Below are 144,179 nucleotides of genomic sequence, written 5' to 3'. Positions count from 1 at the left end.
CAAGTTTATGGAGATGGCGGTGTAGATATTTCCATGTTTATAGAGATAGCAGTGTAGATATTTACATGTTTATTCAGATGGCTCTGTAGATATTTCCATGTGTATACAGATGACATTGTAGATATTTCCATGTTTATACAGATGACTGTACACGTATTTCCATGTTTTTACAGATGGCAGTGCAGATATTTCCATGTTTATAGAGATACCGGAGTAGATATTTCCATATTTGTTCAGATGGCGGTGTTGATATTTCCATCTATACACAGATGGCCGTGTAGATATTTCCATGTTTATACAGATGGCGGCATAGATATTTCCATGGACATGCAGATGGCGGTGTCGTTATTTCCATGTTTATACAGATAGCGGTGTAGTTATTTCCATGTTTACACAGATGGTGGTGTAGGTATTTCCGTGTTTCTACACATGGCGGAGTAGATACTTCCATCTTTATGGAGATGGCAGTGTAGATATTTTCATGTTTATAGGGATGGTGGTGTAGATATTTCCATATTTATAGAGATAGCGGTGTAGATATTTCCATCTTTCTACAGATGGCAGTGTAGATATTTCCATGTTTATACAGATGGCGGTGTAGATATGTCCATATTTATACAGATGTCTGTGTTGATATTTCCATGTGTATACAGATGGTATTGTAGCTATTTCCATGTTTATACAGATGGTGGTGTAGATATTTCCATGTTTATTCAGATGACTGTGTCGATATTTCCATGTTTTTACAGATGGCAATGTAGATATTTCAATGTTTATAGAGATGGCGCTGTAGATATTTCCATGTTTATACAGATAACGGTGGAGATATTTGCATGTTTATACAGACAGCAGTGGAGATATTTCCATGTTTATACACATAGCGGTGTACATATTTCCATGTTTATAGAGACAGCGGTGTAGGTATTTCCATGTTTATACAGATAGCGGTGCAGATATTTCCATGTTTATACAGATGCGTATGCAGATATTTCCATATTCATACAGAGGGCTGTGTAGATATTTCCATGTTTATACAGATGGCAGTGTAGATATTTCCATGTTCCTACACATGACTGTGTAGGCATTTCCATGTTTATACAGATGGCTTTGTAGGTATTTCCATGTTTATAGAGATAGCGGTGCAGATATTTCCATGTTTATACAGATAGCGGTGTATATATTTCCATGTTTATACAGATCGTGGTGTAGATATTTCCATGTTTATACAGACCGCAGTGTAGACATTTCCATGTTTATAGAGATAGAAGTGTAGATATTTCCATGTTTGTACAGATGGCGGTGTTGATGTTTCCATCTATACACAGATTGCCGTGTAGGTATTTCCATGTGTATACAGATGGCATTGTAGATATTTAGATGTTTATACAGATGGTGGTGTAGATATTTCCATCTTTACACAGATGACTGTATAGTTATTTCCATGTTTATACAGATAGCGGTGTAGATATTTCCATATTTATACAGATAACGGTGTAGAAATTTCCATGTTTATGCAGATATCGGTATAAATATTTCCATGTTTATACAGATCACGGTGTAGATATTTCCATGTTTATACAGATAGCGGTGTATATATTTCCATGTTTATACAGATAGCGGTGTAGATATTTCCATGTTTATACAGATAGCGGTGTAGTTATTTCCATGTTTATACAGATAGCAGTGGAGATATTTCCCTGTTTATACAGATAACGATGTAGATATTTAAATGTTTATACAGATAGCGGTATAGATATTTCCATGTTTATAGAGATAGCAGTGTAGATATTTCCATGTTTATACAGATGGCTGTGTAGATATTTCCATGTTTATAGAGATAGCGGTGTAGATATTTCCATCTTTATACAGATAGCTGTGTAGATATTTCCATGTTTATACAGATGGCGGTGTAGATAGTTCCATGTTTATGGAGATGGTGCTGTAGATATTTTCATGTTTATATAGATGGCGGTGTAGATATTTCCATGTTTGCAGAGATTTTGTTGTTGATATTTCCATGTTTATAGAGAGAGCGCTGTAGGTATTTCCTTGTTTATAGAGATAGTTGTGTAGATACATCCATGTTTATACAGATGGCTCTGTAGATATTTCCATGTGTATACAGATGACTCTGTAGATATTTGTATGTTTACAGAAATGGCGGTGAGGCTATAACCATGTTTATTCAGATGGCATTGCAGTTATTTCCATGTTTATACAGATGGCGGTGTAGATATTTAGATGTTTAAATAGATGGTGGTGTAGATATTACCATGTTTATACAGATAGCGGTGTAGATATTTCCATGTTTATACAGATCGCGGTGAAGATATTTCCATGTTTATACAGATCGCGGTGTAGATATTTCCATGTTTATACAGATCGATGTGTAGATATTTCCATGTTTATACAGATAGTGGTGTAAATATTTCCATGTTTATACAGATAGCGGTGTAGATATTTCCATGTTTATACAGATGGCAGTGTAGATATTTCCATGTTCATAGAGATAGCGGTGTAGATATATGCATGTTTATAGAGATAGCAGTGAGGATATTTCCATGTTTATACAGATAGCAGTGTAGATATTTCCATTTTTATAGAGATAGCGGTTTTGATATTTCATATTTATACAGATAGCGGTGTAGATATTTCCATGGTTATACAGATTGCGGTGTAGATATTTCCATGTTTATACAGATAGCGGTGAAGATATTTCCACGTTTATACAGATGGCGGTGTAGATATTTCCATCTTTCTACAAATGGCAGTGTAAATATTCCCATGTTTATAGAGATGGCGGTGTAGATATTTCCATGTTTATATAGATGGCAATGTTGATATTTTCTTGTTTATATAGATGGCGTTGTAGATATCTCCATGTTTAAAGAGATGGCGGTGTATATATTTCCATGTTGATGGAGATAGCGGTGTAGATACTTCCATGTTTATAGAGATAGCAGTGTAGTTATTTCCATGTTAATAGAGATAGCGGTGTAGATATTTCCATATTTCTACAGATGACTGTGTAGATATTTCCATGTTTGTACAGAAGGCAGTGTAGATATTTCCATGTTTATAGAGATAGCTGTGTAGATATTTTCATGTTTATACAGATTGCAGTGGAGATATGTCCATGTTTATACAGATCGCAATGGAGATATTTCCACGTTAATACACATAGCTGTGTAGATATTTCCATGTTTATACAGAGAGCGGTGTAGATATTTCCATGTTTATACAGATGGCTGTGCCGATATTTCCATGTTTATACCGAGTTCTCTGTAGATATTTCCGTGTTTATATAGATGACAATGTAGATATTTCCAGGTTTACGCAGATGACTGTGCAGATATTTCCATGTTAGCACAGATGGCGGTGTAGATATTTCCATGTTTGTAGAGATAGCGGTGTAGATATTTCCATGTTTATTGAGATAGCGGTGTAAATATTTCCATATTAATACAGATAGTGGTGTAGATATTTCCTTGTTTTTACAGATAGCGGTGTAGATATTTCCATCTTTTTTCAGAGAGTGCTGTACATATTTCCATGTTTATACAGATCACTGTGTAGATATTTCCATGTTTATACAGATAACGTTGTAGATATTTCCATCTTTATACAAATGGTGGTGTAGATATTTCCATGTTCCTACACATGACTGTGTACTTATTTCCATGTTTATACAGATGGCGATGTAGATATTTCCATATTTATAGAGATATCAGTGTAGATATTTCCAGGTTTATACAGATAGCGGTGTAAATATTTCCATGTTTATACAGATCGTGGTGTAGATATTTCCATGCTTATACAGATACCGGTGTAGATATTTCCATGTTTATGCAGAATGCAGTGTACGTACTTCTATGTTTATACAGATAGCGGTGTAGATATTTCCATGTTTGTACAGATGGCGGTGTTGATATTTCCATCTGTACACAGATTACCGTGTAGTTATTTCCATCTTTATACAGATGGCGTTGTAGAGATTTCCATGGATAAGCAGATGGCGGTGTGGATATTTCCATGTTTATAGAGATAGCGGTGTAGGTATTTCCATGTTTCTAGACATAGCGGTGTAGATATTTCCATGTTTATATAGATGGTGTTTTAGATATTTCCATGTTTATACCAATAGCGGTGTTGGTATTTCCACGTTTATACAGATAGCGATGTAGATATTTCCATGTTTATACAGCTCGCGGTGCAGATAATTATATCTTTATACCGATGGCATTGTAGATATTTCCTTATTCACACAGATGGCGGTGTAGATGTTTCCATGTTTATACAGATGGCGGAGTAGTTAGTTCCATGTTTATGGAGATGGCAGTGTGGATATTTTCAAGTTTATGGAGATGGCGGTGTAGATATTTCCATGTTTATAGAGATAGCAGTGTAGATATTTACATGTTTATTCAGATGGCTCTGTAGATATTTCCATGTGTATACAGATGACATTGTAGATATTTCCATGTTTATACAGATGACTGTACACGTATTTCCATGTTTTTACAGATGGCAGTGCAGATATTTCCATGTTTATAGAGATACCGGAGTAGATATTTCCATATTTGTTCAGATGGCGGTGTTGATATTTCCATCTATACACAGATGGCCGTGTAGATATTTCCATGTTTATACAGATGGCGGCATAGATATTTCCATGGACATGCAGATGGCGGTGTCGTTATTTCCATGTTTATACAGATAGCGGTGTAGTTATTTCCATGTTTACACAGATGGTGGTGTAGGTATTTCCGTGTTTCTACACATGGCGGAGTAGATACTTCCATCTTTATGGAGATGGCAGTGTAGATATTTTCATGTTTATAGGGATGGTGGTGTAGATATTTCCATATTTATAGAGATAGCGGTGTAGATATTTCCATCTTTCTACAGATGGCAGTGTAGATATTTCCATGTTTATACAGATGGCGGTGTAGATATGTCCATATTTATACAGATGTCTGTGTTGATATTTCCATGTGTATACAGATGGTATTGTAGCTATTTCCATGTTTATACAGATGGTGGTGTAGATATTTCCATGTTTATTCAGATGACTGTGTCGATATTTCCATGTTTTTACAGATGGCAATGTAGATATTTCAATGTTTATAGAGATGGCGCTGTAGATATTTCCATGTTTATACAGATAACGGTGGAGATATTTGCATGTTTATACAGACAGCAGTGGAGATATTTCCATGTTTATACACATAGCGGTGTACATATTTCCATGTTTATAGAGACAGCGGTGTAGGTATTTCCATGTTTATACAGATAGCGGTGCAGATATTTCCATGTTTATACAGATGCGTATGCAGATATTTCCATATTCATACAGAGGGCTGTGTAGATATTTCCATGTTTATACAGATGGCAGTGTAGATATTTCCATGTTCCTACACATGACTGTGTAGGCATTTCCATGTTTATACAGATGGCTTTGTAGGTATTTCCATGTTTATAGAGATAGCGGTGCAGATATTTCCATGTTTATACAGATAGCGGTGTATATATTTCCATGTTTATACAGATCGTGGTGTAGATATTTCCATGTTTATACAGACCGCAGTGTAGACATTTCCATGTTTATAGAGATAGAAGTGTAGATATTTCCATGTTTGTACAGATGGCGGTGTTGATGTTTCCATCTATACACAGATTGCCGTGTAGGTATTTCCATGTGTATACAGATGGCATTGTAGATATTTAGATGTTTATACAGATGGTGGTGTAGATATTTCCATCTTTACACAGATGACTGTATAGTTATTTCCATGTTTATACAGATAGCGGTGTAGATATTTCCATATTTATACAGATAACGGTGTAGAAATTTCCATGTTTATGCAGATATCGGTATAAATATTTCCATGTTTATACAGATCACGGTGTAGATATTTCCATGTTTATACAGATAGCGGTGTATATATTTCCATGTTTATACAGATAGCGGTGTAGATATTTCCATGTTTATACAGACCGCGGTGTAGATATTTCCACGTTTATACAGATAGCGGTGCAGATACTTCCATGTTTGTACAGATGGCGGTGTTGATATTTCCATCTATACAGAGATGACCGTGTAGATATTTCCATGTTTATATAGATGGCAGCACAGATATTTCTATGGATATGTAGATGCCGGTGTAGATATTTCCATGTATATACAGATAGCGGTGTAGATATTTCCATGTATGTACACATGGATGTGTAGATATTTCCAAGTTTATACAGATGGCGGTGTAGATATTTCCATGTTTATAGAGATGGCGGTGTAGATATTTCCATGTTCATAGAGATAGCGTTGTTTTTTTTTCCATGTTTATAGAGATAGCGGTGTGGATATTTCCATGTTTATACAGATAGGGGTGTAGATATTTCCATGTTTATAGAGATGGCGGTGTAGATATTTCCATGTTCATACAGATCACGGTGTAGATATTTCCATGTTTATACAGATCGCGGTGAAGATATTTCCATGTTTATACAGATCATGGTGTAGATACTTCTATGTTTATACAGATCACGGTGTTGATATTACCATGTTTATAGGGATAGCGGTGCAAATATTTCCACATTTATACAGATAGCGGTGTAGTTATTAGCATGTTTATACAGATAGTGGTGTAGATATTTCCATGTATAAACAGATGTCTGTGTATATATTTCCATGTTTAAACAGGTGGCGGTGTAGATATTTCCTTGTTTATACAAATAGCGGTGTAGTTTTCTCCATGTTTATTCAGATCACGGTGTAGATATTTCCTTGTTTATACAAATAGCGGTGTAGTTATTTCAATGTTTATACAGATAGCGGTGTAGATATTTCCTTGTTTATACAAATAGCAGTGTAGATATTTCCATGTTTATACTGATCACGGTGTGGATATTTCCTTGTTTATACAAATAGCGGTGTAGTTATTTCCATGTTTATACAAATAGCGGTGTAGATATTTCCATGTATATACAGATGGCTGTATAGATATTTCCTTGTTTATACAAATAGTGGTGGAGTAATTTCCATGTTTATACAGATACCGTTGTAGATATTTCCATGTATATACAGATGGCTGTGTAGATATTTCCATGTTTATACAGATAGCGGTGTAGATATTTCCATGTTTTCACAGATATTCGTGTTGATATTTCCATGTTTAGAGAGATTGGGGTGTAGATATTTCCATCTTTCTACAGATGGCATTGTAGATATTTCCATGTTTATACAGATTGCGGTGTAGTTATTTCCATCTTTCTACAGATGGCATTGTAGATATTTCCATGTTTATACAGATGTCGGTGTAGATATTTCCATGTTTACAGATCACGGTGTAGATATTTCCATGTTTATACAGATCAGGGTGTAGATATTTCCAGGTTTATACAGATCACGGTGTTGATATTACCATGTTTATAGGGATAGCGGTGCAAATATTTCCACATTTATACAGATAGCGGTGTAGTTATTAGCATGTTTATACAGATAGCGGTGTAGATATTTCCATGTATAAACAGATGTCTGTGTATATACTTCCATGTTTAAACAGATGGCGGTGTAGATATTTCCTTGTTTATACAAATAGCGGTGTAGTTATTTCCATGTTTATACAGAGAGCGGTGTAGATATTTCCATGTATATACAGATGGCTGTGTAGGTATTTCTATGTTTATACAGATGGCTGTGTAGATATTTCCATGTTTATACAGATGACTGTATAGGTATTTCCATGTTTTTACAGATGGCAGTGGAGATATTTCCATGTCTATAGAGATAGCGGCGTAGATATTTCCATGTTTGTACAGATGGCGGTGTTGATATTTCCATCTATACACAGATGGCCATGTAGATATTTCCATGTTTATACAGAGGGCGGCGTAGATATTTCCATGGACATACAGATGGCGGTGTAGATATTTCCATGTTTATTCAGATAGCGGTGTGGCTATTACCCTGTTTATACAGATGGCAGTGTAGATATATCCATGTTTATACAGATAGTGGAGTAGATATTTCCATGTTTATAAAGATAGTGGTGAAGATATTTCCAAGTTTATAGATAGCGGTGGAGATATTTCCATGTTCATAGAGATAGCGATGGAGATATTTCCATGTTTGTACAGATAACAATGTAGATATTTCCATGTCTATGCAGATAGCGGTGTAGATATTTCCGTGTTTATGCAGATAGCGGTGTAGATATTTCCATGTTTATAGAGATAGCCATGTAGATATTTCCATGTTTATACAGATAGCGGTGTATACATTTCCATGTTTATAGGGAAAGCGGTGTGGATATTTCCATATTTATACAGATAGCGGTGTAGTTATTTCCATGTTTATACGGATAGCGGTGTAGATATTTCCATGTTTATACAGATAGCGGTGTAGTTATTTCCATGTTTATACAGATGACTGTGTACATATTTCCAAGTTTATACAGATGGCGGTGTAGTTATTTCCATGTTTATATAGACAGCGGTGTAGATATATCCATGTTTATACAGATAGCTCTGTAGATATTTCCATGTTTATAGAGGTAGCGGTGTAGATATTTCCATATTTGTACAGATAGCCGTGTAGTTATTTCCATGTTTATTCAGATGGCGGTGTAGATATTTCCATATTTATACAGATAGCGGTGTGCCTATTTCCAGGTTTATACAGATGGCAGTGTAGATATTTCCATGTTTATACATATAGCGGTGTAGATATTTCCATGTTTATACAGATAGCAGTGTAGATATTTCCATGTTTATACAGATTGCGGTGTAGATATTTCCATGTCTGTAAAAATAGCGGTGTAAATATTTCCATGTTTATACAGATAGCGGTGTAGATATTTCCATGTTTATACAGATAGCAGTAGAGATATTTCCATGTTTATACAGATGGCGGTGTAGATATTTCCATGTTTCTACAGATGACTGTGTAGATATTTCCATATTTTTACAGATGGCGTTGTAGATATTTCCAGGTTTTTACAGATAGCGGTTTAGCTATTTCCATGTTTATTCAGATAGCGATGTAGATATTTCCATGTTTATAGAGATGGTTGTGTAGATATTTTCATGTTTATACAGATGGCAGTGTAGATATTTCCGTGTTTATACAGATAATGGTGTGGATATTTCTATGTTTAAACAGATGACTGTGTAGGTATTTCCATGTTTATACAGATGGCAGTGTAGATATTTCCATATTTATAGAAATAGCCATGTTGATATTTCCATGTTTATACAGATAGCGGTGTAGACGTTTCCATGTTTATAGAGATAGCGGTGTAGATATTTCCATATTTATACAGATAGCGGTGTAGATATTTCCATGTTTATACAGATAGCGGTGTAGATATATCCATGTTTATACAGATCGTGGTGTAGATATTTCCATGTTTATACAGACAGCGGTGTAGATATTTCCATGTTTATATAGATAGCGGTGTAGTTATTTCCATATTTACAGAGATAGATGTGTAAATATTTCCATATTTCCACAGATTGCGGTGTAGATATTTCCACCTTTATGCAGATAGCGGTGTAGATATTTCCATGTTTAGAGAAATAACGGTGTAGATATTTCCATATTTATACAGATGACTTTGTAGATATTTCCTTGTGTATACAGATGGCAGTGTAGATATTTCCAAGTTTATGCAGATAGTGGTGTGGCTATTTCCATGTTTATAGAGGTAGCGTTGAAGAAATTTCCACGTTTATAGAGATGGCTGTGTAGATATTTCCATGTTTATACAGATGGCAGTGTAGATATTTCCACGTTTATACAGATAGTGGTGTAGATGTTTCCATGTTTATACAGATGACTGTGTAGCTATTTCCATGTATATACAGATGGCAGTGTAGAGACTTCCATGTTTATAGAGATAGCGGTGTAGTTATTTCCATGTTTATACAGATGGCAGTGTAGATATTTTCATGTTTATACAGAACGCGGTGTAGACATTTCCATGTTTATACAGATAGCGATATAGATATTTCCATATTTATACAGACAGCGGAGTAGATATTTCCATGTTTATACAGATAGTGGTGTTGATATTTCCATGTTTATACAGATTGTAGTGTAGATATTTCCATGTTTATACAGATTTTGGTGTGGATATTTCCATGTTTATACAGATAGCGGTGTAGACATTTCCATGTTTATACAGATAGTGGTGTAGATATTTCCATGTTTACAGAGATATAGGTGTAGATATTTCCATATTTGCACAGATTGCGTTGTAGATAATTCCATCCTCACACAGATTGCGGTGTACATATTTCCATGTTTACACAGACACCTGTGTAGATATTTCCATGTTTACACAGATAGTGTTGTAGGTATTTCCATGTTTATAGAGATTGCGGTGTAGATATTTCCATGTTTATACAGATAGCGGTGTAGATATTTCCATGTTTATACAGATAGCGGTGTAGATATTTCCATGTTCATACAGAGAGTGGTGGAGATATTTCCATGTTTATATAGATAGCGGTGGAGATATTTCCATGTTTCTAGAGATGGTGGTGTAGATATTTCGAAGTTTATGCAGGTAGCGTTGTAGATATTTCCATGTTTATAGAGATAGCGGTGTAGACATGTCCATGTTTATACAGGTAGAGGTGTAGATATTTCCATGTTTACACAGATAGCGGTGAAGGTATTTCCATATTTATAAAGATAGCAGTGTAGATATTTGTATGTTTATTCAGATGGTGGTGTAGATATTTCCATGTTTCTACATATAGCGGTGAGGCTATTACCATGTTTATTCAGATGGCAGTGTAGATATATCCATGTTTATACAGATCGTGGAGTGGATATTTCCATGTTTATAAAGATAGCAGTGCAGATATTTCCAAGTTTATTGAGGTAGCGGTGGAGATATTTCCATGTTCATAGAGATAGCGGTGGAAATATATCCATGTTTGTACAGATAACGATGTAGATATTTCCATGTTTATGCAGATAGCTGTTTAGATATTTCCGTGTTTATGCAGATAGCGGTGTTGATATTTCCATGTTTATAGAAATAGCCATGTAGATATTTCCATGTTTACAGATAGCGGTGTAGATATTTCCATGTTTATAGGGATAGCGTTGTGGATATTTCCATATTTATACAGATAGCGGTGTAGATATTTCCATGTTTACACAGATAACGTTGTAGATATTTCCATGTTTATACAGATAGCGGTGTAGATATTTCCATGTTTATACAGATAGCGGTGTAGTTATTTCCATGTTTATACAGATAGCAGTGGAGATATTTCCCTGTTTATACAGATAACGATGTAGATATTTAAATGTTTATACAGATAGCGGTATAGATATTTCCATGTTTATAGAGATAGCAGTGTAGATATTTCCATGTTTATACAGATGGCTGTGTAGATATTTCCATGTTTATAGAGATAGCGGTGTAGATATTTCCATCTTTATACAGATAGCTGTGTAGATATTTCCATGTTTATACAGATGGCGGTGTAGATAGTTCCATGTTTATGGAGATGGTGCTGTAGATATTTTCATGTTTATATAGATGGCGGTGTAGATATTTCCATGTTTGCAGAGATTTTGTTGTTGATATTTCCATGTTTATAGAGAGAGCGCTGTAGGTATTTCCTTGTTTATAGAGATAGTTGTGTAGATACATCCATGTTTATACAGATGGCTCTGTAGATATTTCCATGTGTATACAGATGACTCTGTAGATATTTGTATGTTTACAGAAATGGCGGTGAGGCTATAACCATGTTTATTCAGATGGCATTGCAGTTATTTCCATGTTTATACAGATGGCGGTGTAGATATTTAGATGTTTAAATAGATGGTGGTGTAGATATTACCATGTTTATACAGATAGCGGTGTAGATATTTCCATGTTTATACAGATCGCGGTGAAGATATTTCCATGTTTATACAGATCGCGGTGTAGATATTTCCATGTTTATACAGATCGATGTGTAGATATTTCCATGTTTATACAGATAGTGGTGTAAATATTTCCATGTTTATACAGATAGCGGTGTAGATATTTCCATGTTTATACAGATGGCAGTGTAGATATTTCCATGTTCATAGAGATAGCGGTGTAGATATATGCATGTTTATAGAGATAGCAGTGAGGATATTTCCATGTTTATACAGATAGCAGTGTAGATATTTCCATTTTTATAGAGATAGCGGTTTTGATATTTCATATTTATACAGATAGCGGTGTAGATATTTCCATGGTTATACAGATTGCGGTGTAGATATTTCCATGTTTATACAGATAGCGGTGAAGATATTTCCACGTTTATACAGATGGCGGTGTAGATATTTCCATCTTTCTACAAATGGCAGTGTAAATATTCCCATGTTTATAGAGATGGCGGTGTAGATATTTCCATGTTTATATAGATGGCAATGTTGATATTTTCTTGTTTATATAGATGGCGTTGTAGATATCTCCATGTTTAAAGAGATGGCGGTGTATATATTTCCATGTTGATGGAGATAGCGGTGTAGATACTTCCATGTTTATAGAGATAGCAGTGTAGTTATTTCCATGTTAATAGAGATAGCGGTGTAGATATTTCCATATTTCTACAGATGACTGTGTAGATATTTCCATGTTTGTACAGAAGGCAGTGTAGATATTTCCATGTTTATAGAGATAGCTGTGTAGATATTTTCATGTTTATACAGATTGCAGTGGAGATATGTCCATGTTTATACAGATCGCAATGGAGATATTTCCACGTTAATACACATAGCTGTGTAGATATTTCCATGTTTATACAGAGAGCGGTGTAGATATTTCCATGTTTATACAGATGGCTGTGCCGATATTTCCATGTTTATACCGAGTTCTCTGTAGATATTTCCGTGTTTATATAGATGACAATGTAGATATTTCCAGGTTTACGCAGATGACTGTGCAGATATTTCCATGTTAGCACAGATGGCGGTGTAGATATTTCCATGTTTGTAGAGATAGCGGTGTAGATATTTCCATGTTTATTGAGATAGCGGTGTAAATATTTCCATATTAATACAGATAGTGGTGTAGATATTTCCTTGTTTTTACAGATAGCGGTGTAGATATTTCCATCTTTTTTCAGAGAGTGCTGTACATATTTCCATGTTTATACAGATCACTGTGTAGATATTTCCATGTTTATACAGATAACGTTGTAGATATTTCCATCTTTATACAAATGGTGGTGTAGATATTTCCATGTTCCTACACATGACTGTGTACTTATTTCCATGTTTATACAGATGGCGATGTAGATATTTCCATATTTATAGAGATATCAGTGTAGATATTTCCAGGTTTATACAGATAGCGGTGTAAATATTTCCATGTTTATACAGATCGTGGTGTAGATATTTCCATGCTTATACAGATACCGGTGTAGATATTTCCATGTTTATGCAGAATGCAGTGTACGTACTTCTATGTTTATACAGATAGCGGTGTAGATATTTCCATGTTTGTACAGATGGCGGTGTTGATATTTCCATCTGTACACAGATTACCGTGTAGTTATTTCCATCTTTATACAGATGGCGTTGTAGAGATTTCCATGGATAAGCAGATGGCGGTGTGGATATTTCCATGTTTATAGAGATAGCGGTGTAGGTATTTCCATGTTTCTAGACATAGCGGTGTAGATATTTCCATGTTTATATAGATGGTGTTTTAGATATTTCCATGTTTATACCAATAGCGGTGTTGGTATTTCCACGTTTATACAGATAGCGATGTAGATATTTCCATGTTTATACAGCTCGCGGTGCAGATAATTATATCTTTATACCGATGGCATTGTAGATATTTCCTTATTCACACAGATGGCGGTGTAGATGTTTCCATGTTTATACAGATGGCGGAGTAGTTAGTTCCATGTTTATGGAGATGGCAGTGTGGATATTTTCAAGTTTATGGAGATGGCGGTGTAGATATTTCCATGTTTATAGAGATAGCAGTGTAGATATTTACATGTTTATTCAGATGGCTCTGTAGATATTTCCATGTGTATACAGATGACATTGTAGATATTTCCATGTTTATACAGATGACTGTATACGTATTTCCATGTTTTTACAGATGGCAGTGCAGATATTTCCATGTTTATAGAGATACCGGAGTAGATATTTCCATATTTGTTCAGATGGCGGTGTTGATATTTCCATCTATACACAGATGGCCGTGTAGATATTTCCATGTTTATACAGATGGCGGCATAGATATTTCCATGGACATGCAGATGGCGGTGTCGTTATTTCCATGTTTATACAGATAGCGGTGTAGTTATTTCCATGTTTACACAGATGGTGGTGTAGGTATTTCCGTGTTTCTACACATGGCGGAGTAGATACTTCCATCTTTATGGAGATGGCAGTGTAGATATTTTCATGTTTATAGGGATGGTGGTGTAGATATTTCCATATTTATAGAGATAGCGGTGTAGATATTTCCATCTTTCTACAGATGGCAGTGTAGATATTTCCATGTTTATACAGATGGCGGTGTAGATATGTCCATATTTATACAGATGTCTGTGTTGATATTTCCATGTGTATACAGATGGTATTGTAGCTATTTCCATGTTTATACAGATGGTGGTGTAGATATTTCCATGTTTATTCAGATGACTGTGTCGATATTTCCATGTTTTTACAGATGGCAATGTAGATATTTCAATGTTTATAGAGATGGCGCTGTAGATATTTCCATGTTTATACAGATAACGGTGGAGATATTTGCATGTTTATACAGACAGCAGTGGAGATATTTCCATGTTTATACACATAGCGGTGTACATATTTCCATGTTTATAGAGACAGCGGTGTAGGTATTTCCATGTTTATACAGATAGCGGTGCAGATATTTCCATGTTTATACAGATGCCTATGCAGATATTTCCATATTCATACAGAGGGCTGTGTAGATATTTCCATGTTTATACAGATGGCAGTGTAGATATTTCCATGTTCCTACACATGACTGTGTAGGCATTTCCATGTTTATACAGATGGCTTTGTAGGTATTTCCATGTTTATAGAGATAGCGGTGCAGATATTTCCATGTTTATACAGATAGCGGTGTATATATTTCCATGTTTATACAGATCGTGGTGTAGATATTTCCATGTTTTTACAGACCGCAGTGTAGACATTTCCATGTTTATAGAGATAGAAGTGTAGATATTTCCATGTTTGTACAGATGGCGGTGTTGATGTTTCCATCTATACACAGATTGCCGTATAGGTATTTCCATGTGTATACAGATGGCATTGTAGATATTTAGATGTTTATACAGATGGTGGTGTAGATATTTCCATCTTTACACAGATGACTGTATAGTTATTTCCATGTTTATACAGATAGCGGTGTAGATATTTCCATATTTATACAGATAACGGTGTAGAAATTTCCATGTTTATGCAGATATCGGTATAAATATTTCCATGTTTATACAGATCACGGTGTAGATATTTCCATGTTTATACAGATAGCGGTGTATATATTTCCATGTTTATACAGATAGCGGTGTAGATATTTCCATGTTTATACAGACCGCGGTGTAGATATTTCCACGTTTATACAGATAGCGGTGCAGATACTTCCATGTTTGTACAGATGGCGGTGTTGATATTTCCATCTATACACAGATGACCGTGTAGATATTTCCATGTTTATATAGATGGCAGCACAGATATTTCTATGGATATGTAGATGCCGGTGTAGATATTTCCATGTATATACAGATAGCGGTGTAGATATTTCCATGTATGTACACATGGATGTGTAGATATTTCCAAGTTTATACAGATGGCGGTGTAGATATTTCCATGTTTATAGAGATGGCGGTGTAGATATTTCCATGTTCATAGAGATAGCGTTGTTTTTTTTTCCATGTTTATAGAGATAGCGGTGTGGATATTTCCATGTTTATACAGATAGGGGTGTAGATATTTCCATGTTTATAGAGATGGCGGTGTAGATATTTCCATGTTTATACAGATGGCTGTGTAGGTATTTCCATGTTTATACAGATGACTTTTAGGTATTTCCACGTTTATACAGATTGCGATGTAGATATTTCCATGTTTATAGAGATAGCTGTGTAGATATTTCCATGTTTATACAGATAGATGTGTAGATATTTCCATGTTTATAGAGAACGCGGTGTAGATATTTCCATGTTTATACAAATCGCGGTATAGATATTTCCATGTTCCTACACATGACTGTGTTGTTATTTCCATGTTTTTATAGATGGCTTTGTAGATATTTCCATGTTTATACAGATAGCGTTGTAGATATTTCCATGTTTATACATATAGCGTTGTAAATATTTCCATGTTTATACAGATCATGTTGTAGATATTTCCATGTTTATACAGATACCGGTGTAGATATTTCCATGTTTATACAGATAGCGGTGTAGATATTTCCATGTTTGTACAGATGGCGGTGTTGATGTTTCCATCTATACACAGATTGCCGTGTAGGTATTTCCATGTGTATACAGATGGCATTGTAGATATTTCCATGTTTATACAGATGGTGGTGTAGATATTTCCATGTTTATACATATGACTGTATAGGTATTTCCATGTTTTTACAGATGGCATTGTAGATATTGCCATGTTTATAGAGATAGCAGTGTAGATATTTCCATGTTTATACAGATGGCGGTGTAGATATTTCCATGTTTATAGAGATAGCGGTGTAGATATTTCGAAGTTTATACAGATAGCGGTTTAGATATTTCCATGTTTATACAGACCGCGGTGTAGATATTTCCATGTTTTTACAGATGGCGGTGTTGATATTTCCATCTATACACAGATGACCGTGTAGATATTTCCATGTTTATACAGATGGCGGCGCAGATATTTCCATGGATATGTAGATGGCGGTGTAGATATTTCCATGTTTATACAGATAGCGGTGTAGTTATTTCCACGTTTATATTGATAGCGGTGTAGATATTTCCATGTATATACACATGTCTGTGTAGATATTTTCATGTTTATACAGATGGCGGTGTAGATATTTCCATGTTTATACCGATATCATTGTAAGTATTTCCATCTTTATACAGATGGGGTGTAGATATTTCGATGTTTATAGAGATAGCAGTGGAGATATTTCCATGTTTATAGAGATAGCGGTGTAGATATTTCCACGTTTATACTGAACGCGGTGTAGATATTTCCATGTTTATAGAAATGGCGGTGTAGATATTTCCATGTTCATAGAGATAGCGTTGTTGATTTTTCCATGTTTATAGAGATAGCGGTGTGGATATTTCCATGTTTATACAGATAGGGGTGTAGATATTTCCATGTTTATAGAGATGGCGGTGTAGATATTTCCATGTTTATACAGATCACGGTGTAGATATTTCCATGTTTATACAGATCACGGTGTAGATATTTCCATGTTTATACAGATCGCGGTGTAGATATTTCCATGTTTATACAGATCGCGGTGTTGATATTACCATGTTTATAGGGATAGCGGTGCAAATATTTCCACATTTATACAGATAGTGGTGTAGATATTAGCATGTTTATACAGATAGTGGGGTAGATATTTCCATGTATAAAGAGATGTCTGTGTATATAATTCCATGTTTAAACAGATGGCGGTGTAGATATTTCCATATTCACACAGATTGCGGTGTACATATTTCCATATTTACACCGACAGGTATGAAGATATTCCCATGTTTACACAGATACTGTTGTGGATGTTTCCATGTTTATAGAGATTGCAGTGTAGATAATTCCATGTTTATGCAGACAGCGGTGTAGATATTTCCATGTTTATGCAGATAGCGCTGGAGATATTTCCATGTTTATATAGATAGCGCTGTAGATATTTGCTTGTTTATACAGGTAGCGGTGTAGATATTTCCATGTTTATACAGATAGCAGTGTAGATATTTCCATGTTTATAGAGATAGCGGAGGAGCTATTTCCATGTTTTTACAGATAGCAATGTAGATATATGAATGTTTATACAGATAGCGGTCTAGATATTTCCATGTTTATACAGATAACGGTGTAGATATTTCCATTTTATTCACATAGCGGTGTAGTTATTTCTATGTTTATACAGATGACTGTGTACATATTTCCATGTTTATTCAGATGGCGGTGTAGATATTTACATGTTTATACAGATAGCGGTGTAGATGTTTCCATGTTTATACAGATAGCGGTGTAGATATTTCCATGTTTATACAGATAGCGTTGGACATATTTTCAAGTTTATACAGATAGCGGTGGACATATTTTCATGTTTATAGAGATGGCAGTGTAGATATTTCCATGTTTATACAGATAGCGGTGTCGATATTTCCGTGGTTATACAGATAGCGGTGCAGGTATTTCCATATTTGTAGAAACAGCGGTGTAGATATTTCCATGTTTTTACAGATGGGGGTGTAGATATTACCATGTTTATATAGACGACTGTGTAGATATTTCCATGTTTTTTACAGATGGCGGTGTTAATATATCCATGTTCCGCAGATAGCCGTGTGGATATTTCCATGTTTATACAGATAGCGATGTAGATATTTCCATGTTTATAGAGATGGCTGTGTAGTTATTTCTATGTTTATACATTTTGCAGTGTAGATATTTGCATGTTTATACAGATAGTGGGGTAGATATTTCCATGTTTATACGGATGACTGTGTAGGTATTTCCATGTATATACATATGGCGGTGTAGATATTTCCATGTTTAGAGAGATAGCCATGAAGATATTTCCATGTTTATACAGACAGCGGTGTAGACATTTCCATGTTTATAGAGATAGCGGTGTAGATATTTCCATGTTTATACAGATAGCGGTGTAGATGTTTCCATGTTTATACAGATAGCGGTGAAGATATACCCATGTTTATACAGATCGTGGTGTATATATTTCCAGGTTTATACAGATAGCGGTGTAGATATTTCCATTTTTATAGAGATAGCAGTGTAGATATTTCCACATTTACAGAGATAGAGGTGTAGATATTTCCATATTTGCACAGAGTGCAATGTACATATTTCCACGTTTATACAGATAGTGGTGTAGATATTTCCATGTTTATACAGATAGCGGTGTAGGTATTTCCATGTTTATACAGAGAGGTGTAGATATTTCCATGTTTATACAGATAGCGGTGTAGATATATCCATGTTTATACAGATTGCGGTGTAGATATTTCCATGTTTATAAAGATAGCGGTGTAGATATTTCTATGTTTACACAGATTGCGGTGGAAATATTTCAATGTTTATACAGATAGCGATGTAAATATTTCCATGTTTATACAGATAGCGGAGTAGATATATCCATGTTTAAACAGATAGCGGTGTAGACATTTTCATGTTTATACATATAGCAGTGTAGATATTTCCATGTTTATACAGATAGCGTTGGAGATATTTCCATGATTAGACAGATAGCGGTGGAGATATTTCACTGTTTATACAGATGACTGTGTAGATATTTCCATGTGTATACAGATGGCAGTGTAGATATTTCCATGTTTATACAGATGGCTGTGTAGTTATTTCCATGTTTATACATTTTGCATTGTAGATATTTCCATGTTTATACAGACAGTGGGGTATATATTTCCATGTTTATACAGATGACTGTGTAGGTATTTCCATGTTTATACATATGGCGGTGTAGATATTTCCATGTTTAGAGAGATAGCCATGAAGATATTTCCATGTTTATACAGACAGCGGTGTTGACATTTCCATGTTTATAGAGATAGCGGTGTAGATATTTCCATGTTTATACAGATAGCGGTGTAGATGATTCCATGTTTATACAGATAGCGGTGAAGATATATCCATGTATATACAGATCGTGATGTATATTTTTGCAGGTTTATACAGATAACGGTGTAGATATTTCCATGTTTATACAGATAGCGGTGTAGATATTTCCATATTTACAGAGATAGAGGTGAGATATTTCCATAATTGCACAGATTGCAGTGTACATATTTCCACGTTTATACAGATAGTGGTGTAGATAATTCCAAGTTTATACAGACAGCGGTGTAGATATTTCCATGTTTATACAGATAGCGGTGTAGATATTTCCATGTTTATACAGATAGCGGTTTAGACATATCCATGTTTATACAGATTGCGGTGTAGATATTTCCATGTTTATAAAGATAGCGGTGTAGATATTTCTATGTTTACACAGATTGCAGTGGAAATATCTCCATGTTTATACAGATAGCGATGTAAATATTTCCATCTTTATACAGATAGCGGAGTAGATATATCCATGTTTATACAGATAGCGGTGTAGACATTTCCATGTTTATACAGATAGCGGTGTAGATATTTCCATGTTTATACAGATAGCGGTGGAGATATTTCCATGAGTAGACAGATAGCAGTGGAGATATTTCAATGTTTATACAGATGACTGTGTAGATATTTCCATGTGTATACAGATGGCAGTGTAGATATTTCCATGTTTATGCAGATTGCGGTGTGGCTATTTTCATGTTTATACAAATAGTGGTGTAGGTATTTCCATGTTTATAGAGATGGCTGTGTAGATATTTCCATGTTTACACAGATGTCTGTGTAGGTTTTTCCCTGTATATCCAGAAGGCAGTGTTGATATTTCAATGTTTATAGAGATAGCGGTTTAGTTATTTCCATGTTTATACAGATGGCAGTGTAGATATTTCCATGTTTATACAGAAGGCGGTGAAGATAATTCCATGTTTTTAGGGATAGCCATGTAGATATTTCCATGTTTATACAGATAGCGGTGTTGACATTTCCATATTTATAGAGATAGCGGTGTAGATATTTCCATATTTATGCAGATAGCGGAGTAGATATTTCCATGTTTATACAGATAGCAGTGTAGATATTAACATGTTTATACAGATAGCAGTGTAGATATATCCATGTTTATATAGATTGTGGTGTAGATATTTCCATGTTTATACAGATAGCGGTGTAGATATTTCCATGTTTATACAGATAGTGGTGTAGATATTTCCATGTTTACAGAGACAGAGGTGTAGATATTTCCGTATTCACACAGATTGCAGTGTACATATTTCCATATTTACACCGACAGCTGTGAAGATATTCCCATGTTTACACAGATACTGTTGTAGATGTTTCCATGTTTATAGAGATTGCAGTGTAGATATTTCCATGTTTATAAAGATAGTGGTGTAGATATTTCCATGTTTATGCAGATAGCGGTGGAGATATTTCCATGTTTATATAGATAGCACTGTAGATATTTGCTTGTTTATACAGAAAGCGGTGTAGATATTTCCATGTTTATACAGATAGCAGTGTAGATATTTCCATGTTTATACAGATGCCTATGCAGATATTTCCATATTTATACAGAGGGCTGTGTAGATATTTCTATGTTTATACAGATGGCAGTGTAGATATTTAAATGTTCCTACACATCACTGTGTAGGTATTTCCATGTTTATACAGATGTCTTTGTAGATATTTCCATCTTTATAGAGATAGCAGTGCAGATATTTCCATGTTTATACAGATAGCGTTGTATATATTTTCATGTTTATGCAGATCGTGTTGTAGATATTTCCACGTTTATACAGATACCGGTGTAGATATTTCGATGTTTATACAGACCGCAGTGTAGATATTTCCATGTTTATAGATATAGCAGTGTAGATATTTCCATGTTTGTACAGATGGCGGTGTTGATGTTTCCATCTCTACTCGGATTGCCGTGTAGGTATTTCCATGTGTATACAGAAGCATTGTAGATATTTCTATGTTTATACAGATTGTGGTGTAGATATTTCCATGTTTACACAGATGACTCTATAGGTATTTCCATGTTTATACAGATGGCGGTGTAGATATTTCCATATTTATACATATAACAGTGTAGAAATTTCCATGTTTATACAGATAGTGTTGTAAATATTTCCATGTTTATACAGATCACGGTGTAGATATTTCCATGTTTATAGAGATAGCGGTGTAGATATTTCCATGTTTATACAGATAGCAGAGTACATATTTCCATGTTTGTACAGACCGCGGTGCAGATATTTTCATGTTTATACAGATAGCGGTGCAGATATTTCCATGTTTGTACTGATGGCGGTGTTGATATTTCCATCTATACACAGATGACCGTGCAGATATTTCCATGTTTATACTGATGGCGGCGCAGATATTTCTATGGATATGCAGATGGTGGTGTAGATATTTCCATGTATATACAGATAGCGCTGTACTTATTTCCATGTTTATATAGAGAGCGGTGTATATATTTCCATGTATGTACGCATGGCTGTGTAGATATTTCCATGTTTATACAGATGGCGGTGTAGATATTTCCATGTTTATAGAGATAGCTGGGTAGATATTTCCATGTTTATACAGATAGCGGTGTATATATTTCCATGTTTATACAGATCGCGGTGTAGATATTTCCATGTTTATACAGATGACTGTATAGTTATTTCCATGTTTTTACAGATGGCATTGTAGATATTTCCATGTTTATACAGATAGCAGTGTAGATATTTCCATGTTTATACAGATGGCGGTGTAGATATTTCCATGTTTATAGAGATAGCGGTCTAGGTATTTCCATATTTATACAGATAACGGTGTAGATATTTCCATGTTTATACCGATAGCAGTGTAAATATTTCCATGTTTATACAGATCACGGTATAGATATTTCCATGTTTATAGAGATAGCGGTGTAGATATTTCCATGTTTATACAGATAGCGGTTTAGATATTTCCATGTATATACAGACCGCGGTGTAGATATTTCCATGTTTATGCAGATAGCGGTATAGATATTTCAATGTTTGTACAGATGGCGGTGTTGATATTTCCATCTATACACAGATGACCGAGTAGATATTTCCAAGTTTATACAGACGGCGGCACAGATATTTCCATGGATATGTAGATGGCGGTGTAGATATTTCCATGTTTATACAGATAGCGGTCTAGTTATTTCCATGTTTATATAGATAGCGGTGTAGATATTTCCATGTATATACGCATGGCTGTGTAGATATTTCCATGTTTATACAGATGGCGGTGTTGATATTTCCATGTTTATACTGATAACTTTGTAAGTATTTCCATGTTTATACAGATGGCGGTGTAGATATTTCGATGTTTATAGAGATAGCAGTAGAGATATTTCCATGTTTATAGAGATAGCGGTGTAGATATTTCCACGTTTATACTGATCGTGGTGTAGATATTTTCATGTTTATAGAGATGGCGGTGTAGATATTTCCATGTTGATAGAGTTAGCGGTGTTGATTTTTACATGTTTATTGAGATAGCGGTGGGGATATTTCCATGTTTATACCGATAGGGGCGTAGATAGTTCCATGTTTATAGAGATGGCGGTGTAGATATTTCCATGTTTATACAGATCTCGGTGTAGATATTTCCATGTTTATACAGATCGCGGTGTAGATATTTCCATGATTATACTGATCATGGTGTAGATATTTCCATGTTTATACAGATCGCGGCGTTGATATTACCATGTTTATACGGATAGCGGTGCAAATATTTCCACATTTATGCAGATAGCGGTGTAGTTATTAGCATGTTTATACAGATAGCTGTGTAGATATTTCCATGTATTAACAGATGGTGGTGTAGATATTTCCTTGTTTATACAAATAGCGGTGTAGTTATTTCCATGTTTATACAGATCACGGTGTAGATATTTCCTTGTTTATACAAATAGTGGTGTAGTTATTTCCATGTTTATAGAGATAGCGGTGTAGATATTTCCTTGTTTATAAAAACAGCGCTGTAGTTATTTCCATGTCTATACAGATAGCTGTGTAATATTTCCATGTATATACAGACGGCTGTGTAGATATTTCCATGTTTATACAGCTGCCTGTGTAGATATTTCCATGTTTATACAGATGAATTTGAAGGTATTTCCATGTTTATACAGATGGCGGTGTAGATATTTCCATGTTTATACAGATCGCAGTGTAGATATTTCCATGTTTATACAGATCGTGGTGTAGATATTTCCATGTTTATACAGATAGCGGTGTAGTTATTTCCATGTTTTTACAGATATTGGTGTAGATATTTCCATGTTTACACAGATTGCGGTGTAGATATTTCCATCTTTCTACAGATGGCATTGTAGATATTTCCAGGTTGATACAGATGGCGGTGTAGATATTTCCATGTTTATATAGATGGTGTTGTAGATATTGCCATGTTTATACAGATCACGGTGTAGATATTTCCATGTTTATACACATCGTGGTGAAGATATTTCCATATTTATACAGATCGCGGTGTAGATATTTTCATGTTTATACAGATCGCAGTGTAGATATTTCCATGTTTATACAGATCGCAGTGTAGATATTTCCATGTTTATACAGCTAGCGGTGTAGATATTTCCATGTTTATACAGATAGCGGTGTAGATATTTCCATGTTTACACAGTTGGCTGTGTAGATATTTCCATGTTTATAGAGATAGCGGTGTAGATATTTCCATGTTCATAGAGATAGCGGTGTAGATATATCCATGTTCATAGAGATAGCAGTGAGGATATTTCCAAGTTTATTCAGATAGCAGTGTAGATATTTCCATTTTTATAGAGATAGCGGTTTTGATATTTCATATTTATACAGATAGCATTGTAGATATTTCCATGTTTATACAGATTGCGGTGTAGATATTTCCATGTTTATACAGATAACGGTGTAGATATTTCCACGTTTATACAGATGGCGGTGTAGATATTTCCATTTTTCTACAAATGGCAGTGTAGATATTTCCATGTTTATACAGATGGCGGTGTAGATATTTCCATGTTTATATAGATGGAAATGTAGATATTTTCTTGTTTATGTAGATGGCGTTGTAGATACCTCCATGTTTAAAGAGATGGCGTTGTATATATTTCCATGTAGATGGAGATAGCGGTGTAGATATTTCCATGTTTATAGAGATAGCGGTGTAGTTATTTCCATGTTTATACAGATAGCGGTGTAGATATTTCCATATTTCTACAGATGACTGTGTAGATATTTCCATGTTTGTACAGGTAGCAGTGTAGATATTTCCATGTTTATACCGATAGCGGTGTATATATTTCCATGTTTATATAGATGGCGTTGTAGATATTTCCATGTTTATACCGATAGCGGTGTTGGTATTTCCATGTTTATACAGATAGCTGTGCAGATATTTCCATGTTTATACAGATGCCTATGCAGATATTTCCATATTTATACAGAGGGCTGTGTAGATATTTCTATGTTTATACAGATGGCAGTGTAGATATATCCATGTTCCTACTCATGAATGTGTAGGTATTTCCATGTTTATACAGACGGCTTTGTAGATATTTCCATGTTTATAGAGATCGCGGTGCCGATATCTCCATGTTTATACAGATAGCGGTGTATATATTTCCATGTTTATACAGATCGTGGTGTAGATATTTCCATGTTTATACAGATACAGGTGTAGATATTTCCATGTTTATACAGACCGCATTATAGATATTTCCATGTTTATAGGGATAGCAGTGTAGATATTTCCATGTTTGTACAGATGGCGGTGTTGATGTTTCCATCTATACACAGATTGCCGTGTAGGTATTTCCATGTGTATACAGATGGCATTGTAGATATTTCTATGTTTATACAGATGGTGGTGTAGATATTTCCATGTTTACACAGATGACTGTATAGGTATTTCCATGTTTATACAGATGGCGGTGTATATATTTCCAAGTTTATAGAGATAGCGGTGTAGATATTTCCATATTTATACAGATAACTGTGTAGAAGTTTCCATGTTTATACAGATAGCGGTGTAAATATTTCCATGTTTATAGAGATCACGGTGTAGATATTTCCATGTTTATAGAGATAGCGTTGTAGATATTTCCATGTTTATACAGACAGCGGTGTAGATATTTCCATGTTTATACAGACCGCAGTGTAGATTTTTCCATGTTTATACAGATAGCGGTGCAGATAGTTCGATGTTTGTACAGATGGCGGTGTTGATATTTCCATCTATACACAGATGACCGTGAAGATATTTCCATGTTTATACAGATGACGGCGCAGATATTTCCATGAATGTGTAGATGGCGGTGTAGATATTTCCATGTTTATACAGATAGCGTTGTAGTTATTTCCATGTTTATATAGATAGCGGTGTAGATATTTCCATGTATGTACACATTGCTGTGTAGATATTTCCATGTTTATACAGATGGCGGTGTAGATATTTCCATGTTTATTCAGATAACTTTGTAAGTATTTCCATGTTTATACAAATGGCGATGTAGATGTTTCGATGTTTATAGAGATAGCAGTGGAGATATTTCCATGTTTATACAGATAGCGGTGTAGATATTTCCATGTTTATACTGATCGTGGTGTAGATATTTCCATGTTTATAGAGATGGCGGTGCAGATATTGCCATGTTCATACAGATAGCGGTGTTGATTTTTCCATGTTTATAGAGATAGCGGTGTAGATATTTCCATCTTTCTACAGATGGCAGTGTAGATAATTTCATGTTTATACAGATTTCCGTGTAGATATTTCCATATTTATACAGAGGGCTGAATAGATATTTCTATGTTTATACAGATGGCAGTGTAGATATTTCCATGTTACTACACATGACTGTGTAGGTATTTCCATGTTTATTCAGATGGCTTTGTAGATATTTCCATGTCTATAGAGATAGCGGTGCAGATATTTAAAAGTTTATACAGATAGCGGTGTATACATTTCCATGTTTATACAGATCGTGGTGTAGATATTTCCATGTTTATACAGATACCGGTATAGATATTTCCATGTTTATACAGACCACAGTGTAGATATTTCCATGTTTATAGAGATAGCAGTGTAGATATTTCCAAGTTTGTACAGATGGCGGTGTAGATCTTTCCATATTTATACAGATGTCAGTGTTGATATTTCCATGTGTATACAGATGGTATTGTAGCTATTTCCATGTTTATACAGATGGTGGTGTAGATATTTCCATGTTTATTCAGATGACTGTGTAGATACTTCCATGTCTTTACAGATGGCAGTGTAGATATTTCAATGTTTATAGACATGGCGCTGTAGATATTTCCATGTTTATACAGATAGCGGTGCAGATATTTCCATGTTTATACAGATGCCTATGCAGATATTTCCATATTTATACAGAGGGCTGTGTAGATATTTCTATGTTTATACAGATGGCAGTGTAGATATTTCCCTGTTCCTACATATGACTGTGTTGGCATTTCCATGTTTATACAGATGGCTTTGTAGATATTTCCATGTTTATAGAGATAGCGGTGCAGATATTTCCATGTTTATACAGATAGCGGTGTAAATATTTCCATGTTTCTACAGATCGTGGTGTAGATATTTCCATGTTTATACAGATAACGGTGTAGATATTTCCATGTTTATACAGACCGCAGGTTAGATATTTCCATGTTTATAGAGATAGCAGTGTAGATATTTCCATGTTTGTACAGATTGCGGTGTTGATGTTTCCATCTATACACAGATTGCCGTGTAGGTATTTCCATGTATATACAGATGGCATTGTAGATATTTCCATGTTTATACAGATGGTGGTGTAGATATTTCCATGTTTACACAGACGACTTTATAGGTATTTCCATGTTTATACAGATGGCGGTGTAGATATTTCCATGTTTAAATAGATAGCGGTGTAGATATTTCCATATTTATACAGATAACGGTGTAGAAATTTCCATGTTTATACAGATATCGGTGTAAATATTTCCATGTTTATACAGATATCGGTGTAAATATTTCCATGTTTATAGAGATAGCGGTGTATATATTTCCATGTTTATACAGATAGCGGTGTAGATATTTCCATGTTTATACAGACCGCAGTGTAGATATTTCCATGTTTGTACAGATAGCGGTGAGGATATTTCCATGTTTGTACAGATGGCGGTGTTGATATTTCCATCTATACACAGATGACAGTGTAGATATTTCCATGTTTATACAGATGGCAGCGCAGATATTTCTATGGTTATGTAGATGGCGGTGTAGATATTTCCATGTATATACAGATATCGGTGTAGTTATTTCCAAGTTTATATAGAGAACAGTGTAGATATTTCCATGTATGTACACATGGCTGTGTAGATATTTTCATGTTTATACAGATGGCGGTGTAGATATTTCCATGTTTATACAGATAAATTTGTAAGTATTTCCATGTTTATACAGATGGCGGTGTAGATATTTCGATGTTTATAGAGATAGCGGTGGACATACTTCCATGTTTATACAAATAGCCGTGTAGTTATTTCCATGTTTATATAGATAGCGGTGTAGATATTTCCATGTATATACACATGGCTGTGTAGATTTTTCCATGTTTATACAGATGGCGGTGTAGATATTTCCATGTTTATAGAGATAACTTTGTAAGTATTTCCATGTTTATAGAGATGGTGGTGTAGATATTTCGATGTTTATAGAGATAGCATTGGAGATATTTCCATGTTTATACAGATAGCGGTGTAAATATTTCCATGTTTATACTGATCATGGTGTAAATATTTTCATGCTTATAGAGATGGCGGTGTAGATATTTCCATGTTCACAGAGATAGCGGTGTTGATTTTTCCATGTTTATAGAGATAGCTGTGTGGATATTTCCATGTTTATGCAGATCATGGTGTAGATATTTCCATGTTTATACAGATCGCGGTGTTGATATTACCATGTTTATAGGGATAGCGTTGCAAATATATCCACATTTATACAGATAGCATTTTAGGTATTAGCATGTTTAAACAGATGGCGGTGTCGATATTTCCTTGTTTATACACATAGCGGTGTAGTTATTTCCATGTTTATTCAGATAGCGGTGTAGATATTTCCATGTATATACAGATGGCTGTGTAGATATTTCCATGTATATACAGATGGCTGCGTAGATATTGACATGTTTATATAGATGACTTTGTAGGTATTTCCATGTTTATACAGATGGCGGTGTAGGTATTTCCATGTTTATAGAGATAGCTGTGTGGATATTTCCATGTTTATACAGATAGCGGTGTAGATATTTCCATGTTTATACAGATCGCGGTGTAGATATTTCCATGTTTATACAGACAGCAGTGGAGATATTTCCATGTTTATACACAAAGCGGTGTACATATTTCCATGTTTATACAGACAGCGGTGTAGGTATTTCCATGTTTATACAGATAGCGGTGCAGATATTTCCATGTTTATACAGATGCCTAGGCAGATATTTCCATATTTATACAAAGGGCTCTGTAGATATTTCCATGTTTATACAGACCGCGGTGTAGATATTTCCATGTTTATACAGATAGCGGTGCAGATATTTCCATGTTTGTACAGATGGCGGTGTTGGTATTTCCATCTGTACACAGATGACCGTGTAGATGTTTCCATGTTTATACAGATGGCAGCGCAGATATTTCTATGGATATGTAGATGGCGGTGTATATATTTCCATGTATATACAGATAGTGGTGTTGTTATTTCCATGTTTATATAGAGAGCGGTGTAGATATTTCCATGTATGTACACATGGCTGTGTAGATATTTCCATGTTTATACAGATGGCGGTGTAGATATTTCCATGTTTATACAGATACATTTGTAAGTATTTCCATGTTTATACAGATGGCGGTGTAGATATTTCGATGTTTGTAGAGATAGGAGTGGAGATATTTCCATGTTTATACAAATAGCGGTGTAGATATTTCCATGTTTATATAGATAGCGGTGTAGATATTTCCATGTATATACACATGCCAGTGTAAATATTTCTATGTTTATACAGATGGCGGTGTAGATATTTTGATGTTAATAGAGATAGCAGTGGAGATCTTTCCATGTTTGTACAGATAGCGGTGTAGATATTTCCATATTTTTACTGACCACGGTGTAGATATTTCCATGTTCATAGAGATAGCACTGTTGATTTTTCCATGTTTATACAGATAGCTGTGTGCATATTTCCATGTTTATACAGATAGTGGTGTAGATATTTCCATGTTTATAGAGATGGCGGTGTAGATATTTCCATGTTTATACAGATCACAGTGTACATATTTCCATGTTTATACAGATCGCGGTGTTGATATTACCATGTTTATAGGGATAGCGGTGCAAATATTTCCACATTTATACAGATAGCGGTGTAGTTATTAGCATGTTTATACAGATAGCAGTGTAGATATTTCCACGTATAAACAGATGTCTGTGTATATATTTCCATGTTTAAACAGATGGCGGTGTAGATATTTCCTTGTTTTTACAAATAGCAGTGTAGTTATTTCCATGTTTATACAGATAGCTGTGTAGATATTTCCATGTATATACAGATGGCTGTGTAGATATTTCCATGTTTATACAGATGGCAGTGTAGATATTTCCATGTTCCTACACATGACTGTGTAGGTATTTCCATGTTTATACAGATGGCTTTGTAGATATTTCCATGTTTATAGAGATAGCTTTGCAGATATTTCCATGTATATACAGATAGCGGTGTAAATATTTCCATGTTTATACAGATCGTGGTGTAGATATTTCCCTGTTTATACAGATACCGGTGTAGATATTTCCATGTTTGTACAGACCACAGTGTAGATATTTCCATGTTTATAGAGATAGCAGTGTAGATATTTCCATGTTTGTACAGATGGCGGTGTTGATGTTTCCATCTGTACACAGATTGCATTGTAGGTATTTCCATGTGTATATAGATGGCATTGTAGTTATTTCCATGTTTATACAGATGGTTGTGTAGATATTTCCATGTTCATACAGATGACTGTATAGGTATTTCCATGTTTTTACAGATGGCATTGTAGACCTTCCCATGTTTATAGAGATATCCGTGTAGATATTTCCATGTTAATACAGATGGTTGTGTAGGTATCTCCATGTTTATACAGATGACTGTATAGGTATATCCATGTTTTTACAGATGGCATTGTAGATATTTCCATGTTTATAGAGATAGCAGTGTAGATATTTCCATGTTTATACAGATGGCGGTGTAGATATTTCCATGTTTATAGAGATAGCGGTGTAGATATTTCCATATTTATACAGATCACGGTGTAGATTTTTCCATGTTTATACAGACAGCAGTGTAGTTATTTCTATGTTTATACAGATAGCGTTGTAGATATTTCCATGTTTGTACAGATGGCGGTGTTGATATTTCCAACTTTACACAGATTGCCGTGTAGATATTTCCATCTATACACAGATGAACGTGTAGATATTTCCATGTTTATACAGATGGCGGCGCAGATATTTCCATGGATATGTAGATGGCGGTGTAGATATTTCCATGTTTATACAGATAGCGGTGTAATTATTTCCGTGTTTATATAGATAGGGGTGTAGATATTTCCATGTATATACAGATGGCTGTGTAGATATTTCCAAGTTTATACAGATGGCGGTGTAGATATTTCCATGTTTATACAGATAACTTTGTAAGTTTTTCCATGTTTATACAGATGGCGGTATAGATATTTCGATGTTTATAGAGATAGCAGTGGAGATATTTCCATGTTTATACAGATAGAGGTGTAGATATTTCCATGTTTATACTGATCACGGTGTAGATATTTCCATGTTTATAGAGATACCGGTGTTGATTTTTCCATGTTTATAGAGATAGCGGTGTGGATATTTCCATGTTTATACAGAAAGGGTTGTAGATATTTCCATGTTTATAGAGATGGCGTTGTAGATATTTCCATTTTCATACAGATCACGGTGTAGATATTTCCATGTTTATACAGATCACGGTGTAGATATTTCCATGTTTATACAGATCATGGTGTAGATATTTCCATGTTTATACAGATCGCGGTGTAGATATTTCCATGTTTATGCAGATCGCGATGTAGATATTTCCATCTTTATACAGATAGCGGTGTAGATATTTCCATGTTTTTACAGATATTGGTGTAGATATTTCCATGTTTACACAGATTGCGTTGTAGATATTTCCATCTTTCTACAGATGGCATTGTAGATATTTCCATGTTTATACAGATAGCGGTGTAGATATTTCCATGTTTATATAGATGGTGGTGTAGATATTACCATGTTTATAAAGATAGCGGTGTAGATATTTCCATGTTTATACAGATCGTGGTGAAGATATTTCCATGTTTATAGAGATCGCGGTGAAGACAATTCCATGTTTATACAGATCGCAATGTAGATATTTCCATGTTTATACAGATAGCGGTGTAGATATTTCCATGTTTATACAGATAGCAGTGTAGATATTTCCATGTTTATACAGATGGCGGTGTAGATATAACCATGTTTATAGAGATGGCGGTGTAGATATTTCCATGTTCATAGAGATAGCGGTGTAGATATATCCATGTTCATAGAGATAGCAGTGAGGATATTTCCATGTTTATACAGATAGCAGTGTAGGTATTTCCATATTTATAGAGATAGCGGTTTCGATATTTCATATTTGTACACATAGCTTTGTAGATATTTCCTTGTTTATACAGATTGCGGTGTAGATATTTCCTTGTTTATAGAGATAGCGGTGTAGATATTTCCACGTTTATACAGATGGCGGTGTAGATATTTCCATCTTTCTACAAATGACAGTGTAGATATTTCCATGTTTATAGAGATGGCACTGTAGATATTTGCATGTTTATACAGATAACGGTGGAGATATTTCCATGTTTATACAGACAGCAGTGGAGATATTTCCATGTTTATACACATAGCGGTGTACATATTTACATGTTTGCAGAGACAGCGGTGTAGGTATTTCCATGTTTATACAGATAGCGGTGCAGATATTTCCATGTTTATACAGATGCCTATGCAGATATTTCCATATTTATACAGAGGGTTGTGTAGATATTTCTATGTTTATACAGATGGCAGTGTAGATGTTTCCATGTTCCTACACATGACTGTGTAGGCATTTCCAAGTTTATACAGATGGCTTTGTAGTTATTTCCCTGTTTATAGAGATAGCGGTGCAGATATTTCCATGTTTATACACATAGCAGTGTATATATTTCCATGTTTATACAGATCGTGGTGTAGATATTTCCATGTTTATACAGATACCGGTGTAGATATTTCCGGGTTTATACAGACCGCAGTGTAGATATTTCCATGTTTATAGAGATAGCAGTGTAGATATTTCCATGTTTGTACAGATGGCGGTGTTGATGTTTCCATATATACACAGATTGCCGTGTAGGTATTTCCATGTGTATACAGATAGCGATGTATATATTTCCATGTTTATACAGATGGTGGTGTAGATATTTCCATGTTTACACAGACGACTTTATAGCTATTTCCATGTTTATACAGATGGCGGTGTAGATATTTCCATGTTTAGATAGATAGCGGTGTAGATATTTCCATATTTATACAGATAACGGTGTAGAAATTTCCATGTTTATACAGATCGCGGTGTAGATACTTCCATGTTTATACAGATCGCGGTGTAGATATTTCCATGTTTATACAGATAGCGGTGTAGATATTTCCATGTTTATACAAATAGCGATATAGATATTTCCATGTTTATACAGACCGCGGTGTAAATATTTCCATGTTTATACGGATAGCGTTGCAGATATTTCCATGTTTGTACAGATGGCGGTGTTGATATTTCCATCTATACACAGATGACCATGTAGATATTTCCATGTTTATACAGATGGCGGTGCAGATATTTATATGGATATGTAGATGGCGGTGTAAATATTTCCATGTTTATACAGAAAGCGGTTTAGTTATTTCCATGTTTATATAGATAGCGGTATAGATATTTCCATGTATATACACATGGCTTTGTAGATATTTCCATGTTTATACAGATGGCGGTGTGGATATTTCGATGTTTATACAGATAGCAGTGGAGATATTTCCATGTTTATACAGATAGCGGTGTAGATATCTCCATGTTTATACTGATCGCGGTGTAGATATTTCCATGTTTATCGAGATGGCGGTGTAGATATTTCCATGTTCATACAGATAGCGGTGTTGATTTTTCCATGTTTATAGAGATGGCGGTGTAGATATTTCCATGTTTATACAGATCACGGTGTAGATGTTTCCATGTTTATACAGATCATGGTGTAGATATTTCCATGTTTATACAGATCGCGGTGTTGATATTACCATGTTTATAGGGATAGCGGTGCAAATATTTCCATGTTTATACAGATAGCGGTGAAGTTATTAGCATGTTTATATAGATAGCGGTGTAGGTACTTCCATGTATAAACAGATGTCTGTGTATATATTTCCCTGTTTAAACAGATGGCGGTGTAGATATTTCCTTTTTTATACAAATAGCGGTGTAGTTATTTCCATGTTTATACAGATACCGGTGTAGATATTTCCATGTATGTACAGATGGCAGTGTAGATATTTCAATGTTTATAGAGATGGCGCTGTAGATATTTCCATGTTTATACAGATAAAGTTGGAGATATTTCCATGTTTATACAGACAGCAGTGGAGATATTACCATGTTTATACACATAGCGTTGAACATATTTCCATGTTTATAGAGACAGCGGTGTAGGTATTTCCATGTTTATACAGATAGCGGAGGGGATATTTCCATGTTTATACAGATGCATATGCAGATATTTCCATATTTATACAGAGGGCTGTGTAGATATTTCCATGTTTATACAGATGGCAGTGTAGATAGTTCCATGTTCCTACACATGACTGTGTAGTTATTTCCATCTTAATACAGATGGCTTTGCAGGTATTTCCTTGTTTATAGAGATAGCGGTGTAGATATATCCATGTTTATACAGATAGCGCTGTAAATATTTCCATGTTTTATACAGATCTTGGTGTAGATATTTCCATGTTTATACAGATACCGGTGTAGATATTTCCATGTTTATACAGACAGCAGTGTAGATATTTCCATGTTTATTCACATAGCGGTGTAGATATTTCCATGTCTGTACAGATGGCGGTGTTGATGTTTCCATCTATACACAGATTGCCGTGTAGTTATTTCCATGTGTATACAGATGGCATTGTAGATATTTCCATGTTCAAAGATGGTGGTGTAGATATTTCCATGTTTCTGCAGATGGCGTTGTAGGTATTTCCATGTTTATACAGATAACGGTGTAGATATTTCCATGTTTAAAGAGATAGCGGTGTAGATATTTCCATGTTTATACAGATAGCGGTTTAGATATTTCCATGTTTATACAGACCGCGGTGTAGATATTTCCATGTTTACACAGATTGCGGTGTAGATATTTCCATTTTTCTACAAATGGCGGTGTAGATATTTCCTTGTTTATATAGACAGCGGTGCAGATATTTCCATGTTTGTGCAGATGGCGGTTTTGATATTTCCATCTATACACAGATGACCGTGTAGTTATTTCCATGTTTATACAGATGGCGGCGCAGATATTTCTATGGATATGTAGATGGCGGTGTAGATATTTCCATGTTTATACAGATAGCGGTGTAGGTATTTCCATGTTTATATAGATAGCGGTGTAGATATTTCCATGTATATACACATGGCTGTGTAGATATTTCCATGTTTATACAGATGGCGGTGTAGATATTTCCATGTTTATACAGATAACTTTGTAAGTATTTCCAGGTTTATACAGATGGCGGTGTAGATATTTCGATGTTTATAGAGATAGCAGTGGAGATATTTCCATGTTTATACTGATAGCGGTGTAGATATTTCCATGTTTATACAGATGACGGCGTAGATATTTCCATATTTATACAGATGTCTGTGTAGATATTTCTATGTGTATACAGATGGTATTGTAGGTATTTCCATGTTTATACAGATGGTGGTGTAGATATTTCTATGGTTATTCGGATGACTGTGTAGATATTTCCATGTTTTTACACATGGCAGTGTAGATATTTCAATGTTTATAGAGATGGCGCTGTAGATATTTCCATGTTTATACAGATAAAGTTGGAGATATTTCCATGTTCATACAGAGAGCAGTGGAGATATTACCATGTATATACACATAGCGGTGTACATATTTCCATGTTTATAGAGACAGCGGTGTACGTATTTCCATGCTTATACAGATAGCGGAGCGGATATTTCCATGTTTATACAGATGCCTATGCATATATTTCCATATTTATACAGAGGACTGTGTAGATATTTCCATGTTTATACAGATGGCAGTGTAGATATTTCCATGTTCCTACACATGATTGTGTAGTTATTTCCATGTTAATACAGATGGCTTTGCAGGTATTTCCTTGTTTATAGAGAAAGCGGTGTAGATATTTCCATGTTTATACAGATAGCGGTGAAAATATTTCCATGTTTTATACAGATCGTGATGTAGATATTTCCATGTTTATACAGATACCGGTGTAGATATTTCCATGTTTATACAGACCGCAGTGTAGATATTTCCATGTTTATACAGATAGCGGTGTAGATATTTCCATGTCTGTACAGATGGCGGTGTTGATGTTTCCATCTATACACAGATTGCCGTGTAGGTATTTCCGTGTGTATACAGATGGCATTGTAGATATTTCCATGTTTATACAGATGGTGCTGTAGATATTTCCATGTTTCTGCAGATGGCGTTGTAGGTATTTCCATGTTTATACAGATAGCAGTGGAGATATTTCCATGTTTATAGACACAGCGGTATCGATATTTCCATGTTTATACAGATAGCGGTGTAGATATTTCCATGTCTATAGAGATAGCGGTGTAGGTATTTCCATATTTTTACAGATTGCGGTGTAGGTATTTCCATCTTTACACAGATGGCGGTGTAGATATTTCCATGTTTATACAGATGGCAGTGAAGATATTTCCATGTTTATACAGATAGTGTTGTAGATATTTCCATGTTTATACAGATGGCGGTGTAGAAACATCCATGTTTCTGAAGATGGCGGTGTAGTTATTTTCATGTTTATAGAGATGGCGGTGTAGATATTTCCATGTTTATAGAGACGTCTGTGTAGATATTTCCATGTTTATGCACATAGAGGTGTAGATATTTCCATGTTTATAGAGATGGCGGTCTACTTATTTCTAAATTTATAGAGATAGCTGTGTAAATATTTCCATGTTTATAGAGATGGTGTTGTAAGTATTTTCATGTTTATAGAGATAGCGTTGTAGATATTTCCATGTTTATACAGATAGCGGTGTTGGTATTTCCATGTTTATACAGATGGCGGTGTAGATATTTCCATGTTTATACAGCTCGCGGTGTAGATATTTCCATCTTTATACAGATGGCAGTGTAGATATTTCCATGTTTATACAGATAGCGGTGTAGATATTTCCATGTCTATAGAGATAGCGGTGTAGTTATTTCCATATTTATACAGATTGCGGTGAAGATATTTCCATCTTTATACAGATGGCGGTGTAGATATTTCCATGTTTATACAGATGGCAGTGAAGATATTTCCATGTTTATACAGATAGTGGTGTAGATATTTCCATGTTTATACAGATTGCGTTGTAGATACATCCATGTTTCTGAAGATGCCGGTGTAGATATTTTCATGTTTATAGAGTTGGAGGTGTAGATATTTCCATGTTTATACAGACGTCTGTGTAGATATTTCTGGGTTTATGCAGATAGCGGTGTAGATATTTCCATGTTTATAGAGATGGCAGTCTAGTTATTTCTAAATTTATAGGGATAGCGGTGTAAATATTTCCATGTTTATAGAGATGGTGGTGTAAGTATTTTCATGTTTATAGAGATAGCGGTGTAGATATTTACATGTTTATACAGATAGCGGTGTTGGTATTTCCATGTTTATACAGATAGCGGTGTAGATATTTCCATGTTTATACAGACGGCGGTGTAGATATTTCCATGTCTATAGAGATAGCGGTGTAGTTATTTCCAAATTTATACAGATTGCGGTGTAGATATTTCCATCTTTATACAGATGGCGGTGTAGATATTTCCATGTTTATACAGATGGCTGTGAAGATATTTCCATATTTATACAGATAGTGGTGTAGATATTTCCATGTTTATACAGATGGCGGTGTAGATACATCCATGTTTCTGAAGATGGCGGTGTAGATATTTTCATCTTTATAGAGATGGAGGTGTAGATATTTCCATGTTTATAGAGATAGCAGTGTAGATATTTTCATGTTTATAGAGAAATTGGTCTAGGTTTTTTCATGTTTATACAGATGGCAGTGTAGATATTTCCATGTTTATACATATATCGGTGTAGATATTTCCATCTTGAAAGAGATAGCGGTGTAGGTATTTCTATCTTTGCACAGATTGCGGTGTAGGTATTGCCAAACTTACAGAGATAGCGTTGTAGATATTTCCAAGTTTACACAGATAGCTGTGTAGATATTTCCATGTTTACAGAGATAGCATTGTAGATATTTCCATGTTTATACAGATTGCGGTGTAGTTATTTCCATTTTGATACAGATAGCCGTGTACATATTTCCATGTTTATACAAGTAGCGGTGTAGAAATTCCCATGTTTATACAGATCGCTTTGTAGACATTTCCATCTTTCTACAGATGTCAGTGTAGATATTGCCAAGTTTATACACATGGCAGTGTAGATATTTCCATGTTTATACAGATGTCTGTGTAGATATTTCCATGTTTATTCAAATGGCGGTGTAGATATTTCCATGTTTACAGAGATGGCGGTGTAGTTTTTTCTAAGTTTATAGAGATAGCAGTGTAAATATTTCCATGTTTATAGACATGGTGGTGTAAGTATTTCCATGTTTATAGAGATAGCAGTGTAGATATTTCCATGTTTATAGAGATAGCGTTGTATATATTTCCATATTTATACAGATAGCGGTGTTCATATTTCCATGTTTATACAGATAGCGTTGTAGATATTTCTATGTTTATGCAGCTCACGGTGTAAATATTTCCATCTTTATACAGATGGCAGTGTAGATATTTCCATGTTTATACAGATAGCGGTGTAGATATTTCCTTGTCTATAGAGATAGCGGTGTAGTTATTTCCATATTTATACAGATTGCGGTGTAGATATTTCCATCTTTATACAGATGGCGGTGTAGATGTTTCCATGCTTATACAGATGGCAGTGAAGATATTTCCATGTTTATACAGATAGTGGTGTAGATATTTCCATGTTTATACAGATAGCGGTGTAGATACATCCATGTTTCTGAAGATGGCGGTGTAGAAATTTTCATGTTTATGGAGATGGAGGTGTAGATATTTCCATGTATATAGAGATAGCAGTGTAGGTATTTTCATGTTTATAGAGAAAGCGGTGTAGGTATTTCCATGTTTATAGAGATAGCGGTGTAGATATTTCCATGTTTACAGAGATAGCGGTGTAGATATATCCATCTTTGCACAGATTGCTGTGTAGATATTTCCATTTTTACACAGATAGCTGGGTAGATATTTCCAAGTTTACACAGATAGCTATGTCGATATTTCCATGTTTACACAGATAGCATTGTATATATTTCCATGTTTTTACAGATAGCGGTGTAGATATTTCCATGTTTATACACATATCGGTGTAGATATTTCCATGTTTATACAGATAGCGGAGGAGATATTTCCCTGTTTATACAGATAGTGATGTAGATATTTCCATGTTTATACAGATAGCGGTGTAGATAATTCCATGTTTCTAGAGATAGCGGTGTAAATATTTCGATGTTTATACAGATGGCTGTGTAGATATTTCCATGTGTGTCCAGATGGCATTGTAGATATTTCCATGTTTATACAGATGGCGCTATAGATATTTCCATGTTTATAGAGATGGCAGTGTAGATATTTCCATGTTTAGACAGATAGCGGTGTAGGTATTTCCATGTTTACAGAGATAGCGGTGTAGATATTTCCATCTTTGCACAGACTGCGGTGTAAGTATTGCCAAATTTACACAGATAGCGGTGTAGATATTTCCAAGTTTACACAGATAGCTGTGTAGATATTTCCATGTTTACAGAGATAGCATTGTAGATATTTCCATGTTTATGCAGATTGCAGTGTAGTTATTTCCATGTTGATACAGATAGCGGTGTAGATATTTCCATGTTTCTACAGGTAGTGGTGTAGAAATTCCCATGTTTATTCAGATCGCTTTGTATACATTTCCATCTTTCTACAGATGTCAGTGTAGATATTTCCAAGTTTATACAGATGGCAGTGTAGATATTTCCATGTTTATACAGATGTCTGTGTAGATATTTCCATGTTTATGCAGATGGCGGTGGAGATATTTCCATGTTTATACAGATGGCGGTGTAGATATTTCCATGTTTATACAGATGGCAGTGAAGATATTTCCATATTTATACAGATAGTGGTGTAGATATTTCCATGTTTATTCAGATGGCGGTGTAGATATTTCCATGCTTATACAGATGGCAGTGAAGATATTTCCATGTTTATACAGATAGTGGTGTAGATATTTCCATGTATATAGAGATAGCAGTGTAGATATTTTCATGTTTATACAGAAAGCGGTGTAGGTATTTCCATGTTTAAACAGATGGCAGTGTACATATTTCCATGTTTATACAGATATCGGTGTAGATATTTCCATGTTCATAGAGATTGCGGTGTAGGTATTTCCATCTTTGCACAGATTGCGGTGTAGGTATTTCCATCTTTATACAGATGGCGGTGTAGATATTTCCATGCTTATACAGATTGCAGTGAAGATATTTCCATGTTTATACAGATAGTGGTGTAGATATTTCCATGTTTATACAGATGGCGGTGTAGATACATCCATTTTTCTGAAGATGGCGGTGTAGATATTTTCATGCTTATAGAGATTGCAGTGTAGATATTTCCATGTTTATAGAGAAATCAGTGTAGGTATTTCCATGTTTATAGTGATAGCGGTGTGGATATTTCCATATTTATACAGATAGCGGTGTAAGTATTTCCATGTTCATACAGATGGCGGTGTAGATATTTCCTTGTTTATACAGATATCGGTGTAGATATTTCCAGGCTTGTACAGAGAGTGGTGTAGATATTTCCAAGTTTTAAAGATAGTGGTGTAGATATTTCCATCTTTATACAGATAGCGGTGCAGATATTTCCATGTATACACAAATAGCCGTGTAGATATTTCTGTGTTTACACAGATAGAGTTGCAGATATTTAAATATTTATAAAGATAGCGGTGCAGATATTTCCATGTTTATGCAGATAGCGGTGTGGTTATTTCCATGTTTATACAGATAGCGGTGTGGGTATTTCCATGTTTATACAGATAGCGGTATAGATATTTCCATGTTTATTGAGATGACTGTCTAGATATTTCCATGTTTATACAGCTTTCCATGTAGATATTTCCATGTTTATACAGACGGTGGTGTAGATATTTCCATGTTTATACAGATGACTGTGAAGTTATTTCCATGTTTATACACATGTCAGTGTAGATATTTTCATGTTTATAGATAACGATGTAGATATTTCCATGTTTATACAGATAGCGGTGTAGACATTTCCATGTTTAGAGAGATAGCGTTGTAGATATATCCATATTTATACAGATAGCGGTGTAGATCTTTCCAGGTTTATACAGATAGCGTTGTAGGTATTTTCATGTTTATACAGATAGCGGTGTAGATATTTCCATATTTATAGAGATGGCATTGTAGGTATTTCTATGTTTAGAGATAGCGGTGTAGATATTTCCATGTTTATACAACTCGCAGTGCAGATATTTCCATCTTTATACAGATGGCAGTGAAGATTTTTCCATGTTTATAGAGATTGCGATGTAGATATTTCCATGTTTATAGAGAAAGCGGTGTTGGTATTTCCATGTTTATAGAGATAGCGGTGTAGATATTTCCACATTTCTACAGATAGCGGTGTAGGTATTTCCATGTTTATACAGATCGCGGTGAAGATATTTCCATGTTTCTACAGATGGCGGTGTAGATATTACCTTGTTTATACCGATAGCGGTGTATATATTTCCATGTTTATACAGATAGCGGTGTGGATATTTCCATGTTTTCAGAGATAGCGGTGTAGATATTTCCCTCTTTGCACAGATTGCCGTGTAGATATTTCCATTTTTACACAGATACCTGTGTAGACATTTCCAAGTTTACACAGATAGCTGTGTTGATATTTCCATGTTTATAGAGATAGCGGTGTTGATATTTTCATCTTTATACAGATAGCGGTGTAGAATTTCCATGTTTATACAGATGGCGGTGTAGATAGTTCCATGTTTTTGGAGATGGCGGTGTAGATATTTTCATGTTTATATAGATGGCGGTGTAGATATTTCCAGGTTTGTAGAGATTGTGGTGTTGATATTTCCATGTTTATAGAGATAGCGCTGTTGGTATTTCCTTGTTTATACAGATAGTTGTGTAGATACATCCATGTTTATACAGATGGCTGTGTAAATATTTCCATGTGTATACAGATGACTGTAGATATTTGTATGTTTACACAAATGGCGGTGCAGATATTTCCATATTTATACAGATAGCGGTGTAGATATTTTTATGTTTACACAAATGGCGGTGCAGATATTTCCATATTTATACAGATAGCGGTGTAGATATTTTCATGTTTATACAGATAACGGTGTAGATATATCCATGTTTATACAGATAGCGATGTAGATATTTCCATGTTTATACGGATAGTGGTGTAGATATTTCCATGTTTACAGAGATAGCGGTGCAGATATTTCCATCTTTTCACAGAATACGGTGAAGATATTTCCATTTTTACAAAGATACCTGTGTAGATATTTCCATGTTTACACAGATAGCTGTGTAGATATTTCCTTGTTTACACAGATAGCGTTGTAGATATTTCCATGTTTATACAGATAGCAGTGTAGATATTTCCATGTTTATACAGAGAGCGGTGTAGATATTTCCATGTTTATACAGATAGCGGTGGAGATATTTCCCTGTTTATTCAGATAGCGATGTAGATATTTTCATGTTTATACAGATAGCGGTGTAGATATTTCCATGTTTATAGAGATAGCAGTGTAGATATTTCCATGTTTATACAGATGGCTGTGTAGATATTTCCATGTTTATAGAGATAGCGGTGTAGATATTTCCATCTTTATACAGATAGTGGTGTAGGGATTTCCATGTTTATACAGATGGCGGTGTAGATAGTTCCATGTTTTTGGAGATGGCGGTGTAGATATTTTCATGTTTATATAGATGGCGGTGTAGATATTTCCATGTTTGTAGAGATTGTTGTGTTGATATTTCCATGTTTATAGAGATAACGCTGTCGGTATTTCCTTGTTTATACAGATAGTTGTGTAGATATATCCATGTTTATGCAGATGGCGGTGTAGATATTTCCATGTTTATAGGGATGGCGGTGTAGTTATTTCTATGTTTATAGAGATAGCGGTGTAAATATTTCCATGCTTATAGAGATGGTGGTGTAAGTATTTTCATGTTTATAGAGATAACGGTGTAGATATTTCCATGTTTATACAGATAACGTTGTTGGTATTTCCATGTTTATACAGATAGCGGTGTAGAGGTTTCCATGTATATACAGCTCACGGTGTAGATATTTCCATCTTTATACAGATGGCAGTGTAGATATTTCCATGTTTATAGAGATAGCGGTGTAGATATTTACATGTCTATAGAGGTAGCGGTGTAGGTATTTCCATATTTATACAGATTGTGGTGTAGATATTTCCATCTTTATACAGATGGCGGTGTAGATATTTCCATGTTTATACAGATGGCAGTGAAGATATTTCCATGTTTATACAGATAGTGGTGTAGATATTTCCATGTTTATACTGATGGCGGTGTAGATACATCCATGTTTCTGAAGATGGCGGTGTAGATATTTTCATATTTATAGAGATGGCGGTGTAGATATTTCCATGTATATAGAGATTGCAGTGTAGATATTTCCATGTTTATTTAGATAGCGGTGTAGATATATCCATCTTCATAGAGATAGCAGTGAGGATATTTCCATGTTTATACAGATAGCAGTGTAGATGTTTCCATTTTTATAGAGATAGCGGTTTAGATATTTCATACTTATACAGATAGTGGTGTAGATATTTCCATGTTTCTAAAGATGGCGTTGTAGGTATTTCCATGTTTATACTGATAACGGTGTAGATATTTCCATGTTTATACAGATAGCGGTGTAAATATTTCCATGTTAATACAGATCACGGTGTAGATATTTCCATGTTTATTGAGATAGTGGTGTAGATATTTCTATGTTTATACAGATAGCCATTTAGATATTTCCATGTTTATACAGACCGCGGTGTAGATATTTCCATGTTTATACTGATTGCAGTGCAGATATTTCCATGTATGTACAGATGGCGGTGTTGATATTTCCATCTATACACAGATGACCGTGTAGATATTTCCATGTTTATACAGATGGCGGCGCAGATATTTCCATGGATATGTAGATGGCGGTGTAGTTATTTCCATCTTTATACAGATAGCGGTGTAGTTATTTCCATGTTTATATAGATAGCGCTGTAGATATTTCCATGTGTTTACACACGGCTGTGTAGATATTTACATGTTTATACAGATGGCGGTGTAGATATTTCCATGTTTATACAGATAGCGGTGTAGACATTTCCATCTTTATAGAGATAGCGGTGTAGGTATTTCCATGTTTATAGACATAGCGGTGTAGATATTTCCATGTTTATATAGATGGCGTTGTAGATATTTCCATGTTTATACCGATAGCGGTGTTGGTATTTCCACGTTTATGCAGAGAGCGACGTAGGTATTTCCATGTTTGTACAGCTCACGGTGCAGATATTTATATCTTTATACAGATGGCATTGTAGATATTTCCTTATTCACACTGATGGCGGTGTAGATATTTCCATGTTTACACAGATGGCGGAGTAGTTAGTTCCATGTTTATGGAGATGGCATTGTAGATATTTACATGTTTATACAGATTCCTGTGTAGATATTTCCATGTGTATAGAGATGGCACTGTAGATATTTCCATATTTATACAGATGTCTGTGTAGATATTTCCATGTGTATACAGATGGTATTGTAGTTATTTCCATGTGTATACAGATGGTGGTGTAGATATTTCCATGTTTATTCAGATGACTGTGTAGATATTTCCATGTTTTTACAGATGGCAGTGTAGATATTTCAATGTTTATAGAGATGGCGCTGTAGATATTTCCATGTTTATACAGATAACGGTGGAGATATTTCCATGTTTATACAGACAGCAGTGGAGATATTTCCATGTTTATACACATAGCGGTGTACATATTTCCATGTTTATAGAGACAGCGGTGTAGGTATTTCCATGTTTATACAGAGAGCTGTGCAGATATTTCCATGTTTATACAGATGCCTATGTAGATATCTCCATATTTATGCAGAGGGTTGTGTAGATATTTCTTTGTTTATACAGATGGCAGTGTAGTTATTTCCATGTTCCTACACATGACTGTGTAGGTATTTCCATGTTTATACAGATGGCTTTGTAGCTATTTCCATGTCTATAGTGGTAGCGGTGCAGATATTTCCATGATTATACAGATAGCGGTGTATATATTTCCATGTTTATACAGATCGTGGTGTAGATATTACCATGTTTATACAGATAGCGGTGTAGATATTTCCACGTTTATACAGATCTCGGTGAAGATATTTCCATGTTTATACAGATCGCGGTGTAGATATTTCCAAGTTTATACAGATCGCGGTGTAGATATTTCCATGTTTATACAGATAGCGGTGTAGATATTTCCATTTTTATACAGATAGCGCTGTAGACATTTCCATGTTTATAGAGATAGCGCTGTAGACATTTCCATGTTTATAGAGATAGCGGTGTAGGTATTTCCATGTTTATAGACATAGCGGTGTAGATATTTCCATGTTTATATAGATGGCGTTGTAGATATTTCCATGTTTATACCGATAGCGGTGTTGGTATTTCCACATTTATGCAGAGAGCGACGTAGATATTTCCATGTGTGTACAGCTCGCAGTGCAGATATTTATATCTTTATACAGATGGCATTGTAGATATTTCCTTATTCACACTGATGGCGGTGTAGATATTTCCATGTTTACACAATGGCGGAGTAGTTAGTTCCATGTTTATGGAGATGGCATTGTAGATATTTACATGTTTATACAGATGGCTGTGTAGATATTTCCATGTGTATACAGATGGCAGTGTAGATATTTCCATATTTATACAGATGTCTGTGTAGATATTTCCATGTGTATACAGATGGTATTGTAGTTATTTCCATGTTTATACAGATGGTGGTGTAGATATTTCCATGTTTATTCAGATGACTGTGTAGATATTTCCATGTTTTTACAGATGGCAGTGTAGATATTTCAATGTTTATAGAGATGGCGCTGTAGATATTTCCAAGTTTATACAGACAGCAGTGGAGATATTTCCATGTTTATACACATATCGGTGTACATATTTCCATGTTTATAGAGACAGCGGTGTAGGTATTTCCATGTTTATACAGATAGCGGTGCAGATATTTCCATGTTTATACAGATGCCTATGCAGATATCTCCATATTTATACAGAGGGCTGTGTAGATATTTCTTTATTTATACAGATGGCAGTGTAGTTATTTCCATGTTCCTACACATGTCTGTGTAGGTATTTCCATGTTTATACAGATGGCTTTGTAGCTATTTCCATGTCTATAGAGATAGCGGTGCATATATTTCCATGATTATACAGATAGCGGTGTATATATTTCCATGTTTATACAGATCGTGGTGTAGATATTTCCATGTTTATACAGATACCGGTGTAGATATTTCCATGTTTATACAGACCGCAGTGTAGATATTTCCACGTTTATAGAGATAGCAGTGTAGATAATTCCAAGTTTCTACAGATGGCGGTGTTGATGTTTCCATCTATACACAGATTGCCGTGTTGGTATTTCCATGTGTATACAGATGGCATTGCAGATATTTCCATGTTTATACAGATGGTGGTGTAGATATTTCCATGTTTACACAGATGACTGTATAAGTATTTCCATGTTTATACAGATGGCGGTGTAGATATTTCCATATTTATAGAGATTGCGGTGTAGATATTTCCATGTTTATACAGATGGCGGTGTAGATATTTCAATGCTTATAGAGATGGCGCTGTAGATATTTCCATGTTTATACAGATCGCGGTGGAGATATTTCCATGTTTATACTGACAGCAGTGGAGATATTTCCATGTTTATACACATAGCTGTGTACATATTTCCATGTTTATAGAGACAGCGGTGCAGATATTTCCATGTTTATACAGATACCGGTGGAGATATTTCCATGTTTATACAGACCGCAGTGTAGATATTTCCGTGTTTATAGAGATAGCAGTGTAGATATTTCCAAGTTTGTACAGATGGTGGTGTTGATGTTTCCATCTGTACACAGATTGCCGTGTAGGTATTTCCATGTGTATACAGATGGCATTGTAGATATTTCCATGTTTATACAGATGGTGGTGTAGATATTTCCATGTATACACAGATGACTGTATAGGTATTTCCATGTTTATACAGATGGCGGTGTAGATATTTCCATCTTTATAGAGATAGCGGTGTAGATATTTCCATGTATATGCAGATGGCTGTGTAGATATTTCCATGTTTATACAGATGGCTTTGTAGATATTTCCGTGTTTATACAGATGACTTTGTAGGTATTTCCATGTTTATACAGATGGCGGTGTAGATATTTCCATATTTATACAGATGTATGTGTAGATATTTCCATGTGTATACAGATGGTATTGTAGGTATTTCCATGTTTATACAGATGGTGGTGTAGATATTTCCATGTTTTCACAGATGGTGGTGTAGATATTTCCGTGTTTGTACACATGGCGGAGTAGATACTTCCATCTTTATGGAGATGGCAGTGTAGATATTTTCATGTTTATGGAGATGGCGGTGAAGATAATTCCATATTTATAGAGATAGCGGTGTAGATGTTTCCATCTTTCTACAGATGGCAGTGTAGATATTTTCATGTTTATACAGATGGCGGTGTAGATATTTCCATATTTATACAGATGTCTGTGTAGATATTTCCATGTGTATACAGATGGTATTGTAGTTATTTCCATGTTTATACAGATGGTGTTGTAGATATTTCCATGTTTATTCAGATGACTGTGGAGATATTTCCATGTGTTTACAGATGGCAGTGTAGATATTTCAATGTTTATAGAGATGGCGCTGTAGATATTTCCATGTTTATACAGATCGCGGTGTAGATATTTCCATGTTTTTACAGATAGCGGTGTAGATATTTCCATGGTTTTACAGATATTGGTGCAGATATTTCCATGTTTACACAGATTGCGGTGTAGATATTTCCATCTTTCTACAGATGGCATTGTAGATATTTCCATGTTTATACAGATGGCGGTGTAGATATTTCCTTGTTTATATAGACGGTGGTGTAGATATTAGCATGTTTATACAGATAGCGGTGTAGATATTTCCATGTTTATAGAGATGACGTTGTAGATATATCCATGTTTATACAGATCACGGTGTAGATATTTCCATGTTTATACAGATCGTGGTGTAGATATTTCCATGTTTATACAGATCATGTTGTAAATATTTCCATGTTTATACAGATCGCAGTGTTGATATTACCATCTTTATAGGGATAGCGGTGCAAATATTTCCACATTTATCCAGATAGCGGTGTAGTTATTAGCATGTTTATACAGATAGTGGTGTAGATATTTCCATGTATAAACAGATGCCTGTGTATATATTTCCATGTTTAAACAGATGGCGGTGTAGATATTTCCTTGTTTATACAAATAGCGGTGTAGATATTTCCATGTTTATACAGATAGCGGTGTAGATATTTCCATCTATATACAGATGGCTGTGTAGATATTTCCATGTTTATACAGATGGCTGTGTAGATATTTCCATGTTAATACAGATGACTTTTGTAGGTATTTCCATGTTTATACACATGGCGGTGTAGATATTTCTATGTTTATAGAGATAGCTGTGTAGATATTTCCATGTTTATACAGATAGCGGTCTAGATATTTCCATGTTTATACAGATCGTGGTGTAGATATTTCCATGTTTATACAGATCGCGGTGTAGATATTTCCATGTTTATACTGATAGCAGTGTAGATATATCCATGTTCATAGTGATAGCAGTGAGGATATTTCCATGTTTATACAGATAGCAGTGTAGATATTTCCACTTTTATAGAGATAGCGGTTTAGATATTTCATATTTATACAGAAAGCGGTGTAGATATTTCCATGTTCATACAGATTGTGGTGTAGATATTTACATGTTTATACAGATAGCGGTGTAGATATTTCCACGTTTATACAGATGGCGGTGTAGATATTTCCATCTTTCCACAAATGGCAGTGTAGATATTTCCATGTTTTTAGAGATGGCGGTGTAGATATTTCCATGTTTATATAGATGGCAGTGTAGATATTTTCTTGTTTATGTAGATGGCGTTGTAGATACCTCCATGTTTAAAGAGATGGCGGTGTGTATATTTCCATGTTGATGGAGATAGCGGTGTAGATATTTCCATGTTTATAGAGATAGCGGTGTAGTTATTTCCATATTTATAGAGATAGCGGTGTAGATATTTCCATGTTTCTTCAGATGACTGTGTAGATATTTCCATGTTAGTACAGATGGCAGTGTACATATTTCCATGTTTATAGAGATAGCGGTGTAGATATTTTCATGTTTATACAGATAGTGGTGTAGATATTTCCATGTTTATACAGATGGCTGTGCGGATATTTCCATGTTTATTCAGAGTTATCTGTAGATATTTCCATGTTTATATAGATGACAGTGTAGATATTTCCAGGTTTATACAGATGACTGTGTAGATATTTCCACGTTAATACAGATGGCGGTGTAGATATTTCCATGTTTACAGAGATAGCGGTGTAGATATTTCCATGTTTATAGAGATTGCGGTTTAAATATTTCCATCTTTATACAGATAGTGGTGTAGATATTTCCAGGTTTACACAGATGGTGGTGTAGATACAGCCATGTTTCTGAATATGGCAGTGTAGATATTTTCATGCTTACATAGATGGCGGTGGAGATATTTTCATGTTTTCAGAGATTGCGGTGTGGATATTTCCATGTTTATAGTGCAAGTGGTGTAGGTATTTCCATCTTTATAGTGATAGCGGTGTAGACATTTCCATATTTATACAGGTAGCTGTGTAGTTATTTCCATGTCTATACAGATGACGGTGTAGATATTTCCATGTATATACAGATAGTGGTGTAGATATTTCCATGTGTATACAGATAGCGGTGTAGATATTTCCATATTTACACAGATAGCGGTGGAGATATTTCCCTGTTTATACAGATAGCGATGTAGATATTTCCATGTTTACACAGATAGCGGTGTAGAGATTTCCATGTTTATAGAGATAGCGGTGTAGATATTTCCATGTTTATACAGATGGCTGTGTAGATATTTCCATGTGTATACAGATGGCGGTGTAGATATTTCCATATTTATACAGATGTCTGTGTAGATATTTCCATGTGTATACAGATGGTATTGTAGGTATTTCCATGTTTATACAGATGGTGGTGTAGATTTTACCATGTTTATTCAGATGACTGTGTAGATATTTCCATGTTTTACAGATGGCAGTGTAGATATTTCAATGTTTATAGAGATGGCGCTGTAGATATTTCCATGTTTATACAGATCGCGGTGTAGATATTTCCATGTTTATACAGATAGCGGTGTAGATATTTCCATGTTTTTAAAGATATCGGTGTCGTTATTTCCATGTTTTACAGATGGCAGTGTAGATATTTCAATGTTTATAGAGATGGCGCTGTAGATATTTCCATGTTTATACAGATCGCGGTGTAGATATTTCCATGTTTATACAGGTAGCGGTGTAGATATTTCCATGTTTTTACAGATATCGGTGTAGATATTTCCATGTTTACACAGATTGTGGTGTAGATATTTCCATCTTTCTACAGATGGCATTGTAGATATTTCCAAGTTTATACAGATGGCGGTGTAGATATTTCCATGTTTATATAGATGGTGGTGTAGGTATTACCATGTTTATACAGATAGAGGTGTAGATATTTCCATGTTTATACAGATCGCGGTGAAGATATTTCCATGTTTATACAGATCGCGGTGTATATATTTCCATGTTTATACAGATCGCGGTTTAGATATTTCCATGTTTATACAGATAGCGGTGTAGATATTTCCAAGTTTCTACAGATAGCGGTGTAGATATTTGCATGTTTATAGAGATAGCGGTGTAGGTATTTCCATGTTTATAGACATAGTGGTGTAGACATTTCCATGTTTATATAGATGGCGTTGTAGATATTTCCATGTTTATGCCGATACCGGTGTTGGTATTTCCACGTTTATACAGATAGCGATGTAGATATTTCCATGATTATACAGCTCGCGGTGTAGATATTTATATCTTTATACAGATGGCATTGTAGAAATTTCCTTATTCACACAGACGGCGGTGTAGACATTACCATGTTTATACAGATAGCGGTGTAGATATTTCCATGTTTATAGGGATAGCGGTGCAAATATTTCCACATTTATACAGATAGCGGTTTAGTTATTAGCATGTTTATACAGAGAGCGGTGTAGATATTTCCATGTATAAACAGATGTCTGTGTATATATTTCCATGTTAAACAGACGGCGGTGTAGATATTTCCTTGTTTATTCAAATAGCGGTGTAGTTATTTCCATGTTTACTCAGATGGCGGTGTAGATATTTCCATGTTTCTACTGCTCGAGGTATAGTTATTTCCATGTTTATATAGATGGCGGTATAGATATTTCCATGTTTATACAGATGGCGGTGTAGATAGTTCCATGTTTATTGGGATGGCGGTGTAGATATTTTCATGTTTATAGAGATGGCAGTGTAGGTATTTCCATGTTTATAGAGATAGCGGTGTAGTTATTTCCATGTTTTTAGAGATAGCGTTGTATATATTTCCATGTTTATACAGATGGCTGTGTAGATATTTCCACGTGTATACAGATGGCAGTGTAGATATTTCCATGTTTATACACATGGTGGTGTAAATATTTCCATGTTTACACGGATGACAGTTTAGATATTTCCATGTTTTTACAGACGGCGGTGTAGACCTTTCCATGTATATAGAGATAGCGGTGTAGATATTTCCTTGTTTATACAGATAGAATTGATGATATTTCAATGTGTATAAAGATAGCGGTGTAGATATTTCCATATTTATACAGATAGCGGTGTAGATATTCCCACGTTTATACAGAGTGTGGTGTAGATATTTCCATGTTTATACAGATGGCTGTGTAGCTATTTCCAAGTTTTTACAGATGGCTGTGTAGATATTTCCGTGATTATACGGATGGCAGTGTAGATATTTCCATCTTTATACAGATGACTGTGTAGATATTTCCATGTTAATACAGATGGCGGTGTAGATATTTGCATTTTTATACAGATGGCAGTGTAGATAGTACCATGATTATGGAGATGGCAGTGTAGATATTTTCATGATTATAGAGATGGCAGTGTAGGTATTTCCATGTTTATAGAGATAGCGGTGTAGATATTTCCATGTTTGTAGAGATAGCTCTGTAGGTATTTCCATGTTTATAGAGATAGCGGTGTATTTATTTACATGTTTATAGAGATGTCTGTGTAGATATTTCCATGTGAATACAGATGGCAGTGTAGATATTTCCATGTTTATAGATATGGTGGTGTAGATATTTAAATGTTCATATAGATGACTGTGTAGATATATCCATGTTTTTACAGATGGTGTTGTAGATATTACCATGTTTATAGAGGTAGCGGTGTAGATATTTCCATGTTCATATAGATGGCAGTGTAGATATTTCCTTCTTTATGTAGATTGTTGTGTAGGTATTTCCATGTTTATAGAGATGGCAGAGTATATATTTCCAAGTTTGTAGAGATAGCGGTGCTGATATTTTCATGTTTATAGAGATAGCGGTGTAGATATTTCCATGTTTATATAGATGGCGTTGTAGATATTTCCATGTTTATACCGATAGCGGTGTTGGTATTTCCTCGTTTATGCAGAGAGCGACGTAGGTATTTCCATGTTTGTACAGCTCACGGTGCAGATATTTATATCTTTATACAGATGGCATTGTAGATATTTCCTTATTCACACTGATGGCGGTGTAGATATTTCCATGTTTACACAGATGGCGGAGTAGTTAGTTCCATGTTTATGGAGATGGCATTGTAGATATTTACATGTTTATACAGATTCCTGTGTAGATATTTCCATGTGTATAGAGATGGCACTGTAGATATTTCCATATTTATACAGATGTCTGTGTAGATATTTCCATGTGTATACAGATGGTATTGTAGTTATTTCCATGTGTATACAGATGGTGGTGTAGATATTTCCATGTTTATTCAGATGACTGTGTAGATATTTCCATGTTTTTACAGATGGCAGTGTAGATATTTCAATGTTTATAGAGATGGCGCTGTAGATATTTCCATGTTTATACAGATAACGGTGGAGATATTTCCATGTTTATACAGACAGCAGTGGAGATATTTCCATGTTTATACACATAGCGATGTACATATTTCCATGTTTATAGAGACAGCGGTGTAGGTATTTCCATGTTTATACAGAGAGCGGTGCAGATATTTCCATGTTTATACAGATGCCTATGTAGATATCTCCATATTTATGCAGAGGGTTGTGTAGATATTTCTTTGTTTATACAGATGGCAGTGTAGTTATTTCCATGTTCCTACACATGACTGTGTAGGTATTTCCATGTTTATACAGATGGCTTTGTAGCTATTTCCATGTCTATAGTGATAGCGGTGCAGATATTTCCATGATTATACAGATAGCGGTGTATATATTTCCATGTTTATACAGATCGTGGTGTAGATATTACCATGTTTATACAGATAGCGGTGTAGATATTTCCACGTTTATACAGATCTCGGTGAAGATATTTCCATGTTTATACAGATCGCGGTGTAGATATTTCCAAGTTTATACAGATCGCGGTGTAGATATTTCCATGTTTATACAGATAGCGGTGTAGATATTTCCATTTTTATACAGATAGCGCTGTAGACATTTCCATGTTTATAGAGATAGCGCTGTAGACATTTCCATGTTTATAGAGATAGCGGTGTAGGTATTTCCATGTTTATAGACATAGCGGTGTAGATATTTCCATGTTTATATAGATGGCGTTGTAGATATTTCCATGTTTATACCGATAGCGGTGTTGGTATTTCCACGTTTATGCAGAGAGCGACGTAGATATTTCCATGTGTGTACAGCTCGCAGTGCAGATATTTATATCTTTATACAGATGGCATTGTAGATATTTCCTTATTCACACTGATGGCGGTGTAGATATTTCCATGTTTACACAATGGCGGAGTAGTTAGTTCCATGTTTATGGAGATGGCATTGTAGATATTTACATGTTTATACAGATGGCTGTTTAGATATTTCCATGTGTATACAGATGGCAGTGTAGATATTTCCATATTTATACAGATGTCTGTGTAGATATTTCCATGTGTATACAGATGGTATTGTAGTTATTTCCATGTTTATACAGATGGTGGTGTAGATATTTCCATGTTTATTCAGATGACTGTGTAGATATTTCCATGTTTTTACAGATGGCAGTGTAGATATTTCAATGTTTATAGAGATGGCGCTGTAGATATTTCCAAGTTTATACAGACAGCAGTGGAGATATTTCCATGTTTATACACATATCGGTGTACATATTTCCATGTTTATAGAGACAGCGGTGTAGGTATTTCCATGTTTATACAGATAGCGGTGCAGATATTTCCATGTTTATACAGATGCCTATGCAGATATCTCCATATTTATACAGAGGGCTGTGTAGATATTTCTTTATTTATACAGATGGCAGTGTAGTTATTTCCATGTTCCTACACATGTCTGTGTAGGTATTTCCATGTTTATACAGATGGCTTTGTAGCTATTTCCATGTCTATAGAGATAGCGGTGCATATATTTCCATGATTATACAGATAGCGGTGTATATATTTCCATGTTTATACAGATCGTGGTGTAGATATTTCCATGTTTATACAGATACCGGTGTAGATATTTCCATGTTTATACAGACCGCAGTGTAGATATTTCCACGTTTATAGAGATAGCAGTGTAGATAATTCCAAGTTTCTACAGATGGCGGTGTTGATGTTTCCATCTATACACAGATTGCCGTGTTGGTATTTCCATGTGTATACATATGGCATTGCAGATATTTCCATGTTTATACAGATGGTGGTGTAGATATTTCCATGTTTACACAGATGACTGTATAAGTATTTCCATGTTTATACAGATGGCGGTGTAGATATTTCCATATTTATAGAGATTGCGGTGTAGATATTTCCATGTTTATACAGATGGCGGTGTAGATATTTCAATGCTTATAGAGATGGCGCTGTAGATATTTCCATGTTTATACAGATCGCGGTGGAGATATTTCCATGTTTATACTGACAGCAGTGGAGATATTTCCATGTTTATACACATAGCTGTGTACATATTTCCATGTTTATAGAGAGAGCGGTGCAGATATTTCCATGTTTATACAGATACCGGTGGAGATATTTCCATGTTTATACAGACCGCAGTGTAGATATTTCCGTGTTTATAGAGATAGCAGTGTAGATATTTCCAAGTTTGTACAGATGGTGGTGTTGATGTTTCCATCTGTACACAGATTGCCGTGTAGTTATTTCCATGTGTATACAGATGGCATTGTAGATATTTCCATGTTTATACAGATGGTGGTGTAGATATTTCCATGTATACACAGATGACTGTATAGGTATTTCCATGTTTATACAGATGGCGGTGTAGATATTTCCATCTTTATAGAGATAGCGGTGTAGATATTTCCATGTATATGCAGATGGCTGTGTAGATATTTCCATGTTTATACAGATGGCTTTGTAGATATTTCCGTGTTTATACAGATGACTTTGTAGGTATTTCCATGTTTATACAGATGGCGGTGTAGATATTTCCATATTTATACAGATGTATGTGTAGATATTTCCATGTGTATACAGATGGTATTGTAGGTATTTCCATGTTTATACAGATGGTGGTGTAGATATTTCCATGTTTTCACAGATGGTGGTGTAGATATTTCCGTGTTTGTACACATGGCGGAGTAGATACTTCCATCTTTATGGAGATGGCAGTGTAGATATTTTCATGTTTATGGAGATGGCGGTGAAGATAATTCCATATTTATAGAGATAGCGGTGTAGATGTTTCCATCTTTCTACAGATGGCAGTGTAGATATTTTCATGTTTATACAGATGGTGGTGTAGATATTTCCATATTTATACAGATGTCTGTGTAGATATTTCCATGTGTATACAGATGGTATTGTAGTTATTTCCATGTTTATACAGATTGTGTTGTAGATATTTCCATGTTTATACAGACCGCAGTGTAGATATTTCCACGTTTATAGAGATAGCAGTGTAGATAATTCCAAGTTTCTACAGATGGCGGTGTTGATGTTTCCATCTATACACAGATTGCCGTGTTGGTATTTCCATGTGTATACAGATGGCATTGCAGATATTTCCATGTTTATACAGATGGTGGTGTAGATATTTCCATGTTTACACAGATGACTGTATAAGTATTTCCATGTTTATACAGATGGCGGTGTAGATATTTCCATATTTATAGAGATTGCGGTGTAGATATTTCCATGTTTATACAGATGGCGGTGTAGATATTTCAATGCTTATAGAGATGGCGCTGTAGATATTTCCATGTTTATACAGATCGCGGTGGAGATATTTCCATGTTTATACTGACAGCAGTGGAGATATTTCCATGTTTATACACATAGCTGTGTACATATTTCCATGTTTATAGAGACAGCGGTGCAGATATTTCCATGTTTATACAGATACCGGTGGAGATATTTCCATGTTTATACAGACCGCAGTGTAGATATTTCCGTGTTTATAGAGATAGCAGTGTAGATATTTCCAAGTTTGTACAGATGGTGGTGTTGATGTTTCCATCTGTACACAGATTGCCGTGTAGGTATTTCCATGTGTATACAGATGGCATTGTAGATATTTCCATGTTTATACAGATGGTGGTGTAGATATTTCCATGTATACACAGATGACTGTATAGGTATTTCCATGTTTATACAGATGGCGGTGTAGACATTTCCATCTTTATAGAGATAGCGGTGTAGATATTTCCATGTATATGCAGATGGCTGTGTAGATATTTCCATGTTTATACAGATGGCTTTGTAGATATTTCCGTGTTTATACAGATGACTTTGTAGGTATTTCCATGTTTATACAGATGGCGGTGTAGATATTTCCATATTTATACAGATGTATGTGTAGATATTTCCATGTGTATACAGATGGTATTGTAGGTATTTCCATGTTTATACAGATGGTGGTGTAGATATTTCCATGTTTTCACAGATGGTGGTGTAGATATTTCCGTGTTTGTACACATGGCGGAGTAGATACTTCCATCTTTATGGAGATGGCAGTGTAGATATTTTCATGTTTATGGAGATGGCGGTGAAGATAATTCCATATTTATAGAGATAGCGGTGTAGATGTTTCCATCTTTCTACAGATGGCAGTGTAGATATTTTCATGTTTATACAGATGGCGGTGTAGATATTTCCATATTTATACAGATGTCTGTGTAGATATTTCCATGTGTATACAGATGGTATTGTAGTTATTTCCATGTTTATACAGATGGTGTTGTAGATATTTCCATGTTTATTCAGATGACTGTGGAGATATTTCCATGTGTTTACAGATGGCAGTGTAGATATTTCAATGTTTATAGAGATGGCGCTGTAGATATTTCCATGTTTATACAGATCGCGGTGTAGATATTTCCATGTTTTTACAGATAGCGGTGTAGATATTTCCATGGTTTTACAGATATTGGTGCAGATATTTCCATGTTTACACAGATTGCGGTGTAGATATTTCCATCTTTCTACAGATGGCATTGTAGATATTTCCATGTTTATACAGATGGCGGTGTAGATATTTCCTTGTTTATATAGACGGTGGTGTAGATATTAGCATGTTTATACAGATAGCGGTGTAGATATTTCCATGTTTATAGAGATGACGTTGTAGATATATCCATGTTTATACAGATCACGGTGTAGATATTTCCATGTTTATACAGATCGTGGTGTAGATATTTCCATGTTTATACAGATCATGTTGTAAATATTTCCATGTTTATACAGATCGCAGTGTTGATATTACCATCTTTATAGGGATAGCGGTGCAAATATTTCCACATTTATCCAGATAGCGGTGTAGTTATTAGCATGTTTATACAGATAGTGGTGTAGATATTTCCATGTATAAACAGATGCCTGTGTATATATTTCCATGTTTAAACAGATGGCGGTGTAGATATTTCCTTGTTTATACAAATAGCGGTGTAGATATTTCCATGTTTATACAGATAGCGGTGTAGATATTTCCATCTATATACAGATGGCTGTGTAGATATTTCCATGTTTATACAGATGGCTGTGTAGATATTTCCATGTTAATACAGATGACTTTTGTAGGTATTTCCATGTTTATACACATGGCGGTGTAGATATTTCTATGTTTATAGAGATAGCTGTGTAGATATTTCCATGTTTATACAGATAGCGGTCTAGATATTTCCATGTTTATACAGATCGTGGTGTAGATATTTCCATGTTTATACAGATCGCGGTGTAGATATTTCCATGTTTATACTGATAGCAGTGTAGATATATCCATGTTCATAGTGATAGCAGTGAGGATATTTCCATGTTTATACAGATAGCAGTGTAGATATTTCCACTTTTATAGAGATAGCGGTTTAGATATTCCATATTTATACAGAAAGCGGTGTAGATATTTCCATGTTCATACAGATTGCGGTGTAGATATTTACATGTTTATACAGATAGCGGTGTAGATATTTCCACGTTTATACAGATGGCGGTGTAGATATTTCCATCTTTCTACAAATGGCAGTGTAGATATTTCCATGTTTTTAGAGATGGCGGTGTAGATATTTCCATGTTTATATAGATGGCAGTGTAGATATTTTCTTGTTTATGTAGATGGCGTTGTAGATACCTCCATGTTTAAAGAGATGGCGGTGTGTATATTTCCATGTTGATGGAGATAGCGGTGTAGATATTTCCATGTTTATAGAGATAGCGGTGTAGTTATTTCCATATTTATAGAGATAGCGGTGTAGATATTTCCATGTTTCTTCAGATGACTGTGTAGATATTTCCATGTTAGTACAGATGGCAGTGTACATATTTCCATGTTTATAGAGATAGCGGTGTAGATATTTTCATGTTTATACAGATAGTGGTGTAGATATTTCCATGTTTATACAGATGGCTGTGCGGATATTTCCATGTTTATTCAGAGTTATCTGTAGATATTTCCATGTTTATATAGATGACAGTGTAGATATTTCCAGGTTTATACAGATGACTGTGTAGATATTTCCACGTTAATACAGATGGCGGTGTAGATATTTCCATGTTTACAGAGATAGCGGTGTAGATATTTCCATGTTTATAGAGATTGCGGTTTAAATATTTCCATCTTTATGCAGATAGTGGTGTAGATATTTCCATGTTTACACAGATGGTGGTGTAGATACAGCCATGTTTCTGAATATGGCAGTGTAGATATTTTCATGCTTACATAGATGGCGGTGGAGATATTTTCATGTTTTCAGAGATTGCGGTGTGGATATTTCCATGTTTATAGTGCAAGTGGTGTAGGTATTTCCATCTTTATAGTGATAGCGGTGTAGACATTTCCATATTTATACAGGTAGCTGTGTAGTTATTTCCATGTCTATACAGATGACGGTGTAGATATTTCCATGTATATACAGATAGTGGTGTAGATATTTCCATGTGTATACAGATAGCGGTGTAGATATTTCCATATTTACACAGATAGCGGTGGAGATATTTCCCTGTTTATACAGATAGCGATGTAGATATTTCCATGTTTACACAGATAGCGGTGTAGAGATTTCCATGTTTATAGAGATAGCGGTGTAGATATTTCCATGTTTATACAGATGGCTGTGTAGATATTTCCATGTGTATACAGATGGCGGTGTAGATATTTCCATATTTATACAGATGTCTGTGTAGATATTTCCATGTGTATACAGATGGTATTGTAGGTATTTCCATGTTTATACAGATGGTGGTGTAGATTTTACCATGTTTATTCAGATGACTGTGTAGATATTTCCATGTTTTACAGATGGCAGTGTAGATATTTCAATGTTTATAGAGATGGCGCTGTAGATATTTCCATGTTTATACAGATCGCGGTGTAGATATTTCCATGTTTATACAGATAGCGGTGTAGATATTTCCATGTTTTTACAGATATCGGTGTCGTTATTTCCATGTTTTACAGATGGCAGTGTAGATATTTCAATGTTTATAGAGATGGCGCTGTAGATATTTCCATGTTTATACAGATCGCGGTGTAGATATTTCCATGTTTATACAGGTAGCGGTGTAGATATTTCCATGTTTTTACAGATATCGGTGTAGATATTTCCATGTTTACACAGATTGTGGTGTAGATATTTCCATCTTTCTACAGATGGCATTGTAGATATTTCCAAGTTTATACAGATGGCGGTGTAGATATTTCCATGTTTATATAGATGGTGGTGTAGGTATTACCATGTTTATACAGATAGAGGTGTAGATATTTCCATGTTTATACAGATCGCGGTGAAGATATTTCCATGTTTATACAGATCGCGGTGTATATATTTCCATGTTTATACAGATCGCGGTTTAGATATTTCCATGTTTATACAGATAGCGGTGTAGATATTTCCAAGTTTCTACAGATAGCGGTGTAGATATTTGCATGTTTATAGAGATAGCGGTGTAGGTATTTCCATGTTTATAGACATAGTGGTGTAGACATTTCCATGTTTATATAGATGGCGTTGTAGATATTTCCATGTTTATGCCGATACCGGTGTTGGTATTTCCACGTTTATACAGATAGCGATGTAGATATTTCCATGATTATACAGCTCGCGGTGTAGATATTTATATCTTTATACAGATGGCATTGTAGAAATTTCCTTATTCACACAGACGGCGGTGTAGACATTACCATGTTTATACAGATAGCGGTGTAGATATTTCCATGTTTATAGGGATAGCGGTGCAAATATTTCCACATTTATACAGATAGCGGTGTAGTTATTAGCATGTTTATACAGAGAGCGGTGTAGATATTTCCATGTATAAACAGATGTCTGTGTATATATTTCCATGTTAAACAGACGGCGGTGTAGATATTTCCTTGTTTATTCAAATAGCGGTGTAGTTATTTCCATGTTTACTCAGATGGCGGTGTAGATATTTCCATGTTTCTACTGCTCGAGGTATAGTTATTTCCATGTTTATATAGATGGCGGTATAGATATTTCCATGTTTATACAGATGGCGGTGTAGATAGTTCCATGTTTATTGGGATGGCGGTGTAGATATTTTCATGTTTATAGAGATGGCAGTGTAGGTATTTCCATGTTTATAGAGATAGCGGTGTAGTTATTTCCATGTTTTTAGAGATAGCGTTGTATATATTTCCATGTTTATACAGATGGCTGTGTAGATATTTCCACGTGTATACAGATGGCAGTGTAGATATTTCCATGTTTATACACATGGTGGTGTAAATATTTCCATGTTTACACGGATGACTGTTTAGATATTTCCATGTTTTTACAGACGGCGGTGTAGACCTTTCCATGTATATAGAGATAGCGGTGTAGATATTTCCTTGTTTATACAGATAGAATTGATGATATTTCAATGTGTATAAAGATAGCGGTGTAGATATTTCCATATTTATACAGATAGCGGTGTAGATATTCCCACGTTTATACAGAGTGTGGTGTAGATATTTCCATGTTTATACAGATGGCTGTGTAGCTATTTCCAAGTTTTTACAGATGGCTGTGTAGATATTTCCGTGATTATACGGAGGGCAGTGTAGATATTTCCATCTTTATACAGATGACTGTGTAGATATTTCCATGTTAATACAGATGGCGGTGTAGATATTTGCATTTTTATACAGATGGCAGTGTAGATAGTACCATGATTATGGAGATGGCAGTGTAGATATTTTCATGATTATAGAGATGGCAGTGTAGGTATTTCCATGTTTATAGAGATAGCGGTGTAGATATTTCCATGTTTGTAGAGATAGCTCTGTAGGTATTTCCATGTTTATAGAGATAGCGGTGTATTTATTTACATGTTTATAGAGATGTGTGTGTAGATATTTCCATGTGAATACAGATGGCAGTGTAGATATTTCCATGTTTATAGATATGGTGGTGTAGATATTTAAATGTTCATATAGATGACTGTGTAGATATATCCATGTTTTTACAGATGGTGTTGTAGATATTACCATGTTTATAGAGGTAGCGGTGTAGATATTTCCATGTTCATATAGATGGCAGTGTAGATATTTCCTTCTTTATGTAGATTGTTGTGTAGGTATTTCCATGTTTATAGAGATGGCAGAGTATATATTTCCAAGTTTGTAGAGATAGCGGTGCTGATATTTTCATGTTTATAGAGATAGCGGTGTAGATATTTCCATGTTTATACAGGTAGCGGTGTTGGTATTTGCAGGTTTATACAGATAGCGGTGTAGATACTTCCTTGTTTATACAGCTGGCGGTGTAGATATTTACATCTTGTTACAGATGGAAGTATAGATATTTCCATGTTTATACAGATGGCGATGTAGATATTCCCATGTTTATACAGACAGTGGTGTAGATATTTGCATGTTTATACAGATAACGGTGTAGATATTACCATGTTTATACAGAGAGCAGTGTAGATATTTCCATGTTTATACAGATCGCGGTGGAGGTATTTCCATGTTTACACAGATGGCGGTGTAGATATTTCCATGTTTATAAAGATAGCGGTGTAGATATTTCCAAGTTTATACAGATAGCGGTGTAGGTATTTCCATGTTTATTCATATAGCGGTGTAGATATTTCCATGTTTATTCAGATAGCGGTGTAGGAATTTCCATGTTTATAGAGATAGCGGTGTAGATATTTCCATGTTTATACTGATGGCTGTGTAGATATATCCATGTGTATACAGATGGCAGTGTAGATATTTCCATGTTTATACAGATGGTGGTGTAGATATTTCCATGTTTATACTGATGACAGTGTAGATATTTCCATGGTTTCACAGATGGCATTGTAGACATTTCCATGTATATAGAGATAGTGGTGTAGATATTTCCATGTTTATACAGATCGCGGTGTAGATATTTCCATGTTTATACAGGTAGCGGTGTAGATATTTCCATGTTTTTACAGATATCGGTGTAGATATTTCCATGTTTACACAGATTGTGGTGTAGATATTTCCATCTTTCTACAGATGGCATTGTAGATATTTCCAAGTTTATACAGATGGCGGTGTAGATATTTCCATGTTTATATAGATGGTGGTGTAGGTATTACCATGTTTATACAGATAGAGGTGTAGATATTTCCATGTTTATACAGATCGCGGTGAAGATATTTCCATGTTTATACAGATCGCGGTGTATATATTTCCATGTTTATACAGATCGCGGTTTAGATATTTCCATGTTTATACAGATAGCGGTGTAGATATTTCCAAGTTTCTACAGATAGCGGTGTAGATATTTGCATGTTTATAGAGATAGCGGTGTAGGTATTTCCATGTTTATAGACATAGTGGTGTAGACATTTCCATGTTTATATAGATGGCGTTGTAGATATTTCCATGTTTATGCCGATACCGGTGTTGGTATTTCCACGTTTATACAGATAGCGATGTAGATATTTCCATGATTATACAGCTCGCGGTGTAGATATTTATATCTTTATACAGATGGCATTGTAGAAATTTCCTTATTCACACAGACGGCGGTGTAGACATTACCATGTTTATACAGATAGCGGTGTAGATATTTCCATGTTTATAGGGATAGCGGTGCAAATATTTCCACATTTATACAGATAGCGGTGTAGTTATTAGCATGTTTATACAGAGAGCGGTGTAGATATTTCCATGTATAAACAGATGTCTGTGTATATATTTCCATGTTAAACAGACGGCGGTGTAGATATTTCCTTGTTTATTCAAATAGCGGTGTAGTTATTTCCATGTTTACTCAGATGGCGGTGTAGATATTTCCATGTTTCTACTGCTCGAGGTATAGTTATTTCCATGTTTATATAGATGGCGGTATAGATATTTCCATGTTTATACAGATGGCCGTGTAGATAGTTCCATGTTTATTGGGATGGCGGTGTAGATATTTTCATGTTTATAGAGATGGCAGTGTAGGTATTTCCATGTTTATAGAGATAGCGGTGTAGTTATTTCCATGTTTTTAGAGATAGCGTTGTATATATTTCCATGTTTATACAGATGGCTGTGTAGATATTTCCACGTGTATACAGATGGCAGTGTAGATATTTCCATGTTTATACACATGGTGGTGTAAATATTTCCATGTTTACACGGATGACTGTTTAGATATTTCCATGTTTTTACAGACGGCGGTGTAGACCTTTCCATGTATATAGAGATAGCGGTGTAGATATTTCCTTGTTTATACAGATAGAATTGATGATATTTCAATGTGTATAAAGATAGCGGTGTAGATATTTCCATATTTATACAGATAGCGGTGTAGATATTCCCACGTTTATACAGAGTGTGGTGTAGATATTTCCATGTTTATACAGATGGCTGTGTAGCTATTTCCAAGTTTTTACAGATGGCTGTGTAGATATTTCCGTGATTATACGGATGGCAGTGTAGATATTTCCATCTTTATACAGATGACTGTGTAGATATTTCCATGTTAATACAGATGGCGGTGTAGATATTTGCATTTTTATACAGATGGCAGTGTAGATAGTACCATGATTATGGAGATGGCAGTGTAGATATTTTCATGATTATAGAGATGGCAGTGTAGGTATTTCCATGTTTATAGAGATAGCGGTGTAGATATTTCCATGTTTGTAGAGATAGCTCTGTAGGTATTTCCATGTTTATAGAGATAGCGGTGTATTTATTTACATGTTTATAGAGATGTGTGTGTAGATATTTCCATGTGAATACAGATGGCAGTGTAGATATTTCCATGTTTATAGATATGGTGGTGTAGATATTTAAATGTTCATATAGATGACTGTGTAGATATATCCATGTTTTTACAGATGGTGTTGTAGATATTACCATGTTTATAGAGGTAGCGGTGTAGATATTTCCATGTTCATATAGATGGCAGTGTAGATATTTCCTTCTTTATGTAGATTGTTGTGTAGGTATTTCCATGTTTATAGAGATGGCAGAGTATATATTTCCAAGTTTGTAGAGATAGCGGTGCTGATATTTTCATGTTTATAGAGATAGCGGTGTAGATATTTCCATGTTTATACAGGTAGCGGTGTTGGTATTTGCAGGTTTATACAGATAGCGGTGTAGATACTTCCTTGTTTATACAGCTGGCGGTGTAGATATTTACATCTTGTTACAGATGGAAGTATAGATATTTCCATGTTTATACAGATGGCGATGTAGATATTCCCATGTTTATACAGACAGTGGTGTAGATATTTGCATGTTTATACAGATAACGGTGTAGATATTACCATGTTTATACAGAGAGCAGTGTAGATATTTCCATGTTTATACAGATCGCGGTGGAGGTATTTCCATGTTTACACAGATGGCGGTGTAGATATTTCCATGTTTATAAAGATAGCGGTGTAGATATTTCCAAGTTTATACAGATAGCGGTGTAGGTATTTCCATGTTTATTCATATAGCGGTGTAGATATTTCCATGTTTATTCAGATAGCGGTGTAGGAATTTCCATGTTTATAGAGATAGCGGTGTAGATATTTCCATGTTTATACTGATGGCTGTGTAGATATATCCATGTGTATACAGATGGCAGTGTAGATATTTCCATGTTTATACAGATGGTGGTGTAGATATTTCCATGTTTATACTGATGACAGTGTAGATATTTCCATGGTTTCACAGATGGCATTGTAGACATTTCCATGTATATAGAGATAGTGGTGTAGATATTTCCATGTTTATACAGATCGCGGTGTAGATATTTCCATGTTTATACAGGTAGCGGTGTAGATATTTCCATGTTTTTACAGATATCGGTGTAGATATTTCCATGTTTACACAGATTGTGGTGTAGATATTTCCATCTTTCTACAGATGGCATTGTAGATATTTCCAAGTTTATACAGATGGCGGTGTAGATATTTCCATGTTTATATAGATGGTGGTGTAGGTATTACCATGTTTATACAGATAGAGGTGTAGATATTTCCATGTTTATACAGATCGCGGTGAAGATATTTCCATGTTTATACAGATCGCGGTGTATATATTTCCATGTTTATACAGATCGCGGTTTAGATATTTCCATGTTTATACAGATAGCGGTGTAGATATTTCCAAGTTTCTACAGATAGCGGTGTAGATATTTGCATGTTTATAGAGATAGCGGTGTAGGTATTTCCATGTTTATAGACATAGTGGTGTAGACATTTCCATGTTTATATAGATGGCGTTGTAGATATTTCCATGTTTATGCCGATACCGGTGTTGGTATTTCCACGTTTATACAGATAGCGATGTAGATATTTCCATGATTATACAGCTCGCGGTGTAGATATTTATATCTTTATACAGATGGCATTGTAGAAATTTCCTTATTCACACAGACGGCGGTGTAGACATTACCATGTTTATACAGATAGCGGTGTAGATATTTCCATGTTTATAGGGATAGCGGTGCAAATATTTCCACATTTATACAGATAGCGGTGTAGTTATTAGCATGTTTATACAGAGAGCGGTGTAGATATTTCCATGTATAAACAGATGTCTGTGTATATATTTCCATGTTAAACAGACGGCGGTGTAGATATTTCCTTGTTTATTCAAATAGCGGTGTAGTTATTTCCATGTTTACTCAGATGGCGGTGTAGATATTTCCATGTTTCTACTGCTCGAGGTATAGTTATTTCCATGTTTATATAGATGGCGGTATAGATATTTCCATGTTTATACAGATGGCGGTGTAGATAGTTCCATGTTTATTGGGATGGCGGTGTAGATATTTTCATGTTTATAGAGATGGCAGTGTAGGTATTTCCATGTTTATAGAGATAGCGGTGTAGTTATTTCCATGTTTTTAGAGATAGCGTTGTATATATTTCCATGTTTATACAGATGGCTGTGTAGATATTTCCACGTGTATACAGATGGCAGTGTAGATATTTCCATGTTTATACACATGGTGGTGTAAATATTTCCATGTTTACACGGATGACTGTTTAGATATTTCCATGTTTTTACAGACGGCGGTGTAGACCTTTCCATGTATATAGAGATAGCGGTGTAGATATTTCCTTGTTTATACAGATAGAATTGATGATATTTCAATGTGTATAAAGATAGCGGTGTAGATATTTCCATATTTATACAGATAGCGGTGTAGATATTCCCACGTTTATACAGAGTGTGGTGTAGATATTTCCATGTTTATACAGATGGCTGTGTAGCTATTTCCAAGTTTTTACAGATGGCTGTGTAGATATTTCCGTGATTATACGGATGGCAGTGTAGATATTTCCATCTTTATACAGATGACTGTGTAGATATTTCCATGTTAATACAGATGGCGGTGTAGATATTTGCATTTTTATACAGATGGCAGTGTAGATAGTACCATGATTATGGAGATGGCAGTGTAGATATTTTCATGATTATAGAGATGGCAGTGTAGGTATTTCCATGTTTATAGAGATAGCGGTGTAGATATTTCCATGTTTGTAGAGATAGCTCTGTAGGTATTTCCATGTTTATAGAGATAGCGGTGTATTTATTTACATGTTTATAGAGATGTGTGTGTAGATATTTCCATGTGAATACAGATGGCAGTGTAGATATTTCCATGTTTATAGATATGGTGGTGTAGATATTTAAATGTTCATATAGATGACTGTGTAGATATATCCATGTTTTTACAGATGGTGTTGTAGATATTACCATGTTTATAGAGGTAGCGGTGTAGATATTTCCATGTTCATATAGATGGCAGTGTAGATATTTCCTTCTTTATGTAGATTGTTGTGTAGGTATTTCCATGTTTATAGAGATGGCAGAGTATATATTTCCAAGTTTGTAGAGATAGCGGTGCTGATATTTTCATGTTTATAGAGATAGCGGTGTAGATATTTCCATGTTTATACAGGTAGCGGTGTTGGTATTTGCAGGTTTATACAGATAGCGGTGTAGATACTTCCTTGTTTATACAGCTGGCGGTGTAGATATTTACATCTTGTTACAGATGGAAGTATAGATATTTCCATGTTTATACAGATGGCGATGTAGATATTCCCATGTTTATACAGACAGTGGTGTAGATATTTGCATGTTTATACAGATAACGGTGTAGATATTACCATGTTTATACAGAGAGCAGTGTAGATATTTCCATGTTTATACAGATTGCGGTGGAGGTATTTCCATGTTTACACAGATGGCGGTGTAGATATTTCCATGTTTATAAAGATAGCGGTGTAGATATTTCCAAGTTTATACAGATAGCGGTGTAGGTATTTCCATGTTTATTCATATAGCGGTGTAGATATTTCCATGTTTATTCAGATAGCGGTGTAGGAATTTCCATGTTTATAGAGATAGCGGTGTAGATATTTCCATGTTTATACTGATGGCTGTGTAGATATATCCATGTGTATACAGATGGCAGTGTAGATATTTCCATGTTTATACAGATGGTGGTGTAGATATTTCCATGTTTATACTGATGACAGTGTAGATATTTCCATGGTTTCACAGATGGCATTGTAGACATTTCCATGTATATAGAGATAGTGGTGTAGACATTTCCATGTTTATACAGATGGAAGTGTTTATATTTCCATATGTAGAAAGGTAGCGGTGTAGATATTTCCATATTTATACAGATAGCGGTGTAGATATTTCCACGTTTATGCAGATAGCGGTGTAGATAATTCAATGTTTATACAGATGGGTGTGTTGATATTTCCATGTTTTTACAGATGGCTGTGTGGATATGTCCATGATTATACAGATGGCAGTGTAAAAATTTCCATCTTTATACACATGACTGCGTAGATATTTCCATGTTTATACAGATGGCGGTGTAGATATTTCCATTTTTATACAGATGACGGTGTAGATAGTACCATGATTATGGAGATGGCAGTGTAGATATTTTCATGATTATAGAGATGGCAGTGTATATGTTTCCATGTATATAGACATAGCGGTGTAGATATTTCCAAGCTTATGGAGATAGCGCTGTAGGTATTTCCATGTTTATGGAGATAGCGGTGTAGATATTTCCATGATTCTACAGATAGCTGTGTACATATTTTCATGTGCATACAGATGGCAGTGTGGATATTTCCATGTTTATACATATGGAAGTGTAGATATTTGCATGTTTATACAGATGACTGTGTAAATATTACCATGTTTTTACAGATGGCGGTGTAGTTATTTCCATGTTTATACAGATAGCATTGTAGGTATTACCATGTTTATAGAGATGGCTGTGTAGATATTTCCATGTTTATACAGATGGCAGTGTAGGTATTTCCATGTTTATACCCATAGTGGTGTAGATATTTCCATGTTTATGCAGATGACTGTGTAGTTATTTCCATGTTGATACAGATGGCGGTGTAGATATTTCCATGATTATAAAGATAGCCATGTAGATATTTCCATGTTTATACAGCAAGCTGTGAAGACATTTACATGTTTATAGAATTAGGCGTGTAGATATTTCCATATTTATACAGATAGCAGTGTACATATTTAAATGTTTATACAGATAGCAGTGGAGATATTTCCATGTTTATACAGATAGCGGTGCAGATATTTCCATTTTTAAACAGATAGCGGTGTTGAAAATTCCATGTATATAGAGATAGCGGTGTAGATATTTCCATATTTATACAGATAGCAGTGTAGATATTTCCATGTATATACAGATAGCGGTGTCGATATTTCCATGTTTATACAGATTGCGGTGTAGGTATTTCCATGTTTATATAGATAGCCGTGTATATATTGCCATATTTATACAGATGACTGTGTGGATATTTCCATGTTTTTACAGATGGCATTGTAGATATTTCCATGTTTATACAGATGGAGGTGTAGATATTTCCATGTTTATACAGATGACTGTGTAGCTATTTCCATGTTTTTACAGATGGCGGTGTAGATATTTCCATATTTATACTGATAGCCTTGTAAATATTTCCATGTTTATACAGATAGCGGTGTAGATATTTCCATGTTTATACAGATAGTGGTGCAGATAATTCCATGTTTATAGAGATAGCGTTGTAGATATTTCCATCTTTGCACAGATTGCAGTGTAGATATTTCCATCTTTCCACAGAAAGCGGTGTAGATATTTTCATGTTTACACAGATAGCTGTTTAGATATTTCCATGTTTACACAGATAGCGGTGGAGATATTTCCATGTTTATACAGATATCGCTGTAGATAGGTGCATGTTTATGCAGATAGCGGTGTAGATATTTCCAGGTTTATACAGATAGCGGTTTAGCTATTTCCATGTTTATACAGATAGCGATGTAGATATTTCCATGTTTATAGAGATGGCTGTGTAGATATTTCCATGTTTATACCGATGGAAGTGTAGATATTTCCATATTTATAGAAATAGCCAAGTAGGTATTTCCATGTTTAAACAGATAGCGGTGTAGACTTTTCCATGTTTATAGAGATAGCGGTGTAGATATTTCCATATTTATACAGATAGTGGTGTAGATATTTCCATGTTTATACAGATAGCGGTGTAGATGTTTCCATGTTTATACAGATAGCGGTGTAGCTATTTCCATGTTTACAGAGATAGAGTTGTAGATATTTCCATATTGCACAGATTGCCGTGTAGATATTTCCACCTTCACACAAATAACAATGTACATATTTGCATGTTTACACAGACAGCTGAGTAGATATTTCCATGTTTACACAGATAGTGTTGTAGATATTTCCATGTTTATACAGATAACGGTGTGGATTTTTCCATGTTTATAGAGATTGCGGTGTAGATACTTCCTTTTTTATGTAGATGGCAGTGTAGATTTTTCCATGTTTATAGAGATGGCGGTGTATACCTTTCCATGTTTATAGAGATAGCGGTGTAGATATTTCCTTGTTTACAGAGATAGCGGTGTAGGTATTTCCATGTTTATAGAGATAGCGGAGTAGGTATTTCCATGTTTATACAGATAGCGTTGTAGACATTTCCAAGTTTATACAGATAGCGGTGTTGGTATTTCCAAGTTTAAATATATAGCGGTGTAGATATTTCAATGTTTACACAGCTCGCGGTGTAGATATTTACATTTTATACAGATGGCAGTGTAGATATTTCCATGTTTATACAGATGGCGATGTACATAGTTCCATGTTTATGGAAATGGCAGTGTAGTTATTTCCATGTTTATAGAGATAGTGATGCAGGTATCTCCACGTTTATAGAGGAAACTGTGTAGATATTTCCATGATTATACAGATGGTTGTGTAGATATTTCCATGTGTATACAGATGGCAGTGTAGGTATTTCCATGTTTATACAGATGGCAATGTAGATATTTCCATGTTTATAAAGATAGCGGTGTAGACATATCCATGTTTATAGAGATCGCGGTGTAGCTATTTCCATGTTCATACAGATAGCGTTGTAGATCTGTATACGGTGAAGATATTTCCATGTTTTTAGTGATAGCCATGTAGATATTTCCATGTATATACAGATAGCGGTGTTGACATTTCCATGTTTATAGAGAGAGCGGTGTAGATATTTCCATATTTATACAGATAGCGGAGTAGATATTTCCATGTTTATAGAGATAGCGGTGGAGATATTACATAATTATACAGATAGCAATGTAGACATTTGAATGTTTATACAGATAACGGTCTAGATATTTCCATGTTTATACAGATAGCGCTGTAGATATTTCCATGTTTATACAGATAGCGGTGTAGATATTTCCATGTTTATACAGATAGCGGTGGAGTTATTTTCAAGTTCATACAGATAGCAGTGGACGTATTTTCATGTTTATAATGATGGCGGTGTAGATATTTCCAAGTATATACAGATAGCGGTGTAGATATTTCCGTGTTTATACAGATAGCGGTGCGGGTATTTCCATGTTTATAGAGATAGTGGTGTAGATATTTCCATGTTTATACAGATGGCTGTGTAGATATTTCCATGTGTATACAGGTGGCAGTGTAGATATTTCCATGTTTATACAAATGGGGGTGTAGATATTTAGATGTTTATGCAGATAGTGGTGTTGGTATTTCCATGTTTATACACATAGCGGTGTAGATATTTCCATGATTATAGAGATGGTGTTGTAGATATATCCATTTCTATAGAGATGGTGTTGTAGATATTTCCATGTATATAGAGATGACTGTGTAGATATTTCCATGTTTCTACAGATGGCGGTGTAGATATTTCCATGATTATAGAGATAGCGGTGTAGATATATCCATGTTTATGTAGATAGCGGTGCAGATATTTCCATGTTTATTGAGATAGCATTCTATATATTTCCATCTTTTCACAGATTGTGGTGCAGATATTTCCATGTTTACACAGATATCGGTGTAGATATTTCCATGTTTACACAGATAGCGTTGTAGACATTTCCATGTTTAAACAGATAGCGGTGTAGATAATTCCATGTTTATAGATATAGCTATGTAGATGTTTCAATGTTTATACAGATAGCGGTGGAGTTATTTCCTTGTTTATACAGATAGAGGTGTAGATATTTCCATGCTTATAGAGACACCGGTGTAGATATTTCCATGTTTATAGTGTGAGCGGTGTAGATATTTCCATGTTAATTCCGATTGTGTTGTAGATATTTCCACGTTTTTACAGATGGCGGTGTAGATACTTCCATGTTTATACAGATAGCAGTGAAGATATTTCCATGTTTATACAGAGAGTGGTGTAGATATTACCATGTTTACACAGATAGCGGTGTAGATATTTCCATCTTTGCGCAGATTGCGGAGTAGATATTTCCTACTTTACAAAGATAGCGGTGTAGATATTTCCACATTTGCACAGATTGAAGTGTAGATGTTTCCATCTTTACACAGATAGCAGTGTAGATATTTCAATGTTTACACAGATAGCGGTGTAGATATTTCCATGTTTACACAGATAGCGTTGTAGATATTTGCATGTTTATACAGATAGCGGTGTAGATATTTCCATGTTTATGAAGATAGCGGTGTAGATGTTTCTATGTTTATACAGAAAGCGGTGGAGATATTTCCAAGTTTATACAGATCGTGGTGTAGATATTTCCATGTTTATACAGATAGCCGTGGAGATAATTTCATGTTTATACAGATAGCGGTGGAGATATTAGCATGTTTATACAGATGGCGGTGTAGATATTTCCATGTTTTCACAGTTGGCACTGTAGACATTTCCATGTTTATACAGATGATTTTGTTGTTATTTCCATGTTTATACAGAAGGCGGTTTAGGTATTTCCATTTTATAGAGTTAGCCTTGTAGATATTTCCATGTTTAAACAGATAGCGGTATAGACATTTCCATGTTTATAGAGTTAGCGGTGTAGATATTTCCATATTTATACAGATCTCGGTTTAGATATTTGCATGTTTATACAGTTAGCCGTGTAGATATTTCCATGTTTATACAGATAGCAGTGTAGATATTTCTATTTTTATACAGATCGTGGTGTAGATGTCTCCATGTTTACATAGATAGCGGTGTAGATATTTCCATGTTTATACAAGTAGCGGTGTAGATATCTCCAAGTTTATACAGATCGCGGTGTAGACATTTCCATCTTTCCACAGATGGCAGTGTAGATATTTCCATGTTTATACTGGCAGTGTTGTAGATTTTCCATGTTTATACAGATAGCGGTGTACATATTTCCATGTTTATATAGAGAGCGCTGTAGATAATTCCACGTATGTACACATGGCTGTGTAGATATTTCCATGATTATACAGATGGCGGTGTAGATATTTCCATGTTTATACAGATAACTTTGTAAGTATTTCCATGTTTATACAGACGGCGGTGTAGATATTTCTATGTTTATAGAGATAGCAGTGGAGATATTTCCATGTTTATACAGATAGCGCTGTAGTTATTTCCATGTTTATGTAGATAGCGGTGTAGATATTTCCATGTATATACACATGGCTGTGTAGATATTTCCATGTTTATACAGACGGCGGTGTAGATATTTCCATGTTTATACAGATAACTTTGTAAGTATTTCCATGTTTATACAGATGGCGGTGTAGATATTTCCATGTTTATAGAGATAGTAGTGGAGATATTTCCATGTTTATACAGATAGCGGTGTAGATATTTCCATGTTTATACTGATCGCGGTGTAGATATTTCCATGTTTATACAGATGGCGGTGTAGATATTTCCATGTTCATAGAGATAGCGGTGTTGATTTTTCCATGTTTATACAGATCATGGTGTAGATATTTCCATGTTTATACAGATTGCTGAGTAGATATTTCCATGTTTATACAGATCATGGTGTAGATATTTCCATGTTTATACAGATTGCGGTGTTGATATTACCATCTTTATAGGGATAGCGGTGCAAATATTTCCACATTTATAGAGATAGCGGTGTAGTTATTAGCATCTTTATACAGATAGCGGTGTAGATATTTCCATGTATAAACAGATGTCTGTGTATATATTTCCATGTTTAAACAGATGGCGGTGTAGATATTTCCTTGTTTATACAAATAGCGGTGTAGTTATTTCCATGTTTATACAGATAGCGGTGTAGTTATTTCCATGTATATACAGATGGCTGTGTACATATTTCCATGTTTATACAGATGGCTGTGTAGATATTTACATGTTTATACAGTTGACTTTGTAGGTATTTCCATGTTTATACAGATGGCGGTGTAGGTATTTCCATGTTTCCAGATATATCTGTGTAGATATTTCCAGGTTTATACAGACAGCGGTGTAGATATTTCCATGTTAACACAGATCGTGGTGTAGATATTTCCATGTTTATACAGACAGCAGTGGAGATATTTCCATGTTTATACACATATCGGTGTACATATTTCCATGTTTATAGAGACAGCGGTTGTTGGTATTTCCATGATTATACAGATAGCGGCGCAGATATTTCCATGTTTATACAAATGCCTATGCAGATATTTCCATATTTATACAGAGGGCTGTGTAAATATTTCTACGATTATACAGATGGCAGTGTAGATAATTCCATGTTCCTACACATGACTGTGTAGGTATTTCCATGTTTATACAGATGGCTTTGTAGATATTTCCATGTTTATAGAGATAGCGGTGCAGATATTTCCATGTTTATACAGATAGTGCTGTATATATTTCCATGTTTATACAGATCGTGGTGTAGATATTTCCATGTTTATAAAGATACCGGTGTAGATATTTCCATGTTTATACACTCCGCAGTGTAGATATTTCCATGTTTATAGGGATATCAGTGTAGATATTTCCATGTTTGTACAGATGGCTGTGTTGATGTTTCCATCTATACAGAGATTGCCGTGTTGGCATTTCCGTGTGTATACAGATGGCATTGTAGATACTTCCATGTTTATACAGATGGTGGTGTAGATATTTCCATGTTTACACAGATGATTGTATAGGTATTTCAATGTTTATTCAGATGGCGGTGTAGATATTTCCAAGTTTATGGAGATGGCGGTGTAGATATTTCCATATTTATACAGATAACGGTGTAGAAGTTTCCATTTTTATACAGATAGCAGTGTAAATATTTCCATGTTTATACAGATCACGTTGTAGATATTTCCATGTTTATAGAGATAGCGGTGTAGATATTTCTATGTTTATACAGATAGCGGTGTAGATATTTCCATGTTTATACAGACCGCGGTGTAGATATTTCCATGTTTATACAGATAGCTTTGCAGATATTTCCATGTTTGTACAGATGGCGGTGTTGATATTTCCATCTATACACAGATGACCGTGTAGATATTTCCATCTTTATACAGATGGCGGCGCAGATATTTCCATGGATATGTAGATGGTGGTATAGATATTTCCATGTTTATACAGATAGCGGTGTAGTTATTTCCATGTTTATATAGATAGCGGTGTAGATATTTCCATGTATGTACACATGGCTGTGTAGATATTTCCATGTTTATACAGATGGCGGTGTAGATATTTCCATGTTTATACAGATAACTTTGTAAGTATTTCCATGTTTATACAGATGGCGGTGTAGATATTTCGATGTTTACAGAGATAGCAGTGGAAATATTTCCATGTTTATACAGATAGCGGTGTAGATATTTCAATGTTTATACTGATCGTTGTGTAGAAATTTCCATGTTTATAGTGATGGCGGTGTAGATATTTCCATGTTCATAGAGATAGCGGTGTTGATTTTTCCATGTTTATAGAGATAGCGGTGTGGATATTTCCATGTTTATAGAGATAGTCATGTAGATATTTCCATGTTTATACAGATAGCGGTGTAGATATTTTCATGTTTATACAGAGAGTGGTGTAGATATTTCCATGTTTGTACAGATAACGATGTAGATATTTCCATGTCTATGCAGATAGCGGTGTAGATATTTCCGTGTTTATGCAGATAGCGGTGTTGATATTTCCATGTTTATAGAGATAGTCATGTAGATATTTCCATGTTTATACAGATAGCGGTGTAGACATTTCCATGTTTATAGGGATAGCGGTGTGCATATATCCATATTTGTACAGATAGCGGTGTAGATATTTCCATGTTTATATGGATAGCAGTGTAGGTATTTCCATGTTTATACAGATGGCGGTGTTGTTATTTCCCTGTTTATACAGATGACTGTGTACATATTTCCATGTTTACACAGATGGCGGTGTAGATATTTCCATGTTTATAGAGATAGCGGTGTAGATATGTCCATGTTTATACAGATAGCTGTGTAGATATTTCCGTGTTTATAGAGGTAGCGGTGTAGATATTTCCATATTTATACAGATAGCCGTTTAGATATTTCCATGTTTATTCCGATGGCGGTGTAGATATTTCCATATTTATACAGATAGCGGTGAGGTTACTTCCATGTTTATACAGATGGCAGTGTAGATATTTCCATGTTCATACAGATAGCGGTGTCGATATTTCCATGTGTATACAGATAGCAGTGTAGATATTTCCATGTTTGTACAGATTGCGGTGTAGATATTTCCATGTCTATACAAATAGCGGTGTAGATATTTCCATGTTTATATAGATAGCGGTGTAGATATTTCCATGTTTATACAGATAGCGGTGGAGATATTTCCATGTGTATACAGATGGCGGTGTAGATATTTCCATTTTTCTACAGATGACTGTGTAGGTATTTCCATATTTGTACAGAAGGCTGTGTAGATATTTCCATGTTTATACAGATGGCAGTGTAGATATTTCCGTGTTTATACAGATAGTGGAGTGGATATATCTATGTTTATACAGATGACTGTTAAGGTATTTCCATGTTTATACAGATGGCGGTGTAGATATTTCCATATTTATAGAAATAACCATGTAGATATTTCCATGTTTATACAGATAGCGGTGTAGACATTTCCATGTTTATAGAGGTAGCGGTGTAGATATTTCCATATTTATACAGATAGCGGTGTAGATATTTCCATGTTTATACAGATAGCGGTGTATGTTTTTCCATGTTTATACAGATAGCGGTGTAGATATATCCATGTTTATACAGATCATAGTGTAGATATTGACATGTTTATACAGACAGCGGTGTGGATATTTCCATGTTTATATACATAGCGGAGTAGATATTTCCATATTTACAGAGATAGATGTGTAGATATTTCCATATTTCCACAGATTGCGGTGTAGATATTTCCACCTTTATACAGATAGCAGTGTAGATATTTCCATGTTTATACAGATAACGGTGTAGATATTTCCATCTTTATACAGATGACAGTGTAGATATTTCCATGTATATACAGATGGCAGTGTAGATTTTTCCATGTTTTTGCAGAAAGCGGTGTGGCTATTTCCATGTTTAAAGAGGTAGCGTTGTAGATATTTCCATGTTTATAGAGATGGCTGTGTAGATATTTCCATGTTTATACAGATGGCAGATTAGATATTTCCACATTTATACAGGTAGTGGTGTAGATGTTTCCATGTTTATACAGATGACTGTGTAGCTATTTCCATGTATATACAGATGGCAGTGTAGATAATTCCATATTAATAGACATAGCCATGCAGATATTTCCATTTTTAAACAGATAGCGGTGTAGATATTTCCATGTTTATAGAGATAGCGGTGTAGATATTTCCATATTTGTACAGATAGCGGTGTAGATGTTTCCATGTTTATACAGATAGCTGTGTAGCTATTTCCATGGTTACAGAGATAGAGTTGTAGATATTTCCATATTTGCAAAGATTGCTGTGTAGATATTTCCACCTTCACACAGATAACGGTGTACATATTTGCATGTTTACACAGACGGCTGAGTAGATATTTCCATGTTTACACAGATAGTGTTGTAGATATTTCCATGTTTATACAGATAACGGTGTAGATATTTCCACGTTTATAGAGATGGCGGTGTAGATACTTCTTTTTTATGTAGATGGCGGTGTAGATTTTCCCATGTTTACAGAGATGGCGGTGTATACATTTCCATGTTTATAGAGATAGCAGTGTAGATATTTCCTTGTTTACAGAGGTAGCGTTGTAGGTATTTCCATGTTTATAGAGATAGAGGAGTAGATATTTCCATGTTTATACAGATAGCGTTGTACACATTTCCAAGTTTATACAGATAGCGGTGTTGTTATTTCCAAGTTTATATATATAGCGGTGTAGATATTTCCATGTTTACACAGCTCGAGGTGTAGATATTTACATCTTTATACAGATGGCAATGTAGATATTTCCATGTTTATACAGATGGCGGTGTACATAGTTCCATGTTTATGGAAATGGCAGTGTAGATATTCCTATGTTTATAGAGATAGTGGTGCAGGTATCTCCATGTTTATAGAGATAACGGTGTAAATATTTCCATGATTATACAGATGGTTGTGTAGATATTTCCATGTGTATACAGATGGCAGTGTAGGTATTTCCATGTTTATACAGATCTCAGTGTAGATATTTCCATGTTTATAAAGATAGCGGTGAAGACATATCCATGTTTACAGAGATCGCGGTGCAGCTATTTCCATGTTCATACAGATAGCGTTGTAGATCTGTATACGGTGAAGATATTTCCATGTTTTTAGTGATAGCCATGTAGATATTTCCATGTATATACAGATAGCGGTGTTGACATTTCCATGTTTATAGAGATAACGGTGTAGATATTTCCATATTTATACAGATAGCGGAGTAGACATTTCCATGTTTATACAGATAGCAGTGCAGATATTTCCATGTTTATACAGATAGCGGTGTAGATATATCCATGTTTATACAGACTGTGGTGTAGATATTTCCATGTTTATACAGACAGCGGTGTAGATATTTCCATGTTTATACAGATAGTGGTGTAGATATTTCCATGTTTACAGAGAAAGAGGTGTAGATATTTCCATCTTCACACAGATTGCGGTGTACATATTTCCATGTTTACACAGACAGCTGTGTAGGTATTTCCATCTTCACACAGATAGTGTTGTAGGTATTTCCATGTTTATAGAGATTGCAGTGTAGATATTTCCAGGTTTATAAATATAGCGGTGTAGATATTTCCATGTTTATACAGATAGAGGTGGAGATATTTCCATGTTTATACAGATAGCGCTGTAGATATTTGCATGTTTATGCAGATAGCGGTGTAGATATTTCCATGTTTATACAGATAGCGGTGTAGATATTTCCATGTTTATACAGATAGCGGTGGAGATATTTCCATGTTTATACAGATAGCGGTGGAGATACTTTCAAGTTTATACAGATAGCGGTGGACGTATTTTCATGTTTATAGTGATGGCGTTGTAGATATTTCCAAGTATATACAGATAGCGGTGTAGATGTTTCCGTGTTTATACAGATAGCGGTGCAGGTATTTCCATGTTTATAGAGATAGCGGTGTAGATATTTCCATGTTTATAGAGATGGCTGTGTAGATATTTCCATGTGTATACGGGTGGCAGTGTAGATATTTCCATGTTTATACAGATGGGGGTGTAGATACTTCCAAGTTTATACAGATGAATGTGTAGATATTTCCATGTTTTTTACAGATGGCAGAGTAAATATTTCCATGTTACACAGATAGCGGTGTGGATATTTCCATGTTTGTACCGATAGCGATGTAGATATATCCATGTTTATAGAGATAGCTGTGTAGATATTTCCATGTTTATACAGATTGCAGTGTAGATATTTCCATGTTTATACAGATAGTGGGGTAGATATTTCAATGTTTATACAGATGATTGTGTACGTATTTCCATGTTTATACATATGGCGGTGTAGATATTTCCATGTTTAGAGAGATAGCCATGAAGATATTTCCAGGTTTATACAGACAGCGGTGTAGACATTTCCATGTTTATAGAGATAGCGGTGTAGATATTTCCATATTTCTACAGATAGCGGTGTAGATATTTCCATGTTTATACAGATAGCGGTGTAGACGTTTCCATGTTTATACAGATAGCAGTGTAGATATATCCATCTTTATACAGATCGTGGTGTAGATATTTCCATGTTTATACAGATAGCGGTGTAGATATTTCCTTGTTTATACAGATAGCGGTGTATTTATTTCCATATTTACAGAGATAGAGGTGTAGATATTTCCATATTTGCACAGATTGCGGTGTACATATTTCCACGTTTATACAGATAGCGGTGTAGATATTTCCATGTTTATACAGATAGCAGTGTAGATATTTCCATGTTTATACAGATAGTGGAGTAGATATTTCCATGTTTATAGAGATAGCCGTGTAGATATATCCATGTTTATGCTGATTGTGGTGTAGATATTTCCATGTTTATGCAGATAGCAGTGTAGATATTTCCATATTTACAGAGATAGAGGTGTAGATATTTCCATATTTGCACAGATTGCAGTGTTCCTATTTCCACGTTTATACAGATAGCGGTGTAGATATTTCAATGTTTATAGAGTTAGCGATTTAGTTATTTCCATGTTTATAAAGATGGCAGTGTAGACATTTCGATGTTTATACACAAGGCGGTGAAGATATTTCCATGTTTTTAGGGATAGCCATGTAGATAATTCCATGTTTATACAGATAACGGTGTTGACATTTCCATGTTTATAGAGATAGCGGTCTAGATATTTCCATATTTATACAGATAGCGGAGTAGATATTTCCATGTTTATACAGATAGCACTGTAGATATTAACATGTTTATACAGATAGCGGTGTAGCTATTTCCATGTTTATAGAGATAGCGGTGTAGGTATTTCCGTGTTTATAGAGATGGCGGTGAGGATATTTCCATTTCAATGCAGATGGCTGTGTAGATATTTCCATGTGCATACAGATGGCAGTGTACATATTTCCATGTTCATTCAGAAGGCGTTGTAGATATTTCCATGTTTACATAGATGGCGGTTTTGATATTTCTATGTTTATAGAGATAGCGGTGTAAATATTTCCATGTGTATAAAGATGGTGGTGTAGGTATTTCCATGTTTATAATGACAGTGATGTACATATTTCCATGTTTATTCAGATAGTGGTGTAGGTATTTCCATGTTTGTACAGATGTCGGTGTAGATAGTTCCATGTTTATGGAGATGGCCATGTAGATATTTCCATATTTATACACATAGCGGTTTAGATATTTGTAAGTTTATTCAGACGGTGATGTAGATGATTTCATGTTTATACAGATAGCGGTGTGGCTATTACCCTGTTTATACAGATGGCAGTGTATATATATCCATGTTTATACAGATAGTGGAGTAGATATTTCCATGTTTATAAAGATAGCGGTGAAGATATTTCCAAGTTTATAGATAGCGGTGGAGATATTTCCATGTTCATAGAGATAGCGATGGAGATATTTCCATGTTTGTACAGATAACAATGTAGATATTTCCATGTCTATGCAGATAGCGGTGTAGATATTTCCGTGTTTATGCAGATAGCGGTGTAGATATTTCCATGTTTATAGAGATAGCCATGTAGATATTTCCATGTTTATACAGATAGCGGTGTATACATTTCCATGTTTATAGGGAAAGCGGTGTGGATATTTCCATATTTATACAGATAGCGGTGTAGTTATTTCCATGTTTATACGGATAGCGGTGTAGATATTTCCATGTTTATACAGATAGCGGTGTAGTTATCTCCATGTTTATACAGATGACTGTGTACATATTTCCATGTTTATACAGATGGCGGTGTAGTTATTTCCATGTTTATATAGACAGCGGTGTAGATATATCCATGTTTACACAGATAGCTCTGTAGATATTTCCATGTTTATAGAGGTAGCGGTGTAGATATTTCCATATTTGTACAGATAGCCGTGTAGTTATTTCCATGTTTATTCAGATGGTGGTGTAGTTATTTCCATATTTATACAGATAGCGGTGTGCCTATTTTCATGTTGATACAGATGGCAGTGTAGATATTTCCATGTTTATACATATAGCGGTGTAGATATTTCCATGTTTATACAGATAGCTGTGTAGATATTTCTATGTTTATACAGATTGCGGTGTAGATATTTCCATGTCTGTAAAAATAGCGGTGTAAATATTTCCATGTTTATACAGATAGCGGTGTAGATATTTCCATGTTTATACAGATAGCAGTAGAGATATTTCCATGTTTATACAGATGGCGGTGTAGATATTTCCATGTTTCTACAGATGACCGTGTAGATATTTCCATATTTTTACAGATGGCGTTATAGATATTTCCAGGTTTTTACAGATAGCGGTTTAGCTATTTCCATGTTTATTCAGATAGCGATGTAGATATTTCCATGTTTATAGAGATGGTTGTGTAGATATTTCCATGTTTATGCAGATGGCAGTGTAGATATTTCCATATTTATAGAAATAGCCATGTTGATATTTCCATGTTTATACAGATAGCGGTGTAGACGTTTCCATGTTTATAGAGATAGCGGTGTAGATATTTCCATATTTATACAGATAGCGGTGTAGATATTTCCATGTTTATACAGATCGTGGATTGGATATTTCCATGTTTATAAAGATAGCAGTGCAGATATTTCCAAGTTTATTGAGGTAGCGGTGGAGATATTTCCATGTTCATAGAGATAGCGGTGGAAATATATCCATGTTTGTACAGATAACGATGTAGATATTTCCATGTTTATGCAGATAACTGTTTAGATATTTCCGTGTTTATGCAGATAGCGGTGTTGATATTTCCATGTTTATAGAGATAGCCATGTAGATATTTCCATGTTTATACAGATAGCGGTGTAGTCATTTCCATGTTTATAGGGACAGCGTTGTGGATATTTCCATATTTATACAGATAGCAGTGTAGATATTTCCATGTTTATACAGATAGCGGTGTAGATATTTCCATGTTTATACAGATAGCGGTGTAGATATTTCCATGTTTATACAGATAGCGATGGAGATATTTCCCTGTTTATACAGATAACGATGTAGATATTTCCATGTTTATACAGATAGCGGTATAGATATTTCCATGTTTATAGAGATAACAGTGTAGATATTTCCATGTTTATACAGATGGCTGTGTAGATATTTCCATGTTTATAGAGATAGCGGTGTAGATATTTCCATCTTTATACAGATAGCTGTGTAGATATTTCCATGTTTATACAGATGGCGGTGTAGATAGTTCCATGTTTATGGAGATGGTGGTGTAGATATTTTCATGTTTATATAGATGGCGGTGTAGATATTTCCATGTTTGCAGAGATTGTGTTGTTGATATTTCCATGTTTATAGAGAGAGCGCTGTAGGTATTTCCTTGTTTATAGAGATAGTTGTGTAGATACATCCATGTTTATACAGATGGCTCTGTAGATAATTCCATGTGTTTATACAGATGACTCTGTAGATATTTGTATGTTTACAGAAATGGCGGTGAGGCTATAACCATGTTTATTCAGATGGCATTGAAGTTATTTCCATGTTTATACAGATGGCGGTGTAGATATTTAGATGTGTATATAGATGGTGGTGTAGATATTACAATGTTTATACAGATAGCGGTGTAGATATTTCCATGTTTATACAGATCGCGGTGAAGATATTTCCATGTTTATACAGATCGCGGTGTAGATATTTCCATGTTTATACAGATCGATGTGTAGATATTTCCATGTTTATACAGATAGCGGTGTAAATATTTCCATGTTTATACAGATAGCGGTGTAGATATTTCCATGTTTATACAGATGGCAGTGTAGATATTTCCATGTTCATAGAGATAGCGGTGTAGATATATGCATGTTTATAGAGATAGCAGTGAGGATATTTCCATGTTTATACAGATAGCAGTGTAGATATTTCCATTTATATAGAGATAGCGGTTTTGATATTTCATATTTATACAGATAGCGGTGTAGATATTTCCATATTTATACAGATTGCGGTGTAGATATTTCCATGTTTATACAGATAGCGGTGAAGATATTTCCACGTTTATACAGATGGCGGTGTAGATATTTCCATCTTTCTACAAATGGCAGTGAAAATATTCCCATGTTTATAGAGATGGCGTTGTAGATATTTCCATGTTTATATAGATGGCAATGTAGATATTTTCTTGTTTATATAGATGGCGTTGTAGATATCTCCATGTTTAAAGAGATGGCGGTGTATATATTTCCATGTTGATGGAGATAGCGGTGTAGATACTTCCATGTTTATAGAGATAGCGGTGTAGTTATTTCCATGTTAATAGAGATAGCGGTGTGGATATTTCCATATTTCTACAGATGACTGTGTAGATATTTCCATGTTTGTACAGAAGGCAGTGTAGATATTTCCATGTTTATAGAGATAGCTGTGTAGATATTTTCATGTTTATACAGATTGCGGTGGAGATATGTCCATGTTTATACAGTTCGCAATGGAGATATTTCCACGTTAATACACATAGCGGTGTAGATATTTCCATGTTTATACAGATAGCGGTGTAGATATTTCCATGTTTATACAGATGGCTGTGCCGATATTTCCATGTTTATACCGAGTTCTCTGTAGATATTTCCATGTTTATATAGATGACAATGTAGATATTTCCAGGTTTACACAGATGACTGTGCAGATATTTCCATGTTAGCAGAGATGGCGGTGTAGATATTCCCATGTTTATAGAGATAGCGGTGTAGATATTTCCATGTTTATTGAGATAGCGGTGTAAATATTTCCATATTAATACAGATAGTGGTGTAGATATTTCCTTGTTTTTACAGGTAGCGGTGTAGATATTTCCATCTTTTTTCAGAGAGTGCTGTACATATTTCCATGTTTATACAGATCACTGTGTAAATATTTCCATGTTTATACAGATAACGTTGTAGATATTTCCATCTTTATACAAATGGAGGTGTAGATATTTCCATGTTCCTACACATGACTGTGTACTTATTTCCATGTTTATACAGATGGCGATGTAGATATTTCCATATTTAAAGAGATAGCAGTGTAGATATTTCCAGGTTTATACAGATAGCGGTGTAAATATCTCCATGTTTATACAGACCGTGGTGTAGATATTTCCATGCTTATACAGATACCGGTGTAGGTATTTCCATGTTTATGCAGAATGCAGTGTAGGTACTTCTATGTTTATACAGATAGCGGTGTAGATATTTCCATGTTTGTACAGATGGCGGTGTTGATATTTCCATCTGTACACAGATTACCGTGTAGTTATTTCCATCTTTATACAGATGGCGTTGTAGAGATTTCCATGGATAAGCAGATGGCGGTGTGGATATTTCCATGTTTATAGAGATAGCGGTGTAGGTATTTCCATGTTTCTAGACATAGCGGTGTAGATATTTCCATGTTTATATAGATGGTGTTGTAGATATTTCCATGTTTATACCAATAGCAGTGTTGGTATTTCCACGTTTATACAGATAGCGATGTAGATATTTCCATGTTTATACAGCTCGCGGTGCAGATATTTATATCTTTATACCGATGGCATTGTAGATATTTCCTTATTGACACAGATGGCGGTGTAGATGCTTCCATGTTTATACAGATGGCGGAGTAGTTAGTTCCATGTTTATTGAGATGGCAGTGTAGATATTTTCAAGTTTATAGAGATGGCGGTGTAGATATTTCCATGTTTATAGAGATAGCAGTGTAGATATTTACATGTTTATTCAGATGGCTGTGTAGGTATTTCCATGTTTGTACAGATGGCAGTGTTGATGTTTCCATCTATACACAGATTGCCGTGTAGGTATTTCCATGTGTATACAGATGGCATTGTAGATATTTCCATGTTTGTACAGATGGTGGTGTAGATATTTCCATCTTTACACAGATGACTGTATAGGTATTTCCATGTTTATACAGATAGCGGTGTAGATATTTCCATATTTATACAGATAACGGTGTAGAAATTAACATGTTTATGCAGATATCGGTGTAAATATTTCCATGTTTATAGAGATCACGGTGTAGATATTTCCATGTTTATGCAGAATGCAGTGTAGGTATTTCTATGTTTATACAGATAGCGGTGTAGATATTTCCATGTTTGTACAGATGGCGGTGTTGATATTTCCATCTGTACACAGATTACCGTGTAGTTATTTCCATCTTTATACAGATGGCATTGTAGCGATTTCCATGGATATGCAGATGGCGGTGTGGATATTTCCATGTTTATAGAGATAGCGGTGTAGGTATATCCATGTTTCTAGACATAGCGGTGTAGATATTTCCATGTTTGTATAGATGGCGTTGTAGATATTTCCATGTTTATACCAATAGCGGTGTTGGTATTTCCACGTTTATACAGATAGCGATGTAGATATTTCCATGTTTATACAGCTCGCGGTGCAGATATTTATATCTTTATAACGATGGCATTGTAGATATTTCCTTATTCACACAGATGGAGGTGTAGATGTTTCCATGTTTATACAGATGGCGGAGTAGTTAGTTCCATGTTTATGGAGATGGCAGTGTAGATATTTACAAGTTTATAGAGATGGCGGTGTAGATATTTCCATGTTTATAGAGATAGCAGTGTAGATATTTACATGTTTATTCAGATGGCTCTGTAGATATTTCCATGTGTATACAGATGACATTGTAGATATTTCCATGTTTATACAGATGACTGTATACGTATTTCCATGTTTTTACAGATGGCAGTGCAGATATTTCCATGTTTATAGAGATACCGGAGTAGATATTTCCATATTTGTTCAGATGGCGGTGTTGATATTTCCATCTATACACAGATGGCCGTGTAGATATTTCCATGTTTATACAGATGGCGGCATAGATATTACCATGGACATGCAGATGGCGGTATCATTATTTCCATTTTTATACAGATAGCGGTGTAGTTATTTCCATGTTTTCACAGATGGTGTTTTAGGTATTTCCGTGTTTATACACATGGTGGAGTAGATACTTCCATCTTTATGGAGATGGCAGTGTAGATATTTTCATGTTTATAGAGATGGTGGTGTAGATATTTCCATATTTATAGAGATAGAGGTGTAGATATTTCCATCTTTCTACAGATGGCAGTGTAGATATTTCCATGTTTATACAGATGGCGGTTTAGATATGTCCATATTTATACAGATGTCTGTGTAGATATTTCCATGTGTATATAGATGGTATTGTAGCTATTTCCATGATTATACAGATGGTGGTGTAGATATTTCCATGTTTATTCAGATGACTGTGTCGATATTTCCATGTTTTTACAGATGGCAGTGTAGATATTTCAATGTTTATACAGATGGCGCTGTAGATATTTCCATGTTTATACAGATAACGGTGTAGATATTTCCACGTTTATACAGACAGCAGTGGAGATATTTCCATGTTTATACACATAGCGGTGTACATATTTCCATGTTTATAGAGACAGCGGTGTAGGTATTTCCATGTTTATACAGATAGCGGCTCAGATATTTCCATGTTTATACAGATGCCTATGCAGATATTTCCATATTCATACAGAGGGCTGTCTAGATATTTCTATGTTTATACAGATGGCAGTGTAGATATTTCCATGTTCCTACACATGACTGTGTAGGCATTTCCATGTTTATACAGATGGCTTTGTAGGTATTTCCATGTATATAGAGATAGCGGTGCAGATATTTCCATGTTTATACAGATAGCGGTGTATATATTTCCATGTTTATACAGATCGTGGTGTAGATATTTCCATGTTTATACAGACCGCAGTGTAGATATTTCCATGTTTATAGAGATAGAAGTGTAGATATTTCCATGTTTGTACAGATGGCGGTGTTGATGTTTCCATCTATACACAGATTGCCGTATAGGTATTTCCATGTGTATACAGATGGCATTGTAGATATTTAGATGTTTATACAGGTGGTGGTGTAGATATTTCCATCTTTACACAGATGACTGTATAGGTATTTCCATGTTTATACAGATAGCGGTGTAGATATTTCCATATTTATACAGATAACGGTGTAGAAATTTCCATGTTTATGCAGATATCGGTGTAAATATTTCCATGTTTATACAGATCACGGTGTAGATATTTCCATGTTTATACAGATAGCGGTGTATATATTTCCATGTTTATACAGATAGCGGTGTACATATTTCCATGTTTATACAGACCGCGGTGTAGATATTTCCATGTTTATACAGATAGCGGTGCAGATACTTCCATGTTTGTACAGATGGCGGTGTTGATATTTCCATCTATACACAGATGACCGTGTAGATATTTCCATGTTTATACAGATTGCAGCGCAGATATTTCTATGGATATGTAGATGCCGGTGTAGATATTTCCAAGTTTATACAGATGGCGGTGTAGATATTTCCATGTTTATAGAGATGGCGGTGTAGATATTTCCATGTTCATAGAGATAGCGTTGTTGTTTTTTCCATGTTTATAGAGATAGCGGTGTGGATATTTCCATGTTTATACAGATAGGGGGGTAGATATTTCCATGTTTATAGAGATGGCGTTGTAGATATTTCCATGTTCATACAGATCACGGTGTTGATATTTCCATGTTTATACAGATCGCGGTGTAGATATTTCCATGTTTATACAGATCATGGTGTAGATACTTCTATGTTTATACAGATCGCGGTGTTGATATTACCATGTTTATAGGGATAGCGGTGAAAATATTTCCACATTTATACAGATAGCGGTGTAGTTATTAGCATGTTTATACAGATAGTGGTGTAGATATTTCCATGTATAAACAGATGTCTGTGTATATATTTCCATGTTTAAACAGGTGGCAGTGTAGATATTTCCTTGTTTATACAAATAGCGGTGTAGTTTTTTCCATGTTTATACAGATCACGGTGAAGATATTTCCTTGTTTATACAAATAGCGGTGTAGTTTTTTCAATGTTTATACAGATAGCGGTGTAGATATTTCCTTGTTTATGCAAATAGCAGTGTAGATATTTCCATGTTTATACTGATCACGGCGTGGATATTTCCTTGTTTATACAAATAGCGGTGTAGTTATTTCCATGATTATACAAATAGCGGTGTAGATATTTCCATGTATATACAGATAGCTGTGGAGATATTTCCTTGTTTATACAAATAGCGGTGTAGTAATTTCCATGTTTATACAGATACCATTGTAGATATTTCCTTGTATATACAGATGGCTGTGTAGATATTTCCATGATTATATAGATGGCTGTGTAGATATTTCCATCTTTATACAGATGACTTTGTAGGTGTTTCCATGTTTATACAGATGGCGGTGTAGATATTTCCATGTTTATAGAGATAGTTGTGTACATATTTCCATGTTCATACAAATAGCGATGTAGATATTTCCATGTTTATACAGATCGTGGTGAAGACATTCCCATGTTTATGCAGATCGCGGTGTAGATATTTCCATGTTTATACAGATAGCGGTGTAGATATTTCCATGTTTTCACAGATATTCGTGTTGATATTTCCATGTTTACAGAGATTGCGGTGTAGATATTTCCATCTTTCTACAGATGGCATTGTAGATATTTCCATGTTTATACAGATTGCGGTGTAGTTATTTCCATCTTTCTACAGATGGCATTGTAGATATTTCCATGTTTATACAGATGGCGGTGTAGATATTTCCATGTTTACAGATCACGGTGTAGATATTTCCATGTTTATACAGATAGATGTGTAGATATTTCCATGTTTACACAGATTGCGGTGTAGATATTTCCATCTTTCTACAGATGGCATTGTAGATATTTTGATATTTATACAGATGGCGGTGTAGATATTTCTATGTTTTTAGAGATAGCGGTGTAGATATTTCCATGTTTAAACAGATAGCGGTGTAGATATTTCCATGTTTACACAGATGGTGGTGTAGATATTTCCGTGTGTATACACATGGCGGAGTAGATACTTCCATCTTTATGGAGATGGCAGTGTAGATATTTTCTTGTTTATAGAGTTGGCGGTGTAGTTATTTCCATATTTATAGAGATAGCGGTGTAGATATTTCCATCTTTCTACAGATGGCAGTGTAGATATTTCCATGTTTATACAGCTGGCGGTGTAGATATTTCCATATTTATACAGATATCTGTGTAGAGATTTCCATGTGTATACAGATGGTATTGTACCTATTTCCAAGTTTATACAGATGGTGGTGTAGATATTTCCATGTTTATTCAGATGACTGTGTACATATTTCCATGTTTTTACAGATGGCAGTGCAGATATTTCAATGTTCATAGAGATGGCGCTGTAGATATTTCCATGTTTATACAGATAACGGTGGAGATTTTTCCATGTTTATACAGACAGCAGTGGAGATATTTCCATGATTATACACATAGTGGTGTACATATTTCCATGTTTACAGAGACAGCGGTGTAGGTATTTCCATGTTTATACAGATAGCGGTGCAGATATTTCCATGTTTATACATATGCCTATGCAGATATTTCCATATTTATACAGAGGGCTGTGTAGATATTTCTAACTTTATACAGATGGTAGTGTAGATATTTCCATGTTTATACAGATTGTGGTGTAGATATTTCCATGTTTATAAAGATAACGGTGTAGATATTTCCATGTTTATGCAGATAGAGGTGGAGATATTTCCATGTTTATACAGATAGCGCTGTAGATATTTGCTTGTTTATACAGATGACTGTGTAGATATTTCCATGTGAATACAGATGGCAGTGTAGATATTTCCATGTTTATACAGATGGCAGTGTTGATATTTCCATGTTTATACAGATTGCGGTGTCGCTATTTTCATGTTTATAGAAATAGCGGTGTAGGTATTTCCATATTTATAGAGATGGCTGTGTAGATAGTTCCATGTTTACACAGATGACTGTGTAGGTTTTTCCATGTATATCCAGAAGGCAGTGTTGATATTTCAATGTTTATAGAGATAGTGGTTTAGTTATTTCCATGTTTATACAGATGGCAGTGTAGATATTTCCATGTTTATACAGAAGGTGGTGAAGATATTTCCATGTTTTTAGGGATAGCCATGTAGATATTTCCATGTTAATAGAGATAGCGGTGTTGACATTTCCATGTTTATAGAGATATCGGTGTTCATATTTCCATATTTATGCAGATAGCGGAGTAGATATTTCCATGTTTATACAGATAGCAGTACAGATATTAACATTTTTATACAGATAGCGGTGTAGATATATCCATGTTTATACAGATTGTGGTGTAGATATTTCCATGTTTATACAGATAGCGGTGTAGATATTTCCATGTTTATACAGATAGTGGTGTAGATATTTCCATGTTTACAGAGACAAAGGTGTAGATATTTCCATATTCACACAGATTGCGGTGTACATATTTCCATATTTACACCGACAGCTATGAAGATATTCCCATGTTTACACAGATACTGTTGTAGATGTTTCCATGTTTATAGAGATTGCAGTGTAGATAATTCCATGTTTATGCAGACAGCGGTGTAGATATTTCCATGTTTATGCAGATAGCGCTGGAGATATTTCCATGTTTATATAGATAGCGCTGTAGATATTTGCTTGTTTATACAGATAGCGGTGTAGATATTTCCATGTTTATACAGATAGCAGTGTAGATATTTCCATGTTTATAGAGATAGCGGCGGAGCTATTTCCATGTTTTTACAGATAGCAATGTAGATATGTGAATGTTTATACAGATAGCGGTCTAGATATTTCCATGTTTATACAGATAACGGTGTAGATATTTCCATTTTATTCACATAGCGGTGTAGTTATTTCTATGTTTATACAGATGACTGTGTACATATTTCCATGTTTATTCAGATGGCAGTGTAGATATTTCCATGTTTATAGAGATAGCGGTCTAGATATTTCCATGTTTATACAGATAGCGGTGTAGATGTTTCCATGTTTATACAGATAGCGGTCTAGATATTTCCATGTTTATACAGATAGCGTTGGACATATTTTCAAGTTTATACAGATAGCGGTGGACATATTTTCATGTTTATAGAGATGGCAGTGTAGATATTTCCAAGTTTATACAGATAGCGGTGTCGATATTTCCGTGTTTATACAGATAGCGGTGCAGGTATTTCCATATTTGAAGAGACAGCGGTGTAGATATTTCCATGTTTTTACAGATGGGGGTGTAGATATTACCATGTTTATGCAGATGACTGTGTAGATATTTCCATGTTTTTTACAGATGGCGGTGTATATATATCCATGTTCCGCAGATAGCCGTGTGGATATTTCCATGTTTATACAGATAGCGATGTAGATATTTCCATGTTTATAGAGATGGCTGTGTAGTTATTTCTATGTTTATACATTTTGCAGAGTAGATATTTGCATGTTTATACAGATAGTGGGGTAGATATTTCCATGTTTATACAGATGACTGTGTAGGTATTTCCATGTTCATACATATGGCGGTGTAGATATTTCCATGTTTAGAGAGATAGCCATGAAGATATTTCCATGTTTATACAGACAGCGGTGTAGACATTTCCATGTTTATAGAGATAGCGGTGTAGATATTTCCATGTTTATACAGATAGCGGTGTAGATGTTTCCATGTTTATACAGGTAGCGGTGAAGGTATATCCATGTTTATACAGATCGTCGTGTATATATTTCCAGGTTTATACAGATAGCGGTGTAGATATTTCCACATTTACAGAGATAGAGGTGTAGATATTTCCATATTTGCACAGAGTGCAATGTACATATTTCCACGTTTATACAGATTGTGGTGTAGATATTTCCATGTTTATACAGATAGCGGTGTAGATGTTTCCATGTTTATATAGATAGCGGTGTAGATATTTCCATGTTTATAAAGATAGCGGTGTAGATATATCCATGTTTATACAGATTGCGGTGTAGATATTTCCATGTTTATAAAGATAGCGGTGTAGATATTTCTGTGTTTACACAGATTGCGGTGGAAATATTTCAATGTTTATACAGATAGCGATGTAAATATTTCCATGTTTATACAGATAGCGGAGTAGATATATCCATGTTTAAACAGATAGCGGTGTAGACATTTTCATGTTTATACATATAGCAGTGTAGATATTTCCATGTTTATACAGATAGTGGTGGAGATATTTCCATGATTAGACAGATAGCGGTGGAGATATTTCACTGTTTATACAGATGACTGTGTAGATATTTCCATGTGTATACAGATGGCAGTGTAGATATTTCCATGTTTATACAGATGGCTGTGTAGTTATTTCCATGTTTATACATTTTGCAGTGTAGATATTTCCATGTTTATACAGATAGTGGGGTAGATATTTCCATGTTTATACAGATGACTGTGTAGGTATTTCCATGTTTATACATATGGTGGTGTAGATATTTCCATGTTTAGAGAGATAGCCATGAAGATATTTCCATGTTTATACAGACAGCGGTGTAGACATTTCCATGTTTATAGAGATAGCGGTGTAGATATTTCCATGTTTATACAGATAGCGGTGTAGATGTTTCCATGTTTATACAGATAGCGGTGAAGATATATCCATGTTTATACAGATCGCGGTGTATATATTTGCAGGTTTATACAGATAACGGTGTAGATATTTCCATGTTTATACAGATAGCGGTGTAGATATTTCCATATTTACAGAGATAGAGGTGGAGATATTTCCATATTTGCACAGATTGCAGTGTACATATTTCCACGTTTATACAGATAGTGGTGTAGATAATTCCAAGTTTATACAGATAGCGGTGTAGATATTTCCATGTTTATACAGATAGCGGTGTAGATATTTCCATGTTTATACAGATAGCGGTTTAGACATATCCATGTTTATACAGATTTCGGTGTAGATATTTCCATGTTTATAAAGATAGCGGTGTAGATATTTCTATGTTTACACAGATTGCAGTGGAAATATTTCCATGATTATACAGATAGCGATGTAAATATTTCCATGTTTATACAGATAGCGGAGTAGATATATCCATGTTTATACAGATGGCGGTGTAGACATTTCCATGTTTATACAGATAGCGGTGTAGATATTTCCATGTTTATACAGATAGCGGTGGAGATATTTCCATGATTAGACAGATAGCAGTGGAGATATTTCAATGTTTATACAGATGACTGTGTAGATATTTCCATGTGTATACAGATGGCAGTGTAGATATTTCCATGTTTATACAGATGGCAGTGTAGATATTTCCATGTTTATGCAGATTGTGGTGTGGCTATTTTCATGTTTATAGAAATAGTGGTGTAGGTATTTCCATGTTTATAGAGATGGCTGTGTCGATATTTCCATGTTTACACAGATGACTGTGTAGGTTTTTCCCTGTATATCCAGAAGGCAGTGTTGATATTTCAATGTTTATAGAGATAGCGGTTTAGTTATTTCCATGTTTATACAGATGGCAGTGTAGATATTTCCATGTTTATACAGAAGGCGGTGAAGATAATTCCATGTTTTAAGGGATAGCCATGTAGATATTTCCATGTTTATACAGATAGCGGTGTTGACATTTCCATATTTATAGAGATAGCGTTGTAGATATTTCCATATTTATGCAGATAGCGGAGTAGATATTTCCATGTTTATACAGATAGCAGTGTAGATATTAACATGTTTATACAGATAGCAGTGTAGATATATCCATGTTTATATAGATTGTGGTGTAGATATTTCCATGTTTATACAGATAGCGGTGTAGATATTTCCATGTTTATACAGATAGTGGTGTAGATATTTCCATCTTTACAGAGACAGAGGTGTAGATATTTCCATATTCACACAGATTGCGGTGTACATATTTCCATATTTACACCGACAGCTGTGAAGGTATTCCCATGTTTACACAGATACTGTTGTAGATGTTTCCATGTTTATAGAGATTGCAGTGTAGATATTTCCATGTTTATAAAGATAGTGGTGTAGATATTTCCATGTTTATGCAGATAGCGGTGGAGATATTTCCATGTTTATATAGATAGCGCTGTAGATATTTGCTTGTTTATACAGATAGCGGTGTAGATATTTCCATGTTTATACAGATAGCAGTGTAGATATTTCCATGTTTATAGAGATAGCGGAGGAGTTATTTCCATGTTTTTACAGATAGCAATGTAGATATTTGAATATTTATACAGATAGTGGTCTAGATATTTCCATGTTTATACAGATAACGGTGTAGATATTTCCATTTTTATACACATAGCGGTGTAGTTATTTCCATGTTTATACAGATGACTGTGTACATATTTCCATGTTTATACAGATGGCGGTGTAGATATTTCCATGTTTATAGAGATAGCGGTCTAGATATTTCCATGTTTATACAGATAGCGGTGTTGCTGTTTCCATGTTTATACAGATAGCGGTGTAGATATTTCCATGTTTATACAGATAGCGTTGGACATATTTTCAAGTTTATACAGATAGCAGTGGACATATTTTCATGTTTATAGAGATGGCAGTGTAGATATTTCCAAGTTTATACAGATAGTGGTGTCGATATTTCCGTGTTTATACAGATAGCGTTGCAGGTATTTCCATATTTGTAGAGACAGCGGTGTAGATATTTCCATGTTTTTACAGATGGGGGTGTAGATATCACCATGTTTATACAGATGACTGTGTAGATATTTCCATGTTTTTTACAGATGGCGTTGTAAATATATCCATGTTCCGCAGATAGCCGTGTGGATATTTCCATGTTTATAAGGATAGCGATGTAGATATTTCCATGTTTATAGAGATGGCTGTGTAGTTATTTCTATGTTTATACATTTTGCAGTGTAGATATTTGCATGTTTATACAGATAGTGGGGTAGATATTTCCATGTTTATACAGATGACTGTGTAGGTATTTCCATGTTTATACATATGGTGGTGTAGATATTTCCATGTTTAGAGAGATAGCCATGAAGATATTTCCATGTTTATACAGACAGCGTTGTAGACATTTCCATGTTTATAGAGATAGCGGTGTAGATATTTCCATGTTTATACAGATAGCGGTGTAGATGTTTCCATGTTTATACAGATAGCGGTGAAGATATATCCATGTTTATACAGATCGTGGTGTATATATTTCCAGGTTTATACAGATAGCGGTGTAGATATTTCCATTTTTATAGAGATAGCAGTGTAGATATTTCCACATTTACAGAGATAGAGGTGTAGATATTTCCATATTTGCACAGATTGCAATGTACATATTTCCACGTTTATACAGATAGTGGTGTAGATATTTCCATGTTTATACAGATAGCGGTGTAGATATTTCCATGTTTATACAGATAGCGGTGTAGATATTTCCATGTTTATATAGATAGCGGTGTAGATATATCCATGTTTATACAGATTGCGGTGTAGATATTTCCATGTTTATAAAGATAGCGGTGTAGATATTTCTGTGTTTACACAGATTGCGGTGGAAATATTTCAATGTTTATACAGATAGCAATGTAAATATTTCCATGTTTATACAGATAGCGGAGTAGATATATCCATGTTTAAACAGATAGCGGTGTAGACATTTTCATGTTTATACAGATAGCAGTGTAGATATTTCCATGTTTATACAGATAGCTGTGGAGATATTTCCATGATTAGACAGATAGCGGTTGAGATATTTCACTGTTTATACAGATGACTGTGTAGATATTTCCATGTGTATACAGATGGCAGTGTAGATATTTCCATGTTTATACAGATGGCTGTGTAGTTATTTCCATGTTTATACATTTTGCAGTGTAGATATTTCCATGTTTATACAGATAGTGGGGTAGATATTTCCATGTTTATAGAGATAGTTGTGTACATATTTCCATGTTCATACAAATAGCGATGTAGATATTTCCATGTTTATACAGATCGTGGTGAAGACATTCCCATGTTTATGCAGATCGCGGTGTAGATATTTCCATGTTTATACAGATAGCGGTGTAGATATTTCCATGTTTTCACAGATATTCGTGTTGATATTTCCATGTTTACAGAGATTGCGGTGTAGATATTTCCATCTTTCTACAGATGGCATTGTAGATTTTTCCATGTTTATACAGATTGCGGTGTAGTTATTTCCATCTTTCTACAGATGGCATTGTAGATATTTCCATGTTTATACAGATGGCGGTGTAGATATTTCCATGTTTACAGATCACGGTGTAGATATTTCCATGTTTATACAGATAGATGTGTAGATATTTCCATGTTTACACAGATTGCGGTGTAGATATTTCCATCTTTCTACAGATGGCATTGTAGATATTTTGATATTTATACAGATGGCGGTGTAGATATTTCTATGTTTTTAGAGATAGCGGTGTAGATATTTCCATGTTTACACAGATGGTGGTGTAGATATTTCCGTGTGTATACACATGGCGGAGTAGATACTTCCATCTTTATGGAGATGGCAGTGTAGATATTTTCTTGTTTATAGAGTTGGCGGTGTAGTTATTTCCATATTTATAGAGATAGCGGTGTAGATATTTCCATCTTTCTACAGATGGCAGTGTAGATATTTCCATGTTTATACAGCTGGTGGTGTAGATATTTCCATATTTATACAGATATCTGTGTAGAGATTTCCATGTGTATACAGATGGTATTGTACCTATTTCCAAGTTTATACAGATGGTGGTGTAGATATTTCCATGTTTATTCAGATGACTGTGTACATATTTCCATGTTTTTACAGATGGCAGTGCAGATATTTCAATGTTCATAGAGATGGCGCTGTAGATATTTCCATGTTTATACAGATAACGGTGGAGATTTTTCCATGTTTATACAGACAGCAGTGGAGATATTTCCATGATTATACACATAGTGGTGTACATATTTCCATGTTTACAGAGACAGTGGTGTAGGTATTTCCATGTTTATACAGATAGCGGTGCAGATATTTCCATGTTTATACATATGCCTATGCAGATATTTCCATATTTATACAGAGGGCTGTGTAGATATTTCTAACTTTATACAGATGGTAGTGTAGATATTTCCACGTTTATACAGATTGTGGTGTAGATATTTCCATGTTTATAAAGATAACGGTGTAGATATTTCCATGTTTATGCAGATAGAGGTGGAGATATTTCCATGTTTATACAGATAGCGCTGTAGATATTTGCTTGTTTATACAGATGACTGTGTAGATATTTCCATGTGAATACAGATGGCAGTGTAGATATTTCCATGTTTATACAGATGGCAGTGTTGATATTTCCATGTTTATACAGATTGCGGTGTCGCTATTTTCATGTTTATAGAAATAGCGGTGTAGGTATTTCCATGTTTATAGAGATGGCTGTGTAGATATTTCCATGTTTACACAGATGACTGTGTAGGTTTTTCCATGTATATCCAGAAGGCAGTGTTGATATTTCAATGTTTATAGAGATAGTGGTTTAGTTATTTCCATGTTTATACAGATGGCAGTGTAGATATTTCCATGTTTATACAGAAGGTGGTGAAGATATTTCCATGTTTTTAGGGATAGCCATGTAGATATTTCCATGTTAATAGAGATAGCGGTGTTGACATTTCCATGTTTATAGAGATATCGGTGTTCATATTTCCATATTTATGCAGATAGCGGAGTAGATATTTCCATGTTTATACAGATAGCAGTACAGATATTAACATTTTTATACAGATAGCGGTGTAGATATATCCATGTTTATACAGATTGTGGTGTAGATATTTCCATGTTTATACAGATAGCGGTGTAGATATTTCCATGTTTATACAGATAGTGGTGTAGATATTTCCATGTTTACAGAGACAAAGGTGTAGATATTTCCATATTCACACAGATTGCGGTGTACATATTTCCATATTTACACCGACAGCTATGAAGATATTCCCATGTTTACACAGATACTGTTGTAGATGTTTCCATGTTTATAGAGATTGCAGTGTAGATAATTCCATGTTTATGCAGACAGCGGTGTAGATATTTCCATGTTTATGCAGATAGCGCTGGAGATATTTCCATGTTTATATAGATAGCGCTGTAGATATTTGCTTGTTTATACAGATAGCGGTGTAGATATTTCCATGTTTATACAGATAGCAGTGTAGATATTTCCATGTTTATAGAGATAGCGGAGGAGCTATTTCCATGTTTTTACAGATAGCAATGTAGATATGTGAATGTTTATACAGATAGCGGTCTAGATATTTCCATGTTTATACAGATAACGGTGTAGATATTTCCATTTTATTCACATAGCGGTGTAGTTATTTCTATGTTTATACAGATGACTGTGTACATATTTCCATGTTTATTCAGATGGCAGTGTAGATATTTCCATGTTTATAGAGATAGCGGTCTAGATATTTCCATGTTTATACAGATAGCGGTGTAGATGTTTCCATGTTTATACAGATAGCGGTCTAGATATTTCCATGTTTATACAGATAGCGTTGGACATATTTTCAAGTTTATACAGATAGCGGTGGACATATTTTCATGTTTATAGAGATGGCAGTGTAGATATTTCCAAGTTTATACAGATAGCGGTGTCGATATTTCCGTGTTTATACAGATAGCGTTGCAGGTATTTCCATATTTGAAGAGACAGCGGTGTAGATATTTCAATGTTTTTACAGATGGGGGTGTAGATATTACCATGTTTATGCAGATGACTGTGTAGATATTTCCATGTTTTTTACAGATGGCGGTGTATATATATCCATGTTCCGCAGATAGCCGTGTGGATATTTCCATGTTTATACAGATAGCGATTTAGATATTTCCATGTTTATAGAGATGGCTGTGTAGTAATTTCTATGTTTATACATTTTGCAGTGTAGATATTTGCATGTTTATACAGATAGTGGGGTAGATATTTCCATGTTTATACAGATGACTGTGTAGGTATTTCCATGTTTATACATATGGTGGTGTAGATATTTCCATGTTTAGAGAGATAGCCATGAAGATATTTCCATGTTTATACAGACAGCGGTGTAGACATTTCCATGTTTATAGAGATAGCGGTGTAGATATTTCCATGTTTATACAGATAGCGGTGTAGATGTTTCCATGTTTATACAGATAGCGGTGAAGATATATCCATGTTTTTACAGATCGCGGTGTATATATTTGCAGGTTTATACAGATAACGGTGTAGATATTTCCATGTTTATACAGATAGCGGTGTAGATATTTCCATATTTACAGAGATAGAGGTGGAGATATTTCCATATTTGCACAGATTGCAGTGTACATATTTCCACGTTTATACAGATAGTGGTGTAGATAATTCCAAGTTTATACAGATAGCGGTGTAGATATTTCCATGTTTATACAGATAGCGGTGTAGATATTTCCATGTTTATACAGATAGCGGTTTAGACATATCCATGTTTATACAGATTTCGGTGTAGATATTTCCATGTTTATAAAGATAGCGGTGTAGATATTTCTATGTTTACACAGATTGCAGTGGAAATATTTCCATGTTTATACAGATAGCGATGTAAATATTTCCATGTTTATACAGATAGCGGAGTAGATATATCCATGTTTATACAGATGGCGGTGTAGACATTTCCATGTTTATACAGATAGCGGTGTAGATATTTCCATGTTTATACAGATAGCGGTGGAGATATTTCCATGATTAGACAGATAGCAGTGGAGATATTTCAATGTTTATACAGATGACTGTGTAGATATTTCCATGTGTATACAGATGGCAGTGTAGATATTTCCATGTTTATACAGATGGCAGTGTAGATATTTCCATGTTTATGCAGATTGTGGTGTGGCTATTTTCATGTTTATAGAAATAGTGGTGTAGGTATTTCCATGTTTATAGAGATGGCTGTGTAGATATTTCCATGTTTACACAGATGACTGTGTAGGTTTTTCCCTGTATATCCAGAAGGCAGTGTTGATATTTCAATGTTTATAGAGATAGCGGTTTAGTTATTTCCATGTTTATACAGATGGCAGTGTAGATATTTCCATGTTTATACAGAAGGCGGTGAAGATAATTCCATGTTTTAAGGGATAGCCATGTAGATATTTCCATGTTTATACAGATAGCGGTGTTGACATTTCCATATTTATAGAGATAGCGTTGTAGATATTTCTATATTTATGCAGATAGCGGAGTAGATATTTCCATGTTTATACAGATAGCAGTGTAGATATTAACATGTTTATACAGATAGCAGTGTAGATATATCCATGTTTATATAGATTGTGGTGTAGATATTTCCATGTTTATACAGATAGCGGTGTAGATATTTCCATGTTTATACAGATAGTGGTGTAGATATTTCCATCTTTACAGAGACAGAGGTGTAGATATTTCCATATTCACACAGATTGCGGTGTACATATTTCCATATTTACACCGACAGCTGTGAAGGTATTCCCATGTTTACACAGATACTGTTGTAGATGTTTCCATGTTTATAGAGATTGCAGTGTAGATATTTCCATGTTTACAGAGATAGCGGTGTAGATATTTCCATCTTTGCACAGATTGCGCTGTAGGTATTGCCAAATTTACACAGATAGCGGTGTAGATATTTCCATGTTTATACAGGTAGCAGTGTAGAAATTCCCATGTTTATACAGATCTCTTTGTAGATATTTCCATCTTTCTACAGATGTCAGTGTAGATATTTCCAAGTTTATACAGATGGCAGTGTAGATACTTCCATGTTTATACAGATGTCTGTGTAGATATTTCCATGTTTGTGCAGATGGTGGTGTAGATATTTCCATGTTTATAGAGATGGCGGTGCAGTTATTTCTATGTTTAAAGAGATAGCAGTGTAAATATTTCCATGTTTATAGAGATGGTTGTGTAACTATTTTCATGTTTATAGAGATAGCGGTGTAGATATTTCCATGTTTATACAGATAGCGGTGTTGCTGTTTCCATGTTTATAGAGATAGCGGTGTAGATATTTCCATGTTTATACAGTTCGCAGTGTAGATATTTCCAACTTTATACAGATGGCAGTGTAGATACTTCCAAGGTTATACAGATAGCGGTGTAGATATTTCCATGTCTATTGAGATAGCGGTGTAGGTATTTCCATATTTATACAGATTGTGGTGTAGATATTTCCATCTTTATACCGATGGCGGTGTAGTTATTACCATGTTTATACAGATAGCAGTGAATATATTTCCATGTTTATACAGATAGTTGTGTAGATGTTTCCATGTTTATACAGATGGCGGTGTAGATACATCCATGTTTCTGAAGATGGCGGTGTAGATATTTCCATTTTTACAGAGATAGCGGTGTAGTTATTTCCATCTTTGCACAGATTGCCGTGTAGATATTTTCATATTTACGCAGATATCTGTGTAGATATTTCCAAGTTTACACAGAAAGCTGTGTAGATATTTCCATGTTTACACACATAGCGTTGTAGATATTTCCATGTTTATACAGACTGTGGTGTACATATGTCCATGTTTATACAGATAGCGGTGTAGAAATTTTCATGTTTATACAGATAGCGGTGGAGATATTTCCATGTTTATACAGACAGCGGTATATATATTTCCAAGTTTATACAGATAGTAGTGTAGATATTTCCATGTTTACAGAGATATCAGTGTAGATATTTCAATCTTTGCACAGATTGCTGTGTAGATATTTCCATTTTTACACATATAGCTGTGTAGATATTTCCATGTTTATAGAGGTAGCGGTGTAGATATTTCCATATTTATACAGATAGCCGTGTAGATCTTTCCATGTTTATTCAGATGGCGGTGTAGATATTTCCATATTTATGCAGATAGCGGTGTGGCTATTTCCATGTTTATACAGATGGCATTGTAGATATTTCCATGTTTATACAGATAGCGGTGTAGATATTTCCATGTTTATCCAGATAGCAGTGTAGATATTTCCAAGTTTATACAGATGGCGCTGTAGATATTTCCATGTTTATGCAGATGGCAGTGTAGATATTTCCACGTTTATACAGATAGCGGTGTAGATATTTCCATCTTTGCACAGACTGCGCTGTAGGTATTGCCAAATTTACACAGATAGCGGTGAAGATATTTCCAAGTTTACACAGATAGCTGTGTAGATATTTCCATGTTTACAGAGATAGCATTGTAGATATTTCCATGTTTATACAGATTGCGGTGTAGTTATTTCCATGTTGATACAGATAGCGGTGTAGATATTTCCATGTTTATACAAGTGGCGGTGTAGAAATTCCCATGTTTATGCAGATCGCTTTGTAGATATTTCCATCTTTCTACAGATGTCAGTGTAGATATTTCCAAGTTTATACTGATGGCAGTGTAGATATTTCCATGTTCATATAGATGTCTGTGTAGATATTTCCATGTTTGTACAGATGTCGGAGTAGATATTTCCATGTTTATAGAGATGGCGGTGTAGTTATTTCTATGTTTAAAGAGATAGCGGTGTAAATATTTCCATATTTATAGAGATGGTGGTGTATCTATTTTCATGTTTATAGAGATAGCTGTGTAGATATTTCCAAGTTTATACAGATAGCGGTGTTGTTATTTCCATGTTTATAGAGATAGCGGTGTAGATATTTCCATGTTTATACAGCTTGCGGTGAAGATATTTCCATCTTTATACAGATGGCACTTTAGTTATTTCCATGTTTATACAGATAGCGGTGTAGATATTTCCATGTCTGTAGAGATAGCGGTGTAGGTAGTTCCATATTTATACAGACTGTGGTGTAGATATTTCCATCTTTATACAGATGGCGGTGTAGGTATTTCCATGTGTATACAGGTGGCAGTGTAGATATTTCCATGTTTATACAGATGGGGGTGTAGATATTTCCATGTTTATACAGATGAATGTGTAGATATTTCCATGTTTTTTACAGATGGCGTAGTAAATATTTCCATGTTACACAGATAGCGGTGTGGATATTTCCATGTTTATACAGATAGCGCTGTAGATATATCCATGTTTATACAGATAGCTGTGTAGATATATCCTTGTTTATACAGATTGTGGTGTAGATATTTCCCTGTTTATACAGATATCGGTGTAGATATTTCCACGTTTATACAGAGAGCGGTGTAGATATTTCCAAGTTTTTCAGATAGTGGTGTAGATATTTCCATCTTTATACACATAGCAGTGCTGGTATTTCCATGTTTACACAGATAGCCGTGTAGATATTTCGATGTTTTCACAGATAGATTTGCAGATATTTCCATGTTTAAAAAGATAGCGGTGCAAATATTTCCATGTCTATACAGATAGCGGTGTCGGTATTTCCATGTTTATACAGATAGCGATGTAGGTATTTCCATGTTTATAGAGATGACTCTCTAGATATTTCCATGTTTATGCAGATTTCCGTGTAGTTATTTGCTTGTTTATACAGATGGTGTTGTAGATATTTCCATGTTTATACAGATGACTGTGTAGGTATTTCCATGTTTATACAGATGTCGGTGTAGATATTTTCATGATTATAATGATAGCGATGTAGATATTTCCATGTTTATACAGATAGCGGTGTAGACATTTCCATGTTTACAGAGATAGCGGTGTAGATATCTCCATTGTTATACACATAGCGGTGTAGATTTTTCCAGGTTTATACAGGTAGTGGTGTAGATATTTCCATGTTTATACAGAGAGTGGTGTAGATATTTCCATGTTTATAGAGATGGTGGTGTAGGTATTTCCAGGTTTATAGAGATAGCAGTGCAGATATTTCCATGTTTATTCAGATAGAGGTGTAGATAATTCCATCTTTATATAGATAGCGGTGTTGTTATTTCCATGTTCATACAGATAGCGGTGTAGATATTTTCATGTTTATATAGCTCGCAGTGCAGATATTTCCATCTTTATACAGATGGCAGTGAAGGTATTTCCATCTTTATACAGATAGTGGTGTATATATTTCCATGTTTAAACAGATGGCGGTGTAGATACAGCCATGTTTCTGAAGATGGCGGTGTAGATATTTTCATGTTTACACAGATGGCGGTGTAGATATTTCCATGTTTACAGAGATTTCGGTGTAGATATTTCCATGTTTATAGTGCAAGTGGTGTAGGTATTTCCATGTTTATAGAGATAGCGGTGTAGTCATTTCCACATTTATACAGGCAGCGCTGTAGGTATTTCCATGTTTATACAGATGGCGGTGTAGATATTTCCATGTTTCTAAAGATGGCGATGTAGGTAATTCCCTGTTTATACAGATAGCGGTGTAGATATTTCCATGTTTATACAGATAGCAGTGTAGATATTTCCTTGTTTACAGAGATAGCGGTGTAGATATTTCCATCTTTGCGCAGATTGCCGTGTAGATATTTCCATTTTTAAACAGATAGCTGTGTAGATATGTCCAAGTTTACACAGATTGCTGCGTAGATATTTCCATGGTTACACAGATAGCGTTGTAGAAATTTCCATGTTTACACAGATAGCGGTGAAGATATCTCCATGTTTATACAGATAGCGGTGTAGATATTTCCATGTTTATACAGATAGTGGTGGAGATATTTCCGTGTTTATACAGATATCGATGAATATATTTCCATGTTTATACAGATAGCGGTGTAGTTTTTACATGTTTATAGAGATAGCGGTGTAGATATTTCCATGTTTATACAAATGGCTGTGTAGATATTTTCATGTGTATACAGATGGCGGTGTAGATATTTCCATGTTTATACATATAGCGGTGTAGATATTTCCATGTTTACAGATATAGCGGTAAAGATATTTCCAACTTTGCACAGATTGCGGTGTAGACATTGGAAACTTTACACAGATAGCAGTGTAGATGTTTCCAAGTTTACACAGATACCTGTGTCGATATTTCCATGTGTACAGAGATAGCACTGTAGATATTTCCACTTTTATACAGATAGCGGTGTAGTTATTTACATGATGATACAGATAGCGGTGTAGATATTTTCAGGGTTATACAGATAGTGGTGAAGGTATTTCCACGTTTATACAGATAGCGATGTAGACATTTCCACGTTTATACAGATAGCGTTGTAGGTATTTCCACATTTATATAGATAGCGGTTTAGATATTTCAACGTTTATACAGATAGCGGGGTAGATATTTTCACGTTTTACAGATAGCTGTGTAGATATTACCCTGTTTACACAGATAGCATTGTAAATATTTCCATGTTTACACAGATAGCGTTGTCGATATTTCCATGCTTACACAGATTGCGGTGTAGATATTTCATTGTATATAGAGATAGCGGTGTAGGAATTTCCATGTTGATAAAGATACCGGTGTAGGTATTTCCGTGTTTATAAAGATAGCGGTGGAGATATTTCCATGTTTATACAGATAGCGGTGTAAAAATTTCCATGTTTATACAGATAGCGATGTAGATATTTCCATGTTTATACAGATAGCGGTGTAGATATTTCCATGTTTATAGAGACTGTGGTGTAGATATTTCCATCTTTGCACAGATTGCTGTGTAGATATTTCCATTTTTACACAGATAGCTGTGTAGATATTTCCAAGTTTACACAGATAGCGGTGTAGATATTTCCATGTTTATAGAGATAGCAGTGTAGATATTTCCATGTTTATACAGATGGCTCGGTAGATATTTCCATGTGTATACAGATGGTGGTGTAGATATTTCCATGTTTATACAGACGGCGCTGTAGGTATTTCCATGTTTTTACAGATGGCAGTGTTGATATTTCCATGTTTATACAGATAGCGGTGTAGATATTTCCATGTTTACAGAGATAGCGGTGTAGATATTTCCATCTTTGCACAGATTGCGCTGTAGGTATTGCCAAATTTACACAGATAGCGGTGTAGATATTTCCATGTTTATACAGGTAGCAGTGTAGAAATTCCCATGTTTATACAGATCTCTTTGTAGATATTTCCATCTTTCTACAGACGTCAGTGTAGATATTTCCAAGTTTATACAGATGGCAGTGTAGATACTTCCATGTTTATACAGATGTCTGTGTAGATATTTCCATGTTTGTGCAGATGGTAGTGTAGATATTTCCATGTTTATAGAGATGGCGGTGTAGTTATTTCTATGTTTAAAGAGATAGCAGTGTAAATATTTCCATGTTTATAGAGATGGTGGTGTAACTATTTTCATGTTTATAGAGATAGCGGTGTAGATATTTCCATGTTTATACAGATAGCGGTGTTGCTGTTTCCATGTTTATAGAGATAGCGGTGTAGATATTTCCATGTTTATACAGTTCGCAGTGTAGATATTTCCAACTTTATACAGATGGCAGTGTAGATACTTCCAAGTTTATACAGATAGCGGTGTAGATATTTCCATGTCTATTGAGGTAGCGGTGTAGGTATTTCCATATTTATACAGATTGTGGTGTAGATATTTCCATCTTTATACTGATGGCGGTGTAGTTATTACCATGTTTATACAGATAGCAGTGAATATATTTCCATGTTTATACAGATAGTTGTGTAGATGTTTCCATGTTTATACAGATGGCGGTGTAGATACATCCATGTTTCTGAAGATGGCGGTGTAGATATTTCCATTTTTACAGAGATAGCGGTGTAGTTATTTCCATCTTTGCACAGATTGCCGTGTAGATATTTTCATATTTACGCAGATATCTGTGTAGATATTTCCAAGTTTACACAGAAAGCTGTGTAGATATTTCCATGTTTACACACATAGCGTTGTAGATATTTCCATGTTTATACAGACTGTGGTGTACATATGTCCATGTTTATACAGATAGCGGTGTAGATATTTTCATGTTTATACAGATAGCGGTGGAGATATTTCCATGTTTATACAGACAGCGGTATATATATTTCCAAGTTTATACAGATAGTAGTGTAGATATTTCCATGTTTACAGAGATATCAGTGTAGATATTTCAATCTTTGCACAGATTGCTGTGTAGATATTTCCATTTTTACACATATAGCTGTGTAGATATTTCCATGTTTATAGAGGTAGCGGTGTAGATATTTCCATATTTATACAGATAGCCGTGTAGATCTTTCCATGTTTATTCAGATGGCGGTGTAGATATTTCCATATTTATGCAGATAGCGGTGTGGCTATTTCCATGTTTATACAGATGGCATTGTAGATATTTCCATTTTTATACAGATAGCGGTGTAGATATTTCCATGTTTATCCAGATAGCAGTGTAGATATTTACAAGTTTATACAGATGGCGCTGTAGATATTTCCATGTTTATGTAGATGGCAGTGTAGATATTTCCACGTTTATACAGATAGCGGTGTAGATATTTCCATCTTTGCACAGACTGCGCTGTAGGTATTGCCAAATTTACACAGATAGCGGTGAAGATATTTCCAAGTTTACACAGATAGCTGTGTAGATATTTCCATGTTTACAGAGATAGCATTGTAGATATTTCCATGTTTATACAGATTGCGGTGTAGTTATTTCCATGTTGATACAGATAGCGGTGTAGATATTTCCATGTTTATACAAGTGGCGGTGTAGAAATTCCCATGTTTATGCAGATCGCTTTGTAGATATTTCCATCTTTCTACAGATGTCAGTGTAGATATTTCCAAGTTTATACTGATGGCAGTGTAGATATTTCCATGTTCATGTAGATGTCTGTGTAGATATTTCCATGTTTGTACAGATGTCGGTGTAGATATTTCCATGTTTATAGAGATGGCGGTGTAGTTATTTCTATGTTTAAAGAGATAGCGGTGTAAATATTTCCATATTTATAGAGATGGTGGTGTATCTATTTTCATGTTTATAGAGATAGCTGTGTAGATATTTCCAAGTTTATACAGATAGCGGTGTTGTTATTTCCATGTTTATAGAGATAGTGGTGTAGATATTTCCATGTTTATACAGCTTGCGGTGAAGATATTTCCATCTTTATACAGATGACACTTTAGTTATTTCCATGTTTATACAGATAGCGGTGTAGATATTTCCATGTCTGTAGAGATAGCGGTGTAGGTATTTCCATATTTATACAGACTGTGGTGTAGATATTTCAATCTTTATACAGATGGCGGTGTAGGTATTTCCATGTGTATACAGGTGGCAGTGTAGATATTTCCATGTTTATACAGATTGGGGTGTAGATATTTCCATGTTTATACAGATGAATGTGTAGATATTTCCATGTTTTTTACAGATGGCGTAGTAAATATTTCCATGTTACACAGATAGCGGTGTGGATATTTCCATGTTTATACAGATAGCGCTGTAGATATATCCATGTTTATACAGATAGCTGTGTAGATATTTCCATGTTTATAGAGGTAGCGGTGTAGATATTTCCATATTTATACAGATAGCCGTGTAGATATTTCCATGTTTATTCAGATGGTGCTGTAGATATTTCCATGTTTATAAAACTTGACGGTGTGTCTATTTCCATGTTTATAGAGATGGCAGTGTAAATATTTCCATGTTTACACAGATAGCAGTGTAGATATTTCCATGTTTATACAGATAGCAGTGTACATATTTCCATGTTTACACAGATGGCGGTGTAGATATTTCCATGTCTATACAGAGCGGTGTAGTTATTTCCATGTTTATACAGATAGCGGTGTAGATACTTCCATGTTTATACAGATAGCGGTGGAGATATTTCCATGTTTGTACAGATGGCGGTGTAGATATTTCCATGTTTCCTCAGATGACTGTGTAGATATTTCCATATGTTTACAGAGGGCTGTGTAGATATTTCCATGTTCATACAGAGAGCGGTTTACCTATTTCCATGTTTATACAAATAGCGATGCAGATATTTCCATGTTTATAGAGATGGCTCTGTAGATATTTCCATGTTTATACAGATGGCAGTGTAGATATTTCCGTGTTTATACAGATAGTTTTGTGGATATTTCTATGTTTATACAGATGACTGTGTACGTATTTCCATGTTAATACAGAAGGCGGTATACATATTTCCATATTTAGAGAAATAGACATGTAGATATTTCCATGTTTATACAGATAGTGGTGTAGGCATTTCCATGTTTATAGAGATAGCGGTGTAGATATTTCCATATTTTTACAGATAGCGGTGTATATATTTCCATGTTTATACAGATCGCGGTGTAGATGTTTCCATGTTTATACAGATAGCGGTGTAGATATATCAATGTTTATACAGATCGTGGTGTAGATATTTCCATGTTTATACAGACAGCGGTGTAGATATTTCCATGTTTATATAGATAGCGGAGTTGATATTTCCATATTTACAGAGATAGATGTGTAGATATTTACATATTTGCACAGATTGCGGTGTAGATATTTCCACCTTTATTCAGATATCATTGTAGATATTTCCGTGTTTATACAGAGAACGGTATAGATATTTCCATCTTTATACAGATGACTGTGTAGATATTTCCATATGTATACAGATGGCAGTGCATATATTTCCATGTTTATGCAGATAGCGGTGTGGCTATTTCCATGATTATAGAGACAGCGTTGAAGATATTTCCGTGTTTATAGAGACGGCTGTGTAGATATTTCCATGCTTATACAGATGGCAGTGTAGATATTTCCACGTTTATACAGATATTGGTGTAGATATTTCCATGTTTGTACAGATGACTGTGTAGTTATTTCCATGTATATACAGATGGCAGTGTAGATATTTCCATGTTTATAGAGATAGCAGTGTAGTTATTTCCCTGTTTATACAGATGGCAGTGTAGGTATTTCCATGTTTATGCAGAAGGCGGTGTAGATATTTCCATGTTTTTAGAGATAGCCATGTAGATATTTCCATGTTTATACAGATGACAGTGAAGTCATTTCCATGTTTCTAGAGATAGCATTGAAGATGTTTCCATATTTATACAGATAGCGGCGCAGATATTTCCACGTTTATACAGATAGCGGTGTAGATATTTCCATGTTTATACAGATAGCGGTGTAGTTATTTCCATGTTTATACAGATAGCGGTGTAGGTATATCCATGTTTATACAGATAACGGTGTAGATAATTCCATGTTTATACAGATAGCAGTGGAGATGGTTTCAAGTTTATACAGATAGTGGTGGACATATTTTCATGTTTATAGAGATGGCAGTGTAGATATTTCCAAGTTTATGCAGATAGCGGTGTTGATATTTCCGTGTTTATACAGATAGCGGTGCAGGTATTTCCATGTTTGTAGAGACAGTGGTGTAGATATTTCCATGTTTTTACAGATGGGGGTGTAGATATTTCCATGTTTATACAGATAGCGTTGTAGATATATCCATGTTTATACAGATTGCGGTGTAGTTATTTCCATGTTTATAAAGATAGTGGTGTAGATATTTCTATGTTTACACAGATTGCGGTGGAAATATTTCCACGTTTATACAGATAGCGATGTAAATATTTCCATGTTTATACAGATAGTGGAGTAGATATATCCATGTTTATACAGATAGTGGTGTAGATATTTCCATGTTTATACAGATAGCGGTGGAGATATTTCCATGTTTAGACAGATAGCGGTGGAGTTATTTCAATGTTTATACAGATGTCTGTGTAGATATTTCCATGTGTATACAGGTGGCAGTGTAGATATTTCCATGTTTATACAGATAGCGGTGTAGATATTTCCATGTTTTCACAGATAGCGGTGGAGATATTTCCATGTTTAGACAGATAGCGGTGGAGATATTTCAATTTTTATACAGATGACTGTGTAGATATTTCCATGTGTATGCAGATGGCAGTGTAGATATTTCCATGTTTATACAGATGGCAGTGTAGATATTTCCATGTTAATACAGATTGCGTTGTGGCTATTTTCATGTTTATAAAAATAGCGGTGTAGGTATTTCCATGTTTATAGAGATGGCTGTGTAGATATTTCCATGTTTACACAGATGACTGTGTAGGTATTTCCATGTATATCCAGAAGGCAGTGTTGATATTTCAATGTTTATAGAGATAGCGGTTTAGTTATTTCTGTGCTTATACAGATGGCAGTGTAGATATTTTCATGTTTATACAGTAGGCGGTGAAGATATTTCCATGTTTTTCGGGATAGCCATGTAGATATTTCCATGTTTATACAGATAGCGGTGTTGACATTTCCATGTTTATAGAGATAGCGGTGTAGATATTTCCATATTTTTGCAGATAGCGTAGTAGATATTTCCATGTTTATACAGATAGCAGTGTAGATATTAACATGTTTATACAGATAGCGTTGTAAATATATCCATGTTAATACAGATTCTGGTGTAGATATTTCCATGTTTATACAGATAGCGGTGTAGATAATTCAATGTTTATACAGATAGCGGTGGAGATATTTTCAAGTTTATACAGATAGCGGTGGACATATTTTCATGTTTATAGAGATGGCAGTGTAGATATTTCCAAGTTTATACAGATAGCATTGTCGATATTTCCGTGTTTATACAGATAGCAGTGCGGGTATTTCCATGTTTGTAGAGACTGCGGTGTAGATATTTCCATGTTTTTACAGATGGGGGTGTAGATATTTCCATGTTTATACAGATGACTGTGTAGATATTTCCATGTTTTTTCAGATGGCGGTGTAAATATTTCCATGTTACGCAGATAGCGGTGTGGATATTTGCATGTTTATACAGATAGCGATGTAGATATGTCCATGTTTATAGAGATGGCTGTGTAGTTATTTCCTTGTTTATACAGATTGCAGTGTAGATATTTCCATGTTTATACAGATAATGGGGTAGATATTTCCATGTTTATACAGATGACTGTGTAGGTATTTCCATGTTTATACATATGGCGTTGTAGATATTTCCATGTTTAGAGAGATAGCCATGAAGATATTTCCATGTTTATACAGACCGTGTTGTAGACATTTCCATGTTTATAGAGATAGCGGTGTAGATATTTCCATAGTTATACAGATAGCGGTGTAGATATTTCCATGTTTATACAGAAAGCGGTGAAGATGTTTCCATGTTTATACAGATAGCTGTGTAGATATATCCATGTTTATACAGATCATGGTGTATATATTTCCATGTTTATACAGATAGCTGTGTACATATTTCCATGTTTATACAGATAGCGGTGTAGATATTTCCATATTTACAGAGATAGAGGTGTAGATATTTCCATATTTGCACAGATTGCGGTGTACATATTACCACGTTTATACAGGTAGCGGTGTAGATATTTCCATGTTCATACAGATAGCGGTGTAGATATTTCCATGTTTACAGAGATAGCGGTGTAGATATTTCCATCTTTGCACAGATTGCAGTGTAAGTATTGCCAAATTTACACAGATAGCGGTGTAGATATTTCCAACTTTACACAGATAGCTGTGTAAATATTTCCATGTTTACAGAGATAGCATTGTAGATATTTCCATGTTTATACAGATTGCGGTGTAGATATTTCCATGTTTATACAGCTCGCGGTGTAGATATTTCAATCTTTATACAGATGGCAGTGTAGATATTTCCATGTTTATACAGATAGCACTGTAGATATTTACATGTCTATAGAGGTAGCGGTGTAGGTATTTCCATATTTATACAGATGGCGGTGTAGATATTTCCATCTTTATACAGATGGCGGTGTAGATATTTCCATGTTTATACAGATGGCAGTGAAGATATTTCCATGTTTATACAGATAGTGGTGTAGATATTTCCATGTTTATACAGATGGCGGTGTAGATACATCCATGTTTATGAAGATGGCAGTGTAGATATTTTCATGTTTATAGAGATGGCGGTGTAGATATTTCCATGTATATAGAGATTGCAGTGTAGATATTTCCATGTATATAGAGAAATCGGTGTAGGTATTTCCATGTTTATAGAGATAGCGGTGTGGATATTTCCATATTTATACAGATAGCGGTGTAGGTATTTCCATTTTTAAACAGATGGCGGTGTAGGTGTTTCCTTGTTTATACAGATATCGGGGTAGATATTTCCAGGATTATACAGAGAGCGGTGTAGATATTTCCACGTTTTACAGATAGTGGTGTAGATATTTCCATCTTTATACAGATAGCGGTGCAGATATTTCCATGTTAACACAAATAGCCGTGTAGATATTTCTATGTATACACAGATAGAGTTGCAGATATATCCATGTTTATAAAGATAGCGGTGCAGACATTTCCATGTTTATACAGATAGACGTGTGTCTATTTCCATGTTTATACAGATAGCGGTGTGGGTATTTCCATGTTTATACAGATAGCGGTATAGGTATTTCCATGTTTATAGAGATGACTGTCTAGATATTTCCATGTTTATACAGCTTTCCGTGTAGATATTTCCATGTTAATACAGATGGTGGTGTAGATATTTCCATGTTTATACAGATGACTGTGAAGTTAGTTCCATGTTTATACATATGTCAGTGTAGATATTTTCATGTTCATAGAGATAACGATGTAGATATTTCCATGTTTATACAGATAGCGGTGTAGACATTTCCATGTTTAGAGAGACAGCGCTATAGACATTTCCATATTTACACAGATAGCTCTGTAGATCTTTCCAGGTTTATGCAGATAGCGGTGTAGATATTTCCATGTTTATACAGATCGTGGTGTAGATATTTCCATTTTTATACAGATGGCGGTGTAGATATTTCCATGTTTATACAGATAGCGGTGTAGATATTTATATGTTTATACAGATGGCAGTATAGATATTTCCATGTTTATATAGATAGCGGTGTATATATTTCCATGTTTATACAGATGGCGGTGTAGATATTTCCATGTTTATACAGATGGCTGTGTAGATATTTCCATCTTTCTACAAATGACAGTGTAGATATTTTCATGTTTATAGTGATGGCGGTGAAGATATTTCCGTGTTTATATAGATGGCAATGTAGATATTTTCTTGTTTATGTAGATGGCATTGTAGATATCTCCATGTTTAAAGAGATGGCGGTGTATATATTTCCATGTTGATGGAGATAGCGGTGTAGATATTTCCATGTTTATAGAGATAGCGGTGTAGTTATTTCCATGTTTATAGAGATAGCGGTGTAGATATTTCCATATTTCTACAGATGACTGTGTAGATATTTCCATGTTTGTATAGATGGCAGTGTAGATATTTCCATGTTTATAGAGATAGCGGTGTAGATATTTTCATGTTTATACAGATTGCGGTGGAGATATGTCCATGTTTATATAGATAGCAATGGAGATATTTCCACGTTAATACACATAGCAGTGTAGATATTTCCATGTTTATACAGATAGCGGTGTAGATATTTCCATGTTTATACAGATGGCTGTGCCGATATTTCCATGTTTATACATCGTTCTCTGCAGATATTTCCATGTTTATATAGATGACAGTGTATATATTTCCAGGTTTATACAGATGACTGTGTAGATATTTCCATGTTAATACAGATGGCGTTGTAGATATTTCCATGTTTATACAGATAGCGGTGTATATATTTCCATGTTTATACAGATCGTGTTGTAGATATTTCCATGTTTATACAGATACCGGTGTAGATATTTCCATGTTTATACAGACCGCTGTGTAGATATTTCTATGTTTATAGAGATAGCAGTGTAGATATTTCCATGTTTGTACAGATGGCGGTGTTGATGTTTCCATCTATACACAGATTGCCGTGTAGGTATTTCCATGTGTATACAGATGGCATTGTAGATATTTCCATGTTTATACAGATGGTGGTGTAGATATTTCCATGTTTACACATATGACTGTATAGGTATTTCCATGTTTATACAGCTGGCGGTGTAGATATTTCCATGTTAATAGAGATAGCGGTGTAGATATTTCCATATATATACAGATAACGGTGTAGAAATTTCCCTGTTTATACAGATATCGGTGTAAATATTTCCATGTTTACAGAGATAGCCGTGTAGATACTTCCATATTTGCACAGATTGTGGTGTAAGTATTGCCAAATTTACACAGATAGCGGTGTAGATATTTCCAAGTTTACATAGATAGCTGTGTAGATATTTCCATGTTTACAGAGATAGCATTGTAGATATTTCCATGTTTATACAGATTGCGTTGTAGATATTTCCATGTTTATACAGCTCGCGGTGTAGCTTTTTCAATCTTTATACAGATGGCAGGGTAGATATTTCCATGTTTATACAGATAGCAATGTAGATATTTACATGTCTATAGAGGTAGCGGTGTAGGAATTTCCATATTTATACAGATTGCGATGTAGGTATTTCCATCTTCATACAGATGCCGGTGTAGATATTTCCATGTTTATACAGATAATTTTGTAAGTATTTCCATGTTTATACAGATGGCGGTGTAGATATTTCGATGTATACAGAGATAGCAGTGGAGATATTTCATTGTTATACAGATAGCGGAGTAGATATTTCCATGTGTATACAGATCTCGGTGTATATATTTCCATGTTTATACAGATAGCGGTGTACATATTTCCATGTTTATACAGATCTCGGTGTGGATATTTCCATGTTTATACAGACCGCGGTGTAGATATTTCCATGTTTATACAGATAGCGGTGTAGATATTTCCCTGTTTTTACAGATCTTGGTGTAGATATTTCCATGTTTATACAGACCGCGGTGTAGATATTTCCATGTTTATACAGATTGCGGTGTAGATATTTCCATCTTTCTACAGATGGAATTGTAGATATTTTCATGTTCATACAGATGGCGGTGTAGATATTTCCATGTTTATATAGATGGTGCTGTAGATATTACCATGTTTATACAGATAGCGGTGTAGATATTTCCATGTTTATACAGATCGTGGTGATGATATTTCCATGTTTATACAGACCGCGGTGTGGATATTTCCATGTTTATACAGATAGTGGTGTAGATATTTCCATGTTTATACAGATAGCGGTGTAGATATTTCCATATTTATACAGATGTCTGTGTAGATATTTCCATGTGTATACAGATGGTATTGTAGCTATTTCCATGTTTATACAGATGGTGGTGTAGATATTTCCATGTTTATTCAGATGACTGTGTAGCTATTTCCATGTTTTTACAGATGGCAGTGTAGATATTTCAATGTTTATAGAGAAGGCGCTGTAGATATTTCCATGTTTATACAGATAACGGTGGAGATATTTCCATGTTTATACAGACAGCAGTGGAGATATTTCCATGTTTATACACATAGCGGTGTACATATTTCCATGTTTATGGAGACAGCGGTGTAGGTATTTCCACATTTATACAGATAGCTGTGCAGATATTTCCATGTTTATACAGATGCCTATGCAGATATTTCCATATTTATACAGAGGGCTGTGTAGATATTTCTAAGTTTATACAGATGGCAGTGTAGATATTTCCATGTTCCTACACATGACTGTGTAGCTATTTCCATGTTTTTACAGATGGCTTTGTAGATATTTCCATGTTTATAGAGAAAGCAGTGGAGATATTTTTATGTTTATACAGATAACGGTGTATATATTTCCATGTTTATACAGATCGTGGTGTAGATATTTCCATGTTTATACAGATACTAGTGTAGATATTTCCATGTTTATAAAGACTGCAGTGTAGATATTTCCGTGTTTATAGAGATAGCAGTGTAGATATTTCCAGGTTTGTACAGATGGCGGTGTTGATGTTTCCATCTATACACAGATTGCCTTGGAGGTATTTCCATGTGTATACAGATGGCATTGTAGATATTTCCATGTTTATACAGATGGTGGTGTAGATATTTCCATGTTTACACAGATGACTGTATAGATATTTCCATGTTGATACAGATGGCGGTGTAGATATTTCCATGTTTATAGAGATAGCAGTGTAGATATTTCCATATTTGTACAGATAACAGTGTAGAAATTTCCATGTTTATAGCGATAGCGTTGTAAATATTTCCATGTATAAACAGATGTCTGTGTATATATTTCCATGTTTAAACAGATGGCGGTGTAGATATTTCCTTGCTTATACAAATTGCGGTGTAGTTATTTGCATGTTTATACAGATAGAGGTGTAGATATATCCATGTATATACAGATGGCTGTGTAGATATTTCCATGTTTATACAGATGGCTGTGTAGATATTTCCATGTTTATACAGATGACTATGTAGGTATTTCCATGTTTATACAGATGGCGGTGTAGGTATTTCCATGTTTATAGAGATAGATGTGTAGATATTTCCATGTTTATACAGATAGCGGTGTAGATATTTCCATGTTTATACAGATCGCGGTGTAGATATTTCCACGTTTATACAGACAGCAGTGGAGATATTTCCATGTTTATACACATAGCGGTGTACATATTTCCATGTTTATAGAGACAGCGGTGTAGGTATTTCCATGTTTATACAAATAGCGGTGGAGATATTTCCATGTTTATACAGATGCCTATGCAGATATTTCCATATTCATACAGAGGGCTGTGTAGATATTTCCATGTTTATACAGATGGCAGTGTAGATATTTCCATGTTCCTACACATGACTGTGTAGGTTTTTCCATGTTTATACAGATGACTTTGTAGGTATTTCCATTTTTATACAGATGGCGGTGTAGATATTTCTGTGTTTATAGAGATGGCTGTGTAGATATTTCCATTTTTATACAGATAGCGGTCTAGATATTTCCATGTTTATACAGATCGCGGTGTAGACATTTCCATGTTTATACAGATCGCGGTGTAGATATTTCCATGTTTATACAGATAGCGGTGTAGATATTTCCATGTTCATACAGATGGTGGTGTTGATATTTCCATGTTTATAGAGATGGTGGTGTAGATATTTCCATGTTTATAGAGATAGCGATGTAGATATATCCATGTTCATAGAGATAACAGTGAGGATATTTCCATGTTTATACAGACAGCAGTGTAGATATTTCCACTTTTATAGAGATAGCGGTTTAGATATTTCATATTTATACAGATAGCGGTGTAGATATTTCCATGTTTATACAGATTGCGGTGTAGATTTTTCCATGTTTATACAGATAGCGGTGTAGATATTTCCATGTTTATACAGATGGCTGTGTAGATATTTCCAAGTGTGTACAGATGGCAGTGTAGATATTTCCATGTTTATACAGATGGCGCTGTAGATATTTCCATATTTATACAGATGGCAGTGTAGATATTTCCATGTTTATACAGATAGCGGTGTGGATATTTCCATGTTTATACAGATAGGGGTGTAGATATTTCCACGTTTATATAGATGGCGTTGTAGATATTTCCATGTTTATACCGATAGCGGTGTTGGTATTTCCACATTTTACAGATAGCGATGTAGATATTTCCATATTTATACAGCTCGCGGTGCAGAAATTTATATCTTTATACAGATGTCTTTGTAGATATTTCCTTATTCACACAGATGGCGGTGTAGATGTTTCCATGTTTATACAGATGGCGGAGTAGTTAGTTCCATGTTTATGGAGATGGCAGTGCAGATATTTTCATGTTTATAAAGATGGCGGTGTCTATATTTCCATGTTTATAGAGATAGCAGTGTAGATATTTACATGTTTATACAGATGGCTGTGTAGATATTTCCATGTGTATACAGATGGCATTGTAGATATTTCAATGTTTATACAGATGACTGTATAGGTATTTCCATGTTTTTGCAGATGGCAGTGCAGATATTTCCATGTATAAACAGATGTCTGTGTATATATTTCCATGTTTAAACAGATGGCCGTGTATATGTTTCCTTGTTTATACAAATTGCGGTGTAGTTATTTCCATGTTTATACAGATAGCGGTGTAGATATATCCATGTATATACAGATGGCTGTGTAGATATTTCCATGTTTATACAGATGGCTGTGTAGATATTTCCATGTTTATACAGATGACTATGTAGATATTTCCATGTTTATACAGATGGCGGTGTAGGTATTTCCATGTTTATAGAGATAGCTGTGTAGATATTTCCATGTTTATACAGATAGGGGTGTAGATATTTCCATGTTTGCACAGATGGCGGTGCTGATATTTCCATCTATACACAGATGGCCGTGTAGATATTTCCATGTTTATACAGATGGTGGAGTAGATATTTCCATGGACATGCAGATGGCGTTGTAGATATTTCCATGTTTATACAGATCGCGGTGTAGATATTTCCATGTTTACACAGATGGTGGTGTAGATATTTCCGTGTTTATACACATGGCGGAGTAGATACTTCCATCTTTATGGAGATTGCAGTGTAGATATTTTCATGTTTATAGAGATGGCGGTGTAGATATTTCCATATTTATAGAGATAGCGGTGTAGATATTTCCATCTTTCTACAGATGGCAGTGTAGATATTTCCTTGTTTATACAGATGGCGGTGTAGATATTTCCATATTTATACAGATGTCTGTGGATATTTCCATGTGCATACAGATGGTATTGTAGGTATTTCCATGTTTATACAGATGGTGGTGTAGATATTTCCATGTTTATTCAGATGAATGTGTAGATATTTCCATGTTTTTACAGATGGCAGTGTAGACATTTCCATGTTTATACAGAGGGCAGTGTAGATATTTCCATGTTCCTACACATGACTGTGTAGGTTTTTCCATGTTTTTACAGATGACTTTGTAGTTATTTCCATTTTTATACAGATGGCGGTGTAGATATTTCTGTGTTTATAGAGATGGCTGTGTAGATATTTCCATGTTTATACAGATAGCGGTCTAGATATTTCCATGTTTATACAGATCGCGGTGTAGACATTTCCATGTTTATACAGATCGCGGTGTAGATATTTCCATGTTTATACAGATAGCGGTGTAGATATTTCCATGTTCATACAGATGGTGGTGTTGATATTTCCATGTTTATAGAGATGGTGGTGTAGATATTTCCATGTTTATAGAGATAGCGGTGTAGATATATCCATGTTCATAGAGATAGCAGTGAGGATATTTCCATGTTTATACAGACAGCAGTGTAGATATTTCCACTTTTATAGAGACAGCGGTTTAGATATTTCATATTTATACAGATAGCGGTGTAGATATTTCCATGTTTATACAGATTGCGGTGTAGATATTTCCATGTTTATACAGATAGCGTTGTAGATATTTACATGTCTATAGAGGTAGCGGTGTAGGTATTTCCATATTTATACAGATTGCAGTGCAGATATTTCCATGTTTGTACAGACGGCGGTGCAGAAATTTCCATGGATATGTAGATGGCGGTGTATATATTTCCATCTTTATACAGATAGCGATGTAGTTATTTCCATGTTTATATAGATAGCGGTGTAGATATTTCCATGTATATACACATGGCTGTGTAGATATTTCCGTGTTTATACAGATGGCGGTGTAGATATTTCTATGTTTATAGAGATAGCTGTGTAGATATTTCCATGTTTATACAGATAGCGGTGTAGATATTTCCATGTTTATGCAGATCACGGTGTAGATATTTCCATGTTTATACAGATGGCGGTGTAGATATTTCAATGCTTATAGAGATGGCGCTGTAGATATTTCCATGTTTATACAGATAGCGGTGTAGATATTTCATGTTTTTACAGATATTGGTGTAGATGTTTCCATGTTTACACAGATTGCCGTGTAGGTATTTCCATGTGTATACAGATGGCATTGTAGATATTTTCATGTTTATACAGATGGTGGTGTAGATATTTCCATGTTTACACAGATGACTGTGTAGTTATTTCCATGTTTATACAGATGGCGGTGTAGATATTTCCATGTTTATAGAGATAGCGGTGTAGATCTTTGCATATTTATACAGATAACGGTGTAGAAATTTCCATGTTTATACAGGTAGCGGTGTAAATATTTCCTTGTTTATACAGATCACGGTGTAGGTATTTCCTTGTTTATACAAATAGCGGTGTAGTTATTTCCATGTTTATACAGATAGCGGTGTAGATATTTCCATGTTTATACAGATCGCGGTGTAGATATTTCCATGTTTATACAGATCGTGTTGTAGATATTTCCATGTTTATACAGATAGCGCTGTTGATATTTCCATGTTTTTACAGATAGAGGTGTAGATATTTCCATGTTTACACAGATTGTGGTGCAGATATTTCCATCTTTCTACAGATGGCATTGTAGATATTTCCATGTTTATACAGATGGCGGTGTAGATTTTCCATGTTTATATAGATGGTGGTGTAGATATTACCATGGTTATACAGATAGCGGTGTAGATATTTCTATGTTTATACAGATCGTGGTGAAGCTATTTCCATGTTTATACAGATCGCGGTGTAGATATTTCCATGTTTATACTGATCGCGGTGTAGATATTTCCATGTTTATACAGATAGCGGTGTAGATATTTCCATGTTTATACAGATAGCGGTGTAGATATTTCCATGTTTATAGACATAGCGGTGAAGGTATTTCCAGGTGTATAGACATAGCGGTGTAGATATTTCAATGTTTATATAGATGGCGTTGTAGATATTTCCTTGTTTATGCCGATAGCGGTGTTGGTATTTCCACGTTTATACAGATAGCGATGTAGATATTTCCATGTTTATACTGCTTGTGGTGCAGATATTTATATCTTTATACAGATGGCATTGTAGATATTTCCTTATTCACACTGATGGCAGTGTAGATGTTTCCATGTTTACACAGATGGCGGAGTAGTTAGTTCCATGTTTATGGAGATGGCAGTGTAGATATTTTCATGTTTATAGAGATGGCGGTGTAGATATTTCCTTGTTTATAGAGATAGCAGTGTAGATATTTACATGTTTATACAGATGGCTGTGTAGATATTTCCATGTGTATACAGATGGCATTGTAGATATTTCCATGTTTATACAGATGACTGTATAGTTATTTCCATGTTTTTACAGATGGCAGTGCAGTTATTTCCATGTTTATAGAGATAGCGGTGTAGATATTTCCATGTTTGTTCAGATGGCGGTGTTGATATTTCCATCTATACACAGATGGCCGTGTAGATATTTCCATGTTGATACAGATGGCGGCGTAGATATTTCCATGGACATGCAGATGGCGGTGTAGTTATTTCCATGTTTATACAGATAGCGGTGTAGATATTTCCATGTTTTCACTGATGGTGGTGTAGATATTTCCGTGTTTATACACATGGCGGAGTAGATAGTTCCATCTTTATGGAAATGGCAGTGTAGATATTTTCATGTTTATAGAGATGGCGGTGTAGATATTTCCATATTTATAGAGATAGCGGTGTAGATATTTCCATCTTTCAACAGATGGCGGAGTAGATAATTCCATCTTTATGGAAATGGCAGTGTAGATATTTCCATGTTTATACAGATGGCGGTGTAGATATTTCCATATTTATACAGATGTCTGTGTATATATTTCCATGTGTATACAGATGGTATTGTAGGTATTTCCATGTTTATACAGATGGTGGTGTAGATATTTCCATGTTTATTAAATGACTGTGTAGATATTTCCATGTTTTTACAGATGGCAGTGTAGATATTTCAATGTTTATAGAGATGGCGCTGTAGATATTTCCATGTTAATACAGATAACGGTGGAGATATTTCCATGTTTATACTGACAGCAGTGGAGATATTTCCATGATTATACACACATCGGTGTACATATTTCCATGTTTATAGGGACAGCGGTGTAGGTATTTCCATGTTTATACAGATAGCGGTGCAGATATTTCCATGATTATACAGATGCCTATGCAGAGAGATAGCGGTGTAGATGTTTCCATCTTTCTACAGATGGCAGTGTAGATATTTTCATGTTTATACAGATGGCGGTGTAGATATTTCCATGTTTATACAGATGTCTGTGTAGATATTTCCATGTGTATACAGATGATATTTTAGTTATTTCCATGTTTATACAGATGGTGGTGTAGATATTTCCATATTTATTCAGATGACTGTGGAGATATTTCCGTGTTTTTACAGATGGCAGTGTAGATATTTCAATGTTTATAGAGGTGGCGCTGTAGATATTTCCATGTTAATACAGATAACGGTGGAGATATTTCCATGTTTATACTGACAGCAGTGGAGATATTTCCATGATTATACACAGATCGGTGTACATATTTCCATGTTTATAGGGACAGCGGTGTAGGTATTTCCATGTTTATACAGATAGCGGTGCAGATATTTCCATGTTTATACAGATGCCTATGCAGAGAGATAGCGGTGTAGATGTTTCCATCTTTCTACAGATGGCAGTGTAGATATTTTCATGTTTATACAGATGGCGGTGTAGATATTTCCATGTTTATACAGATGACTGTGTAGATATTTCCATGTCTATACAGATGATATTTTAGTTATTTCCATGTTTATACAGATGGTGGTGTAGATATTTCCATATTTATTCAGATGACTGTGGAGATATTTCCATGTTTTTACAGATGGCATTGTAGATATTTCAATGTTTATGGAGGTGGCGCTGTAGATATTTCCATGTTTATACAGATCGCGGTGTAGATATTTCCATGTTTTTACAGATAGCGGTGTAGATATTTCCATGTTTTTACAGATATTGGTGCAGATATTTCCATGTTTACACAGATTGCGGTGTAGATATTCCCATCTTTCTATAGATGGCATTGTAGATATTTCCATGTTTATACAGATGGCGGTGTAGATATTTCCTTGTTTATATAGACGGTGGTGTAGATATTAGCATGTTTATACAGGTAGCGGTGTAGATATTTCCATGTTTATAGAGATGACGTTGTAGATATATCCATGTTTATAGAGATCACGGTGTAGATATTTCCATGTTTATACAGATCGTGGTGTAGACATTTCCATGTTTATACAGATAATGTTGATAATATTTCCATGTTTATACAGATCGCAGTGTTGATATTACCATGTTTATAGGGATAGCGGTGCAAATATTTCCACATTTATACAGATAGCGGTGTAGTTATTAGCATGTTTATACAGATAGCCGTTTAGATATTTCCATGTATAAACAGATGTCTGTGTATATATTTCCATGTTTAAACAGATGGCGGTGTAGATATTTCCTTGTTTATACAAATAGCGGTGTAGATATTTCCATGTTTATACAGATAGCGGTGTAGATATTTCCATGTATATACAGATGGCTGTGTAGATATTTCCATGTTTATACAGATGGCTGTGTAGATATTTCCATGTTTATACAGATGACTTTTGTAGGTATTTCCATGTTTATAAACATGGCGGTGTAGATATTTCTATGTTTATAGAGATAGCTGTGTAGATATTTCCATGTTTATACAGATAGCGGTCTAGATATTTCCATGTTTATACAGATCGTGGTGTAGATATTTCCATGTTTATACAGATCGCGGTGTAGATATTTCCATGTTTATACTGATAGCAGTGTAGATATATCCATGTTCATAGTGATAGCAGTGAGGATATTTCCATGTTTATACAGATAGCAGTGTAGATATTTCCACTTTTATAGAGATAGCGGTTTAGATATTTCATATTTATACAGATAGCGGTGTAGATATTTCCATGTTCATACAGATTGCGGTGTAGATATTTACATGTTTATACAGAGAGCGGTGTAGATATTTCCACGTTTATACAGATGGCGGTGTAGATATTTCCATCTTTCTACAAATGGCAGTGTAGATATTTCCATGTTTTTAGAGATGGCGGTGTAGATATTTCCATGTATATATAGATGGCAGTGTAGATATTTTCTTGTTTATGTAGATGGCGTTGGAGATACCTCCATGTTTAAAGAGATGGCGGTGTGTATATTTCCATGTTGATGGAGATAGCGGTGTAGATATTTCCATGTTTATAGAGATAGCGGTGTAGTTATTTCCATATTTATAGAGATAGCGGTGTAGATATTTCCATGTTTCTACAGATGACTGTGTAGATATTTCCATGTTAGTACAGATGGCAGTGTACATATTTCCATGTTTATAGAGATAGCGGTGTAGATATTTTCATGTTTATACAGATAGTGGTGTAGATATTTCCATGTTTATACAGATGGCTGTGCGGATATTTCCATATTCATTCAGAGTTATCTGTAGATATTTCCATGTTTATATAGATGACAGTGTAGATATTTCCAGGTTTATACAGATGACTGTGTAGATATTTCCACGTTAATACAGATGGCGGTGTAGATATTTCCATGTTTACAGACATAGCGGTGTAGATATTTCTATGTTTATAGAGATTGTAGTTTAAATATTTCCATCTTTATACAGATAGTGGTGTAGATATTTCCATGTTTATACAGATGGTGGTGTAGATACAGCCATGTTTCTGAATATGTCAGTGTAGATATTTTCATGCTTACATAGATGGCGGTGGAGATATTTTCATGTTTTCAGAGATTGCGGTGTAGATATTTCCATGTTTATAGTGCAAGTGGTGTAGGTATTTCCATGTTTATAATGATAGCGGTGTAGACATTTCCATTTTTATACAGGTAGCGGTGTAGTTATTTCCATGTCTATACAGATGACGGTGTAGATATTTCCATGTATATACAGATAGTGGTGTAGATATTTCCATGTGTATACAGATAGCGGTGTAGATATTTCCATATTTACAGAGATAGCGGTGGAGATATTTCCCTGTTTATACAGATAGCGATGTAGATATTTCCATGTTTATACAGATAGCGGTGTAGACATTTCCATGTTTATAGAGATAGCGGTGTAGATATTTCCATGTTTATACAGATGACTGTGTAGATATTTCCATGTGTATACAGATGGCGGTGTAGGTATTTCCATATTTATACAGATGTCTGTGTAGGTATTTCCATGTGTATACAGATGGTATTGTAGGTATTTCCATGTTTATACAGATGGTGGTGTAGATTTTACCATGTTTATTCAGATGACTGCGTAGATATTTCCATGTTTTACAGATGGCAGTGTAGATATTTCAATGTTTATAAAGATGGCGCTGTAGATATTTCCATGTTTATACAGATCGCGGTGTAGATATTTCCATGTTTATACAGATAGCGGTGTAGATATTTCCATGTTTTTACAGATATCGGTGTAGATATTTCCATATTTACACAGATTGCGGTGTAGATATTTCCATCTTTCTACAGATGGCATTGTAGATATTTCCAAGTTTATACAGATGGCGGTGTAGATATTTCCATGTTTATATAGATGGTGGTGTAGATATTACCATGTTTATACAGATAGCGGTGTAGATATTTCCATGTTTATACAGATCGCGGTGAAGACAGTTCCATGTTTATACAGATCGCGGTGTATATATTTCCATGTTTATACAGATCGCGGTTTAGGTATTTCCATATTTATATAGATAGCGGTGTAGATATTTCCACGTTTATACAGATAGCGGTGTAGATATTTGCATGTTTATAGAGATAGCGCTGTAGGTATTTCCATGTTTATAGACATAGCGGTGTAGATATTTCCATGTTTATATAGATGGCGTTGTAGATATTTCCATGTTTATGCCGATACCGGTTTTGGTATTTCCACGTTTATACAGATACCGATGTAGATATTTCCATGATTATACAGCTCGCGGTGTAGATATTTATATCTTTATACAGATGGCATTGTAGAAATTTCCTTATTCACACAGATGTCGGTGTAGATATTAGCATGTTTATACAGATAGCGGTGTATATATTTCCATGTTTATAGGGATAGCGGTGCAAATATTTCCACATTTATACAGATAGCGGTGTAGTTATTAGCATGTTTATACAGATAGCGGTGTAGATATTTCCATGTATAAACAGATGTCTGTGTATATATTTCCATGTTTAAACAGATGGCGGTGTAGATATTTCCTTGTTTATTCAAACAGCGGTGTAGTTATTTCCATGTTTATACAGATAGCAGTGTATATATTTCCATGTATATACAGATGACTTTGTAGATATTTCCATGTTTATACAGATGGCTGTGTAGATATTTCCATGTTTATACAGATGACTTTGTAGGTATTTCCATGTTTATACAGATGGTGGTGTAGGTATTTCCATGTTTATAGAGATAGTTGTGTAGATATTTCCATGTTTATACAGATAGCGGTGTAGATATTTCCATGTTTGTACAGATCGTTGTGTAGATATTTCCATGTTTATACTGACAGCATTGGAGATATTTGCATGTTTATACACATAGCGGTGTACATATTTCCATGTTTATAGAGACAGCGGTGTAGGTATTTCCATGTTTATACAGATAGCGGTGCAGATATTTCCATGTTTATACAGATGTCTATGCAGATATTTCCGTATTTATACAGAGGGCTGTGTAGATATTTCCATGTTTATACAGATGGCAGTGTAGATATTTCCATGTTCCTACACATGACTGTGTAGATATTTCCAGGTTTATACAGATGGCTTTGTAGATATTTCCATGTTTATAGAGATAGCGGTGTAGATATTTCCATGTTTATACAGAAAGCGGTGTAGATATTTCCATGTTTATACAGACCGTGGTGCAGATATTTCCAGGTTTATACAGATAGCGGTGCAGATATTTCCATGTTTATGCAGATGCCTATGCAGATATTTCCATATTTGTACAGAGGGCTGTGTAGATATTTCCATGTTTATACAGATGGCAGTGTAGATATTTCCATGTTCCTACACATGACTGTGTAGGTATTTCCATGTTTATACAGATGGCTTTGTAGATATTTCCATGTTTATAGAGATAGCGGTGTAGATATTTCCATGTTTATACAGATAGCGGTGTTGATATTTCCATGTTTATACAGACCGCGGTGTAGATATTTCCATGTGTATACAGATGGCGGTGTAGATATTTCCATGTTTATACATATAGCAGTGTAGGTATTTCCATGTTTACAGATATAGCAGTAAAGATATTTCCATCTTTGCACAAACTGCGGTGTAGACATTGCAAACTTTATACAGATAGCGGTGTAGATATTTCCAAGTTTACACAGATACCTGTGTCTATATTTCCATGTTTACAGAGATATCATTGTAGATATTTCCATGTTTATACAGATAGCGGTGTAGTTATTTAAATGTTGATACAGATAGCGGTGTAGATATTTTCAGGGTTATACAGAGAGTGGTGTAGATATTTCCACGTTTTACAGATAGCGGTGTAGATATTTCCATGTTTATAGAGACTGCGGTGTAGATATTTCCATCTTTGCAAAGATTGCTGTGTAGATATTTCCATGTTTATACAGATTGCGGTTTAGTTATTTCCATGTTGATACAGATAGCGGTGTAGATATTTCCATGTTTATACGGGTAGCGGTGTAGAAATTCCCATGTTTATACAGATCGCTTTGTAGATATTTCCATCTTTCTACAGATGTCAGTGTAGATATTTCCAAGTTTATACAGATGTCTGTGTATATATATCCATGTTTATGCAGATGGCGGTGTAGACATTTCCATGTTTATAGAGATGGCAGTGTAGTTATTTCTATGTTTATAGAGATAGCGGTGTAAATATTTCCATTTTTATAGAGATGGTGGTGTAAGTATTTTCACGTTTATAGAGATAGCGATGTAGATATTTCCATGTTTATACAGATAGCGGTGTTGCTACTTCCATGTTTATTCAGATAGCGGTGTATAATATTTCCATGTTTATACAGCTCGCGGTGTAGATATTTCCATCTTTATACGAATGGGAGTGGAGATATTTCCATGTTTATACAGATAGGGGTGTAGATATTTCCATGTCTATAGAGATAGCGTTGTAGGTATTTCCATATTTATACAGATGGCGGTGTACATATTTCCATGTTTATAGAGATGGTGGTGTAGATATTTCCATGTTTATAGAGATAGCGGTGTAGATATATCCATGTTCATAGAGATAGCAGTCAGGATATTTCCATGTTTATACAGATAGCAGTGTAGATATTTCCACTTTTATAGTGATAGTGGTTTAGATATTTCATATTTATACAGATTGCGGTGTAGATATTTCCCTGTTTATACAGATTCCGGTGTAGATATTTCCGTGTTTATACAGAAAGCGGTGTAGATATTTCCACGTTTATACAGATGGCGGTGTAGATATTTCCATCTTTCTACAAATGGCAGTGTAGATATTTCCATGTTTTTAGAGATGGCGGCGTAGATATTTCCATGTTTATGTAGATGGCAGTGTAGATATTTTCTTGTTTATGTAGATGGCGTTGTAGATACCTCCATGTTTAAAGAGATGGCGGTGTGTATATTTCCATGTTGATGGAGATAGCGGTGTAGATATTTCCATGTTTATAGAGATAGCCGTGTAGTTATTTCCATGTTTATAGAGATAGCGGTGTAGATATTTCCATGTTTCTACAGATGACTGTGTAGATATTTCCATGTAAGTACAGATGACATTGTAGATATTTCCATGTGAATAGAGATAGCGGTGTAGATATTTTCATGTTTATACAGATTGCGGTGGAGATATGTCCATGTTTATACAGATAGCAATGGAGATATTTCCACGTTAATACAAATAGCGGTGTAGATATTTCCATGTTTATACAGATGGCTGTGCCGATATTTCCATGTTTATTCAGAGTTCTCTGTAGATATTTCCATGTTTATATAGATTACAGTGTAGATATTTCCAGGTTTATACAGATGACTGTGTAGATGTTTCCATGTTAATACAGATGGCGGTGTAGATATTTCCAAGTTTATAGAGATAGCGGTGTAGATATTTCCATGTTTATAGAGATAGCGGTTTAAATATTTCCATCTTTATACAGATAGTGGTGTAGATATTTCCATGTTTATACAGATGGCGGTGTAGATATAGCCATGTTTCTGAATATGGCAGTGTAGATATTTTCATGTTTACATAGATGGCGGTGGAGATATTTCCATGTTTACAGAGATTGCGGTGTAGATAATTCCATGTTTATAGTGCAAGTGGTGTAGGTATTTCCATGTTTATAGAGGTAGCGTTGTAGACATTTCCATATTTATACAGGTAGTGGTGTAGGTATTTCCATATTTATACAGATGACGGTGTAGATATTTCCATGTATATACAGATAGCGGTGTAGATATTTCCATGTATATACAGATGGCGGTGTAGATATTTCCATGTTTACACAGATAGCGGTGGAGATATTTCCCTGTTTATACAGATAGCGATATAGATATTTCCATGTTTATACAGATAGCGGTGTAGATATTTCCATGTTTATAGAGATAGAGGTGTAGGTATTTCCATGTTTATACAGATGGCTGTGTAGATATTTCCATGTGTATACAGATGGCGGTGTAGATATTTCCATGTTTATACATATAGCAGTGTAGATAATTCCATGTTTACAGATATAGCGGTAAAGTTATTTCCATCTTTGCACAGATTGCGGTGTAGACATTGCAAACTTTACACAGATGGCGGTGTAGATATTTCCAAGTTTACACAGATACCTGTGTCGATATTTCCATGTTTACAGAGATATCATTGTAGATATTTCCTTGTTTATACAGATAGCGGTGTAGTTATTTACATGTTGATACAGATAGCGGTGTAGATATTTTCAGGGTTATACAGATAGTGGTGTAGATATTTCCACGTTTTACTGATAGCTGTGTAGATATTTCCTTGTTTACACAGATAGCGTTGTAAATATTTCCATGTTTACACAGATTGCGTTGTAGATATTTCCATGCTTACACAGATTGCGGTGTAGATATTTCGAAGTTTACACAGATAGCTCTGTAGATATTTCCATGTTTACACAGATAGCGTTGTAGATATTTCATTGTTTATAGAGATAGCGGTGTAGGTATTTCCATGTTTTTAAAGATACCGGTGTAGATATTTCCATGTTTAAAAGGTAGCGGTGGAGATATTTCCATGTTTATACAGATAGCGGTGTAAAAATTTCCATGTTTATATAGATAGCGGTGTAGTTATTTCCATGTTTATACAGATAGCGGTGTAGATATTTCCATGTTTATAGAGACTGCGGTGTAGATATTTCCAACTTTGCACTGATTGCTGTGTAGATATTTCCATGTTTATACAGATTGCAGTGTAGTTATTTCCATGTTGATACAGATAGCGGTGTAGATATTTCCATGTTTATACAGGTAGCGGTGTAGAAATTCCCATGTTTATACAGATCGCTTTGTAGATATTTCCATCTTTCTGCAGATATCAGTGTAGATATTTCCAAGTTTATACAGATGTCTGTGTAGATATTTCCATGTTTATGCGGATGGCGGTGTAGATATTTCCATGTTTATAGAGATGGCGGTGTAGTTATTTCTATGTTTATAGAGATAGCGGTGTAAATATTTCCCTGTTTATAGAGATGGTGGTGTAAGTATTTTCATGTTTATAGAGATAGCGGTGTAGATATTTCCATGTTTATACAGATAGCGGTGTTCCTACTTCCATGTTTATACAGATAGCGGTGTAGATATTTCCATGTTTATACAGCTCGTGGTGTAGATATTTCCATCTTTATACAAATGGGAGTGGAGATATTTCCATGTTTATACAGATTGCGGTGTAGATATTTCCATGTTTATAGAGATAGCGGTGTAGATATATCCATGTTCATAGAGATAGTAGTGAGGATATTTCCATCTTTATACAGATAGCAGTGTAGATATTTTCACTTTTATAGAGATAGCGGTTTAGATATTTCATATTTATACAGATTGCGGTGTAGATATTTCCATGTTTATACAGATGGCGGTGTAGATATTTCCATCTTTCTACAAATGGCAGTGTAGATATTTCCATGTTTTTAGAGATGGCGGTGTAGATATTTCCATGTTTATATAGATGGCAGTGTAGATATTTTCTTGTTTATGTAGATGGCGTTGTAGATACCTCCATGTTTAAAGAGATGGCGGTGTGTATATTTCCATGTTGATGGAGATAGCGGTGTAGATATTTCCATGTTCATAGAGATAGCCGTGTAGTTATTTCCATGTTTATAGAGATAGCGGTGTAGATATTTCCATGTTTCTACAGATGACTGTGTAGTTATTTCCATGTAAGTACAGATGACGTTGTAGATATTTCCATGTTAATAGAGATAGCGGTGTAGATATTTTCATGTTTATACAGATTGCGGTGGAGATATGTCCATGTTTATACAGATAGCAATGGAGATATTTCCACGTTAATACAAATAGCGGTGTAGATATTTCCATGTTTATACAGATAGCGGTGTAGTTATTTCCATGTTTATACAGATGGCTGTGCCGATATTTCCATGTTTATTCAGAGTTCTCTGTAGATATTTCCATGTTTATATAGATTACAGTGTAGATATTTCCAGGTTTATACAGATGACTGTGTAGATGTTTCCATGTTAATACAGATGGCGGTGTAGATATTTCCATGTTTATAGAGATAGCGGTGTAGATATTTCCATGTTTATAGAGATAGCGGTTTAAATATTTCCATCTTTATTCAGATAGTGGTGTAGGTATTTCCATGTTTATACAGATGGCGGTGTAGATATAGCCATGTTTCTGAATATGGCAGTGTAGATATTTTCATGTTTACGTAGATGGCGGTGGAGATATTTCCATGTTTACAGAGATTGCGGTGTAGATATTTCCATGTTTATAGTGCAAGTGGTGTAGTTATTTCCATGTTTATAGAGGTAGCGTTGTAGACATTTCCATATTTATACAGGTAGTGGTGTAGGTATTTCCATATTTATACAGATGACGGTGTAGATATTTCCATGTATATACAGATAGCGGTGTAGATATTTCCATGTATATACAGATGGCGGTGTTGATATTTCCATGTTTACACAGATAGCGGTGGAGATATTTCCCTGTTTATACAGATAGCGATGTAGATATTTCCATGTTTATACAGATAGCGGTGTAGATATTTCCATGTTTATAGAGATAGAGGTGTAGATATTTCCATGTTTATACAGATGGCTGTGTAGATATTTCCATGTGTATACAGATGGCGGTGTAGATATTTCCATGTTTATACATATAGCAGTGTAGATATTTCCATGTTTACGGATATAGCGGTAAAGTTATTTCCATCTTTGCACAGATTGCGGTGTAGACATTGCAAACTTTACACAGATAGCGGTGTAGATATTTCCAAGTTTACACAGATACCTGTGTCGATATTTCCATGTTTACAGAGATATCATTGTAGATATTTCCTTGTTTATACAGATAGCGGTGTAGTTATTTACATGTTGATACAGATAGCGGTGTAGATATTTTCAGGGTTATACAGATAGTGGTGTAGATATTTCCACGTTTTACTGATAGCTGTGTAGATATTTCCTTGTTTACACAGATAGCGTTGTAAATATTTCCATGTTTACACAGATAGCGTTGTAGATATTTCCATGCTTACACAGATTGCGGTGTAGATATTTCGAAGTTTACACAGATAGCTGTGTAGATATTTCCATGTTTACACAGATAGCGTTGTAGATATTTCATTGTTTATAGAGATAGCGGTGTTGGTATTTCCATGTTTTTAAAGATACCGGTGTAGATATTTCCATGTTTAAAAGGTAGCGGTGGAGATATTTCCATGTTTATACAGATAGCGGTGTAAAACTTTCCATGTTTATACAGATAGCGGTGTAGTTATTTCCATGTTTATACAGATAGCGTTGTAGATATTTCCATGTTTATAGAGACTGCGGTGTAGATATTTCCATCTTTGCACAGATTGCTGTGTAGATAGTTCCATGTTTATACAGATTGCAGTGTAGTTATTTCCATGTTGATACAGATAGCGGTGTAGATATTTCCATGTTTATACAGGTAGCGGTGTAGAAATTCCCATGTTTATACAGATCGCTTTGTAGATATTTCCATCTTTCTACAGATATCAGTGTAGATATTTCCAAGTTTATACAGATGTCTGTGTAGATATTTCCATGTTTATGTGGATGGCGGTGTAGATATTTCCATCTTTATAGAGATGGCGGTGTAGTTATTTCTATGTTTATAGATATAGCGGTGTAAATATTTCCCTGTTTATAGAGATGGTGGTGTAAGTATTTTCATGTTTATAGAGATAGCGGTGTAGATATTTCCATGTTTATACAGATAGCGGTGTTCCTACTTCCATGTTTATACAGATAGCGGTGTAGATATTTCCATGTTTATACAGCTCGTGGTGTAGATATTTCCATCTTTATACAAATGGGAGTGGAGATATTTCCATGTTTATACAGATTGCGGTGTAGATATTTCCATGTCTATAGAGATAGCGGTGTAGTTATTTCCATATTTATACAGATGTCGGTGTAGATATTTCCATCTTTATACAGATGGCGGTGTAGATATTTCCATGTTTATACAGATAGAAGTGAAGTTATTTCCATGTTTACACCGATAGTGGTGTAGATATTTCCAAGTTTATACAGATGGCAGTGTAGATACCTCCATGTTTCTGAAGATCGCGGTGTAGGTATTTTCATGTTTATAGAGATGGCGATGTAGATATTTCCATGAATATAGAGATTGCAGTGTAGATATTTCCATATTTATAGAGAAAGCGGTGTAGGTATTTCCATGTTTATAGAGATAGCGGTGTAGATATTTCCATATTTATACAGATAGCGGTGTAGGTATTTCCATGTTTATACAGATTGCGGTGTAGATATTTCCATGTTTCTACAAATGGCGGTGTAGATATTTCCTTGTTTATACAGACAGCGGTGCAGATATTTCCATGTTTATACAGGTAGCGGTGTAGATATTTCCATGTTTATAGAGATAGCGGTGTAGATATTTCCATATTTATACAGATAGCGGTGTAGGTATTTCCATGTTTATACAGATTGCGGTGTAGATATTTCCATGTTTCTACAGATGGCAGTGTAGATATTTCCTTGTTTATACAGACAGCGGTGCAGATATTTCCATGTTTATACAGGTAGCGGTGTAGATATTTCCTTGTTTACAGAGATAGCGGTGTAGTTATTTCCATCTTTGCACAGATTGCCGTGTAGATATTTCCATGTTTACGCAGATAGCTGTGTAGATATTTCCAGGTTTACACAGATAGCTGTGTAGATATTTCCATGTTTACACACATAGTGTTGTAGATATTTCCATGTTTATACAGATTGCAGTGTAGATATGTCCATGTTTATACAGAAAGCAGTGTAGATATTTTCATGTTCATACAGATATCGGTGGAGCTATTTCTATGTTCATAGAGACTCCGGTATAGATATTTCCATGTTTATACAGATAGCGGTGTAGATATTTCCATGTTTACAGAGATAGCAGTGTAGATATTTCCATCTTTGCACAGATTGCTGTGTAGATATTTCCATTTTTACACAGATAGCTGTGTAGATATTTCCAAGTTTACACAGACAGCTGTGTAGATATTTCCATGTTTGCACAGATAGCGTTGTAGATATTTCCCTGTTTATAAAGATAGCAGTGTAGATATTTCCATGTTTGCACAGATAGCGTTGTAGACATTTCCCTGTTTATACAGATAGCAGTGTTGTTATTTCCATGTTTCTACAGATAGCGGTGTAGATATTTCCATGTTTATAGAGACAGCGGTGTAGATATTTCCATGTTTGTACAGATAGCGGTGTAGATATTTCCATGTTTATACAGACAGCGGTGTAGATATTTCCATGTTTTACAGATAGTGGTGTAGATATTTCCATCTTTATAGAGATAGCGGTGTAGATATTTCCATGTTTTACTGGTAGTGGTGTAGATATTTCCATCTTTATAGAGATAGCGGTGTAGATATTTCCATGTTTATAGAGATATCTTTGTAAATATTTCCATGTTTATACAGATAGCGGTGTAAGTATTTCCATGTTTATAGAGATAGCGGTGTAGATATTTCCATGTTTATACAGATAGCGGTGTAGATATTTCCACATTTATACTTATAGCGGTGTAGATATTTCCAGGTTTATAGAGTTAGCGTTGTAGATGTTCTCGCGTTTATAGAGATAGCGGTGTAGATATTTCCATGTTTTTAGAGATAGCGGTGTATATATTTCCACGTTTATAGAGATAGCGGTGTAGATATTTCCATGTTTCTAGAGACAGCGGTGTAGATATTTCCATGTTCACAGAGATAGCGGTGTAGATATTTCCATGTTTATAGAGACAGTGATGTAGATATTTGTGTGTTTATAGAGATAGCATTGTAGATATTTCCATGTTTATAGAGACAGTGGTGTAGATATTTCCATGTTTATACAGATAGAGGTGTAGATATTTCCATGTTTATAGAGACAGCATTGTAGATATTTCCATGTTTATACAGATAGCGGTGTAGATATTTCCATGTTTATAGAGATAGCGGTGTAGATATTTCCATGTTTATAGAGATAGCGGTGTAGATATTTCCATGTTTATAGAGACGGCGGTGTAAATAGTTCCATGTTTATACAGATAGCGTTGTAAATGTTTACACATTTACAGAGATAGCGGTGTAGATATTTCCACGTTTACAGAGATTTTATGAATAGTTATTTTATGAAGACCAAACACGTCATTGGGGTACCTACCTTATGTCACTTTTTACATTGAGAGTGTTAAAAATACCCCTACCCTAACCAAAACCCTGACTTATAGAGCCAGGAAAGGCCATGCAATAAAGGATTCTTGGGCTTGTATGCCTGATAACAAAAACTTATCACAGAAAACTGCAAAAAACACAATCTTGCACAAAGCCCATTGCAACTTTGCACACAACAATGCTTTTGAAGGATATTTGCCCAACAACTGCCTGTCCAACCTGTACCTGGCATCACCTTTGTTATTGATCTTTGTAGCCAAGGATAGTCATTTCCAAATGATCATATAATCTTCCTCATTTTTTCTTTTGTCTTCCTTTACCTCCGTGAATATGCATATAGTTTACTCTGGCTTGCCTGTTTCTATTGCAAGGCTCTGTTTCCAAACGAATATCTTTTTCTTGTGGAGAGCCTCTCTCTGTTTGTTATTTAGGTTGATAAGAGAAATGTGAACATTTGAGAGCTCAGGTAAAAGGCCTTAGTCTACAGTGAAACTTTTTTGCACCCTTAGATGCTTACTTCCACTACAACTTGCAGGTGGGCCTTGAAAAGTTCTTGGAATAAGTTTGAGCTTTGGTCTTCTCCGATTCATTTAGCATAGATTCTCAAAATGTGGTCCCTGGACCCACAGCATCAGCATCACCTGGAGATTGTTAGAAATGCAAATCATCGGGCCTCATTCCAGACCCTCAGCTGGAAACTCTAGGGGCATGGCCAGACCCTCTGTAGCTGAACAAGCCATCCAGGTGGTTTTGATGCAGCTAAAGTTTTGGAACAACTAATGTAGCCCCATTTGGAAAACTTGCCTCTACAGGCCTCCCTAGCTGGTAAGCTGCTAGCATTTTTTGTTTGTTTGTTTCTTTGTTTTGATACAGGGTCTTGCTCTGTTGACCAGACCGTGACCTCCTGGGTTGAAGCGAGGACTCAGCCTCCTGAGTAGCCGGGACTACAGGTATGTGCCACCACCATGCCCAACTACTTTTTGAATTTTTTTTTTGTAGCGATGGGGTTTTAGCCCAGGCTAGTCTCAAACTCCTGGACTCAAGCAATCTGCCCACTTTGGCCTCATGAAGTGCTGGGATTATAGGCATGGGCCACCACTCCTGGCCCAAAGTTCATATTTTAACTACTAACCTAAATTATTTTAAAAACAAAATTCTCCTTGGACTCAAACCAGGTCAGAGTGACATGATCATGTGCCTGTTTTGTGCAGGGTGAAGTGAGATTATTATCTAGGAAATAGCTGAAATGTCCTGAGGGTGACAAAAAGGAGCTGTGTTTTCAGCCAAATATCAGAACCAGGGCCACTGCCTGCCGCTGAACCCCAGCGGGGACCCCTACTTTGTGTTTATCTGTGGTGGCTACGCTTGCCCACCTGGGTGGGAACCCCGAGAATGACTCCAGACTTTTCCAGGGACTGCATGCCAGGGTATTTTTACAATTTATGTGTAGACTTTGTTCGGGTGGAAAAGTTATTTTATGAAGACGAAACAAGCAATTGGGGTACCTACCTTATGGCAGTTTTTACATTGAGTGTGTTAAAAATACCCCTACCCTAACCAAAACCCTGACAAATAGAGCCAGGGAAGGCCATGCAAAAAAGGATTCTTGGGCTTGTATGCCTGATAACAAAAACTTATCACAGAAGACTGCAAAAAACACAATCTTGCACAAAGCCCATTGCAACTTTGCACACAACAATGCTTTTGAAGGATATTTGCCCAACAACTGCCTGTCCAACCTGTGCCTGGCATCACCTTTGTTATTGATCTTTGTAGCCAAGGATAATCATTTCCAAATGATCATATAATCTTCCTCATTTTTTCTTTTGTCTTCCTTTACCTCCGTGAATATGCATATAGTTTACTCTGGCTTGCCTGTTTCTATTGCAAGGCTCTGTTTCCAAACGAATATCTTTTTCTTGTGGAGAGCCTCTCTCTGTTTGTTATTTAGGTTGATAAGAGAAATGTGAACATTTGAGAGCTCAGGTAAAAGGCCTCAGTCTACAGTGAAACTTTTTTGCACCCTTAGATGCTTACTTCCACTACAACTTGCAGGTGGGCCTTGAAAAGTTCTTGGAATAAGTTTGAGCTTTGGTCTTCTCCGATTCATTTAGCATAGATTCTCAAAATGTGGTCCCTGGACCCACAGCATCAGCATCACCTGGAGATTGTTAGAAATGCAAATCATCGGGCCTCATTCCAGACCCTCAGCTGGAAACTCTAGGGGCATGGCCAGACCGTCTGTAGCTGAACAAGCCATCCAGGTGGTTTTGATGCAGCTAAAGTTCTGGAAAAACTAATGTAGCCCCATTTGGAAAACTTGGCTCTACAGGCCTCCCTAGCTGGTAAGCTGCTAGCATTTTTTGTTTGCTTGTTTGTTTGTTTTGATATAGGGTCTTGCTCTGTTGACCAGACCGTGACCTCCTGGGTTGAAGTGAGGACTCAGCCTCCTGAGTAGCCGGGACTACAGGTATGTGCCACCACCATGCCCAACTACTTTTTGTATTTTTTTTTTTTTTCGTAGGGATGGGGTTTTAGCCCAGGCTAATCTCAAATTCCTGGACTCAAGCAATCTGCCCACTTTGGCCTCACGAACTGCTGGGATTATAGGCATGAGCCACTGTGCCCGGCCCTGCCAACTTTGTATAAGCTGAGGAGTTTTTAAAAATACCTAGACTCAGGGCAAACCCCAGACACTTAAGTCAGATTCTCTGGGAGGTGAAGCCCAGGCACTGGTATTTTTAAAGTCTCTACAGATGGTTCTAATGTGCTGCTAAGTTAGAGAACCGCTGATCTAGACCAGGCCTTTTCAAACTTAATGTGCCCGTGAATTACCTGGACCTTGTTAAAATGCAGATTCAGTCTGCATAGGCCTGGGGTGGAGCCTGAGCTTCTGCATTTTTAACAAGTCTCTAGAGGATGCTGCTGCATCTGGGCTGCTAACTACACTTGGAGATAGGAGGTTCTGGAGAGCAGAGGAAAGAGCATGAACCATAACCTAGGGGCTGGTAGTCCTGACTTCCGAGCCAAGGTTTGCCTTTATGTGGCTGGCAACTTGCTTGGACTCCTACCTCAATTCTTTGGGCCCAAGGTTTGTCCTGCCTCAGAAGGATGTCAAGAAAATTGAGTGAGTAATGCAGAATTGTTTCTTAAAGTGTGTGCAGATGCTCCATGAATTTAGAGAGTATGTGGATGCACATTAGTAAATTTTAATAGTTGTGACCATCTTGTTATGAGTACTTAGAACAAGTAATAATGGCTTTTGATGTATAGTAGTAAGAAAACTTCCTTTTAAAAGGCGTGTATTTAAGTTTCAAAAGTGGGTCTATTTAAAAATATATGAAATAAATAATAGTAGAGGTAATTGACAGATCAAAATTAGGAAGGCAGGATGAGAATGACTCAAGTTTGGGAAATGCTGAGAAAGCAGATGCCCAAGGGCTATGAAAACTTAAAAAAATAGGTAGCACTTGATTTTGATTGGCTGAATGAGATGATGTGTTTGATTATTTATGGGGTTGGCATTTGGCAACATGCACTGGGTGGCTGGGATCACTGTTTATTAAAAAATATTTGAGTCTCCACTTTGCACTAGATACTCTTTTAGTCTGTTGGAAAAGGGATTGGGGGGCAGGCAGGATAAAAACAAATCATTTATGCCCACAAGAAAATTGCAGGAAGATAAAAGTCATGAAATAAACTCTATGCTTCTAATTTAATATTTTTTATAGATTATGAGAAAAAAGTTTTGCTCACTATCAGCTAGGAAAGCTGTCTTAGCACAACCATTCATTCTTGCACAAATCAAAATCAAGACGAGCCAGATTTAATTTAATATTTTTTCACAGATTATGAGAAAAAAGTTCTAATTTAATTTTTTTATAGATTATGAGAAAAAAGTTTCGCTCTCTATCAGCTAGGAAAGCTGTCTTAGCACAACCATTCATTCTTGCACAAATCAAAATCAAGATGAGCCAGAAGGCTCCATTCTGACAGCTTCTAATGGAGAAGCTACATTTACTGGACATGGGGAAAGTTGCTGGGCTCTAAGGACTGTGCATTTCTTGAACTAGATAAATGGTCTTGGTGTAGCATAATACCAAAACTTCTTGTCGCAGCCCGTAAGGACAGAACTCAATCAGCCTGAAAAGGAAGTCAGTGACTCCGACTCAACACAGGAATGTTCTGTGATTCCTAAAGAAGGATGTAGGAGTGTGGCACAATTCAACCACAGTCTGTGGTCCTGTGCCTCTGCCTTGACATGAGTGGGATTTCCCAGCTGGTCATTTTCTTCTTATCTAAGACATTGGGAACAAATTACTTGACCTCCTCTGGGCTTCAGTACTCCCACTCATCAAATTAGAGGACTGGGCAGTCGCTAGGCTCTCTTTAGGCATCATATTTTAGTTTCTGTGATTTTAAATTTGAGAAGGGGTGTCTAAGGGAGAATACATAGGGGAGGGGGAAAGGCTTATTAAAAGTGTAGTTAGACACTGAATTTTTAAGAATTGCATTTTGTAATAATACCTTTACCTAATCAGGACTGACAATCTTACCTGATGACAGCACATGGAGGAATGGCTGCATTCAAAAATAAAAATGAAATAAAACAAGACCTTATTTGAACTTAGCAAAAATGCTGATTCCTCTTTTTGATTTGAGGAGGTTATAGCTGTTGTAAATGCTTGAAATGGGTCTGCCCAGGCAAAACAGAGTCAAGAGTCCATGTCGGATGAATTTTAACAATGTAGACAATAGAAAGGGTTGCTTAAACTGCCCCTCTTTTACCAAAACACATTTACAAATGAAAGAACAACACTTCCATTTTTTAAAAACATTTTTTGAGATGAAGTCTTGCTTTGTCACCCAGAGTGGAGTGCAGTGGTGCGATCTTGGCTCACTGCAAACTTTGCCTCCCGGGTTCAAGTGATTCTCCTGCCTCATCCTCCCGAGTAGCTGGGACTACAGGCGCCCACCACCATTCCTAGCTAATTTTTGTATTTTTAGTAGAGACAGGGTTTCACCATGTTGGCCAGGCTGGTCTCGAACTCCTGACCCCAGGTGATCTGCCGACCTAGGCCTCTGAAAGTGCTGGGATTACAGGCGTGAGCCAACAGGCGTGGCCAAAAAATTTCCATTTTTAATTGCAGGGTCTGGGGAATTAAAATGCATCCGTAATTTCTTGCATCTCTCCGCTCGGGCTTGCATGAATGCAGAGGGATGGGGAGGACTTCTTGAGGCAAGCATCCCCCTCTTGTCGCCTGCCATCTGGAGAGAGAGGGCTGTGATTTATCTCACTTTAATCAGGAAGGACCCGATGGGTGGATGGAGAGGTCTGACGGCTTTGTTGCTCCATGT

The sequence above is a fragment of the Pan troglodytes genome, chromosome 6 (genome assembly GCF_028858775.2).
Source record: "Pan troglodytes isolate AG18354 chromosome 6, NHGRI_mPanTro3-v2.0_pri, whole genome shotgun sequence".
Classification (NCBI taxonomy): Eukaryota; Metazoa; Chordata; class Mammalia; order Primates; family Hominidae; genus Pan; species Pan troglodytes.
This window is presented reverse-complemented; position numbering follows the sequence as displayed.